General features: G+C 36.6%; 9 protein-coding genes across 13 annotated transcripts; 4 read left to right on the plus strand and 5 right to left on the minus strand.

The window, feature by feature from the left end:
* Positions 1-20,479: 20,479 nt before the first annotated feature.
* Positions 20,480-48,007, plus strand: LOC114352750 (potassium voltage-gated channel seizure). Its single transcript, XM_028304458.1, has 19 exons — positions 20,480-20,814; positions 25,875-25,958; positions 33,278-33,425; positions 33,700-33,881; positions 38,390-38,544; positions 38,635-38,748; positions 38,843-38,964; positions 39,077-39,195; positions 39,267-39,457; positions 39,632-39,774; positions 40,289-40,482; positions 41,130-41,258; positions 41,515-41,659; positions 42,418-42,495; positions 42,723-42,891; positions 43,163-43,367; positions 43,821-44,060; positions 46,041-46,210; positions 47,927-48,007. The coding sequence occupies exons 1-19, from the start codon at positions 20,566-20,568 to the stop codon at positions 47,928-47,930; spliced, it is 2,841 nt and encodes a 946-aa protein (XP_028160259.1). The 5' UTR covers positions 20,480-20,565; the 3' UTR covers positions 47,931-48,007.
* Positions 48,008-55,591: 7,584 nt separating this feature from the next.
* On the minus strand, positions 55,592-67,383 carry LOC114352741 (calpain-D-like). The gene is made up of 3 exons (XM_028304442.1): positions 67,351-67,383; positions 58,927-59,186; positions 55,592-55,801 (listed from the first exon to the last, which is right to left on the minus strand). The coding sequence occupies exons 1-3, from the start codon at positions 67,381-67,383 to the stop codon at positions 55,609-55,611; spliced, it is 486 nt and encodes a 161-aa protein (XP_028160243.1). The 3' UTR covers positions 55,592-55,608.
* Positions 67,384-67,484: 101 nt separating this feature from the next.
* On the minus strand, positions 67,485-70,013 carry bys (Bystin). Its single transcript, XM_028304455.1, has 8 exons — positions 69,733-70,013; positions 69,477-69,600; positions 69,086-69,326; positions 68,770-68,926; positions 68,469-68,660; positions 67,945-68,153; positions 67,712-67,862; positions 67,485-67,602 (listed from the first exon to the last, which is right to left on the minus strand). The coding sequence occupies exons 1-8, from the start codon at positions 69,865-69,867 to the stop codon at positions 67,522-67,524; spliced, it is 1,290 nt and encodes a 429-aa protein (XP_028160256.1). The 5' UTR covers positions 69,868-70,013; the 3' UTR covers positions 67,485-67,521.
* Positions 70,014-70,705: 692 nt separating this feature from the next.
* On the minus strand, positions 70,706-71,773 carry LOC114352748 (uncharacterized protein CG16817). The gene is made up of 2 exons (XM_028304456.1): positions 71,549-71,773; positions 70,706-71,471 (listed from the first exon to the last, which is right to left on the minus strand). Exons 1-2 carry the CDS (start codon positions 71,581-71,583, stop codon positions 70,988-70,990), a joined length of 519 nt encoding a protein of 172 aa, XP_028160257.1. The 5' UTR covers positions 71,584-71,773; the 3' UTR covers positions 70,706-70,987.
* A 1,285-nt stretch (positions 71,774-73,058) lies between these two features.
* Positions 73,059-75,141, plus strand: LOC114352767 (decapping nuclease DXO homolog). The gene is made up of 4 exons (XM_028304487.1): positions 73,059-73,757; positions 73,906-74,164; positions 74,469-74,607; positions 74,906-75,141. The coding sequence occupies exons 1-4, from the start codon at positions 73,280-73,282 to the stop codon at positions 75,122-75,124; spliced, it is 1,095 nt and encodes a 364-aa protein (XP_028160288.1). The 5' UTR covers positions 73,059-73,279; the 3' UTR covers positions 75,125-75,141.
* A 2,786-nt stretch (positions 75,142-77,927) lies between these two features.
* Positions 77,928-89,028, minus strand: dbf (doublefault). 3 transcript variants are annotated; one of them, XM_028304473.1, is made up of 11 exons: positions 89,004-89,028; positions 88,643-88,749; positions 88,205-88,365; positions 87,994-88,104; positions 87,391-87,473; positions 87,038-87,138; positions 85,745-85,810; positions 85,471-85,615; positions 85,161-85,275; positions 79,597-79,860; positions 77,928-78,093 (listed from the first exon to the last, which is right to left on the minus strand). In XM_028304473.1, exons 2-10 carry the CDS (start codon positions 88,747-88,749, stop codon positions 79,598-79,600), a joined length of 1,152 nt encoding a protein of 383 aa, XP_028160274.1. In that variant the 5' UTR covers positions 89,004-89,028; the 3' UTR covers positions 77,928-78,093; position 79,597. The 3 variants fall into 3 exon arrangements, with proteins under 3 accessions (XP_028160274.1, XP_028160272.1, XP_028160273.1); XM_028304471.1 differs by having other exon boundaries at positions 88,867-89,028; XM_028304472.1 differs by having other exon boundaries at positions 88,861-89,022.
* A 2,336-nt stretch (positions 89,029-91,364) lies between these two features.
* On the plus strand, positions 91,365-91,802 carry Pdrg1 (Pdrg1 prefoldin-like subunit). The gene has a single exon (XM_028304476.1). It carries the CDS (start codon positions 91,388-91,390, stop codon positions 91,784-91,786), a length of 399 nt encoding a protein of 132 aa, XP_028160277.1. The 5' UTR covers positions 91,365-91,387; the 3' UTR covers positions 91,787-91,802.
* A 247-nt stretch (positions 91,803-92,049) lies between these two features.
* On the minus strand, positions 92,050-93,480 carry RpL30 (ribosomal protein L30). The gene is made up of 4 exons (XM_028304478.1): positions 93,430-93,480; positions 93,270-93,326; positions 92,825-92,970; positions 92,050-92,254 (listed from the first exon to the last, which is right to left on the minus strand). Exons 2-4 carry the CDS (start codon positions 93,288-93,290, stop codon positions 92,080-92,082), a joined length of 342 nt encoding a protein of 113 aa, XP_028160279.1. The 5' UTR covers positions 93,291-93,326; positions 93,430-93,480; the 3' UTR covers positions 92,050-92,079.
* A 773-nt stretch (positions 93,481-94,253) lies between these two features.
* Positions 94,254-104,846, plus strand: LOC114352762 (RNA-binding protein EWS). Of its 3 annotated transcripts, XR_003655884.1 has the most exons (10): positions 94,254-94,605; positions 94,780-94,982; positions 95,138-95,254; positions 96,392-96,596; positions 96,920-97,024; positions 97,699-97,773; positions 97,954-98,085; positions 99,835-99,980; positions 104,264-104,349; positions 104,735-104,846. XR_003655884.1 is itself a non-coding variant. In XM_028304475.1 (9 exons), exons 1-9 carry the CDS (start codon positions 94,511-94,513, stop codon positions 100,533-100,535), a joined length of 1,089 nt encoding a protein of 362 aa, XP_028160276.1. In that variant the 5' UTR covers positions 94,255-94,510; the 3' UTR covers positions 100,536-102,060. The 3 variants fall into 3 exon arrangements, 2 of the variants coding, with proteins under 2 accessions (XP_028160275.1, XP_028160276.1); XM_028304475.1 differs by lacking the exons at positions 104,264-104,349; positions 104,735-104,846 and adding an exon at positions 100,525-102,060 and having other exon boundaries at positions 94,255-94,605; XM_028304474.1 differs by lacking the exons at positions 104,264-104,349; positions 104,735-104,846 and having other exon boundaries at positions 99,835-102,060.
* Positions 104,847-106,043: the final 1,197 nt, after the last annotated feature.

Raw genomic sequence — 106,043 nt, forward strand, 5'->3', positions numbered from 1 at the left:
CTACATTAGCGAAGTATCATACGGATCTCTCTTTATGAAAATATTCTTGCAATGTTCATCAGGGAAATATTTTCATCATCATCATCATCATTTCAGCCATAGGACGTCCACTGCTGAACATACGCCTCCCCCAATGCTTTCCATGTTGATCGATTGGTAGCGGCCTGCGTCCAGCGCTTCCCTGCTACCTTTACGATGTCGTCGGTCCACCTTGTAGGTGGACGTCCCACAGGGAAATATTTTAACATTCTAATAATAATAAAAAATCATATAGATCCAGTAGATGCGCCTATTCAATACAAACAAACAATAAAATCTTTCTCTTTCATCATCATCATTTCAGCCACCGAACTTCCACTGCTGAACATAGGTCTCCTCCAATGACTTCCACGTAACACGGATGGTAGCCAGTAGGTAGGTAATAATCTTTTCTCTTTATAATATTTTATTGTTAGTATTAGTATAGAAAGGTTAAATTATGTATCGCTTTTTTGAAAATCATCATGAGTTAGAATGAACAAGATTTCATCATTGCGGGCCATAATGAAATCTTCAGGTCTTAAAACCTACCTATATTCATTCAGCAGAAAGTGACATTATTATATTAGACAATCAATCTGGATAGGTTTTTAATGGTTTTTTATTCAAAACAACATTAGGTTTACTCCTGGGACAAACTTGACTTTCATTGGTTGGGTTTTTATTGGCGGTAAAAAGTTGACACAGAAGTTGCAGCGGTAGGAATAGTTCCGAAAGAAAAAACAATAGGTTAAATTGAGTCCAGTTTTCAATATTCAGCATAAGTCTGTTGCATCTGTACTTATTGAAATCTTATCGTATAATCAACAACCTTTGAGTACCAAACAAATAGTAGAGTAACTTATATGTATTCAATCTCCATCATTCAAGAGCTCTTCATAAGATCATTGCCCTTTCATAATAATAGCGCCAACGCCATGTTATATCATTAATACATACTTACCTAAAGAAAACCTCTTATTCGAGTAAATATGTATTTCTCCCAATGAAAATTTGTGTAAGTATATGATGGGTTTAAGCCTTAGTTTAGGCTGTGCTATCATATTTTTATTTTATTTTTTATAACAAATACCTCTTAAATTGTTTTAGGTATTTTTGTATCCTGTTATCGTATAAAAATGCGAGAATGCACTGAAATTGAGGAAGCTCGTTTTATATTGCCGAGTATTTCCGTACCCCAAAAGGTTAAAAAGAGCAGTGATAAAATCCTCGTCAGTTTTTATGGGCGTTTTGTAAAAATACTTTACAGGCCTTAAACTGTTATTATTACATTTGTAATTTCTACATCAATTGAGTTTAAGATCAAAAGTTAGTAAACATGTTAGTTAGTTCATGCTAAATTCAGTTCTTCATTCAGATGTTTCAGTAGTCTAGAATTCTAGAATATTAAATCGATTTTTAACAGTCGGGATTCATTAGGCAATATTGATTGGCTCTAGAATTTTAATGGGTGTTACCTACATAATAATTCTAGACTTTTCATTGAAAGTTACATTTTTCGCTGTGGGGATTAATAGGTAAGATTCCCTGTGTAGAACTCTACATAACGAATTCTACACTGTCTAAAGGCGCTGAAGTAAGTATAGCTGTTTTTAATTAAAATAAACTAATAACCTGCATCGCCATTCCGGGGGGGAGCGTGGGCGTCAAACCCAAGGGCCTCGGATTCCATTCGGATATGAAACATTAAAAACAATGTCTACCCTCGTGTTTGCGTCCGTACGCTTAATATTTCGATTTTGATATGCAAATCCAATGTGTAACTGTGCCAAAAGCGTAAACAGTTTTTAAGAACATGTATTCGTTTTATAATACTACCTACTTTAATTTGCCTCGCGTTGATTTCGGTTCTTTAGAGCTAGGTTTTAAACGACTTCTATCATGTGGCTGGTAACAACATAAGGATATAACCCTGGTTAATTCAAACTTAATGAGTCCCCATAGATGAGAGATCGAGTCGATTCTTTTTTGACGGCCCTTCGTTGCACAGAATCACTTTAAAATTATTTTCAGAAAATCTGATTGAGTAACCTGTAATGATCTATCCAAACTGGGAACAAACACATTCACAAAATGATTTCACACTAAGTGTCCCGCCTAGAAATCAAACTAAGAACCGGTGAGTGAAGAGTCTTATGCCCGTTTTCACCATCAATCCCTAATTTTTAAGTGATCCCTATGTAAACAAAATTCCTGTTATGTGTTACCGTAGAAGGTCACTTAAAAATTAGGTATTGATGGTGAAAACGGGCATTACTTTCTTTATCACTGAAGGCGTTCAAAATACTAATTTGGCAAAAGATAAACATGTCCTTTTTAAAAGTCTTTATAGCCTTGAAAATAAGGTATTTTATTACCTAGTGAAAAAGATGTTTTGTAACTAAACTTCTGTGGATTATTTTAACAAACGTTTAACATATTTAGGATATTACACACATCTAATATCAGTGTACATAAAACATGCTCATACAATCATATAAATATGGTGCCAATGCCAAGTAATAGGCGTATATCACAATACAATATACATACATAGACTACAAACAGTTAATTTATTACTTATCCTTTTTACTATTCTATTCTATTCTATTCTATTCTATTCTACTATTAGTCCACTTTTAACATATAAAAGTGATATAAATGAAGGTCAGAGCCTTCTGTCACATGTGCGCAGCATTTATCTCACTGGTAAAGTTATATTCTAAGCTGATAATCCTGTATATATAATTAAGTATCAAACTAATTTATGTACTATCTCTGACGTACACGTGAAAATTAACAATTCAGTATGTTTATGTGTGTATTGAATATAAGACTATTCAAAAGCAATGAAGATTTCTTAATTAATACTATCCCAGGTAGAGGAATCAAACTAACTACATCTCTATTTAAGATTTCATTGGATCAGTTGATTTCCAGTTTATAAATGAAAATTGCGCTGGACGCAGGCCGCTACCAACCGAGTAACATGGAAAGCATTGGGGGAGGCCTATGTTCAGCAGTGGACGTCCTATGGCTGAGATGATGATGATGATGATGAATGAAAATTAGGTACAACTACGGTAATATTATGATTAGGGCTCTATACTAGTGCTAAATGAGACTTGCATAGATAGGTAGGTATATTATTTTTCTATTTTGTAAATAGTGCAAGTACAATTAAATAAATGTAACAAGAATAGTTTAGTTGCTTTAGAGACTTTTCTGGATCCACATCGCGTTTGGCACGAAGATAATTATCATTTTCGATATCTAACTAGGTACTTGTCGACTCAATTCAGTTTATTTATAAACCGATGTAGAGTGTTTCACCGCAACGACTCTTTTTACACGAAAAATTACTAAGGTTGTAATGTAAGAATAATAAATATTTAAAATGTTGATGTATTTTGTCCTACACCTTACAGAGAGTACGGGAGCGGTTGGCAAAAAATGTAACAGTGATGTCATTGGCCTTTTCCAGCTGAATACCAGGACAAAAAAAACTACGGATGACGGCATATCAGATTAGTCTTTATTATCAATGTGATAATTGAGATATCAGAATCACTTATCAGGTAGTTTATAACCATTGGATTAGATTTTACAAGAAATAATCATTTTTAAGAGGTCACGCATGGTCTTCTATTGATTAAATATTTCTAACTTTATGCAATATCATCGCAATCGCGATCCTGCAGATGTTATAAACACGCATAATATTACATATGGACATTTTTACACTCATGGTATACAAAATTTCAAGCTGGAATGTTTTAAGGCTCTTGTTTAAAACCTGTGTAATTAAAATAAATAAATAATATACCGTTAGTAGTACCAGCTAATAACTTATTATGATCACAATTTTGGTCAGATTATTTTAATACAGTTCCAAACTGCAAAGGCTTAACCAAACAATACTACTCGTATGTATGTTACTAAAAGCATACATATAGGTACCTAATTACCGACATTAATAAAGCAGGAGATTGATTGTGTCGAATATATCGATCTACGTATAACAGTAATAATTAATTATTTCTGTAACAATCTAATTAGTATTAAGTATATAGGCAAGTTTTAGTACCTACTAGGCCCTAAGTGGGCCTAGTACTAAAATATTGTAGATACCTAATTACCTACCTTAGTTACGTGACTCTGATAAAGCAGTGTCACAATAAGAATCGTAATTTCCCCACGATGTTTGACTTAAATTAAAGTAAATAAAATATTACAATGTATAATCACCGAAATGCTTATAAGCAAAATCATAATCTAAATGTTACCACGTCATTTATTAACACCAGGAAAAAGTAACCATGCGTCTGTCAGCTCTGCATTAAATGTTTCATTTCTTTCCTAAACTCTAGAAAATAAAACACAATACTGGTGATGAAGTTTTGTATGGAAAATACAATATATCACAAACGAAAATGCATGTACCTAATAAGTTTTTGGGATATTAACTATAACTAGATTCTGCTTCGCCTGCATGAATTGCGGTCTATCACAAAGTTTTATAACGCGTCTTAAACTCTGAACTATTTATTACAAATGTACTAGAACCAGAACTCTAGTGGTATCAAATTAATTACTTTTCCTGCCACTAAATTCTACTTATGTTGCTAGGGGTCATTAAGGGGTATTATGCCATAAATAACTGAAGCGGAACCTAGTGTATCTGATATTAATAACCATTTAAAAGCTGAAAAGTACTTAAGGTCTAAGCGTGCGGAGCAATAGACCAAAACAAAAAAGTAAATCACGAGAACCTTCATAAGGACCTAAATCTTTGCGTTTTAAGTTAATAAGTACGTCAGTACGTTTATTTATTTATTTATTGAGGTATACCAACAACATTACGCCAGTACGTTGGCCACTTCTGTCGAAATCTCAAGTGTCTTCATTCTTCATGACCTACAAACAAAAAACTTGCAAGAAAATTGCAAGTTTTAAAATATTGAATGAGATTTTCTAAAATCATGAATGAACGGACTCTGTAATAACATTTTATGGTTAGACAAAATATTATTTATTATTCTACTTTTCTTTGATCTTAAAGTAATAAAATAGAATCCGGAGTGCCATTATACAATAATCAAGGTGTTACATATGGACTACGTTGTAACAAAAAATGTACTTAAAGTATAGGCATTGACCCACTAAACCTCAGTATGCAAAGACGAAAGAAATCAAGTATATAGTCCAAGGTCCTATGTCAATAATAAATGATGGTGCGTATAGCGGAGGGCGATGGTGTTCCGGCGGTGGTGGGTGCGCGTATGCGGAGGGCGCCGCCCGCCCGACCCGCCGCAGTGTGACGCGGCCTCCGGAGCGCCCGCCCGCCCGCCGTCGCTGCACCAAACCGCACAACGAACACAATGCTCACCATTCAATACATTTACCATATTGCAACATGCCTATAACACACACCCACGTCGCAAACCCCGTGCCTTCCTATTTAAAAACTAAAAACAAAAGTTTTCTAATTCAACAAAAAATTACGTGAAGTGCTGAAGTTTATTAGTGAAAACAAAAGACTACGTTAAATCTGAATGCTGGACGCAAGGAACGAACAACAGTGTCTAACTAATAACAATAACAAAATATATCTGATGTGATAAAACGAACAAAGAGATGTGTTTACAAAGAAAAGTAACATAGCAACGAACATTTATTATTATGGTTACATAATCGTGGTACTTTAATTTTTAAGCATGTTTGATTTCTTGACTGATTTCTTTCATGTGGTTTTACAACATAAAACCGCTTAAATTAATGTGAATAATATGAGTAGTATGTTGTACAAGCACCTGGATAAATAAAATTTGAAATTGGTTTTCTCATCAAAATTAGATTGAACAATGTCATAGTTTACTAGTTACTAGGTAGCAAATGACAGAGTGTAACGAGTGCAAAACTTCGCTTGGTAGTGTCAGGTACTTGAGCTAGAAACTTTCTTGCAAATTGAAACCTTATGCCTAGCGCCGAAACAACAACGGAACACGTTTCAGTCTTTTAGATATTTGAAATAAGTTGCGGTGTCGTTTTGCCTTAAAACAATCAATAATTCAGTCATTTCAAACTGTCGTCGACCGACCTAAATATATATTTATGAGACATGTTCAGTACGAGATGACACTTCGTTCGTATAGTTTGTATTCAGATTGTAACGACTGATTTATAACGTACACAAGTTTTGCAGGACGTTACACTTCTTTGACAATGTTCAAGTTTGTTAACTAAGCATACCGCTTACACATCATTTGTACCTATCTAAGTTTCAAGTGTTCATTTTGCAAATACTATGAGAATAAAAATCTCATGTTAAGTATTGCAAACAATGTTATACGAGGACTAATGTAATACATAATCAAAGTGAACCCGACGTTCAGTTGTGGTCATGGAAAACGGTGCCTTAAAGTATGGGAGCAACAACAACAATAATGATATCGTCGAAGAGAAAGTGGTAAGTTTATTAGTTGTTATTTTAAGAGCTTAGAAATAGAAACCGGTTAATATATTAATGTAAACTTAATTGAAATAAAATATCACATGTATTAAATTAGTTTAATATTAACAACATTAACATTAGTTTTAGTAAGAATTTTTAACAAGAACCAACCGGTTTTGAGCTTTTATTTTTTTTGTGATGCCAACTTTAATTACTTACTTTGCTTGTTATTGACAGTGAAACATCATCTAGCTAGATAAATACCGTCAAATTGACACCAAATTTATTTTTATTAGTAAAAAAGTAGGGTCGTAATAGGTATTTTGCAAAATTCTCTTTACATTAAATTATTATTTAATTGTTTTACCGCCTTTTTCAACGAAGGTTTGCTCAATATTATTGTAATTTTGTGTACCTTTGGCGTACAGACTGTTTCCAAGAATATTAAAATATATCTTTTTCGGAATGTTAATAATATAAAAACAGATTGTCGGAAACGGCGAGCTCATATGACTACCCAGAAGCCTATTTTGTGTTTTCCCGGAAATGAAAGTCAAACGATTAAAACGATAAAAGATTCAGTATAAGCCCTAAAATTCATATTTGATACTTTTTATAGAAAAATTCCAATAAAATATAAAATAAATATTAAATAAGTTTAAGTAACCCGCTCAAATTGACATGCATACTTAATTAAAAGAGCTGTTAAAAGAAAATTAATTATTATTTCATAAAAGATCACGTCACTTGTTGTTTGACTTGAAATACCACGTTGTTTATTGATTTCAAAGTATCTATGTACATACGTATAATTTTACAGTTTATTCAAATTAATTTGACTACAGTGATTTTTTTGAAAATATGTGCCTTGAAATTATTGGGTAATGGTGTCAACTATCCAACTGTAATAAAACTTATGCCCAGTATAATAGTTTCATAAGATCTCCATATTTTTTATTTCTGACCAATCGTTGCCATACGATTTTATATTTTACTATGTCTATTATTTGAAATATTGTAAATTCGGCAGAAAATTAAATCACTTCATTTTATTTATCATGTTTTGATTTTAAAACGCTTTCAAATAGTATTAAAATACGAATAAGAATAGTACGTCATTCGTATTTGTCGTTTGTAATAACAATTGTGTTATTATTAATTAATTAAATTCTTTATTGCAACAAAATGTAATTAAATTTGGACACTACCACCATTGCATTTTTTTTCCGAAAAAGATACATAGAGCCAATGACTTAAAAATTTATAACGACATTTATAAGTACGAGATTTATAAAATACTAGCTGACCCGGCGAACTTCGTACCGCCTTAGCGTAGAGATTTTCTTAATATTTTTTTCCGTAAGAACCATCCTTGGACTTCCACAAACATTTAAAAAAAAGAATTATCGAAATCGGTTCAGCCGTTCACACGTGATGCCGTGACAACGCGAAACGGGTTTCATTTTTATATATATAGATTGTAGCACTCATTATAAAATTAAGTAAACAGGAAAAAAACTACTCTATTTTTTAGTAATAACCAGGGATGTTATGGATATCCGTAACCGTAACTGAAACTTTCGGATATCCGAAATAAAAAAATATCCGTAACCGTATCCATAACCGAAACTACATATCCATAACATCCCTAGTAATAACTTAAGTGCTTGCATTTACAAGAGTACCTATGAAAGGACAAAATAAATGTTATTTGTATCCTGAAACTGTCAAGGAGCAGAGGATTTTTCCATTATTAAGCTTTATTGTTTTATGAGCCCTAATGATGCAATTTTCACTAATGCAGCAAAATAGCCTTCAATTAAAAAACAGCTGCACGAAAGTACTAAATGTATGTAGGTCCAGGTATGCCAATATAATTCATTTTACTATGCCGCATAATTATTAACACAACTTTGTCTTAAAGAAATGCTTAATATAAACTATTTTGTGCAATCTTTTTACATGTGGCATGCGGCCAAGTCCACTGACTGCACCGTGGATCCTTGAGGCCAACAAAAAGCCGGCCAACACGCCTCCAGGCGCCAGACGCCAAGCAATATCTCACCACAATGGCTTGTTTTATTTCTTTGAAATTATTTGTCTGAAACCCAAAAGTTTAGCCTCAATAAGGAACCCAGATTCTTTGGGGTTAATATGTGTATAGTATCTTTGCCAAGTATTATTTATTAAGGCAATGCATAAGGGCATTTCTACGGGGACGACCGATCGACCTACTGGGGCGAAAAAAGTACTTTTAAAATTGAAGTACGGACTTGAAAAAAATCACACGTATTTATAGGACTCTTGACTTGATGGAGAGCATATTTAGAAGACCGCCAGGTTTTACATCTCGCCTTGAAAAAATCCGAAAGTTCAAAAACGGGCGAAATTTGGCCTAAAATGAAGTGTCCGGTTTCCAGAATTTACTCGTTTTTGCTTCATAACTTTTGAAATAATAACTTCCCCATTATGAAACCCACATTCACATAACAAGGGATAGTTAATAAAGCTATATAAATGAGTTTCTCTTCAGAGGAGTGGGTGCAACACGGACATTTGACATGATTTTTGTCTTGTCCATGTTTATTTTGAGACCCACTTGTTGAAAGGCTCTAAGGAGGCCATGACTCCGATATCATCCCCGATATCGCGACTCCTTGGTCTTCTGTATAATCTGCCGTAGCGTACCTGTGTGTGTACCTACCATAATACTAAAGCCTTTTCGGAAACAAGCTTGTTCGGAAGACTGAAAGTCGTCGAGTCTGCGAGCGAGATGATTCGTAAGGATTCTCGCTTTTAAACACGCCTCATAAGTGAGATGAGTCTATAATGCTATCACCACACTCCTGTGCCATGCCGGAGGCGTTTTTTCTTCGAGAATGATGGAATTGAACTGCTTCTGTAGAGCCTTTAGTACCGGCGAAGCTCAGCTATAATGCCGTAACACCTGGTGCCTTGTTGTATTTCAGCTATTTGAGTGCCATTTTAATCGTGTACAAACTGACGTCCTATATAATATCTTCGGTATAGTGTCAGGTCAATCTAGCTCCTTGGGTTTTGCAATATTTGTTTTACGTTTAAGGTTAAGAATAAATAAACAAAGAGACCCTGTGTTATGTATTTATTTGTTTTATTTAAATAAAATTAAAATAATTTATAAAAATTAAGAATTTATTATAGTTCCTTATTAAAAAATTAAACATATTGATTAGGATTTTTGTTTTATTCCATTGGTATTTCAGACACATAAACCTAAAATGAACCATCTAACTAATAGACCAGCAATCAGATATCAAAACGTTTTAAGTATTTAGTATATTAATTATTGAAATACATTAGGTATTTCTTCTTAATGTCATCAATTCTAAGTTTGCGGAGCGATTTTTATATTTGGAGATTCATTTCTCAATTCCGTGATTCATTTTCTCAATTCGGTGTTCTCTCAATTCGATGCTTAACATTTCTCATAAACCACTTCACAATATTTAGTGACAATGCTATTTTTACATTCAGAATGGAGTAACATTTATTTTTTTGTATTGAAACTACTTAAAAAACGAAATATAAATTTTAGCACCGAATTGAGAAAAAATACACCGTACAGTAGAAATGCCCATAAAAGCAGCAAACTAGCAGCACAATGGAAAAAAGAAATGGTTATAGGGCATCAAAATTTCAAACTTATCTGCATATTATGTAAAATTATAGCATAGATTCGATAGATACTCACACATCGGTTTCGGTAATTAATAAAGTGACAATTTTAAAAAGCAATAAATTAAGCAACCGTAAAATTAGACATGACATAACCTTACTTATTTGTTTGGTACAAACGTAAAAAAGTAATTCGATTAAAAAATGTAACGTGCTCTTGTAAAGCGCACCATTAAAAAATAAGATTAAATTTCTCATTCGTCTACGTGTTTAGTCAATTTGGCTCACATTCAACAATTTGAGAACCTTCTCCTTTTGCTGAAGTCAGCAAAAATGTTGGCTAGGTCCGTATGAAGCCAAACTTCAGTTTGATAACGTAACTTGCTTTTACAAGTGGAATACCTATTATGTAATAAAAATAACCCTGACAGCATCCAATTTTTGCTTAAATTTATCCAATTTTTTTTAATTTTTATTACTTCAACGCGGAAGACATATTAATGTAGGCAAATAAATCCAGTCTTCGGTTACTATTTACCTATATCCAATTCACAAAAACACAATAACGGATACATAACTGAAACACAGATGTAGTTTTAACTATGGTCATATTTTCAGCTACGTATGGGCCAAGTACTTCAGTTAAAAACTACGTCTTCCCTGATTCCAACTTTCAAAATATATAGATAGGCCCATGTAGTCATTGATTCTAACTTAACCTGTATCTAGTAATGCCCCAAAAAGGAGTATTACCATATAAAATACTAGTACCAATTTCGGTAATACATTTTATTTTAAAAGAAAGAGAAAAAAAGGTTTATTTAGTACCAATTTTATTATCAAATTAAAAAAAACAATACAAATTAACACTAGTTGTTTAATAAGACAATCCTTACTTCCACAAACTTGTTACATAGCGATGATTCAATTCAATTCTTGAAATGAACTTTCGATCAATTTTCCTCTCATTCCTGAAAGTAATATTGCTTCCTTTGACTCCCCTATACGTTCGGGCTACAGTATAACAAAGTCACGACTTCAAATCACGCAAGAGGAAATTGTTTTATGATGACGGATCCGCTATTGGATCTATCAAGCCAGTGATCAAGAATAGATTGATGGGAATATACCTACTTTCAGGTTTTTTCATGTGGCGTAAATTTGTACTTTTTAGTTAAAATTGGTTATGTGCTTGACTTTAAATATTATGTGTTTCATTGCAGGATGTTAGTATTGTAGTTAAAGATCCATATCCATATCCAGATTGTGTCAATGGAATGAATTTTCAGTATTAAATCATACATCTACACATTCCATAAATTGGAGCATTTATGCTAAAATAAAAATTAAAATCATAAGAGATTAACGCCCGTATTCACAAACATTACTATGACGTCTCACAGTGCGCATAGACGCACAGGGTCACACATGAACCAATCACAGAGCTCTATTCAACGCTGTGCGTTCGATTTGCGTATCGTTTGTGAATGTGTAAGATCAATATTTTATATGCATATTGTAGATTGATTAGACAATACCATTTATATTTTACTAGCTTTCCGCCCGCGGCTTCGCCCGCGTGGAATTTTGTCTGTCACAGAAAAACTTTATCGCGCGCGTCCCTGTTTCAAAAACCGGGATAAAAACTATCCTATGTTCTTTCCCGGGACTCAAACTATCTCTATGCCAAATTTCATCAAAATCGGTTGCGAGGTTTAAGCGGGAAAGCGTAACAGACAGACAGACAGACAGACAGACAGACAGACAGACAGAGTTACTTTCGCATTTATAATATTAGTTGGGATAACTTCTATAATAAAAGGGTCAGTATTTGGCATATGAACTTTGTATTGCAGTGATTTAATAAAAGGCACCGCAACTTAAAAGCCAAAGTAAGAGTTACGCAACATAGTTGCTAACTACTAAGACACACGGCTAGGTCAAGCGTACACTTAGGGAAAGTGTTGCCTATAAGGCGATGTATATGTTACAGGAAATGTATGAATTCTAGGAATTGTATACTATTCCTAGGAAATGTATACAATTCCGAAGCTATTTAGGAAATGTATAAAATATTGCTTCAGAGATTTTTTAATACGCACATATCCTAGGACATGTATACTTTTCCTAGGAATTTTATAGAATTCCAATATTGTATTAGGAAATGTATAAAACTAAGCGGCACAAGCGCGGTCATGTGATTTAGTGCCCCTCAGTACGCCTAAAATTTTATTTAGACAAACCACATTGACCGATAGGTACTTTTAACTCACAACTATTATTGTTTAGCCTGAAAGTTGTTTTCGCACTATTATATTTTGACTGAAAAAAATATTTGCCTTTTGGCATAACTTTCTTTCGGCATCACGCATATTGGTATTGGACGCTGAAGTATTGGAAAACCCTAATTTTAACATATCTTTTATTAAACTATTATTGACATGAAGGTTTTAGTACTCCTGTAGCTGGATAACAAAGTCTCGGTTAGGTTAGGTTAGACTTGCGACCTTGTCACATACACAGCGGCCGCGGCGCGGGAGCGCCATTTAAGTTTCGGAAAAAAAAAGAAATCTTAATTACATTTCCGATTGCTGTTTAGGAAATGTGTAAATTTCCTAGGAAATGTGTCTAATATAATTTACATCACACATTTCCGGGTGATTTTAGGACTTATACACAAATCCTAGGAATTGTATACAATGACGGATTTCATACATTTCCTGTAACATATACATCGTGTAGGAACCAGGGTATCAGAGGCAAGGCCTCGTGAACCGCCCGATTAGCACGCGAGAGTTCAAGGACTCTACCACAGATACCGTTCAGTTCTATAGATAAACCCATTAACCTATTGCATAACCGGGACCAAGGGCTCAAGTCGAGCTTAGTGTTCGCAGTCGGAATTTATTGGACAACTACCGTAATTACAGGAAGTTTGATATTGTCTGTTAGTTTCAGAAATACCTCCGCAGAATAGACTGGAGTTATTCTAAAAGTTTCAGGAGCACTGCCGTCTATCTAACTTTGCTCAGAGATGTAGGTAAGTTTTATTAGATTCTCTATTTATTAGGACGCGGGAGACAACTAGTAGATGTTCAAACATGATGGAACTTGTAACGGTAACATCGTTGACTGACATCTTTTAGCTATTTTGTAGATCACTGGTTAATAATTTGATGAAGCTATTTATTTGTTACTTGTAAACAGTTTTCTTTCAAATATTAGGAATGTAATAAACCTTCCGCGTCAGGTTAAATAAGGGCTAGTTTCTATTGACGATTTAGGTTGGGTTGCACTATTTTACTTCAACAAACGTTAAAAATCTTACAAAGTTCAAACAAAAACACCGTTTGTTTTAACTTTATAGTTACGGTTAACATTAGGTGATGCAACTCAGCGTAACATATAATAAACATGGGTTAATAAATAATAATCTTTAATATTTTATGAAATCATGGAAGATGAAAGTTTAACGAACCGAGATCACACAGAAAATAGTTTGATTTCAATTCAGTTAAACAACGGCATTGAAATTATATCATCTTCTTTTGTTCGATAATAATCAAATTACTACATTACAAACTTTTTACCATTCCCAATTTCCCTCTTATACCTAATCCATCCATATTTACAGTCACACCATGACAAGACAAAAAGATAAAACTCGCTTATTCATTGTGTTTTGTTTCCTTTAAAGAATTAATTGATTGCTCATAAAAATATTATAAAAAATACTATATTATCATGTGATAACGTTAACTGCTTTATAACATCATGGCTTACTAAATTATCAGTGTTATTTTACCGATGATCGGCACACTAAGCACAGTGTGGCGTTCTGTGTTACTGTAAATAAGTGCGACTTTACAATAAAAATGTTTTGTGTGATGTGATGATGATTGTGCATAAATTAATTATATGTAAGTATATTTAAGTACATAGAAATCCAACAAACAACATGTTTGTAATGTGTGGAGTTGCAGACATCGAAGTCACAACCTCTAAAGTCGTATTGCGATTTGCGGTTATTTATCGACCACTACGACAAAGTCATCTAAGCAGTTATGTAGATAAGAAATGTTACTACTAACAAAATAAGAGAGAAATTGAATTATCTGAGTCTTCTCAACGTCATTCTAACACCTACGTATATAATTGAAGTTTTTCGATCTCTCCAGTTTAACATTGCAGATCTGAAGTAATTAAAAATCAACTGGCATGTGCTACGAACGAAAAACGCATTACACTAGCTGCCCATGGTGGCTTTTAAAGTTTGACACAAAGAAAGAAGCAAAAAAAGATGGTACCTTCTAGATACAAATCAATCAATGTAAATGTTAATCGATCTTATTTATTTGTAAATAATTGCAAATTTCTATGAAGATGCACACAGTTGCTACGAAACCCGTAGCTACGGGTACTACGAAACTAATGTTTATACGCTATACTCGTATTACTTATTCAAGACTTTTGTTCAGTTATCTAATTTTAGCTAAGCTTAGGCCCGATTCCAATTTGTATGAAGAATCGCCCGATATCAAATCGGTGTAATGTGCGCACTTTCATACATGTCCATACTAACAGCCCAACCTAACTATCGTCTAAACACATTTTAATTCTAAAACATGAATGATATTCCAGGTTAAACCACAGAATAATAATAAGTACTACGAATACGTAGTTAAACGTAAATTAAAATTGTTGCTGTGACGTCCTACGTCAAAAATAAATAAAAATACACCTAAAAGTTATAAAAACAACTATGAAAAACAACGGTGGTTTTCGTGCAAACAGTTTCAATTTTGTTTTAAACAATTTCACTGTTTTTTAGCTGTCATGCAATCTGATGTGCAGCTAGACCGAATCGTCAGGCCATATTTATTATTCTGTGAATCGGTCGTTCCAACCGGTTTTTGGTTTAAATTGCCATTTTTTTATCGCTCGAGAGTAGATTTTACCCCTAGTTTACTAACTTTAATTTATAACGGACATTTTTCTGTCGACAGTGGTTTGTGAATAGAATAAACAAAATGTTTATGAAAAAAGCGACGGTTCGGTTAGATAAAAAAATGCACTAGCGAATTTATAATCTTATAAATATTTGTCGACGTGCTCTAATACCATGCCAAATGCAACATAATTACCTAGTAGGATTAAAGAAATCAAGAAAAAAGTATTTAGTATGCAAGTGAACGACCCAGACCTTTGGTATTATACTCGTAATCAGATGTATTCACTACCTACTTGTTTTAATGCGCTGCAGAAAAAAACATTGAAACAATGTCCTACTTATTTCCGAAAGGCTAAGCATAAATATATAAAAAACGCTATGCAGTATGCGATACAACAGGCATGCACGCCCAAGCAATAATAGACACGCCAGACTGAAAACTTTCCGCTGAAAATGTTAATATTTCATACAAAATCGATCTCTTTGTAACAGATAGCGATGTCTGTATTGTCTGTATTGATTGACAAAGCAAGGCGAGCTCGTTTAAATGCACGGTCGACAGCACATCACCATACATATTTGTTGCAAAAGAGCTTGTTACAACAATGAAGCAGTACTGACTGCTGCATACGTTTTACTGCCTGCTCTATGTGTGCTACTTCTATGATCTAGCAAGTAGTACCTACATCAACGCCAAGATAGGGCGCATGTCAAGCGGGAATCGTGGTCAGTGAAAATGCTGACGCTCTCGGCAGAGTTCGGTTAAAGGGAACACAATAATAGAACCATATTCATATGTGGTATCCCCAAAAGCTTTGCCGGAATATAAGACCCTGAAGTCTCCAAGCTAAAGAAAGTATACCAAAACAAGACAAGACTTCACAGACTCACTCTTATACAGATTTTACCATAACTCTGGGTTGATCTCGGAACTGAGAAGCAAAACAAATAATTAAAATCAAGTTCATATTGAATAAGTATTTTAGGGTGGACTAGAAATATAACAGAGTGCCATCATAAAGGTATCATTGTGATGAAATAATGTTTGTAATGAATACTGATCTTACAAATGAAATTGGATATGCATGGATTATTATACGGAGACAGCACATTAAGATAAACACTGTGGGTTCTTGTGTAGCTGTAATATGAGCTATTTCGCAACGAAAATGTACAGTACGATGTGTACACGTGTCTCATACTCGTATTTGGCAAGTTATATAGGTCATCAAAGTACAACTATACTAAAAACGTACTACACTCGTCGTCAATTAAATCGCACCTCCCGCGACAAGCACTTTGAAACGTATGCATCCCCACTTCCCACCAATATTGGCACCATTTAAAAGCCTAGTTCTAAACTTCATTTCATTAAAGGAAAGGGTTTTTATCCTAAAAATGTGTCTTTAGAAGGATCCAGAGTCACTTCTTCAAAAAATAGGTAGTTACGTTTGAGCCAACTTTTATGGCCATAAAACTGTTAAGTTGGGATTAATCGCTATCCATCTGTTAAAGAGGATACGTGTAATCATTATTTGGTTTTATAACCATAAAATTTGGTCTAATTGATCCCAGAGGTGAGCCCAAAGTGAGGTCTTCTTTCAAGTCACATTTATGGTATATGTTAATCTTTTATTAAGAAATTAAATGTGTTTTTCTTTAAGGATATTTATTGGGCTTTCACATAACACCAATATTGTCGGGGTACCATGATTGTGTCAGAAGAAAATCTTTAAAGTTCGCGTCGCGGAAGGTGCGGTTTATTTGATGTTGAGTGTATGTTTCATTTTTATGAACAATAATAAGTACTTTAAACCCCGAAACTAATTGTTCTATTACAAGTGCAATGCAGACAGAAATGTAGAGTGACCCGTCTATGTCGTTTATTATTGTTCTGAGTGACTTAACTTTTGGAGTGTTTTACGTAACCGATAACATTAATTAAACTCCTTAACTTAACTTTTTCTTGAACATCATCGAATAAATGAGTTTCAGGAGGTTATTACAAATATCATTTCATTTAAAGATACTCGTATAATATTCCACTCTATTTTTTCAGTTCAGCAAATAGCTGTGTCAAATTTTTAAACTTTTTAAAGTTAAATTAAAAATCACTTTTTATAACGACACTTTCTACAAGCAACAATTGACTTCATTTTTTTTAATGCAAAACAAGGCAGGTATTTGACCACATTCGCATTATATGATAAGTGAATTGGATATTTATCAATATCATTACTCCAGTTCTGTGAATTCATTGGACTAGTTATTTCATCTAAACTGCGGAAAGAGGGATTAATTCAATTATATGATTTGATTATCATCTACAGACCGACAACGGAACATGGGAAGCTTTTAAAATAGGGGTGTATCAAACTTTATTTCCTGCTACGTCGCGTCGTAGCATTTGCCGTAGCAGGATACTACAATCTTGACTGCTGTAGCAATTGTATTAGATTGGATATTGAATAACATGATCTATTAATGCAGTAATAAATATCAACATTGTTTAACGAAAACCAAATTATTCGCTAGCTGGCTCAACCCTCATTAATCACGGGTTTGTAACAATGCAGCAATTGGTATTATTTTCGTGGGCTAGTATCGAGCTATCACGTGACGCATGTGGCATTCACCGCACGACAAGGCGCTAGGCGGTAGAGCTAGGAGTTGAGGCGACAGCCACGATGCGTCGTGTCGTGTCGTGTTCAGCTGAAAGGTTCGGCAGCGGGAGGGGGCGGGTTGCGCGAGGTCACGCCGCTCGGCCGCGCCCGCCGCCGCTCGGGCTGCGACGCGCGCAGCGACACCTTGCGTGCGCCGCCACAGCGCCAGATCGAGTTTACGTCCCGCGACCACGCTGCGGACTCTGCCGCCTCTCACACTGCCAACGAATTGTTATCTAAATATCGTTCCTAGGTCTCCACCTTTAGTGAACGAACACGCGATTCTAATCGGAAACGTGCTATCTTTTTACCAATCGATGCTCACGTATCTGATGATATACCATTCTGTAAACGAGTCGTGCGTTAAAATTAAAATCGATCGACTGCATTAAAAAGTAAAAACTATTATTATCGTTTGCGGTCGAGTTTTGCAGATTTTGTTGCGCTGCGATAGGGCTTTTGAGCTTTCTTTATATGCATATTCCAAAAAGTGTCTGGATATCGCTGGCGCAGATCGCATTTTTAAAATATACAGAGTGTGGTGCCGTCCTGTGCTTAGTTCAGTCAGTGAACCGTGCGTCGATTCCTCAAAGGTGTTTTTCTTGGCGTTCCTTTGGTTGCAAGCTTTAGCGATTTGCATTATTTCGGTTATTTCTTGCTTTACTTTGCTATTATTGTGAAAAAACGCGATCCATGCTTGGAGTTATGACTACCATGGTATGGTTTCCTTTGTCTAAATTACGTACATTTTTTCTTCTTTGTAGGAAGTTAGTATCTATCACAATCGATGCATTTAGCCTTATCGTATCCAACTGCAACACCTTACAAGCGTACATTGTAATTTTCATTCATTAAACTTTATACATTGTTGGATACATACTAAAAGGGTTTGACAGCATAGTTGTCACAAAAACAAAAGTAGATTTTAGCAATTTCGTAGTTAACTCTTGAGTCTGGACTGATCATGTAACAAACATACTCATGATGAATGCTCTACTCTGCTTTAGAAGGTTTTATTATCGATAGTATAGTTGCAAGTGGCCTGCATAGCGAGCGGCCGGAGGCGAGCGCGCCCCTCCCTCGCGCCGAATGCCCAGACCTCGCGGCACTCTCTAGCGCTACATCTACGGATCTCTCCCGATGCTAACATTTTTGGCACAACCTACACAGCTTTGTTTTCTCTGTAGCTCATAACTTTCCTGTTACATAACAATCTGGTTTGTTCGTTGAAATCTCAACAATCTTAGTTTTCGTAGTTAGGTATGTTTAACAACACAGTAAAAATATTAGCAGGTCTTGTTGCATTTTGATAGTATAGATTGTAATGCTTATCGGAATGCCATTTGCGGAATAATGTTATTTAGATATTGTACTCACTTTTGAATACAAATGACATGTAATTACAGTCACGTTAGGTACATAACAAAATTACACTCTTACTTACTCCGACTTCATATGAGTACATGATACAACATTAAGAGCTAATCCACTTAATGCTTTTATAAATATTTAAACATGTTTTACATTTTACACATATTTGAATTAATAGCATTATACAAATATGATTAAATGTTATCATATCAGGAAAGAAAAAGTAATAAACTTGAAATACAGACAATGATAGGTCAGTATACCATAAACATAGGTCGTTAAAATACGTATGAACCTTAACGTACGTTTCATGTACCTACATAAGCGTAAGGAAAGAATTTTCTTAGTAGGTAGTCAAGAACTCTTAATCGAAATATGTTTTCTTCTATTGAGAAAGCCATTATTTTATTTACTGCAGACTTACTTCAATCGCGTGTTTATCGGATCTAAGTAATAATATCGTTCATGACTTCTTTTATTGTTTGAGTAGGAATAAACCCGTTTTCGTTTCATTTCTAGTGTCTGTTGATTATATTTTTGGGTGGAAACATTAAAACATAGATCCAAACTGCAGTCCCAGGGCCTTATTCTTTATGAAAAGATGAAACCGATAAGGATATGATTTTAAAATGGTATTATCTACCGAAAAAAGTATCCGTCTCATAAGAATAAAGCTTCAAAATTTCATCTCATTATGCTATTAAATTTCAAAATAAGTGTGCGCCACCCCGCAAATGGCTTTAGTTGTCAATGGATAACAACATGACCACTCAGGCCGCATTGTCATCACTCATTTGTATTAGCAAGTGAAACGTCTCTCCGCTTGCTCGTGAATAGATGAAAAGATCCAACCGCCCATTGACATACTGTCTCAAATGAGACGCCCTCGTTCTCCGCTTTCAGCCGCGCATCTCTGCCTACCCATACACTATTTCTTCAACTACAATGTCTCGGCTGACTTTTGCGGAAGCTATACCTACCCTTAAATGCCGCCGCGAGATATCTTTTCACAATACGGTATTCTCGTTAGCAAAATAAGATCGCATATTTATGAATTCACGGTGCCACGGTATTGCGTCTATCAATCGAATCAAATAAATTCATGATTTAACTGGATATCTACTTCAATAGTAACTTGTGAATACAAAACAATAAGAGCATTCTGTGGCACCGGCGACTGTTTTAGTCATATCAAACCATACCATAGTAAGCATACCATAACGTTTATCATACAGAATTCGTTCGAAACCCTCACTGAAACGTGACCTGCGTTTCGGTGGCGAAGAATCGAAACTTTCTAAGTGTCGGCGGACCGAAATAGTGCATCTATGCAAAACACGGCAATCGCTCTGCTGGAGTCGGCGTCGGCGTTCGAGAGAGCCGTGCTGGAATGTGAGCATCTGGAGGCGTCTGAGCACGGCGGGTTCCGGTGAGAACGTTGGCGCGGCAGCGGCATGGAGGAGCGGGGCCCCCCCGACGTGCCGTTGATCGTGACGCCTCCGTGCGGCGGCGGCGGCGGCGGCGCGCTCACCACGTCGCGGCGCGCCGCCTCCGCCCGCGGCTCGCGCGACGACGGCCCGCCGTCCACCTGGCGCTCGTCGGTGCGCGTCCGCGACACCGGTTTCCGCGGCTCCCGCAAGAGCGTCGTTCGCCTCGAACCGCCCTGTAACGGCCTCAACGGGCTCCCCGCCATCGGCAAGGAGGTAAACATTTATCTCTTTGCCTAAATCGTTTACGTGTATTGGTTGAAATTTTAATCTGTCGAATATCCAACGATTACGTATGAAATTGCTCATTCGTTCTTAGAACTGATAGGTAGTTCCTAAACCAGACCAATGTGCACTGGGTTGATATAAAATACGCATTGTATAGAAAACGAAACAACGGTCGATCGGGTTCTTTTATACGAGCACCCCGCAATATCCTGAGCTACTAAATATTATAGCACACGCAGTGTGAGCGTCCGCGGTCGGTGTGCGCGGGTGAATGATTTATATAGTTCGCATCTCACTGACCTTTAACACTTCGTGCCTCTACCATGGAATCCAGGGCAATCCCAGCGACCAACTTGTTAGCTCATTAATTATTCATTCTACTTGTCCAACTTATCGCCGGTATATTTCATATTTAATTACCACTAAATTCGTTTTCATCAACCGCAATATTCGCAATTCAATTTAATAAAGTCACCCCATTCAAAAATGCATAAGTTTAATTAATGTGTTTGTAAACGTCATTTTACATGTATCATTGATTATTGCGGTAAATTAATGTAGCCCTTAAATTACCAACTAAATTGTATAACACTTTATATATTGTTTTTGGAAAAACAACTCAACATAAGTCTCTAAAACTTTCAAAGCGGTAATAAGCCAGCCGAACAAAACAAGGTAAAAAACAAACACTTCGGTTCGGTCAACAAATCATAAAAATTTGAACGTAAACATCACTTGAAATGCAATTTGACTACGTTCCGTAAAAATATTTTGGGTGCCTTGTTTTCACGCAGTTGGTTTTTAATTTATTTATGTTTTCATTTTCGAGCGGACCGAAGTAATAACTGCACTGCGCCGGCTTAATTTTACATGTGAATAATTCACTTACTTTATACGTGGTTTTCATCTCTTTTTACAATTTCTTATGTTCGCCTGCAAATTACAGTTCGTCCGGAAATAATACAACTGAAAAGTTTATTAAGTTTCATTAACTTCAGTTTATTTCTCATGGGTACGCATGTAAGTTGCATTACGAAGTATGTGTGTGTATCTGTACTATGTTATGAATTCTCCCCAAAAATGGGCTAAGCACAAAATTACTAATAGATACTTAAATACTACTCAGCTACTCATAGTAGCAGACGTTTATTTCAGTGCCTGAAAATAATTGAAGACAATGTGGTGCCTTATCAAACAAATCACTAACCTTTCACAACTCTTTATTTAATCGCAAACAAAAACATACCTACCTATCTTAGATCAAAGGAATTTTAATATACAAAATCTTATGTATTATCTATCACATCAATGGTATTTAGATATTGTATCATTACCGTCTAGGATGTAAAGGATTAGTCTATGGGAACTAGGTATTTATTTATGTTTACCCCATGGAAAAGTTATAATATGAGCTCATTCAGCTTCGTAATTATGACGCGCATTGAATTTATCGTTATCGCATACGTGTGCATATACTAAATGTCTTTAATCAACCTTAAACAAAATAATACCTGTTTAATCTAATGGACATGGCGCACAATTTTTGTTGAAGATGCCAAAAAAAACTACAAAAAATTAGAATGAATACTGTATTTTTATTTTTTTGATATCTTTAAAAATGACTGAAATATTCAAGCTCAAAGTGCGCTCTTCCGCTCGGAGCGATTTTCCGCGCGGATTTTGAAAATGTGACGTAGTAACATGAAAAGCAGCATGCAAGATATTATCTGTGTACAATGGTTAGAATGGTTAGTAGGGGAGCCGAAGCGGGGATTTCGGGACTTACTAAAGAGTGGCAGACTAACATACAAGGAAATACTTTGTACCTGGTTGATTACCTCTAAGTATGAATTTTTGATATAAAACGGCATTAGTTCTTATGCCTCTCACCCAAAAAATACCTCAATTAAGCCCAAATTTGAGACCGCAGCTAAACTTTGAGTGACGATGGAAACTAGCCTAGATGGAGGTCACATGAAATTGAACTTCTGCTTCTTCATTGATAAAGACTTATCATTTACCATACCTTATCATTTTGTATTCCATTTTCAAGTCACTTTTTTTTCGCTTACTGTTTAAACAAAACGTGGGATTTTTTGAATCTCAGGTCTTTTGAACGCACATCTGAACGATGTTGTCAAAAACCTTTTTTAAGGCGGGTTTTTTTCAATAAGGCGGGCGCGCGCGCGGCTATAAACGAGGTCACAAAATTCGGAAAGAACATAGCGAAATCTATTTATTCACCAATTTTCAAAAATTCCGGAAAACTTTTTAAGTAAAATTAACAAATAACTGGACTATTTACTCGTTATTGAGCACAGCGACACAAACTTGGTTATTTTTCCAGAAAATTTATATTTAAGTGCATAAATGTAAAAATGGCTTCATAGTGCACAAAATTGGCGATAGGTGGCATAATAATGGTTACTTTTATAGCGCATAGTTTGAAATGTGATTGAACGATGACAACTAACAACAGTTGTCAGTTAGGTAAAATTTTATTTTAGTTGGAAAAAGACAAAAAGTGGTAAATGGGTTAACGTGCGGGGGCTGCAAAATCATGTTGTGACGTCACGCGCGAATATTGGAAATTTTTGAAAATTTTAAAAAGTCCGTAAACTTCTCGAGGCTCTATCTTCGGTAATACTGGATGGATTGAGGTGAAATAAAAACTAGTGTAATGTGTGTGATCTAAACTTTAAAATAAGTCATAATTTAACTTAATATTACAACTTATGCGTGTTGTCCATTCTGCATTATCTACTTTAAAATGAATGACGAGCGATGACAGTGTAGATTCCGATAAAAATACGAAACGGAAACCAAAAACCTTCATTTACCTACCTACTTGGTTTTCGAGTTAAAAAACTGAAAAACTGCTACTAATAATTACGAGTAACTTATCGCATTCCGTCCCGATAATTCAACATGAGAAAAAAGTTAAATATGTTAATGAAATTCCGTTGATTTTGACTCAAAAATTTTCCGAATGAGGAAAACACCTTATATTATCCTCATTAGTAATTAAATTAAATCTGTTACCTACTACGGCGACCGTACTGAGTTTATATTGAGCTGAGTGATGTGATGATGATAATGAAATCTCGAACATTAGCATCATAATCATCATCATCATTTCAGCCATAGGACGTCCACTGCTGAACATAATAGGCCTCTCCCAATAATGATTTCTACAAAGGCCGGTTGGTAGAACATTAGCATGCCGGAAAACTGTCTATGTAAGAGAAAAAGTCGGTTAACTAGGGTAGGGCTTCAGGTACCAGCGAATCGAGACACAATACAAGTCAATTGTTACCGCGGTCTCATACGACCACCACGAGTTAACAACAAATAGGTACACCACGAGCCCATTCTGATTATCTTCTCATAAGTAAACCTATGAATTCTATAAAACATTGCAGACACCTACTTTATTAATCATTGCCTAATCTTCATGACATTTTCTGATTTTCTCCACTCAATATGATTGTACATTTTTGGTGTTTACGACCTTATAGATTGCAATTTTATTCAATCATCATGACTTTGATTAGTGTAATATACGACTTTATCACGTGTGATAAACGTAGATAAGATGATAAATTTTAATCCAAGGCTGTTTATGTTTAAGTAGGCACTTGGGTGTATTAGTTTTATCCTACAAAATATATCAATGACTTACCCTAAAGTCATCTCTGTGTCTTACGGGTCAGTAGTCTCTACTACTATCTGCCTGTTTATAGGAATATCAAAAAAAACTATCGTAGGGAAGTTTTTATGTACAGTTTTCATTAATTCATAGACTGGTGACTAGATTCATGACTTTTGATCATGATCGAGCAATCTTGAATAAGTGATTTCAAAATTTGCGACCATACAATTTAAATTTTACTTGCGGTCATTGCCTCCGATGCGGCGCGTTGCTGTCGCCTGTCAGCCAGGTTATTGAACTGAGCTTTGTTTTGTCTTTGTCGCCTAAAACTAAACCTTCCTTTTGTAGGTATTTATGTAATTTAACTACTCCAGTTAGGTATATGAAGTTACTCTATTTTTTATCAAATAGTCGCCGTACCAAGTATTATTATGTCCTTGACTTTACCACAAATAGGCATGAACAAATGTCGTTAATAATGTTATATTCTTCATATTATCAGGCCTGTTCATCTCCGCGAGTTTACATCGAAAACAAAACACGCACGATGGCCCACCTACAGGATACTATTCGACAAGGCCTCACATACGAGCGAACATTGACTCACGCACGCGTATTCTTGTGTATGATGGAAGAAAATAAAGAAAATTGTGTACTAAATACTGTGCAGTATTTAACTGCCTAAATAATAATAAAAACACAGAATGTACTTTTTTAAGTTGCCTCAAGACACTGAGAGGTAAATAAGTAGTTAATATTATTCATGATAATTCATGCTAAATCATGTATTTCCTCCGCCATTTTCCGCAGTTTGGCACCTCACGTCACATCATTTTACCGAAGTCAGCCCTATAGCTTCGGTGCAGTGCCGATCACTGACGTTTGTCAACAAAATGGTGCTTGACTCTTGAGACAGGCTAAATTACACCATATTGTTAATGACATTGAGCATAATTTTTTTTAAATACCTTCGCGAAGTAAAACTTCTGTACGTAGTACCAGTAGTAGTAGTACTTATTATTATTCTGTGATATTATTCATATTTTTCTTCGAAATAGGTATCATGTATTAAATTCGAATATTAGTAATTTGGGACTACGAGAGTTATTAATGAAAATAAGTTATTACCACATTTTTATACGTATTTTTTATACAATTTCATTAAAGTACGAAAAATCTACGAAGAGTTCTGACACTCATTACGACTTTGTTAGTCCTTAAAGTTTTACGAAAATTCAGCTACAGTCAATGACGACACACCATTACACGATAATATTTACTTTCTTTCGATTAAATCCGCAATAACACAACAAAATTGTACATTTACACCACACAAGCAAAATTCAGCATAGCATGTATAGGAATTATAGTGAAAAGAGGCTATTTTTGTCCACAGGTACTGTCATTGGGCGCGACGGGGCCCAAGGGGACTACGCAGCCATCACACCCCTGCACTATCCTCCACCATTCTCCTTACAAGGTAAGTGAATTACCACTACAGTGGAGACTCAATTATGCTACTTACTTAAGGGACAAAGGTGTAGGAAAATGGATTTGTTTGGATAAATCAGACTAATATATCACGTCCAAATGTGAGGAATGTTAATGACTTTGAATAAAATTCTGATTGCCTACTGCGTAGAGTCTACTGTTGTCTGATTCTAGAAAGAGAGAGAGCTTAGGTCTCTTGAGTAATTACGTATATCTAATTTGGTTTTCAAAAATTCAATGTAAAGTAAAAACGATTCATGTTTTTATATATTTTAGAAATAAGCGTATTCTGTCACAAAGAATAAAACAAAGCGCAAGCAAAGCGTTATATAAAATATTAATAGTCTAGCTTGGCACAAATATTTGTAGCGTCTGACATGCAATAAATTTTATAGAGAAACCAAGCGCAATGCGTAATTTAGGTCGAAAGACAGACAGTCGTACCATTTTGTTGGCAACTGCCACCGAAAACTTTCACGCTACAGTGAATAAGTATTCGCCAAAGCCTCTACTTGCCGTGGTCCCATAAAGATCCCCACCCAGTCTCATATTACGGAGGCAAAAAGTTCGTCTGTATACATATAGGGTGTTAACACCCTTGACGAAGCTTGGAATTACGTTTTCTGCGCGTGAAAGCAAGTTGTATTATGTCCGATTTTTAGAAACTTTGGTTACATACATTTTCTAAGTATTTATTTTAATATCCCTAATACATACAATTACCTAATTACCATAATCAAAGTAATAGACTTACTTATTATTATCATTTTCATCAATTAAGTAGTATCATTTGAATTGAAATAATCCAATATTAATTATCATGTTTCTATATCGTAGTCGTTTTATTCCCATTTGGGAGTACCAATTTATTTATCAATTTAGCTCATCGACAATTTATCAATGACATAAAAGTAGAACTTCCCACTTTCACTGACGACAATTTAATCTTCGACATAGTAATATACTTAATATGATACTTAACTTGCCCTAAATAATGATGATGTGAAGCATTAAAGTTATAAAGTATTCTAAATGTAAACACTTTTCATCGTATCGTAAGAGTTCTGAGTATTAAAATTATAACAACTACCTACTTTATTTAGGACAGAACGTGATTATAATTTATGACAAGGTCAGTCCAATTTAGCCAAGATCCGATACCATATAAACAATATTTTTAGTACGAGTATCATGACTAATGTAGATTGAATACCTAATATCTAACCGAATACTCGTACATATAGATGTGTCAGTATTTTAAGCTTCAATCAATACTTCATACTATTAAAACGGCGGACGAAAACCATATGAAATATTCACGCATCATTTTGCAGCAGTTGTATCTTAATATGTTGACCCGAAGTGGTAGTAGGGCAAGCTATTTGGGACGTGTATAAGCGCCCTAGAAAAGGCCTAAGTACTGAATAAAAGCTTTGCCTTTAGCTGCTGCTCAAATCCTCAGTCGGCATCAATTAGGCACCGACGAGTGGCTGATACGATTGGCATAATTACCGCGGTACGGGAATTCAACGATGAAGCCGTCTGACTCAAATTCGAATGGTTTTTGCCTTTCTTCATTGACTATTAAACCGCAATGATATTGGCAACAAGATTATACGATAAGGCAGTTTACATAAATTAAGAAGGAGTTCGATAATTACCAGCCAAGTAAAAAAGGTTGATGACTGTTTTCACTTTATACTTTCTTTTTATATGATGTCAGGCATAGTTTTTGAGGAGACTTGATTTGTCTTATCTAATTGTTATATTGAATTAAATAATAAAACTCTACTGTTTTACGGCAGTTGTATAATAAATTATTAGCCTGTTAACTAAGCCAAATAATGATAACATGGTATTATGGCCTTGGAGACTCGACGCGATACGATAATTAAGTCATCATTATAAAGCGTAAACAAAAAAATGCGATAAGAAGACGGCATTCAAAAACCAAGTTGATTATACTTCATTATTATCTAAATATCAAGGAAAATCCTGATGGATATTAATTAAAAAAATTGTTTAAGCGCGTCAATTGCATTTGATAGTGCAACACTGAGTACAGTCGTACTTGTGTTAAATTAATAGGCTAACTTTATGTATCAGGATTCAGGATTACGGGCTAATTTGATATTTTCATAAATTAACGAAAAAATATTATTATAGGTAACCTGGTTTAAATAAATTAAATGAAACCATCAATCGAGCTTGTAGGATTTATTTTATTATTTATCAATAATCAAATTCAGAACTTAAATATTCAACTGTAATGTTTGCTCATGAACGCTTCAAACTCGATACTTATTTCCCAATTCCATAAAATTCAACACTTAGAAAGTGTCATTTTTAAAAAAAATATGTAGTTGAAACAAACCACAGCTAATTTTCATAGTGGACTGTACTATGCGATAAACATGTCAGTCAATTTGACAACCTTTGTCGGAAACATAATTCAATGAAAATATTGTCCGAACCCTTAGTATTTCTCTTCGACAAATACTTTAACACATTGTGAACCACTTTTCTTTCACGACTATAAAAAGAGTTTTACAATTTAATTCACAAAATCAATTGCGCACTTTTAAAATAAATTTTGTTTACACTTTGACAGCAATAGACTGACATGCAAGGTGACATTCAATGAAGTTTTCAGTTACTGTTGCCATTAAAAGAAATTAGTACCATTAGTTTTCCGCAACATGGCGAGGGTCTTTATGTTCCTGGTCAGGCTCTCAGTCAGGCTATACATCCTATATTTACTGTGCCGTCAAATTCAAAAAAACCAACATAAGCAATACAATTTCTCTACTCAATCTCTCTTGACTTCTTTCAAAATAAAATAAATAAATTAGAGACTATATGTAGAGTTAATTATTCCAGATGTCACTATTTCCACGAGGGTGTTCAATCATACGAATCATGTCCGTCCCGTGTCTGTGAGGATTTCCTTAACTCTGTGGTGCAATCCCTAATTAAGGAGAGTACGGGCGTTAGTAATAAAGCTGGATATGTCCAGTGTCCACCGCCTTATGGTTACCTACTTATGTAAGGGAGAGTCTGCTAATTTGGACCAGTTTTTTTCAATCCCATTTTACACATAGTTTTCTTTTGTTTTTGCTAATGTCCATGGTATATAATGAAAGATACATTATTCAACTTACTATTTCATAAGTATTAATTAACATGATTGTTGTATATTTAGCACAAATCAACAAAGTACGAGTTCAGAGCTTCGGTCCAATTTAGCCAACCGGTTGGATAATTTGTACCACAGGGTTACTAAATTGAATTTCAATTAATTTCAAGCCTATAAAAAAACCATGGCAAAATATTATACGATACATTCTTAACAAATTAGGAAACGAAAAGGAACAGTAGTTAATAACATAGACAATCGATATTGTTTTACACGTTATCACGATTTTGAGTACAAGTTTTGTGATTCCAATTATCGTAACGCACACTTGTACCTAATCTACTTTGCCAGTCTTTTCCTTTCATTTATTGTTAGTCAAACATAACTACGCTATTATAACTTCAAAATATGATTTACTAAAAAAAATTTCAAAATCCTTTGGTAAAGTTCCATACAACTTGGTGTGGTACAATTTAGCCGACTAGGTGATAGTGCTTTTAAAAAATTGGTAAAAATTATAGCTTATAAATACCGAAAAATGTTTCAAATAATTGTAATCCACACTAATTTACGCTTCTAAATAATATATTAGAAACACCCTGTGATTAAATTTAACAAAATTACAAACTAAACATGTATTGTCAAAAGTTACTTGAAAACAATGAAAAAATACTTTTTAAAATAAAACACACGTTATTGTTGTCACGGCAAAAACCACATGGCCGATATTAATTTATTTTAGTTGTGTATCGCTGAGTGTTGCAATTACAGACATTCAATAAATACTTTACGAAATATGAGGGTGGTACAATTTACCCGGCGGTACAATATACCGAACTCTCCTATGTATTCAGAGGGAACAATTTTGTTAGGATAAATGTCGTGTTTTGTTTGTATTTTATATCCATAAAATACAAACAAAACACGACATTTAACCGCCTCTGTGGTCTAGTGGTAAGACCACCTGCTTCAGACGCAGAGGTCCCGGGTTCGATTCCCAGTGGGGGCAGATTTTTCTGTTCGGTTTGGTTGGTGGTAGGGCTTGTTCTAAGTCCGCCTGGCTAGCTACCACCATCTTACCTAAGTCTGTCGCCATAACAACAGTGTTAACAGCATTGTTGTGATCCGGCAGTTAGAGGTAAGATAGCCAGTTCCTCCGTGGTTGAGGATTCCGGGTGAAGCTCGCTTCCACCTTCGGCCTGATCGTCACTTACCATCAGGTGAGATACAGGCCAAGAGCTTCCTCGTTGTGTATAAAAAAAAAAAAAATATATCAGCAAAGAATATCATTTTTTTTTCAACTCGTTATTTAGGAATTTAGGCATGGCTATGGTGCATTTTTGATACCATTTACGTGTAATACAAAGTAAATTCGAATATCACTACATACCTAGTATAAAAATAAAACAAAGTGGCTTTCCTCTGTCTGATGTATGCTTAGATCTATCGAATTACGCAACGGATTTTGATGCGGTTTTTTAATAGATCTATAGAATTACTCAAGATGAAGGTATAAAACACACATATTATAGAAGAGAAAAGCCGAGAAATTCCATTGCAACCGTGCGAAGCCGGGGCAGGCCGCTAGTAATCTATATATATAAAAGAAAGTCGTGTTAGTTACTTCGCTTATAACTCAAGAACGGCTGAACCGATTTAGCTGAAAATTGTCAGGGAGGTAGTTTAGAGCCAGGAGAAGGACATAGGATACTTTTTATCCCGTTCGAAATAAAAAAGTCTGCTTATTTATTGCCATTAAGGCGGAACAAAGTTCGCCGGGTCAGCTAGTATTATATAAATCATATATTTCCATGAATAATTATAACAACTGTGGCCTCACCTTAGCCATTCAAGGTCTACTGTTACCACTTTAGTTCACCCCGTCTCACTTGATACTTCACGGCTGGTCATACTTACCCATAGTTTTGCCAATCCAAGGATTACCGCAATATTTTAAATCTATAGATCTGCGATTATTTTTTATTTAGATCGTAATAATATTTTATCGTGTGAACATTTATTCTAAGCTAGCTTTCCGCCCGCAGTTTTGATTCGAATTCGATTTTTTCCCGCCGTAAAAACCATCCTTGGACTTCAATGAACATTAAAAATAATTAATTGGTAAAATTGGTCCAGGCGTTGTTGTTGAGTTATGCGCTTACCAACACATTTTGCGATAAATTTTTATATTATAGATTAACATTTAAAGAAGTTAAAGACGCGTCCAATTTTTATACAAAAAATATTAGCTGGGTTTCACTTCACGAAAAATATTTCCCTTATAACATTGTTGCCCTTCTTTTTACCCGACTACGTGAAAATTTGTCTTCGTTTCGGAAGCGCCAAGGCAATATTAAAATAAAAGACTGCGCGAATCCAATTTTATTCTGTGTGACGTGCGTTGTATTTTTATACATTTTCGTAGTAGTATTATTGTACTTATTTAATTCGAGTACATAAATGGCAGGCGGCAGTTTCAACTGTATAGAAAAACTTCCCAAATCGCGTTTTGTTATTTCAAAACTAAGTACCGCCTGATATATTCTAAGATTGTATTTTTTCTATCATCATTTGTTTATGTAGGTACTTAAGAATTATACAACAAACAAATAAGAAATTGATTGGGTGTTAATATTACTATTTTCATTATTTCAAAGTTAATATTTCAACAACAAATCCTGTAACAGCCTTCAGCATTTTGCAAATCCAAGTTTCGAAACGTAATTCAGTCCTACATACAAATTATAACTTTAGTTTCCAATACACACATATTTTTCAGCCCATACTTGCAAATTGATTGTACGTTGTTAGAGCTATTAATAATATTTAACTCGTTTGCTGCCATTTTCAAGTTTCTGTAAGTAAATTACTTTGGTGTAGCCCACACTGCCGTATGTCGCAATGACCTGATTTTAGTTGAACACGCAAAAGCGCAAAATACTTTCATTCCACACGCCACATCTTTGCCCCGCTCCGCAAAGGGATTCGGATGTGAAGCATGTACCCTTAATTAGGAACGCTATTTAAACAATCAAATTACATGCTTAATAAGGCAGGGCAATCTTCTAAAAGATTGTCGACGAATTAGGAAGTTAATCACCATGCTGCTTAGAAACAATTACACGTAATCTTAATTTGTAAGTTGTGACAATCTTTGCAGACTCATTTAAGTTTTCTTTATAGGTATCTAGTTACCAGTAATAAAGAAAAAATAGTGTTGGCAACGTCATATTTTGTGGCAGGGACGGACGGAATAGAATCGCATAGAGCCTATTTTTGTTTTTAGTTACGTCTAGTCTATCTTATTTTTTGATTAAAAAGGAAAATTTTTGTTAACTGTCAATAATTATATTGCCGAGCCAGTCTCTTGTGTTTTTCGTAGTTTCTTTTCACCCTCACTCTGATAAAAGTTCACATTAGGTCTAGAATTTAAGCTATATTTATGCCTAGGTATAAATGGACAAATCTGTTTCAAGATTATGTTAAACTAGCTTTCCGCCCGCGGCTTCGCCCGCGTGGAATTTTGTCTGTCACAGAAAAACGTTATCGCGCGCGTCCCTGTTTCAAAAACCGGGATAAAAACTATCCTATGTTCTTTCCCGGGACTCAAACTATCTCTATGCCAAATTTCATCAAAATCGGTTGCGAGGTTTAAGCGGGAAAGCGTAACAGACAGACAGACAGACAGACAGACAGACAGACAGACAGACAGAGTTACTTTCGCATTTATAATATTAGTTGGGATAGGCAATCAAGATCGAGATTGATTATTCGCTATAAGTTAATTTCCTACTTATTGTTCCCCAATATTATTAATCGTCAGTCTGCTCATTTTGTATTAGATTGATTAGATACTAAAATTATGTGGATTATTAGGTTATGCTTCGTACATTGGAATTTCAAACTTTTATTTCTATATCTATCTATCTAATCGCTTTGTACGAAGTCCGTAGTAATGTTGCTGAAGACTTATGTATTCAGATCATAGTTGTAATAGGTGATAACATAATAAAGTATCAATGTGAAATGCGATTAAAGATCATTTAAACGCTATGCATAAAAACTTGTGATGTACCTACTTACATTAGTAGCAGGAAAAACCGTCTTGGAAAACTCCAAAAGGTTTTCTTAATGAATGATGGTTAGATAGGGACATTTCTGTTTGTTTCCAGGCCGCTTGGGATTGGTTGATCTTGATCCTGGTGATCTACACCGCGATATTCACACCGTACGTCGCCGCCTTCCAACTCAATGAGCCGGACTTCGACAAGCGCTCGCGCAGCTTCGGCGAGGATCCCATCGTCGTCATTGATATGATAGGTAAGTTTTTCTTACATTTTCGTACGTATACGTAGACTGTTGAATCTTGCATCATATTTAGTTACTTACGAACAAAAGTAAAGAATGTTGCGATTGAATGAAGAACTTCAAAATCATAAAATATAGTAGCAAACTGCAAAATCAACTGATAGTACTGATCTGATACCTATGTAAAATCATGAAATTAGATGCACGTTTTACATCTTTTCAATCATTTGTTCTTATATACGTAACCTGAAGGCTCTCCTGCAACTCTGTGCTATTATTATTTCAGTCGACGTGACCTTCATAATCGATATCCTGATAAACTTCCGGACGACGTACGTGAACGCGGCCGACGAGGTGGAGTCGGACCCCGCTAAGATCGCCATGCACTACCTGCGCGGCTGGTTCCTCATCGACCTCGTGGCCGCCATCCCCTTCGACCTGCTCCTCTTCGGCACCGACACCGACGAAGTGAGCGCCTTTACTCACACCACCCCGCCGACCCCCCTCATCTCACCTTATACACATCCAACTCTAGATATAGACAAAAAATTTTAACGCCTAACTTTAGATTCAATAGCCACCAGACGATCACTTGTCCGAATGAGAAGTTATAACTCATATCCCGATTATTCCAAAAATATTCACACTTAAATTACAAATTCAAATGCAAGACTGCATAGAGGCCATATAGTACAATAAGATTAGGCGACGAAGCACGAGTAGAAGGGTAAAATAGGTCGTAAGTAACGGCACGAAGTAGGTCAAGCTAGGGGTGGACGATGACCATTATAAAAATAACAATGAGGCTCTTTTCCAATCTGATTCGTCGGGATAAATGTTCAACATCCATTTCGGACAAATGTAGCTCTGGACATTTAATAGTGATCACGTAACTACACTAACTAGTGGAATGCAACTATTGCAACTCACATTTAAATCAGGTTATCGCAATTAAATAATGTCACTTCAAGGCCCCGCGTTTTACCATAAATACAAATTAGCTAAATATTTATTATTTTCTTATTCAAAATTATCAACCAGTAAAATTGACTTCACTTCACTCTCTTTCGTTACTCACATTACTTTTGTTAAATTTTGAATTAATTATTATTGATTATTCAATTAATAATTATTTTTTCGAAATCAGTGTACCTACTCCTGTTGTTTTGTTGTTTCCTTTAATAATTTCGGTATGGAGAGCCCAAAGGTGGGTGCGTATTGAATCTTTTATACCATTTCTTGTTACAGCAGGGGCTGGAAAATGATGAGGTATACCATCTTTGTGAACTATTTTTATGTTGCTGCCACTCGATTTTCTTACATTTTAGTTGACATGATTTTATTGATTAATTTCCACTAGCCATTTTCAATCCACCTAAGCGAATGCGTTAATGGAAGATAATGACGCTTCCCATAAGCAAAATGTTATCTCATCTTCAACCCTACACCGAGCGATCATCAACGAGCCCACTGCTGCTCACGAGCTTGCCGCCGGCGTTCCTTGCCCGAGATAACTGTTAGCCTTGTGGACCGTAGTCAGACCCTAGACTGTCGTCATAATTACCGATAGGACTATGCGTAGCTCCATAATACCTAGCCAAACACTTACGAGTAGCTTATGAAACTTGATTATGGTGGTAACGATCGCCGTCAGCTGCCAAGGTGACCCCTAGAGGACCTTCACCTTTTATTTACGACATAGTATACGTATAATAGGTATACTCGTATCTTAGCTTATGTTAATTACTTTCTTATGCTTCAAAAAACTACAAGAAGTATTATTTAGAGGAATGTAACGATAATGTTTAACTTGAATGAGTACTGTTGGAATGTATCCAATATAGAGTATGAAGATTTTACCTAGGTATGTTAGTATTAGAAAAAATAACAAAGGCGGAACATTTCATTGGCTTCTCATAGCAAAAGTGCAAAATTCACGAAATGCACATAGCTTGTTTAGCAAATACGCTCACACTTCCCAGACGTAATTGAGTAAGTACCTATAACTCAACGGGTATAAAAGCCTGTCCTCACAACATGGTACACCAGTTGGCACGAGTTATGTCGAATCTAGACAATGATATAGATATTACTTGTACTTAAAGCACCCACCTTACATCAGCCAATGACTGATCCATTTTTGTATCGACCAAAACTTACACCCACCTATGTTTTTTTCATTACCTACCGAAGTAATTTATGTTAGTCGCAAATTAGCACTACTTTATTTTATCACACTGTCCAATGAAACTGTTACATCATTTTTATTTTTTATTGGAGACTAAAAATTATCTTTGGTTGTTTTTATTTTATTATTGAAATAAATTATCTCAAACTGTTTATTTTTTGTTTTACTCATCATCTAACCCCAACCAGTTTACATCATAAACCTACAAATATTAATAAAAATGTATTGTATTATCACGATTGATCCAATCGTGCACTGTACAGAACTGCATCTGTAAATTTTAATTTTATAAATAGTCATATTGGGTACTGATTTTTTAAGTGCCGTTTCTAATTACTCATATGGGAGCAAGCATACTTGTATAATCCACTGTCCACACCATAATTATAAGGGCAAGAAAATTATTTTAACCGACATAGCAAGCGTTTTAGTATCACATAAACTGTGATATTTATCTGAGCATGAACTTATCTAAGTGGTTTTATTATATTAATCCTTTCTAAGCATTGCGACGACAGTATTTTAGTGCCTACTTACTTATTATATTGGTATTAAAAGTAGTAATGTAAACATTTTACTTATTTAGAGCTCTTGGTGAGTTTTAGTATAGTTTAAATATCAAATAGATTTTTAGTAGTCTACCTCGGCAACCATTTACGATTGCGTTTCTTTGTGCTCTATACATACATGTTAGAAACTTTAACGCCTTTGAGTTGAAAAGTGAAATATGGGAAAGTTTGGATATCTTCTTACTTTAATTTTTTTAAGTAGCAATATGGTGTCCATTACATGTCAGAACTTTGATTTCTGGGCTAAAGACGAACGATATTAAGGTCAGGGCAATGAACAAAATGTATCTGCTGTTAAATATTTTGCCATCCTATGCTTTAAACCCTGTATGCCAATAGCAACATCTTTAATTATAAATGAATTCATCAACGCACCTGTTTAACAGCTACTTTAGATTTGTTACAGTAGAAACATATACCATTGCATTCTTATCATAGCAATATTAGAATGTGGTTTGTTTCAATCAGAGTGCAAGTTTCTGATCATGCCTGAATTTTACATAAAAATCATAGAAAGGAATATCAACTACAAAGTAGTAATATCGCTGTTCACGATCTCACTTCTTCTTGATGAAGATAAATTCAGCATAACTTTGGAATAAAACGTCATCCAGCTCGTCTTTCTGTATGAGTAATATAAAAAATCAGTTCCAGTCATTATATGAAAAAAAGCTTCTACCCATAAAATTAAATGGATTCCGAGGTTTTTAAACTTATTTTGAAGTGTTACCTATTTGACTAAATCTTGTTGAAAATGGGTTCTGGCTGAAATAACAAAGTTTCATTCGATAATTTTAAACTTTTACTATTATATTTATAAATTACAAACTGTATTTTGTAGAAATTGATGGGTGACGAATACAAAGTGTTAGGTAAATGGATATATGAGCCGACACTTTAGGCCATGTTCACATATGCATAATGCATATAAATGGTATGGTGAAGTCAGAAAATTGATATCATTATTTTAACTATTATAATTTTCGTACAAATCTGGTTTTATAAATTTTATTTTGTATGAACATTTAAAAAATTAAAATGATGATATCAAGTTTCTGACTTCACCATACCATTTGTATGCATAATAATATGTTAACATGGGCTAGTGTCGGCTCATATACCCATTGACCTAGCACCCTGTATAATAAATCTTCCTCAAATAATTTCATAATAAGTCTTACTTATCTGTTCAAATCGTTTCGAAGCCTTGAAATTATAGAGATTAAAATGGTTTCTTGCCTGACTCTCGTTACACAGGTTAGCCTTATACGAGAGCGGCACATATCTTGTAATTGTAAAGTGTTTATTTAATAAAAGTATTTTCATTTTCTTGGAGTAACATATTTATATTATTAATTAATATTTAGGTAGGCCTACTTTTCACCCAGAGCCCATTTATTTGACTGTTAAAAATCATTAATATCAATAAGTAAGTAGGAAAATACTGAACCGTAGGAGGTATTTTCACCACAGTAACCAAAATTATGTATTTAGAAATAGGTAGCTTCGTATAATATTTTAATAAATTACCACAGTTTAGTTAATAAGGATACAAATGCAGTTGAGTGCTGGAATGAAAATATATAGAAGTAGGTATGTATTATACTTGTGACACTACCACTTTTCCCTTATTTAAAAAAACCTCTAATTATCTACCTCTAGGTCAACATTTGCTCCATACCTACATTTTGAACTTTTCAAAAATGTACCTACTACAATCAGGTAATATATTAAAACAAATCATGAATTGATTGGCTTTTGCACAGTGTGGTTACAAATTTTTTCACCCTATCTATTTGTGATCGCCTAAAATTCTTACAAATACTTATTATAACCAGCATATCTTTAGCTCAATATTTCCACAAATGTAACAGCCCCCATGTTTAAATCACTATCCTAACAAGAAGCTACTCTTAACAAAATTATAAAAGACCAGTTTAGAATTTACTTACAATTATATGCACCGCATTCTGTAACGAAGCCAGCTAATATTATAGTTTTCAAATAATCGCTTGTAATACCTACTGCAAAGTATATCTCAGTTTGGTTGAGCTCTAAAGCATATTCATAGGCAACTTTTGCTTAGTTAGCGTGGTTTTCGCTATGAGGCCTCGTTGATGCTATTTAGTATAAGCGAACGAATCATAAGCTTGATTTGCGGCTAAATTACGTTGCTGCTAGTGTCGGCGGAGTCTGAGCGGTGCTTGTGGTGGTTGCAGACGACGACGCTCATCGGGCTGTTGAAGACTGCGCGCCTGTTGCGGCTCGTGCGAGTCGCGCGCAAAATTGACAGATACTCCGAATATGGCACTGCCGTCCTACTTCTTCTAATGGCCACGTTTGTGCTTATTGCACACTGGCTGGCTTGTTTATGGTAAGCTTCATTGGCCAATCATCTCAACACCTATCTTACCATACCATCGTATTGTTCTGCCTAATCTACAATGAAAGTATTTATGCACAGGTATGCTATTGGGAGCTGGGAGCGACCTCAGCTTCACGCTCCGATCGGTTGGCTGGATGCACTCGCGAACGACGTTCAAGCCTCGTACGACAACTCTACTGGTCCATCGATGAGGTATGTATCAATTAACTAAAAATAAAGTATTGCATTAAAGGATTTTAATTAGAGTGACACAAATGTAATAATCTCTACTATTTCATTATTACAGGTCCCGCTACATCACTGCTCTATATTTTACATGCACTTCCCTAACGAGCGTTGGTTTCGGCAACGTGGCTCCAAACACAGACATGGAAAAAGGATTTACGATATTTGTCATGCTTGTTGGATGTTAGTATTTTATAATGTTAATAACTCAAATGTTACTAATAATATCCACCACTGTACACGTCACATAATACTCGTTTGTTCTTCTTCTAATCAATGTTCAATTTGTTTGCAGCTCTCATGTACGCTAGTATCTTCGGTAATGTTTCGGCGATAATACAACGACTTTATTCAGGAACAGCTAGATACCACACCCAAATTCTTCGAGTACGGGAATTCATCCGGTTTCACCAGGTACAATATTTCTTAAATAAACATATCGGTATTATCTCAGAGTTTCTATTAATTGTATTTTTATATTACAGATCGCTAATCCACTTCGTCAAAGGTTAGAAGAATATTTTCAACACGCGTGGAGTTACACGAACGGGATAGATACGTCTAGTTTATTGAAAGGTTTTCCGGAATGTCTACAAGCTGATATCTGTCTTCATCTCAACCGTAACCTCCTTGCGAACTGTTCTGCCTTCGAGGGTGCTAGTCCAGGCTGTTTGAGGTAAGCCCCAGCGACTTCAACCAATACGCTTAACATTTTAGTCAATTTTATCTATTGCTTGTTTAGTATAAAATTAAATTTCATATCTACTTCAAACCGGGACTTATGAAGTTATTAGCTACTTAGTGATGCATTTGTTCATCAAAACATTAATTCTACCTCACTTCTTTTCAGAGCTCTGTCCCTGAGATTCAAAACCACGCACGCACCCCCTGGGGAAACCCTAGTCCATCGGGGCGATGTTCTTACTTCCTTGTACTTTATATCAAGAGGCTCAATAGAAATTCTAAAAGATGACATCGTCATGGCTATTCTTGGTAAGCATTGTTTCTTGTTTACTCGCATGTTAACCCAAGTGCATACCTAATTCCTTCATAAACATGTTATAATTTTAACTAACAGATAACTTTAATGTGATTTGGGTGTGGAAGGTTGTAATTAAAGAACTCTCAACAATAACAATAATCAGTTCAAATAATAAATAGTACACAAAGCTTGTACCATCGGCATTCTATACAACAACAACGTCATTAGAGGTGGTTGTTTGTACTATACAATAAATTGAGTCAACAAATTTAAATCCCACCTCTGGGAACCACTACAACTCCTAAATAACCAGCCCCCCTAGAGAAAGTATCATCAGAAGCAGCCCCCCTAGATGAACTAGCTTCATGTTACGAAATTCACGAAGCGTAACTATTTCATAAAAGTCGGAGCGAAGCGTTTTCAGAATTAAAACAGTCACGAATGTTTTTTTCCCTGATTTTAAAGAAGAAGAATAAATCTTAACCCTATCAGTATTATAAAACTGATCATTTCTGCAAACTACAGGCAAGGACGACATATTCGGCGAGAACCCGTGCATATACCCGACCGTCGGGCGCAGCAACTGCCGCGTGCGCGCGCTCACGTACTGTGATCTGCACCGCGTGCATAGAGATGACCTGCTCGACGTGCTAGACTTCTACCCCGAGTTCCGCTCCTCCTTCGTCAACAATCTGGAGATCACCTACGTCATGCGGGACGTAAGTAACCACTTTTTGATCGAATCGAAAATCGAATCCGTCAAAACTCCATACAAAAAAGGGGCTATTCGACCACTTTTCGACTGGTTTGCGATTATAATTTGCACTTTGTCTAGACCCACTGATTTCATTATTTAGTTTTATATTATAGAAGTTTGGTAACTTATTTTTTGTTAGCTTAAAAACAGTTAGTTTGGGACACAAAATAAAATTAACATAAAGTTTTAACAAATCATTCATTAACTGATAAATAAATACATAAGGCTTTAAAATTAAATAATGCTACCCGGCATTAAGTCCGCCACTGTACTAGAGTACTCTTCTGTGCAAAAGTTTAAATAAATAAAAAATAAATAAAATAAATGAATGTAAAGGAATAAATCTTTGCATGTGTATGATAATTTCATTTCGTAGCAGCCGTATAGGTGCTACGACGGCTACCAACACCGTACGCTACGAGCGCTACGACCAACTACAGCAAAAATCGTAGCAGGACCCGCTTGCTACGGCCGTCGTAGTTTAAAATAAATCACCTACATTTTTTTGTATTATTTATTTTTGTTTTTATTCTAATCTCTATAATTTAATGGATTTTATCGATATTAGGTACTCCTTAGTATAGATCTAAATTTAAATTAAATGCACAGGAGGAGCTGTGCGGTATAGAGCCGAAGCGGCGCATGCGCTACGAGAACCCGAGTGACGCGCGTTTGCTGCGCGAGGCCTATGCGCGCACCACGCGCCGCCCGCACACAGAAACCTTCGCCGAAAAAGTGGTACGTATCATCCCACTTATTACCTTTAGAGCAGTGAAACCCAAAGTGGCCTACATACCCCAGGGTATGAATGCGTTCTCCAAAGGGTCTACTCTAGATACAAAGTGCACAAATTGGGGAGGTCTGATGGAATGAAGATAGGATGACTTACTTCTTACAAATAAAATATACACCATACGATAATTTAATCAGTCCTCACTATAATTAAAAAATAAAAATTAATAAGTGACATTTCAAAAAGACGCCTTTTTTTCAGGATTCCCAATGCAGCGATGATGATACAGAGTCCCCCGCCAGTAGAGGAATTTTAGAGTTCTCCACCGACAAGGCGGGCCAGGACGTCACTCCTCTCAACTTCAATTTCAGTAAACAAAGATCGACCACTCTTAACTCAATCACGGGTAAGTATAACTAATATCATCATGGAATGTAAGAATAAATACCTACCTTCTTACCTATCTATAATTTTCCTACAGTTTAACATACACCACAGATGCCCCATTCCAAGTATAGTTTGAAAACCGTCGCATGTGATTCAAATTGGGCATCGTCGTGTCTGTTATGGTTGAATAGAGTAGCTACACATAGATGTGGATGGAGCTATGTGCAAATCCCTTTTAAATAATAATTTTAACATTCTTCTTTCTTTATTCAGTTCTGGTAACTTTCTTCTGTACATTTTGAATTACCTATGGAGAACAAAATATTTTTCCAAATTTCAGCCTTTCCTAAATTTTGTTTATGCACATTTTACAAAAAGTAATGAAATATGCTGTTTGTTATCTTTGTAACTACCTACATAATAAAGTTAGTAAGTGTTAAAATGTGTTTAAAAAACAGTTTACGAATTCTCTTTTCTTCTTTCTGTTAAATGGTGCATAAAAATTACATCCGGCAATAACTATTGATTCAATCTGTAAATTCAAAAATGCGTAAATTTACACAGACAGTAATTTTATTTGTTTTAAAGCAGCATGTGGTACGCTTGTTGTTTTCCGTATTTATTTACTCCTTTTTGTTGGTGACGAGGGCGCGGTAGACGGGGCGCGGTGTGTTTGGTATTGTGGTTTTATTGCAAACGTCAAATAACTTGGTCGCGCTATATTCCGCCCCCGCCCCGCCCCCGCCGCCCCGCTCTGAGCGCGGCCCTTGTGTGCAGGCATGCTAGCGCAACTTAAACGGAGCTTCCCAGACCTCTACCATCATAAAACACACCAGCCGCTGCACAACAAATATTGTAAGTATGCATACGTCTTATTAGTGCATGTTTCAACCGATACTAATTCTTGTGAAATGATGAATAGGTACTCCCGCATTGAATACATTAAACGCAGAATTAGTTAAACGATGTACAATAACACGACAATAGAGTGTCTATTTCTTGTAAATAACGAGCACTGATGGCCTGAATTATTGAGTTTGAAATGAATGGGGATGAAGGTGCACATTGTGAGGTGGTTTCAGCGCAATCGACTCCTCAAACGTACCGCGGCCGCGCGGCGGTGCGGCGGCAGTCGTCGGTGGGCCCGCTGCACGACACGTCGCCGCTGACGGGCGGCGCGGGCGAGCCGGCCGTCAGCACGCCGGCGCACAGCGCCACGCTGCCCGTGTCCAGCCTCAGCACCAACCCCAGGTAGCGATGGCCGTTATTCATTATAATCGGTTATTTAACGAGTGATCATTCGTTATCCAGAAACGCCTAAACTAAAGTCCGGTCGCCGAGCACGTAGAATTTCGTCCAATGACCCCAAGCTACTCATCCTTTTTGCTTTTAGAGCGTTGTGTGTAAAAGCAAAAAGGATGAGTGTGAACTACGTTAAAAAAATAACTAGTTGTGGAAACGTTATTCTTGATCTAAAAACCGTTGTATGTCAGAAACCCATAACGACATGTTTAAACCCCAGCTCGTACTACACGAACGCGTCGCCCAGCCCGCCGGCCGCGCCCGCGCCGGTGCACGTGTCCTGCGACGACATCTTGGCGCCGGCGCCGGCCGCCGCCAGGCCGCCGTCGTCCCGCTCCGCGCCGCACTCCGCCGTCAACCTTCACCAGACTGGCCGTCCAGCAGCACTCGCTTTCTCTAATGAAAGAACCCAAAATGCTGCACCGGTGGGTATTGGCGATAAGATTTAGTTTATAACTTTCCATTAGGAAATTGTATTTAAATATAATTGATCTGAGCAATCTGCAGCTATGTCCAGGTGTGATTGTGGTCAAATACCTGCCTTATTATGCATAAAAAATCTCCGAAAATAATACGTTAAAAGTAACTCTACAAACTGAAAACTGAACCTAGGTAAAAAAAGAGATAAATCGCTCCAAAGTTCATAAGAAGAAGGCCCGTGACGTCAAGTCGTGCTTATAAGTGTAGCACTTTGTGACGTCACGCGGAACTTCAACGCATAATAACTGCGTAATTACTTGTTTGATTGACAAATAAAAATCCTACGTGTCCAATATTTTTTGATAATGTAATTGACGGACTAAAAGTTTTTTTAGGAAACTAGCCTACTGTTTTTCTCGATTCTGACAATGATATTAAAAGCAACATGTTTTCTTTAGGATACAATATCCCCCCAATACCAGAACGTGGGCCAGGCGGCGTCGGCGGCGTCGGTGGCGACGGTGCTGACGCGGTTAGAGGAGCTGAGCCGGCGCGTGGCCGTGCTGGAGAGCGGGCTGACGGCCGACGTGCGCCGAATCCTGCAACTGCTGCAAGCGCGCGAGCCGCACCACGCGCAGGCGCACACGCCGTCGCAGCCGCTGCCCAAGGCCTCGCTGTCCGTGCCCCACACGAACGATGTGAGTTTGCTTTGAGATCTGTATTACAAACACGGTCGGCGTCGGTGGCGACGGCTATCACGCGGCTGGAGGAGCTGAGCCGTCGCGTGGCCGTGCTGGAGAGCGGACTGACAGCCGACGTGCACCGCATCCTGCAGCTGCTGCAAGCGCGCGAGCCGCACCACGCGCAGGCGCACACGCCGTCGCAGCCGCTGCCCAAGGCCTCGCTGTCCGTGCCGCATACGAACGATGTGAGTTTGCTTTGAGATCTGTATTACAAACACGGTCGGCGTCGGTGGCGACGGCTCTCACGCGGCTGGAGGAGCTGAGCCGGCGCGTGGCCGTGCTGGAGAGCGGGCTGACGGCCGACGTGCGCCGAATCCTGCAGCTGCTGCAAGCGCGCGAGGTGCACCACGCGCAGGCGCACACGCCGTCGCAGCCGCTGCCCAAGGCCTCGCTGTCCGTGCCGCATACGAACGATGTGAGTTTGCATTGAGATCTGCATTACAAAAACGGCCAAAACCCGGTTCAATCTCAGCCATAGGTTCTATCTTGTGATAGATCTAATATTGAAGGGTGGATTCGACCAAATAAGAGTAAGTAATAATCATGCTAATATTATAAATGCGAAAGTTTGTGTGGATGTTTGTTGCTCTTTCACGCAAAAACTACTGAACGGATTTTGTTGAAACTTCACAGTATTATTGTTTATAACCCAGAATAACATAGGCTATAATTTATGACGATATGTGACAAACTAAATTTCACGCGGGTGAAGCCGCGGGCAAAAGCTAGCTAGTCTCAGAAGAAATCGTCAGTTTTGACATATTTCCCATACTGAAACTATCAATGTGTCAGTTATACCAGTACAAAGTGCAAATTATAATCGCAAACCAGTCGAAAAGTGGTCGAAAAGCCCCTTTTTTCTATGGAGTTTTGACGGATTCGATTTTCGATTCGATCAAAAAGTGCGTTTTGTCTAGGGGGGCAGGAGTTATTCTCGGATAAAAGTTTGGTCGAATCGGGCCTTAATCAACCAATGTAAAGCCTCCAATCAATGCTTGAAATTAAATTGAGTTGAAACTTCTTGCGGTAATACGAACGAATCTAAAAGTAACTTCTGTAGCAATCTGCGGTAACAGTTCTAGTCTGGCGCAGCTTACTCGTAAGAGCCGGCTGGTTGATATTGTGGCTTCATTCATTGTAATTCATGTAGGCAAAGCTTAAATCTTTATGGTTGACTTTAATGAGTTGTTGTTGCGATGTTTCATACCCAGAACCAATGGGAGTGGAGCTGGAACGGCGACCGCGAGCGCGAGTGCTTTACACACGCTTCTAATCCCAAACTAAGCAAAGCTTGTACTATGGGTACTAGACGGCGGATATAAACATACTTAAATACTTTTTTTTGGAAATACATACATATTTTACATAGTACACATAATATTCACATCATTATATTTATAAAGTCCTAATAATAATTGTAGAATAATAGAATATTTTTTTATTGTCGATTTTGAGTAGAAATTACACAAAACACTTACAGTTATGCAGAGCGTTGTACCCTGGCACAGGCAATCATACGCCTAAAAGGAGGCTTCTGCCCGTTTTCACCATCAATTTCTAATTTTTAAGTGACCCCTATGAAAACAAAATTCCTGTTATGTGTTACCAATAGGGGTCACTTAAAAATTAGGGATTGATAGTGAAAACGGGCATTCGTCTATTAGTATTTAAGTAAGCCTTTATAAAGAAACTAGCGGCCGCCCGCGACTTCGTACGCGTGGATCCCGTTTTACCCCCTTCCCGCTTTTATGTTGAAATTTTTCCTGAATTTTCTTTGCTATAAACCTCACGGAGCCCGAGACCTTTCCAATGAATGCAAAACCGTGGAAATCGGTTCGTGCGTTCTGGAGTTATAGCCTCAGGGAGGAAAACCCGATTTATTTTTATATAGTAGATAAAGATTTTTATTTTTTATTTTTGATGTTTCATACCCAGAACCAATGGGAGTGGAGCTGGAACGGCGACCGCGAGCGCGAGCGCGGCGGGCGCGGCGGGCGCGGCGAGCGCGGCGAACGCACGCCCGGCGTGCAGCGCTCCGCGTCCGAGCCGCACGCGCCGCTGCCGCCCGCCCTGCCGCCGCCCCCGCACTCGCACTCCTTCTACAGGTACCACAGAATAAGTAATAGTACAGGTACAGAAGGATTACTCCGCAAGACGATTTAAATAAATGCGAGTCTTGCTACGACGCGATACAGCGGAATTCAGCTCGCACAGCACTACGTACCTACAATTTTATTCACCTACAAGTTTTGTCTCTTTCTATCGCGTGCCTCTGAACTCTTCTTACGCTGTTAGGGTTGCTGTCTAGTGAAAAAATATTATTCTACTTATTTGTAATGAGGTACGTATGTAGGTAAGTATGCATTCATTATGGAAAACCTTGGGAGAGGCCTTTGTCCAGCAGTGACGCATTCTGAGCAGTAGTCATAGTAGGTTAGGTTCCTATACTATCCTAAGAATTATAAATTGATTACCCACTTGGCCAACATACCTTTCAGCATCTTTGGAAAGCGAAAAAAAAAGATGATTCCGGTAGATTACTTTTCGAATTTAAACACCCGAACGCCGCACAATATTTCTTTCTCTTTATGTCCATTTTGAAATAAAACTTCGATCATAGAATTATCATACTACAATGCACGCCATCGTACTGACGAGCGCACGCGTGACACTCGACTGATATAATACCCGCCGGCGGGGCGCTTCGCTGTAGGTAATTATCGGATGTTCCGCGCGGAGTGAGCCAGGCCTGCAGGTACGCAACGCAACTATAGTCCGGTCGCCGAGCACGTACAATAGGGTATTTGACACCACCAATCAATTGACGTACTTTTTAAAACTGTCAAAACGACACTCTCCCATAGATTTTGTACGGCAATACTAGCATGTGACGTCACAATTCTATCAACTCAATGAAACTACTTTTTTCAATTTATAATGCAACCAAAAATCGTAATTTACAGGTAATTAAAAATTAATTAAGTTTTTAAGACCAGAAACAAGTGTCTTTTTAAAAAAGTTGTGGTTTAGAATTATTGGCGAATGGTGTCAAATACCCAATTTCGTCCAATGATCCCAAGCTACCCATCCTTATCGCTCGCGCTTAATCATACAACGTGCTCTTCTTGATTTCCTGGAACCCTAGGGTATTAATAAGACCACTTCAAAGAATGGAGAGGCATTAAATTTTTTGTTAAATTCAAAAAAAAAATTCAGCTTATTTTTTATACGAAATTATTTAAAAACTTTATTTTTCACTGAAATAATTCATAATTTACATACACTTATCAATAAAAAAAGTCTGCACAAAAAGCCTAGGTGACAATTAAAAAAAAACTAGATTGATGATTCCACAATATCTTGAAAAATATGCTTTTAGAAACACATATTCCTAAGACTCTTTAACTAGTTTTTATTTATAGAATATACCCCTAAAATTTCCGGAAAACAAAAGGAGCACGTTGTATAGCTGTCGCAACTGTGCGACGGGCGGCCGCAGTGAGTGCGAGCGCAACAGCAATATAATTACGAGCGAGCGATAAGGATGGGTAGCTTGGGGTCATTGGACTAAATTCTACGTTCTTGGTGACCGGACTTTACCCACATTTACACGGTAGACATGGCAATTAATTAAAAAGACGACACAAAGTAAAAGACTTCAACGCGTTAGAACTAATGTTTTCAAAAGCTTTATTTTTTCATAATAGCACAAAAGGGACACCATGGAACTCGATCACTATCGCCAATTAACATCAGCAATCCAAAAAAGTTTCCACCGAGTTTGCATTACATATTATAAAAATGTGCTTTTGCGAAAACAGGTAGTGTGAGGCAGGCGAGACGAGCGCACCCCGCTCCCGACGCTCGACGCGCTCGCTCGCCGAGTCCACGTCGTGCGGCTCGCTAGCGGGCGGCGGTGGCGGCGGCGGCGGCGGCGGCGGCGAAGGCGGCGGAGGCGGTGGCAGCGGCGGCGTGGCGCCGGTGCCCGCCGGCGGCACGAGGCCCGCGCGTCGCCCGCGCTTCCACTTCTGCCAGCGCATCACGCGCGTGCGCCTCGACGACGCCCGGGGCTTCCTCTGACGCGGCCCTCACCCGACGCATGGACCAATTTTGTACTTCCGTTAACGCCTAAATTAACACGTCCTCGCGAAACCGACACCGGGCCCGCGAGCCCGCGTCCTGTCCGTTCGTATTAATGTTTCACGATCGCTTTAGTAAATACTAGAAGATGTTCGATTAGAACGCTGTAGGGACTCGGCGCGTCGATGATAGTACCTATTGTGAGTTGCACGAGTGATTCGAAATGCAATAAGTGATGGATACATTGGGTGCTTTAATTTTATGTAATTATTGGCTTTTACGATAAGCCATTTTTAAAATTACGTATGAGTATAATAATTAATTGTACAACAGCACTATCTGACAGTATTGTTCTTCTACATTCTCGTTGAAATTTTGACTTCAGGTGACTACCCGCACATCCGAGGATGTTAATGTTGTATTTAATTTTAGATCTCAGCGGTTCCAGAAAGGGGTTTATAAGACTGAGAGACTACGTAACTACCGTGAACTGTATTTCCAGAAGAGAGTAACGATAAACGCTTTCTACCCGTCCTTGCTCCTTGCCTTTACATAGTAGCTAGGTAATGTTCTAACACTACTGTGCTCGAGATTACGAATTGAAATGCTCCTTGTGGAAGTGCGTTTATGAAGTTCTTGACACATAAGTATACACAAACGCATTGTTTAAAATGCGTAGCTAAGAAATAAATATTGTTCAATCTATTTTCGACGTCATGTATTCGTTTAACAAAACGTCTACATTAATTTACAGACAGACAAAATGGTATCACGTGGTAAATAAATACTGAAAATAATATTATGAAATACCAACTATACCTACGTAATATCAATTTTTCTTCTTCCTCGTATCAATTTATGTAAGTTTTACTATAAACGTGGCTCAAATTACTGACTTTATGTTGTAATGTGTATCCTAGTTACGGATTAAGAAAATTCGCCAATGTAATATCATTATAAGCAATAATGTAACCCACCATAATTTAAGGACGTACATTGCGATTATAATCTAAGGAACTATGGCATCCATAATTAACTAAATTTGTAATCAGATAGTGCTACATACGGCTTTAATTTTGATTTAAAATATATGGTCAAAATCATTTTTTAAATCATTGAGAGCGAGCACATCAACCCACAGTACTGCAAAAGCAACAACTTTAAAGTGCATACTTTGTTCACTTAGTTGAACTCGGTACATTAACTACAAAATATGAACACTATTATAAATACAATAATTATTATAATTTATGATCTAATACATTACATACAGATCCGTTGATCAATCAAATTATTAAAAAATAAATATATGAATTAAATACAATTGATTACAAAGATCAATATGCCACTGAGAACCATATAAAAATATTTTTCATTTGTTTCATGTAGTCAGTTTTAAATGCAGTTTTATTGTAATACGTGCATTTAAATTACAAAATATAACATCTAACGGGACTTTGTATTTATGGAAGTTCAGTCATGATAAACATTACATAAAATCAAGCAGTGACATAAAAGAACGAATAGCTACTTTAGCTAAAAATATTGTATTCAAAGAAAAGATAAAAAAAAAATCTAAAAAATTTTACAAAGCATTGTTCAGCTTTTTCGTTGTTTTATAATAAATATCTTTTTTTTTTTAATTTATATTGCCGCAGCATTTTTAATTTATGAATTGAAGCGATAAGGCCTTCAATTAAAAATGATAATTTTTGGTAATATGTGTATGCGTGCAGTGAATTATGTTCTTGTATTCACTGAGTCATGTCTTCATGATTTCTTAGAAGCTTAGTAGATCCAGTTACTATTGCATTATACAACGATTAAATTGTAGATTTTTTTTTAATTAGCTGAATAAAGAGCATATTATTATTAGTTATAACATTCTCAACATTAACAATAAGCGAATTCGCACATTTTTTAACAACTGTAATTTACTCCATTCAATTTATTTAAGCGCAATCGATATACATAAATGTAAATAATGATAGGTAGTTATAGATTTGTAAATCGGTCAATTCCCAGTTAAATATTGTTCTCAAAATATCTAGGTATTAAAATCTCTTTGCTTTGCTTTAAATTAACTCGCCGAGCACTCTAGATCTTATAACATAAATTGCTTTCATAGTGTAGATAATGACTTGGTAATATTAATTAATAAATATCTATCGAAACTAAGTACCATCTGCAGTTTTTTCAGAATAGTTTGTGTATATACCTTTTGTAAAAGGCTTAGATTATGTGATCTTCAATCTGATAATTTCTTTAATGTGTGGTCAAGCATCTTTTAAGAAATCAAGACTATACTGTAAATTCATTTATCGAATATTAGTTTTCAGACATTATCGTTCGTCACCTGAAAATAAGTAAAGTAGGTAAATATTCAATAATAAGTAGTAAGGTCTTAGAAAAGTATAATCCAATATATTCCAAGACAGTGTAAATACAAAGACTACCTTGGCAGGCGTTACTGTCTCACACGATATTAAACATCAGAATTAGACTGAACATTTATGTACCTACTATTCATTAGTTTGGCACACCATTTAAAGGCACAACGTGTAAAATAGTGTAACATCAAAAAATTGACCGAATGAATTAAATACGTTTAGGTACTAAATATATGCATATTTACTTAGATACTATAGAATACCTCCATAAGTACAGTCACATTCACTTCTTTTCTTGTAAGCATAGTTAAAATACAGAATCGAGCTACGCCGCAATAATATAAGTGAACATAAGCTTACTTATAAATATGAATTAGGAATCCATCGCATCTCGATTTTCATCATATTTTTTTCGGGAAGTAACATTATTTTTGGATAAGCACTATGTAATCATTAGCTAAAAACCTGATGAATGACGTCACGATACAAAACACGATTGAGGCTTGATTAATAGCGCTTAAGCACAGGGTTCTCGTTTTATTTATATCTATAAGCTAGCATGTAAGGATACTGTTGTCGAAAATTTAATTTAAATAAGCACCTAAATTAGCCTTACTGATTTAAAAAATTGTTCTTGAAACTTGTTGTTTCCTATTTTCACTGATCAGCACAAAATAACTTATAGTTACTTAATTAATTCGTGTCATTTTTGTTTATTATCAAAGGATAGAAAGAGAAGATTAAAAAAGAGAAAATTAAGAGAAGATTAAAAAGTTTGAAACAAAACATGGCATTCATACTTTTTTGGAAGGTTTACAGTAACATTTTGTCACTTTTAAAACTATCAATTGAACAATTTAACTATAATTGAATAAATAATAATAATAATAAATAACTTTATTCTCACCATAGTCAATGACAGTGCAATAGGTAAACTTAAAAAACTAGGTACAATGAAGGTAGGACAAAAAAATAATAATCTCGTAGTATTACAATGTAAGCAGGTTTGGTACGTACACAATATAGTTGGTCACTCAGTAGGACTATGGCGGGCTAATACCTGAATTAGGAAAAACCTGTATCTCAGGTTATTAACCCTCCACCCCATTCTAGGGTCAAAACAAAATAAGGAAAATATTAACAACAACAAGACAACAATAACATGATGAAAGTTAGCTTATTTTATGTTACATAAATTATTTGATTTACACCAATTTTTTTTTTTACACAATGATTTTAAAATTAGACTCACAGTATACTACATTTAAGACAGTGATTGATTTATTAAAGTACCACGAATAGACCACTATTTATTTTTGTCGAAAAATATTTTCAGTTGCACAGTAATTTAAACAGCTTAGTTTCCTCTTAAGAGTGGATTTTAGAGTAAGTCTATTCATTTTAACGATCATTTCTAAATCGTTGAAATGCCTGTATAGAAACGGCCCTGTGTATATTATTTGACGCCTGGCAAAGGTTGAGTTAAAGGTGGGTACGGGAGTGCGTATGCGTCTTTTATGTTGAGGAAGTACCAAGGGGTCAATCGTTTTGTGGTGCCGAAGGACAGATTGATATATAAACAATTGCCTAACTGTTAGGAGACCAGCCTCTTTGTAAAGATCTTCAGTTGGATATTTACGAGGTTTTTTCAGCATGACCTTGATAACAGCCCTCTGTGCTCTTTCCAGCTCAATAAGGTGGGTTGTAGCTGCTCCGCCCCAATGTTTTAAAAGTGACAAAATGTTACCGTAAGTTACTTTTTTAAGTAAAGAGTTCGCAATTAAATTAAATTAAATTGTTGTTGTTGAAGTTTTGATAACCGATGAGACAAACACCACTTTTACTTTCTTTTGATCGAATTAAACTTTAATTTATATCATGGTGGTGATCTACGTCGCTCATTCACGCTTTCATTTGTTTTATGGATTTGTGTGTTGCCTTTTCAATCGGGTGAACCGCACGGACAGTTAAATCATGTCACAAGAAGAACAAATTCGAATTCGTTAATTATGTTGTTCGTTAAATAACACTTTTTCTACTTTTGAGGTATAGGTACTCAGGGTCGGANTTTAAAGTGGATTTAAAGTGGAGTGGCGACGCGACGGAGAAGCTGCGTGAAAATATCGTAAAGCTTCCCAAAGGCTGCCCAGCCGAGCTGGATTCGATGATTGACCTTTTTTTCGAAGTTGGATCTACCTAACTGGACTGTTTGTCCCAGGTATATTGTCAACAATAGACATCATTTTTAAATCTTGTCCATGTTCATTTTGAAACCCACTTGTTGAGAGACTCTATTGAGGCCATCGAGCATTGTGCCTAGATCTTCCACGATCTCAGCCATGACTACGATCGTCTGCTGTCTGGGTGATGTACTCGCCGTTGATTTTTATGTTGAATCCGCTCCAGCCCAGAAGCTTGAAAACATCTTCCAGGGCGGTGGTGATGACGTCTCCCTGTCTCACCCCTCGCTGCAACTGGATAGGTTTCGGGTCCTGATCTTAAAACGGACTGTCACTGTGGCGTGTTTGTACAAGCCTTTCAACACTTTAATATATCAATAGTTAATTTGGCACAGTCGAAGAGACTGAAGCACTGCCCATGTTTCAAACGAATCGAAGGCTTTCTCATAGTTCACAAACGCAAAGTGGCTGATTATACTCCTTGATCTTCCGTATAATCTGCCATCAGGGCCGGATCTACCTATGGGCTGATTGGGCTGCAGCCCAGGGCCCCGGGGTTACAAGGGGCCCCCAGATCCCGCTAAAAAGTAGGCCATAATTTGAAAAAAAAAAATAGTTGTCTGTAAAATCGGTTTACGGACGATATTTTTACGTGACAACGTCATAAGAAGTTTCAGCCCAGGGCCCCAGAAATTCACTATCCGGCTCTGTCTGCCGTTGTGTATATTATTATGGTATATGGTCCTAAAGCCTTTTCGAAAACCGGCTTGTTCAGGGGGCTGAAAGTCGTCGAGCCTGCTAGCGTGACAATTCGTAATGACTAACGAAAACAGCTTGTACATGGCTCAGAAGCGAAATGGGTCTATAATTTTTCAACAAAATTTCGTCACCTTTTTTGAAGAGGAGTATTACCATTCTTCTAAGTGTCGGATCAATCTAGCTAGCACGTATTTTCTATGAAAATGTGTCAAATGATCCGTCAGACAGGCTATCCACAACTTATCCAGAAGTGGCGAAACAGGCCCTAACTAAACGATTGTGAAATATGCCCTCAATGTCAAATAAGAATAGTTTAAAAAACTAAAAACACGCTTTTAATTACTAACAGCACTAAAAAGCCAAAAATCATCAGGACCCTGGACATCATCTAGCATTAAAGTGCTCGAAAAGACAAATCCAACGAACCCAATCTCGATGAGTTTCCGCCGTTTCGTTTAGGAGTTCCTATGGCTACCTCCTGACTCCATCATTAGGACCCTGGACATTATATAGCACTTAAAGATCTCGAAAGACATCCAATGAACCGAAACTCGATGTGATTCCGCCGTTTCGTTTAGGAGTTCTTTTGGCCACCTTCCAGTCCCATCATCAGACCAGCTGGTACCACAATATTGTATTGCCATTTCTAATCTACATATAATTGCCAAGTTTCATGATGATACAAGACTTAGAAGTGCGTGTAATTCCGATTCTAAGATTCCATTACATAGTTAGTTACATACACAACGACCTAATGAGAGCGTGTTAAAAACGAAAAAATGGACAGTTACATTATTTAATTACGTGTAAAAAGAAATTTCTGTCATCTTACATATCATTAAAACGACATTTCACGACGAAAAAAATAAAATATAATAAAGGTGCAGTTGCCAAGAATATTGCCGAGAAAGTTCCCGAGAATATTCTCGGGAACACTGAGAATATAGCCTTTCACTGCAAATAGAGTGTATTGTTTAATATACACTTAACTGTTGACTTAATTTAATACTATTTTACTTAAGAAAGTTTATTTATTAGATAAACATGATTCTCAACCTTTCTCACTTAGGAGAACGCTCCCGGGAACGCTCCCGAGAATATTCTCAGCTGAGAGAGCGTTCTCGGGAACGGCACATCAATAGTCATAAGCATCATCGTCAGGTCATTTGCAGTACAATCAGCGTCAAATAATTCGTGACATCGAAAGTGACAAAAAAGTTATTGACATTGCGAACACACTTTAAGTTGAAAGACGTGGTGCGAACTTTTTGGCTACTTGGGGTGTCATGAACTATTTGACGCTGACTGTACCACGATCCTCTTTTATTTACCAGATACAAAAAGGAGGTTATGGCCAAGACTTCCCACACTGACCATATTACATGGCCATGAACTCACCTTTGTCCCTCTTGGAACAGCGTAAAGTCAACCTCCGTTGGCTGAGTGGCAGTGAGGAGCAGACACGTCAGGTGCCGTGTGAGGACATCGGAGGTAGGATCTCGGTCACACTGACCATTGGCTATATTATGTAACTAGCGGCCGCCCGCGACTTCGTACGCGTGGATCCCATTTTACCCCCTTAGGGGTGGAATTTCATAAAATTCTTTCTTAGCGGATGCCTACGTCATAACATCTACCTGCATGCCAAATTTTAGCCCGATCCGTCCAGTGGTTTGGGCTGTGCGTTGATAGATCAGTCAGCCAGTCAGTCGGCGGAGCATAATAATATAGCTCGTAGAGCTGATGGCCGTCTGGGCAGAAAAGTTCTCGAGTGGCGACCATGGGCCGATAGACGTAGTGTATGCAGGCCTCCCACATAGGTATACCGAAAAGGTGAAGGTCGCGGGAAGTACCTCACCCAGGAAGAATCGTGCCAGAAAGGGCATTGCTGTTGCGACAGGGTAGCACTGCTCAGTTCACTTTTTATTTCCTTGTAATATTTATGTGCTATTTCTTGTTTCTTTTTTCCGTATATCTTTGTCCTTAACTAAGTGATGTTCATAAATGTTTCTTTCTTTCTTTACCTGGATGCTGGCAGCACAGGACCGATCGTTGTGGAAATGTTTGTAGGAGGCCTTTGTCCAGCAGTGGACGTCATTTGGCTGTGATAACGACGACTAACCTCTGTCCCTCTTGGAACAGCGTGAAGTCAACCTCCGTTGGCTGAGTGGCAGTGAGGAGCAGACACGTCAAGTGCCGCGTAGACGACATCGGAGGTAGGATCCCGGCGAGACGCACCTCGTGCCATCCCACTCGTACCTTGCAGATGTCTATGCAGTCGAAGTACCTGGAAAAGAGATGAGATGTTTACAGTGACGTTTTGAAGAGTAATAGGCTAGTTTCCTAAAAAAAATTTTTTTAGTCCGTCATGTTTAATATAAAAAAATATTGGACACATATATTTTTATTTGTCAATCTAACAAATAATTACATAGTTATGGTGCGTTGAAGTTCCGCACGACGTCACAACGTGCGGCACTTTTATGCACGCATTGACGTCACAGGCCTCTTCTTATGAACTTTGGCGCGCATTATCTCTTTCAATTTTCATTAGTTTGAAAAAGTGAAAAATACGTGTAGAGTATTTTTTAATAAGTTAACTGACGGACTAATTAAAGCTCTTGCTTATTGACCCAGGAAACATCCCTATTGCCTGTACTAAGGCGCACAGCGGCCGCGTTCATATAGCGTCCCCAGACAGGGCAGCTATTGCAATATACGCTCTATTAACACAGCAGTAAGGCACTCATTTGAACACGACATCTAAGTCGATCCAGAACACTTCTTCGTCCCGTTTGTGCAAGCGGCACAACCCGCCGCAAGTCTTCTTCCACGACTTGTCATTGTAAAATACACTTTATTGCCCTATCAATAAGACACTCACTTGAGCACATCATCGAAGCTGATCCAGAACACGCCTTGGTCTCGGTCCGCGTGCGCGCTAGCCGTATGCGCGTGCACTGCGCGTCGTGCCTCCTTCTTTATAGGTTGCCATTGTAAAACACACTTTATTACACTATAATTAAGACACTCACTTGAACACACACCGCCGCGCCAAGTATAGTGCCCCCAGGGGTAGTAACCATTGCAATATACGCCTTATGTCACTAGTAGTAAGATACTCGCTTCAGCGCGTCGTCGAAGCCGACTTAGAACATGCTCTGATAGGTACTATGCCCCAAAGCAACACTGCTATTGTAATATACGCTTTATTTACACTAAAGCCTGGTCCGTGAGCACGTAGAATTTTGTTCAATGACCCCAAGCTACCCATCCTTATCGCTCGCGCGTAATTATGTTGCTGTCACGCTCGCACACTCACTGCGGGCGCCCGTCGCACAGTCGCGACAGCAATATAATTACGCGCGAGCGATAAGGATGGGTAGCTTGGGGTCATTGAACAAAATTCTACGTGCTCACGGACCAGGCTTTAGTAGTAAGGCGCTTACCTTGCCTTGGTAAGCCGTTGTAGTTGGTGTCTAGCGTGCACGCTGCTTTTATTTCTCTGTTAGCGCTATCATTGCAATATAGACTCTATTACCCTAGTACTAAAGCACTTACTTCAGCACATCATCGAAGCTGATCCAGAACACGCCTTGGTCTCGATTCACGTGCGCGCTAGCAGTATGCGCGTGCACTGCGCGTCGTGCCTCCTTCTTGATAGATTGCCAATATAAAACACACTTTACTACACTATAATTAAGACACTCACTTGAGCACGTCATCGAAGCTGATCCAAAACACGCCTTGGTCTCGGTCCGCGTGCGCGCTAGCAGTATGCGCGTGCACTGCGCGTCGTGCCTCCTTCTTGATAGATTGCCAATATAAAACACACTTTACTACACTATAATTAAGACACTCACTTGAGCACGTCATCGAAGCTGATCCAAAACACGCCTTGGTCTCGGTCCGCGTGCGCGCTAGCAGTATGCGCGTGCACTGCGCGTCGTGCCTCCTTTTTGACGGGTTGCTATTGTAAAACACACTTTATCACACTATCAATAAGACACTCACTTGAACACACACCGCCGCGCCAAGTATAGTGCCCCCAGGGGTAGTAGCCATTGTAATATACGCCTTATGTCACTAGTAATAAGATACTCGCTTCAGCACGTCGTCGAAGCCGACCCAGAACACGCTCTGATCGGTATTATTGCCCGAGGCAGCGCTGCCATTGCAATATACGCTCTATTAACGCAGTAGTAAGGCGCTTACCTTAGAAAATCATAGAAGCCGGTCTATATAAGCGTGCGCGCTGCTTTTGTTTCTCTGTTAGCGCTGTCATTGCAATATAGACTCTATCACCATAGTACTAAAGCACTTACTTCAGCACGTCATCGAAGCTGATCCAAAACACGCCTTGGTCTCGATCCGCGTGCGCGCTAGCAGTATGCGCGTGACAGAACGTCACGCTTCCTCCTTCACGAGTTGCCATTGTAAAATATGCCTTATTCTTAGTAACATTAAGACACTCACTTGCCACGTTGCCATTGTAAAATACACTTTATCACACTATCAATAAGACACTCACTTGAGCACGTCATCGAAGCTGATCCAGAACACGCCTTGGTCTCGATCCGTGTGCGCGCTAGCAGTATGCGCGTGCACTGCGCGTCGTGCCTCCTTCTTTATAGGTTGCCATTGTAAAACACACCTTACTTCACTATAATTAAGGCACTCACTAGAACACACACCGCTTCGCCAAGTATAGTGCCCCCAGGGGTAGCAGCCATTGTAATATACGCCTTATGTCACTAGTAGTAAGATATTCGCTTCAGCACGTCGTCGAAGTTGACCCAGAACACGCCTTGATAGGTACTATGCCCCAAAGCAACACTGCTATTGTAATATACGCTTTATTTACACTAAGGCCTGGTCCGTGAGCACATAGAATTTTGTTCAATGACCCCAAGCTACCCATCCTTATCGCTCGCGCGTAATTATGTTGCTGTCGCGCTCGCACACTCACTGCGGGCGCCCGTCGCACAGTCGCGACAGCAATATAATTACGCGCGAGCGATAAGGATGGGTAGCTTGGGGTCATTGAACAAAATTCTACGTGCTCACGGACCAGGCTTTAGTAGTAAGGCGCTTACCTTGCCTTGGTAAGCCGTTGAAGTTGGTGTCTAGCGTGCACGCTGCTCTTATGTTTCTCTGTTAGCGCTGACATTGCAATATACACTATTACTAAAGCCTGGTCCGTGAGCACGTAGAATCCCGTCCAATGACCCCAAGCTACCCATCCTTATCGCTCGCGCGTAATTATATTGCTGTCGCGACTGTGCGACGCGCGTCCGCAGTGAGTGTGCGAGCGCGACAGCAACATAATTACGTACGAGCGACAAGGATGGGCAGCTGGGGGTCATTGGACGGGATTCTACGTGCTCACGGACCAGGCTTTAAAGCACTTACTTGAGCACATCATCGAAGCTGATCCAAAACACGCCTTGGTCTCGATCCGCGTGCGCGCTAGCCGTATGCGCGTGCACTGCGCGTCGTGCCTCCTCGGTCCAGCGCGGGCAGCCGTGCGCCCACGCGCCGCGCCAAGTATAATGCCCCCAGGGGTTCCGTAGCCGAAGCAAACGGGTTGGACCCGCTACTTCTACCACGTCGAGGACCGAGTAAGCGTGGCGTGGTCGTAAGCCGAGGCGCTGGTATTCTTCTTCGTCGACCTGGAGATAAAAAATATACTCGTTTATGCCGAGGTCTTGTAGATTTCCTGATATCTTATTACTTGTGCTTGTTCATATTATGGTGGAAAATTTATTTTTCAATCAACTGTCCAGTCTCAGTTCCAAGACCTCTCATTTATTGGGACTACGTCCAGTAGAAGTGCAGCTACATCTCAGGTTCTACAATAAAATAACGAGAAAGAAGAAAGTAGTTTATTTGGTTCAAACATTATACGTTTTCCACAATTTAAATAGTATATAGCCTGACCAGGAACATAAAAACCCTCGCCATGTTGCGGAAAACTAATGGTACTAATTTCTTTTAATGGCAACAGTAACTGAAAACTTCATTGACATGTCACCTTGCATGTCAGTCTATTGCTGTCAAAGTGTAAACAAACTTTATTTTAAATGTGCGCAATTGGTTTTATGAATTAAATTGCTAAAATATTTTTATAGTCGTGAAAGAAAAGTGGTTCACAATGTGTTAAAGTATTTGTCGAAGAGAAATACTAAGGGGGCGTCCATAAATTACGTGAGACAATTTTGGCCATTTTTCAACCCCCCCGCCCCCCTTGGTGAGATTTGGTGAGATTTTGCCTGACCCCCTCCCCCACCCCCCTAATCTCACGTGATATTTAATAAAATGCCTATTTTGCAATGTCTATGCTTCGAGTAGGTATATTAGATTTATATGAAAAAATCAGTAACCCAGTGTCGTGCCACGCGCAGTGCAGGGTTCCGTAGCTTCCCGTCGTTTAGTAAGACAAGCAATTGCTTCAACCTAGGACCAGTTTTTTGATTCATAGTTAAAATAAATAATTGTTAAATTTTGCTTCTAATGGTTAAATATTAATAAAATGTAAACTAATAGTTAAAAAAATGTACTAAAAGTCAAGTTAAACATTGTTAAAAAAACATTTTTTTCTGTTATTTAACCACTTGTCATTTGACATCTGTCAAATTTGACTATTGGTTACTTTAACTACGAATACATAATATTTTCATACTTATGTAATGTCATTTTTTAGGGTTCCGTAGTCCTGACAAGGAACCCTTATAGTTTCGATATGTCTGTCTGTCTGTCCGAGGTTTTGCTTGGAAACTATTGGCACTGGGGAGCTGTAATTTTGTGAAGGTATGTATATTAATCACGCCGACAAAACGGTAAAATAAAATTTCTAGGGTAGAATTTTTTCAAGGAAAACTATAACGATTAAGATAGATTACTTAGTTTAAGAGTAATAGTAATTATGTTTTTGTGACGAGTGGTTTCCCCACAATAGTCCAGCGGCGGCGGGGTTCAAACCAGTGTTCCTTGGATCCCGAGTCGGCCAGTCTGACATCTTCACCGTTCGGTATTGTAGCTTTGTTCTATAGTTCAGGATTCTATGTGAGTATCTACTGCTTGTCTGCCAAAAATCCAACCAATGAAGGCCAGGGCATCATGAAAGAAACATAAATGGTCGAAGCCCTCTTTCCCACTGGGCACTTTAGGCACGTGCTCAGGGCCCCGCGACGGAGGGGGCCCCCGTCTGTCCGTCTCAAAATACCTTCTTCTAGATGACAAGGGCCCCCTTGATCCGTAAGTGCCCAGGGCCCCTAGTAGGTTAAAGACGGCCCTGTGTTTACATAACTTTTTGTCCTAAATTAAATTGGAGAAGTTATACATAAGCAAAAAGGATTTTTTTTTGCTTATAACTTCTTCAATCTTTAATTTAAGGCAAAAAGTTATATTAACATATTTGTAGGCAAAGCAATTTTCTACAAATTATGACTGTACAATTTTTTTGTACGACGCATAGTTTCCGAGACATGCACGCGGGCAACCGTAGCACAGGGGCCACGCTGCACGGGCCCCCTGTGCTACGGTTGCCGCATGCCCCGCAACCCAGGCCGTGGGGGGCCCGCGCAGGCTGGGGCCCGGCTGGCAAATGCCACCCCGACTGTATGGCCAGTCCGACGCTGTAGGTACTACTACTGAATCCTTTGTCGATCGAAGTTTCAGGACCGTGGCAGTTTCAGCATCTAAGTAAGTTTAAGTTTCAAAACACAGTTTTATTCTGATTTGTATTTTATAAAGATATGAAGGATCATTTGAAATCACGTCTGTGTGGTTAGAACCCATAACACCCTTCTATAATATAGTGTAAGAAAATAATTATTCTATTGAATAAGTCTCGACCTTGCGGAACCATGTTCGCATGATCATTTGAAAATTGTTGCCTTGAAATAATTTAGTCACAGAGACCTGGTTGTTTCAGCTTGAATGATCTCACAATATATTATTAGAAATATCGTAAACATAAGTTTAGTATTTTATATTTCAACAATATTAAGCGCAATGTGAACGCGTGCATTGTATTATGTAATTTTGTCTGTGATCAAAATTTTATATTGTTAAGCTGAAAAATGAAACGCATGTAATAATTATTTGAAAATTTTGGCTATTTAATTATGCAGTCTGAAATTCTTGACACACGACTCTATATTACCTCTCTTTCATAACAGATTTAACAATAAGGAAAAAGAGTCTACGTGTAAGTTACAGAATAATCCTTTGATTTTTATGAAGTTGACAATAATTTGAAACCGATATGTATTGCAGATATTAATTACAAAGATACCGACTCTGAAGTTCAATTAAAACTTACATAACTTACTTAACAAACTGTTAAATACTTACCTACCTACAAGATGAATGCGCCAAAACTAACCGCGCTTGCCAGTCAACGAAAAACAAACAATAGATTATTGAAAAATGAACTTCAAATAATACAGTCTGTTTAATTAAAAAGCCAAGTAAATATAACGGACTTTTCGATGATTTTCTTTTATTTCATAACATTAGCATCACGCTATTGTATGTAATGTTATCTAATATAATGTTCTGTTAATTACAAAATATTGCTATAAAGCATGTTGCGTGTTTGACAGTCTTAAAATATAAAATTAGATGAAATAGATATTACTATCATAAGTAATTGTTACAAGATTCTGCCATAATTGAACGTTAGAAACCTACTTACTTAAGTAAGATGTCAACGGCCTGGCCAGTAGTGTTGGTATCGGTGTATGGTATACCTGACATGTTGTGTAGTTATTAGAGCCTTGCTCGCCATGATGTTTTCAGTGGTTTTTGTTTTAATAACAAAAATTTCAACAAAATGAAAGAGCCGAGTGTTCACTACAAAAAGTTTTTTTAAATTTAAGTCGTGGGCGTATTTATACGCACATGAAACGATTTAAACTATTATGTATTTATGTTTGTCATAAATAACAATTATATTGAGTATTGATGGATGAATTAGTTATAACATCCTGGAACCAAATAGGTACGAAGATTTATGTCTACTTTATTATGTTAAGTCCCTTTATCTGAATTTACATGCGTCAAATTTTATTTTACTTGAACTGCATGAATTTTACAGGATAAACGTTAGATACCTACCTATTAACTATGAAATAGTTTTCAGTGTAAAAAAGACGATTTCTATGTGTGTCGCCGCTGAATTACAGTCCACTTAAAGGTTTTCAATGGTAGGTATGTATTAAAAATTCAAACAATAATAATTATGTGTTTGTGTGAAATGCATTTTACACGCCCTTGTAAAGCGGGAGTGGACCGCTGTATGATAATAACAACGCACTGAATTTAACGACATCATCTCAGTTAATTTAAAATAATACAAAAAGCCACAAACATGCTTTAAACTTTTTATACTTACAACATTACTTATTAATATGTATTTGTTGATTGTATTGTTAAAAAAATGGCGTACGTGCTAAATTAATACATGTACTTACTTACTTATATCATTATTTAAACAAAGCACATAGTCACATAGTTAATCGAAAATTGCATTAATTGAACATTGCAGTCTATGAAGCGAGTTCAGTGTAATAAAATATCACGCACATGCGAGTCATTGTTTTATTTACTTTGTATCTACATTGTTTATTATGCTTACCTAACGTTACTTCTAATACAATATCCAAACTACTAACTGCTTAGCCAGAAGTGTGGAATCGAATCCTATCGATACTATTATTGTTTCTAACACGAAGCGGGAAGGAACCTAAATCACTTCGTTATGCTAGCCACTACAAATACAGGGTGACAATGTACCTATCTGTTACCGGTAATCTGTATTATCCGGCATTCTATGCAACACCTAGGCAATGTATAAAATACCAAAAACGCTCAGGTAATGTATGAAATATCATTCAATTTATAACGGGTGTTTTTTTTAGAGGTATAGGTACAACTTTAAATTGGTTACACTGTTTCTAGTGATATTTAATTTGATAGTTGGTGGTGCATTTGTGGACAGTATGTTTTGCCATTACATAATTAAATAGAATTACTTCAGAGCAACGTTTGCAAATTGTGCAAAAATGTATTTTAAAAATCATGGTTCAGTTTTCCATACAAACGTCCATATTACGGTCGACGTGATTTTCGTAACTTTTCATTCCTCAGGTGAATGATATTAATGTGGCAGCCCTATCTAACGAATGGCGCCCCCTTTTAAAGGTCTTTGCGCCTCCCCTGGGGGACGCGCCTCCCCTGGGGGACGCGCCCCCCACTTTGGGAACCAATGGTCTAGACCCACTGAATTATACACATACTTATCCGACATAATAACGCTCGTTGAACAGTGTTTTAAAGTGACGTTTAGTATGGAAATGACATTTTAAAACAGAATGTGTAACTTTTTATTAGTAATAGTTAGGGAGGCGAATAGGGGAATTTTCGGCAATACTCGAGCGTGGCAGTTTAAGATATGTCGAGAGATACCTTAGACCTAATAGAACAACCTTGTAAAATATTTAGCTCTATATGTAGTGACGCGCGCCTAGGATAGACGATCAGATTAGTAAAAAAAAATGGATAGTCTGAAATACTCGAGCGCGTCAGATTAAGATATTGGGGGTTGATTTTAGTGTTTAAAGACTAAAGGATGATGGGCACAAATGTATGGAAAGTGGTACCCGCTCCAATAGCCATAACCAATATATATTTCAAAAGGCCTTTAGATGTAGAATAATGACTGCTATGGGGCCAGTTCTAATTCACGTTTTGAAAGCAGTAATTCCACTAAGTATTATAATGAAAGTATAACACTATCATCCATGTATACGAGTATGTACTATGACTACAATCTATTAATATAACTAAAAGAAGCCTTGAAAAGGAAAGGATTATATCTACGATGAACTACCCAAGCTTCGCTTTATTCGCTTTCATCATCATCATCATGATCATTTTAGCCATAAGACGTCCAGTTGAACATGGGCCTCCCCCAATGATTTCCACAACGGCCGGTTGGTGGCGGCCTGCATACAGCGCCTTCCCGCTACCTTTATAACAGGGTTCGAGGATATATATCAAGGGATATATATCTTTTTTAATGATATATATCAACTTTTAAAATTTGTTACTGTATTTGTACTTTTTGACATAAGATTTTTATTTTTTTAGTTCATTTTGCCGTATTTCAAAGAAATTTTATGTTTTTCCTTTATTTCTCTGATTTTAAGTTTTAAAAACATTAAAAACATGTTTATGTAACACTTATGCAATAGTATTCATGAATAATACAATAAAATAATAGTATGGCTTTCATACAAAATTGATATATATCAAAGTTGATATATATCCGATATATATCATAAATATCCGATATTTTGATATTTATAATAAATATCGGATATTTTCGAACCCTGCTTTATAAGGTCGTCGGTCCATCTTGTGGGTGGACTTATTGGGTCTTGTGGGTTTATTCGCTTTAGCAACCCATAATACTATAACCCCTTTATTTCTTAAGGGTTACAGTATAACCCTTAAGAAATAATAAAACTCCAACCCCTTAATTAATAAAAGTTACACCCTAGTTTAACACTGATTTAAATTGTCATTTGGTATGGAAATGTCATTTTAATCCCAGGTTCATCCTAGGTATAACTTTTTTTAAATAAGGGGGGAGTAGTTCTTAAAATAAAAACATTTATTTCACAATTATCTCTATCAATAATTATAGAGTTAAGGAAGGATGATGGAGCAGTAAACCCTTCATGCCTCGCATAACCTAAGTATCATAAGATGGACACGTATGATACTTCGGTTACACAAAAAGTATGTTCATCTTCGAACGCAACCAGATCTGAGGCTGGTGGCCATAGTAAATGTTGTTCGTCTTGGTAAGACCTTTCAAATGACACTACAAACATAACTATTGGAGCCGGGTACCATTTTGCAAATAAGTATGTTTATCTTCGAACACAACCAGATCTGAGGCTGGTGGCCATAATAAAAGTTGTTCGTCTTGGTAAGACCTTTCAAACGACACTAGAAGCATATCTATTTCAGCCGGGTACCATTTTGCCCATTGTCCTTTAACTAATCTGACGATAAGTCCTTGACGCCGCCGAGTTATAGGGTCGCGAACTTGTAAAAAAAAAACGTTAATCCGGCATTCTCGAGTGCGATTTTTTATTTTTTATTTTGAAGAATATAATCAAAACTTACTAAAAATACAAAATCTGCCGGTTTCCGCATGACCGGAAGTGTGGGGAAGCCATTTCGTCTTCCTAAGAACGCGTTACGGAATATAAGTCGCGAACGATACATTTTACAAAAAAAAGTTTAAATAAACAAAAAAGGTAATTTTATTACATTCTTAAATTCCCCATTTTATCAAGGAGAAAGAAAGGAAAAAAAAGAAACCAAAAAACCTTTTTCGGTCAGATTAAGAGAACCCACCAACATTTTTGTCAGATTAAAAAAATATGCTTTCAGGATACCGAGATAAACCTCCCCTATGAAAATCTGACGCGCTCGAGTAGGTATTTCAAAAAACTTTATTTTTCGCATTTTCAAAAATCATCGTAACTTATCGTCACGCCAAAATCGTCAGTTTTTTTAAAGGGAGCTTCCTTGGGACCTACTTAACACCCCTTCCAAAAATCTGACGCGCTCGAGTAATATTTTTTTTTTTCATTTTTGACTACTTTATATGCCTACCCCCACCACGCAAACCGGCAGATTAGTATTGTAGTATACCGTTGTTATCAGAGGCACTCGGGGCATACGTAGCATGAATATCTGACGCGCTCGAGAATGCCCAAGTAACTGTTTTTTTTAACATTTTTGAAAAACCGTACACGCCAAACCCACCGTTATAATGGTTTTTGCCATACGAGCTTTTCTTTTCGAAATTATTTTATCTTTCGATTTTGATAGGTCTCGACGGCGCCGTTGAATTACGCCATTTAGCTACCTCGCCTTCCTAACTATAAGGGGGTAAATATCTTTGAAGTTTTGAACGTCAACTCCATCCTATTTAGCGGTTGGCTGTATAGAAATAATGCCTGTGCCTTTTGCTACAAAAGAAAGAATCGACGAACAAATTTTGACACTTTGTTTGTTGTTCTTCAAAATGTCATCTGTCTGTGATCATTGGTGATCATCATCATATAGTATATTATATATAATCATCATCACGTGTGCGTAGTTATTTTTTAGATTGATTTTATAACTTTTACATAGATACTGCTGCTCGATATGCTTACGAATAAGTAATTTTCGATGGATTGAACACAACAAGAGCTCAACGATGACACTAGAAGCGGCACTTGCTCTATGAGAGCACATTGTCTTAACAGTAGAAGAATCGTGGTGGTACTATTTAAATCCTCATTGATCTTCATTTTTGATATATTTAAAGGTTTATCAAATAAAATGGAATTCAGAAACATTAAATGTCAGAAGTGCAGGCACATTCTTTTAGAAAACTACGATCCCAACAATAGCTTTTGTGATACAGATAAATGTGACAGCTATAATACTAAAAACTTTATACATTTACCAGAAGATAAATTACCAGTTTGGATAAAATCCAAAATTGAAGAAGAAGAATGGACTAAAGGTAAATTGCATTGTGAAAACTGTGGGTTCAAAGTAGGTTCCTTCGATTTCATTACAGGAAGAAAATGTGAGTGCAAACAAACAATCTTGCCTCCTGTTCATTTTATATCCAGTCAAGTTGACAGACCTATTGTTACAACCAATGTTATATGTAATAAATCATGAAGCTATTTAATTATTTTATTTTAATGCCGAGTTGTGGCATTCATAACCTTCAAATTATCAATAACTTACATTGATCTTGGTCAACTTGGTTATTATAATCATCATTCAAATTTTAGCCACAGAATATCAACTGCTGAACATGGACTCCCCCAATGATTTCCTTAATGAACAGCTGGTGATTATAAAAATGCCAGTTTAGACAAGACAGTTTTTTATTTACAAATTTTAATAGATATAAACTTATTCTACATTCATATTACTAGGTAAGGATTCATTTATTTCAATATCTCTGCACTTAGCTGCTTGTAGTTCCCTTCGAATCTGCAACAATCACAAGTAATGTTACATAAGAATACAGGTCCCAATATTAAATACATTTGATAAATTAAAGCTAATAAGTAATAACCTAACAGATAATCCAATAACATACCTCTGGCGTGATAGTTGGATGAGACTGCTTCCGCAACAACTCGAGGAGAGCATCTCGTTGTTCTGTAGATATATCTGCTTTATAACGCTGAACGAATGTCAGAAGGGCTTGATGCCAAAGAACTGGCAAATTGCGAGGATCCATCTGAAACCTACAAGAAAAATAGCACAATTTAAAAAATACTCCTGAGCAACTATTCATGAAATTACTGAATAAGTTAATAATACCCTCACCTTAAGAAATGGAATACTACTGAATCAACAACTCTATAGGGCAGAGCATACTTTTTATCAAAAAGAATGCGTAAAAATATGGAGTTAGCTCCTGTGTAATCCATTTCTGCAATCTTCAACATTGCTGCGCTGGAGTGAAGCACTGGGACTGAGTTTCTGGCCAGGACGGATCCCACAATTATAGCTTCACGTAAGGTGCAGTCTCCAGACTATGAACACACATTTTTAAATAAACAACTTGAAAACATTGAACTGCATGGTGTTTAAAAATAGTAAAAATGTAATTTGAGAAGCGACACTAATCGCAAATTTATTTGATAACAATTGTATGAACAAAACAGAAATAACTGCAATACTTTTCTACCATTTAAATAAATTAATTAGTTAAGTTGGCTCCCTATATTGTTGTTTCTAAATCACAAGAATAATAAGATCTAGTCTTATATTCCCATTTACCAATGAAGTGATGTACTTAATAATTTTGTATTTTAGAAAAATAATAAAAATTCCAAAAATAGACTTACCTCCAAAAGGGGCAACAATATGCCCTTCATGAATGCACCAGGCTTAAATAAGGCTTTCCGGAGAGCTTGATATAAATGAAAGTTCAGCCTCTTGTACTCTGCCAGATCATCTCTTACACGGGGTAAAAGAACTAAGTTGTAAAAACGCTGTGCCATTTTCTCCTTTAAGTTTGATGCAAATATCCTTGTTGCCTTTAAAGAAAATACATTACAATGATACAAAGCAACATCACCATAACAATAGTAAAGTAACAGTGGAAATATTTAATTAGAATCAAATCAACATCTGCTTTGTTATTACCTGATACATAGCTGCTGCTGACCAAGTAGTAGGTTCAGTTATGTACAATATTTGTTCCCAGTTCTGTAGATGGGGTACCATTTTGAAAGCCTTGGGTAATTTACCAGATCGGTACTTTTGTAGGACATCCCTCACACCCTCATACATAGTTTTTATCCTAAAATTAAAAATTGTTATACAGTTCTGTTACAGATTTAATTTTAAACAATAATTTAACTAGTAGGTTAATAAAGGCAATAAATACATTTTTATTTATTTATGATTATGATTATTTTAAATAAATAATAAAAATAGGTAGTTAATAGTTGGGTCTTACCTGGGATCAATATTTTGTAATTTCAAGGTTTCTATGTCAGAAAATTGGGTTTGTAATTCTGTGTGTTTATCTGTGATTTTGTCTTTTATAATATCAGCAAGTGTGCGAGTCCTATCTGGTTTGGAGGACATAAACATTCTCAAGGCTTCCTCATCGTCTTCATTTATTTCAATGTTGTCATAGTATGCATCAGGTTCAAGATCGTCATGATCAGACCCAGAGTTGTCGTCAGACTCAGCATCTGAAAAAAGCATATATCATACACATGAAGTTTTTGTATAATACATATTATAGGTCATGATTTGGTGATGTAGGTATAATTCACACATACATTAGAAAAAGTAATGGTGTAATATCTGTAGATTGGGTTGACTGAATTAAAGTTACCAACCATTGTAAGTTGCAGGCAACTGCACATGTTTAGCAGGTGAAGGTCCCGCTTCACCTTCATCCAATTCTGCTTGCTGTCTCCTGGCAGCTTTAAGAATTTTTTTGGATAAGTCTGCATTAATAAACTGAAAATTATAGATATTTTATTACCACAGGAAGACAGCCCGTACAACAGTAATAAACAATGTGACACTTGTACTGACTGAACTATAGAAGACACAATAGAAGTATAGAAGATTTATATTAATATGGCTCACCTCCTCGTCGTCATCATGCCTGCTCCTTTCTTTCATCCTATTTTTATTCTTCACAGCATTATTAGCCTCTATTTGATCAGCGAGCGCAACATTTTTCCCGATTTGGGAAGGTTTCAGTTTTTTAGCTTTACCCATATTTAACCTTATGACAAATTTAACTTTTTCTTGTTAATTTTACTGCTAAAACTTATGAAGCGTTAGTAAATTTAATAAACTACTGCAAAAAGTAAAAATTCCTAAATTCACACGTGCTACGACGTTCCGTGACTGTCAACAGTGTCAACATGTCAGACCTGTCCTGTCACTGTCAACGACTTGTAGTTGTCAATGTCACTGTCAGACATTTTTTTTTTAGTTCGATTCTTCTTTTCTTTTTGTGAGAAAAGGCAAAGGCGAAATGAGATATTCAGATTTTTAACCATTTCAGCGCAGCTCCCAAGGAATGAAATGGGGCGAGTAGAATACTTTAAAATAGAGTTGAAAGCTTTTGGAAACTAAGTTGAAAACGTGAAAATTATGCCTCCTTGGTGTTTGGTAAAATTGGAGGAAATAGTTTTCGAAGGATTGCATGGCAATGTCTCTATTTTTCCATATTTAGAAACTATAAAGGCCAATGTTTATCCCACTTAATTTTAAGCTGCGTGTGTCAATGATAATTATTATTATTACAAAAAAAAGTACCTACGACGATCATCTTTAATGGCCACTAAAATTATTGAGCATAATTCATTTAATATAAATTTTCAGATAGGTAAATTGAAGCATTATTGATTAATATGATTAAGGAAATTAAAATAATACAGATTAGGATTTTACGAGTATAGTTTACAGCAAAGAAAAAAATAAAATTTGAAAACATTATTTCATCTTTTCACATAGGTATAACATAAAAATATTTATGAAAAAAATATTCATATACAGAAATATCTACAATCCTTTGTTGAAGGCCAAAAATGTATTTATTTATTTATCAAACTAGCGCTACTTAACAAAACTTAACCAACCGGAAATTATCATTATCATAATTACATGACTGCACATTGCAAGCTTTCACTTTAAACTTTTAACAATTGATTTAAATTCAAACACCTTTAAAACATATAGGACTTGATAAATCAATTTAAATTTCCATCCAAAGCACATGAACTTATAAGTAAAATTTAAGCTATACCACTATATTCCTTGTATAAAAGCACAAAGTTTGGTTCATAATCTAGGCTATTGTTTTTCACTATTTTAGAAATACTTGTTTATGTTACTCTATATCAGGTAAGTCCTCTTCATCAGCAGAGCTTGAATCATCCTTTTCGTTTTCATCACCAAAGTCACCAATTTTATCGGTGAACATGTTAGAAAACATATCATTCATGTTGTCACCTTCCTCACCGCTTTCATCTTCATCTTGCCAGCGCTCAAAGTCTACTTTTAGCCAATGGTGTTTCTTTTTATCACTTGTAAGAGTTGGCCAGAATGGTCCGTCCGATTTCTTAAGAAGAACTACATCAATAAATCGGCCTTTGTTGCAATGAGTACTTTTTTCTGGGTCTATTTCACCATATAACGGAATTTCAACTTCATGCAACTTCTGATCTGGTGCACATAATCCTTTAAAATGAACTCGTTTATTGTCGATTTTAATTTCTGGCTTTTCGCATTCAACATTGAAAGTTAGAAATATACAAGCACTTCTTTGAGCCCACGACACCGATGGCGGAATGACCATTGCTTCTGAACTCATACTGAAATTTAATTTGAAACATGTTAGTAAACAAAAGAATACAAATTATTTATAAATCTCACTGCATATTAAACTTACTTTTGTGATAATAAATTTGCCGATTTTTCAAGCATCTATTATTTAGCACGGAACCGCAGACAAGCAACAAAATTAAGACGAAAAACGAGAATCGAGAAGCGAGCGACTTTTTGACTTGTTTTTTTTTTTTGCCATCGGAATCGAATGGTCTTTGACATATGATAACAAAGATGGAAACCATCATGTGCTTTGAAAATGAAGCTAATTATCTTTAGCTTCATGGCTTTGAATGGGTCCTCTTCTCCAACCAATAGGTCCAGACAAGTTGCACTTTTTGATCAAATCCAATATCGAATCCCTTGTAACACCATATAAAAAGGCCTTTCAAGAACCGTCTTTTGACATAAAAATCTGACATGTTTTGGTATTTCTATAGGGGGCCAAGTTGGGCCAAGTATCGGCCCCCCTAGACAAAATGCAAAATGTCGTAGCTGGGACGACGGTTCAATGTAAGAAGCCAAAATAAACTAGAATAGAATGTATTTACTGCTGCTCCACTCTACTTCTCTTATGAATGACATAAGAATTGAAACGATACGATTGTAGTACGATGCTATCTATCGGATACAAACTTAAACCATTACTATTATATCCTTGCCGCACTGCCCGCACTGTCATTCGGTTGTTATTACGTGCTCTGTGAGCATGAAGCTACAGATAAAAATGGAGGGCAGAGTTTGGAACAAAACTTGAGTCAAATACCTACTTATATCTATCTCGCTCTCTGCGGCCCTACCTCTCTTTTTAGTGTGAACTGTAGTATTGCTATCTTCTGATTTAAATCTCCTTGTAAATTCTTCGAAATAGCCAATACACTAACCAAATCAGAAGTTAAACAAATAAATAATTAATATTTGAAACTAAGATTACCTAGTTAAATAAAAAATCACAAAATTGTCGGCCATTTAGGCTTAATGTGTTGGCGAATCAGGGAATTACAATCCCAATTCCTGGGTAATCGGTACCATGTGGCAACATCGGCCCAATCCGGCCCATCATGGCGGTTGTTTACTATTTTGTTTATTAAGCAGTTAATTTCGTTTGAGATTGTTTACAGGAAATAATCATTGTTTTATCACAAGAATTGGTGCAAAATTTTGTAGTGCGTGGTTGCGGTAGTACGTGCTGTCCTGGAAGTGACATAAGATTCCACGCGTAAGTGTTTATTTCGTGATTTCCGACATTGGATCATTGTAAACATTTTTCACATTTTTTACAGTAATTTCTTCCTAAAACGTTTTACCAGTAACTACACTTATCATTTTTAATGATACCTATGTCAAGAAATAAAGATTTTACATTGGTTTCATTGAATTTGAGCAATTTTATATTTTTTGTTTATTTAGAAAGAGCAAGTCTGCCCACAGAGAGCGAGATACTGATACTTAGTTTGTGCTTCAAGTAGGTATTGGGAGTCTGGCCTCCATTTTTATCTGTAGCTTCATGTCTGTGAGGTTGTCATTTAAAAAAAAATAGATCTGTCAAATGTCAGTTTTTTTTCCAGTTTCTTTCGTTCGTAATCACAGTTATGGATTAGAGTTCGTAATCGTTGTTTTTGTTTCACAGTTTTGTTTGTTTGTTTAAATTTATTTAGACTAACACAAAAAATATTTAAGACGTTACATGGACCATGCTTCATAGGATCATTTCTTGCTCTTCGATAGACCTCCACACTATGTGAAACCACTACAAAAAATAAATTACGCTAAGATTTTGTATCGTGTTTATATCATGATGAATAGCTCAAAACAAAATATACCACTTAGCATTAGCTATCCCAAAATTGTAGGATTCATGAGTGTTGATGTTAGAAGAGAGTACATTGGTGATTTATCGCAATTAAAATATCTGAACCGAGTTGCAAAGGGAAGAATATATTTAGATTTAAGCCATAAAATTGATGAAGCTATAAAAAGAACTACCGACGACAATGTCGAAAAAATTAATCTACTGTTAAAGTTTCTTGTTGATAGAATCAAAGATATACCACATGGAAATCAGTTTATTACTTACAGGAGAACTTTGATAAGTATTATGTGTAATGCCTATCATGCAGATCATATCCGTATAATGGCTTGTCTGTATAATGGTTCTATATACTTATGTTCATTGGACACTCCAAAAGAGATAAAAAGAATACAAAACAGAACCAAGCAGGAAAAAATATTTTGTGCTTGGGGTTACAAATTTGAACAATATTTATTGTCAGGTAAATAACTACTGAATACAGTATTCTATAAGTTTTTGTTAATTATTTTATTTTTTAGTAATCATTTGGTCTATTCATTAGTATCATGTGCAATACTTGAGAATAGCTGCTTTATTTGTGAAGTGAGGCAAAATTATTTTTATTTCAGACCTTCCTGGTCAATTGCCGGATATTGACAGGCCAGTCATAGAAAATGAGGAGTTCTCTCTTTACTACCAGTCCTCTCTAGGGAAACACCAACTCCTTTATGGTGCTCAAATAGATGGTCTTCTGGCTACAGACAAAGTACCACCTCCACCTGACACCAATGACTTTCAAACAAATTTAAATTACCTTAGAAGTAACCAGTATATTGAACTAAAAACTAATAGAGAAATACGAACACCAAACCAGGAACAAAATTTCAAGTATGTATCGCAGTAACAATAATTTATAAAGTTTTTTCAAATGGTCAAATCTACTCACTTGCACATCAACTTTTCACAAATGTAAAAACTTATTCTTCTCAATTTAATTTAAACCTTATAATGATTGAATAAAGTTTAAAATGCATTATTAAAATTTGTCCTTTTGAGCAAGGGATGACCTGGGAATGTTACAAAAACAGTCATAAGTCAAAACAAAAAAGATAAATATACTTACTTTATCTTCTTTTATTTGATATTCTTTCCATAAGAGTAGATCTGAACATAATGCTTTCTACTTTTACAGGAAATACAAACTGTTGAGATGTTGGTGTCAGTGCTACTTAGCTGGTTTAAAAGGTTTACTCGTAGGATTTAGAGATGACAAAGGAATAGTAAGGAGATTGCAATGTTACAATACTGATGACATTGCTGCATATTGTGAGGCAAGTACTTCAACTTCTATTGTGACTACTGACATAATAGTAAATTACTTAACACGGTGTTTTACGTCAGTCACGATGCGGTATGCGGGACGAGCGTGTTCAAACCAATGGGATAAAGGAAAGGGATTAAAGGCCTCTAACCCCCCTACCCTTTGACCATAGTTAGCATACCATAATCGCGTCACGACGCGTAGGTACGTAGGTACGACGCGTCGCTGATTGAGGACACTGTTACCACACAGGTCATAATATTAACATTAACCTACATTATTTTAATTAAGCTTTGGTGTTGTTTCAGAATGAATGGCAACCTGAAAAGGCTTTAAAATATCTGGACGATTTTTTAACTTTCATTGAAACCAGTTTCAAGGATAAACTCGAAGAAACCAAAAGTAATGATCAGGAGCCACTTCATCTTCAATTTGATGACTATGGAAATAACTCTATTACGGTTTCAGAGTGTTCTGACAAAAGCAATGTGATTTTACCCAATTGGTATCTGGAGAAATGTAAATAAATTATGTAAGAACATAATGTTGTAATGTTTAATTACTTGAGCTCCTGTATAGATGACCCACGCTGAACTGTCCCACCAAACTCAATGACAGGGGGGCGCTATCATCGTTCAACTATATATATGGTTTCCAACATGGCAAAAATCGAAACCAGCGATCCGGTATTGACGGTGGCGCCCTACTGTCAATGTCATGCATAGGACAGTTCAGTATTTTGGAACTATACCTTCGTAAGACGGTATTATAGAAAGAGGGTATGCAGTCATTCCAAATACCACGAAGCTAATGGATAAAGATCGTCACATACAACCCGGTCGAGTTAACTGCGCACCTTGCAGCCGTGACGTCACTTCGACGCTCTGGCACAGAATAAGTAATAGTACAGGTACAGAAGGATTACTCCGCAAGACGATTTGAATAAATGCGAGTCTTGCTACGACGCGATACAGTGGAATTCAGCTCGCACAGCACTACGTACCTACAATTTTATTCATCTACAAGTTTTGTCTCTTTCTATCGCGTGCCTCTGAACTCTTCTTACGTTGTTAGGGTTGCTGTCTAGTGAAAAATTTATTAATCTACTTATATGTAATGAGGTACGTGTATGTAGGTAAGTAGGTACGCATTCATTATGGAAAACCTTGGGAGAGGCCTTTGTCCAGCAGTGGACGTCATTTGGCTGAAACGAACGAACGCATTCTGAGCAGTAGTCATGGTAGGTTAGGTTCCTATAGGTTAGGTTGGTCATGTGTAGGTAATCAATAATTCTTAGGATAGTCCTAAGAATTATTGATTACCTACACATGACCAACATACCTTTCAGCATCTTTGGGAAGCGAAAAAAAAGATAAATCCGGTGTAATTTCTTTTCGAATTTAAACACTCGAACCCCGCACAATATTTATTTCTCTTTATGTACATTTTTAAATAATACTTCGATCATAGAATTAGGTACATACTACAACGCACGCCAGCGTCCTGACGGGCGCGCGCGTGACACTCGACTGATATAATACCCGCCCGGGGCGCTTCGCTGTAGGTAATTATCGGATGTACCGCGCGGAGTGAGCCAGAGCCCCGATTACGGTAACTTTTATAGCGTCTACAATCCAGACGCGTTTCTGATTCTGCGATACGATTGGTCAAAACAGCTGACGTACGCTGTTGAACGACCAATCGTATCGCAGAATCGAGAAGCGTGTCTGGATTGTTGACGTTAAAAGTTACCGTAATCGGGGCTCAGGCCTGGCTCTGGTGCGAACGGGTCGAACGCGGGTAGGTGCGCGGATAAGAGCTAGGGACTAGGGAGTCGCATTTCGCGAGGTGCGCAGTTAGCTCGGTCTGGTTGTATGAAGTAGATGGCGATACTATTTAAAAACAGTAACATCGGGACACTTCTACCTACCTAGCGTCTTCCGATGGTCATGCTCTTGTCAGAGCAGCGTTGATACTCGACACGTGGCCAATGTTGAGCAGCCGCCGAACGCCGATTTACTTGTTTGAAGAAAGCCAGCGACCAGCGCTACCTCATCGCTGCACTGGCGAGACGACGTTCGAAAGACGCTAGTGTGGCCTAAAGGTCGCTCGTTCGCCAATGGATGTTCGCAAACAGCCCTTATGTAGAAAGGTACCTAGGTGCCTAAACAAAGTTAAATTTTGATAAACTATTACAAACCCCTCCTTACGGACTTATTTCGAGGTGCAATAATTCGCAAGACTATGACTATTCATACAATTCAAAACTTGGACTCGTTTAAAATTATTTTAGTCTATTGCCTAAACAGTTTTTAAATCATTTGACACTCATCTTGACTTGTGTCATGCAAGACATCATTGTTGAATCACAATCACCATCACCCCGATCACCCCTCACAGCTCAAAAATGATTGAAAAACAAATTATATTACCCGTTATCTAATTCAACCAAATCCAAAAAGAAAATGTTTGGTAAGAAAACGTAACCAATCGAGCATTATGCAAATATGGGGCAAATAGCCGAAGAAAAATCGTCAGTGAAAATGGCCAAGAAAAGCTCTTCGACAGTCAAGAAGTCATCATCCGGAGGCACTAAGAAATCGAAGGCCGTGGCGCAAGAATCACTGAATTTTTCTGACCCTAAAGTGCAAGGAGTGCTATTAGTAGGACTACTGGCCGTATTAGCCCTGGCCCTATGGTTTGGCTTCACGCACGGTTGCTTGTCGCGCCGGCGGCGACGCCGACGCTCGTCCTGCTGTTAGAAATACAAAACATACTTAGGTAAGTACTTAATATTATTAATTTAAATTTTAAAGACTTTCGACCATAGTTCTCATTGTCGGCGTTGTTTTTACGGTAGTTTTTTTGTATACCTACTATCTTTATTAAGCGTCAGCCTACTACCTAGACTAAACATATGTTACGTGGTGCGGTAGGCCTGAAGCTGAAAGAAGGTTGGGAGTTGCGGGGATTTCTGGCTTGTTTCGCCGGCGTAATTCCATTCAAGCAAAAAAAATCGGATTGAACTTCGTTAAACGGATAGATACAACACCCTTATTGTAATATGAACCCGAAAACGCTAACCGCCGAAAATCAGGTCTAGACCGAACACTCGCGCTCCATTAAGATTAAACCTTTCCCTTTTTACCGATATAAGCCTGGAAACTTGAAATAGAAAATAAAACAAAAAAATCATATCAGAATGATATATTTTCAAATGTTTACATTCATATTAAACCTAAATAATAATATATTTATGACCAGTATGTACAATTATTATTTTTTAATAATAGAACACACTCCTTGGACTTAATTCTATTTCAGTTTAGATTAGATTAATATTCTAGTTTAGTTAATGGAGCATTCTACTTTTACCGTGCTTTTACATTGTCTCATGTAAGTAAGTACATTAATGTACTTTATTTACAGATTTGAACGTAGAGTCCATACTTCGGTGCTGCTACGAGACGGAAAAATTCTTCGTGCACAACGGACTCTGAAATGACAGAAACGTATCACTAATTTTAAGACTTATTGATATCTAAATAACAGCAATAAAAGTTATAAAATAAATGTCTTCTGAATCGATACCCGTTTTATAATGTATAGGTAATGTAGCACTTAGCAGTTATCAAAGTGTGAAAGTGATTTTCCAGTCAATACGTCTGATTTTGATTGATTGGGGGACTGTGATGTCTTGTGCTCAGAACCCTTTTTTAAAAGGGCTTCATCCTCGCCTGGTTGCATCAAAATAAATTATGTTCAAGGCAGGAGAGCAATAATAAATCCTTGTGCGTACCTAATATGACATTGAACCTACAACCCGGTCGAGTTAACCTGGCGCCATGAGTGCCGTGACGCAGGAGGTGCGCGGGTGAATGCGAGAGTCGCATTCCAGCATTGTGTGCAGTTAACTCGACCAGCCGGGCTGGGATGCACGCAGTGATAAAATCTTATAGATGATTTTAGGCGACAAATGTATGGGCTTATCACGCAAAATTGATAAACGCTTATCACGGTGCGCATCCAAGGCCTAGTAGTACAGGTTGTACATGTGTTTTACCAAAAAAAACTGGCCATTATTTGGGCCTGATGCCGAATTATGTAGGTACGAATTAAGCAAACCCAAATATACTGGATGGAATTTTGTAATGCCACCTGTACCTCTAGTACGAAAAACTTTCGAGTTCGTTTCGTTGCGTATTCAAAGTGTCATCGAAAAAGTTTGTATGAAAAATTAAACAGCGCCCCCTAGGGCGGCTATAATATAGGGGGCGCTGTTTAATTTTTCATACAACATTTTTCGATGACACTTTGAATACGCAACGAAACGAACTCGAAAGTTTTTCGTGGATTCCGTGGAGGGTAGTTGAACGGGAAGCATGGTCGATCTATTTTAATGGTTTCAATTTATTATTTAATGGACTTTAGTGTACAAATTTGGTGTTATTTTGTGTTCTAAAGTGCAGTGAAGTGATAAATTATAAAAAACATTGAAATACTTCGAATTTGAGCGCGCATCGAGTGTCGAGTGGGTTGTCGTATGAACAACCCGCTTTGGACCCGGTGGCGTCTCGAAACCTGCTTACGGGCATACTTAACTCCACGGAATCCATGAAAAATCAATAGAACTGAAACACCCACGTTCTATTGATAACTATGTCNAAAAAAGTTTTTCGTACTAGAGGTACTGGAGTGAAAGTACTCATAACTCTGTAGATAGAAAATTTTACTCAATCAAAACATTCCTTTATTCATGCCTTTATTTTTTTTAAAGAAAGAACTACATTCAGAGTTCCGAAAATTATAGATTTTTAACAATTCCCAGGTGTGGCAAGCAGACATTTTTTGGAAATCTTTGAATGCAGTTCCATTTCTTTTTAAAAATAAAGGAATGTTTTATTTGAGAAGAAACAATCATCGTTTGTCGAAAAATAAATAGACTTAGGATAATATACCTCCAGTATACAGAAATTAGGATTATATCACAACAAAATACCTTATAATTCCCATGATTCAGTTCCTTCACCCCATTCGGAATCATTTGTTTCTTCTTCTTGTTTCGTCTTTGTCTGCTCCAAGTTAGTGTTCGTCTGCTCCAAGTTATTTTTTTGTTCCAAGTTAGTCTTTGTCTGCTCCAAGTTAGTGATTATTTGCTCCAAGTTTTTTGTTTGCTCTAAGTTAGTCTTTGTTTGCTCTAAGTTGGCCTTTGTTTTCTCTTCTAAGTTAGTCTTGTTTTCATTGTCTTTATTATTTGGAGATCCTGAAAACCAAAAAATACTTACGTTTAGTCTACCTTTATCTTTATTCTGAAAATGTATATATATAGGTTACGTAAGCCAAAAAGAACATTTTAACTGTGTTGGGGGGAGACTTTACTGGCAGGCCAAGTGCCCGTGCGCACAAAGGGTGCCGTACGACGTGGCGACGCTTTTGTTGTTGTATGGGAACTTTTTATTTTAATTTAAGAGCGTTTACGTCTAGCATGGCATGTCAAGTTTAGGTAATTTCGATGCTATTTTTATTCACACTAAAATAATTGTGACTGTGTGCGTGTTCTCACGCTCTATAGTCAAACCAAAATACTTTGATCCACCATCGTAAAAGTGTGCCAGGCTGTCAAGTGACAGCTCAAGGAAACTATAAAATCTTCAAATCTTCCAACACTGACTCCATAATTATAAATCATAGTATACATTAGTCCTAATCTATACTTATAATAAATCTGTAGAGAGGTCAATTNCCACCAGACACCTCCATGTCTAGCGACCGAGGCCTGTTAGGAAGGGACAGTTGGAAACCATAAGCTGTCCTCTTGCGCCCAGGGTGTCGGCGGCGGATAACCGGAGTGTCGGCTGAGGCCTCTCGCTCCCCCTTTCCAATGCTTCTTTCTGTGAAAGAACACTTTCACAGAGAGTAAGCACACTATACCATAATTTTGTCTCATAAGAATTGTATTTTATACTAATGTAGATATTGTTTCCGAAAGCGAGCGGGTTCATTCCGTACCTGTACGCTTCATGCGTTCTCTAGCAAAAGCTGAAAATCAGTGTTCTGCCCTTTTGAGGGTAATGTTTATACTGAGCTCTTTACTTTTTGCATCGCTGCGGCACACATCACTCTGATGCAGGGAACTATTTGAAACGCTAGTCATCTTTATCTTCTGTTGTTTTGTGACTTTTGTTATGTTGCAACTGTTGAAATTATTACTAACCTGTGTAACAAAATACGAGTGGTGTCACCTAGTGTGTTTCTTGACTAACTAACTTTATTTCAGATAAATATCAGTCTATGAGAAATCACAATTGAGTTTCAATAGCAACTATACATAATGTGTGTGTGTTAAAAGCATTAAAAAAAGTGTGTATTACAACAAATAAACAATTTATCTATCTATCTCACGCCTCTTCCCGATTGGTAGGGAGAGGTCATTTCCAACCGCCGCTCGTTCACTTAGGCTGGGTACTGTTGGAGCGTGTCAGTCTGCTGCGGTGACTCACGTGCCAAGACTGCAGTGTTGACTGACAACCATCTACAGGCTCTCGGCCTATACGGTGGAGGAATGGCCCGAAGCATCCATGGCCCGGTAGAACCTGGGTAGCCCTATGTGTGAGTCGATCATGCCGTCGAACACACTTTTCTAATACAGGCAAAACTGCCTCTATGGTGCGACGTAAAATTTGGTTGACGGCCAGGCGTACCCTTCAGCACTCTAGGGCCTAGATCCTCAAGCTTCTACCTTTTGGTTTCCACCTCTCGTGGTGCACGTACACGTACATTTCCCCTTGGGACCTATGGTCACCTCGCAACTGGCGTCTATTCTCGGTTGTCGACACTAGCTTTGTCGCCACTGAGGATAAATGGCATATAGCCTGACCAGGGACATAAAAACCCTCGCCATGTTGCGGAAAACTAATGGTACTAATTTCTTTTAATGGCAACAGTAACTGAAAACTTCATTGACATGTCACCTTGCATATCAGTCTATTGCTGTCAAAGTGTAAACAAACTTTATTTTAATTGTGCGCAATTAATTTTGTGAATTAAATTGCTAAAATCTTTTTATAGTCATGAAAGAAAAGTGGTTCACAATGTGTTAAAGTATTTGTCGAAGAGAAATACTAAGGGTTTGAAGGTAAATAAATAAATAAATAAAGGGTTCGGACAATATTTTCATTGAATAATGTTTCCGACAAAGGTTGTCAAATTGACTGACATGTTTATCGTATAGTACAGTCCACTATGAAAATTAGCTGTGGTTTGTTTCAACTAGCAATTTTAAAAAATTTTGTCACTTTCTTAGTGTTGATTTTTATGGATTTGGGAAAGAAGTACCGAGTTTGAAGCGTTCATGAGCGGACATTGCAGTTGAATATCCAAGTTCTGAATTTGATTATTGATGAATAATAAAATAAATCCTACTAGCTCGATTGATGGTTTCATTTAATTTATTTAAACCAGGTTACCTATAATAATATTTTTTCGTTAATTTATGAAAATATCAAATTAGCCCGTAATCCTGAATCCTGATACATAAAGTTAGCCTATTAATTTAACACAGGTACGACTGTACTCAGTGTTGCACTATCAAATGCAATTGACGCGCCTCTATGCCAGGGTTTTTATGTTCCTGGTCAGGCTATAAATAATATCGATTGTCACCAGTGGCGACACATACTTTCCCAGTTGTAGCTACAGGCTTTCTCACAACTTATGACAAATTAGAAAAATACATCCCAATTATGCCTAGTTTGGGAAAGAAGTACCGAGTTTGAAGCGTTCATGAGCAGACATTGCAGTTGAATATTCAAGTTCTGAATTTGATTATTGATGAATAATAAAATAAATCCTACTAGCTCGATTGATGGTTTCATTTAATTTATTTAAACCAGGTTACCTATAATAATATTTTTTCGTTAATTTATGAAAATATCAAATTAGCCCGTAATCCTGAATCCTGATACATAAAGTTAGCCTATTAATTTAACACAGGTACGACTGTACTCAGTGTTGCACTATCAAATGCAATTGACGCGCCTCTATGCCAGGGTTTTTATGTTCCTGGTCAGGCTATAAATAATATCGATTGTCACCAGTGGCGACACATACTTTCCCAGTTGTAGCTACAGGCTTTCTCACAACTTATGACAAATTAGAAAAATACATCCCAATTATGCCTAGTACACAAATATTGACGCAAATGTCATCGTGCATGACATACGTAAAGTAAAAGTCAAGTAAGACCAGAGGAATACAAATATTATTGATTTTATTTTGAACTAGCGGCCGCCCGCGAGTTCGTACGCGTGGACCTCGTACCCCTTAGTTCGTAAAATCTGTTTTTTGATATCATGTTGATAGATGGCGTTTCACGGATTCCCCCGCATGAATATTTACGAACGAACGTCAGAAGCAGTAGTTTGTCCAGCACTGTAGATTTTAACCAATGACGATAGATTGCGCTTTTTAGACACGTCTTATTTATTTATTGAAATTTATTTGTCACATATCGTCATAAATTATAGCCTATATGTTAATCTGGGTTACAAACAATAATACTGTAAAGTTTCAACAAAATCCGTTCAGTAGTTTTTGAGTGAAAGAGTAACAAACATCCAGACATCATGACATCCAAACTTTCGCATTTATAATATTAATAGGATAGTAGGAAGTAGGATATTAGTTAGGATTGTTATTCGCCACTAATGACAATAATTTTTTTTCCCATTTATCCTCAGTAGGGACATTCAGTGTCCACAACCGGGAATAGACTGACTGCGGATACTATGCGGTATCCACGAATTATCTCAGCCTGTGCCTCAGTGATATCATGCGTTGCGCTTTTTTCAACAGTAGGATACTCCACGACTACACAGCACTGGGCCATACTCGAGCCCCCCATATAGGACCATGGAACGTGAGACGCAAAAGTATAGGCAGCGACTCAGTGCGGCCGGGCCTCCGAGATTAAGGCATCAACCGGCTTAGTGCGCCGGCGGTAGCCAAAAGCTTAGGGGTGAGACGATTCAAGTGGCCGTCAAATGACCACTGTCCAACTAACTACAATCCGAGGTACCTACCGCAAAGATTTTACGACTGTAATTCCCTGCTGGCAGAGCATTCCTATTAACTATTCTGTAGAATTTGTTGTAAAAATAGACTGTAATGATAAATAACAATAAAATATTTTAATTACCAAGTGATCGCAAAATCTACCACCAAGATTTTGCGGATACACTATAAACGTCCAGCTACCTGTCAAAGATCAACGTACGCGTGACACATGTCAGCAGAGCACCGAGCGACGTGACCTCACTCTGGGGCGCCTCGAGGCGGACTGAATTTGAACGATTCGTGCGCGGCGATTTATAGTAGTTTTCAAATACTCATAGAAAAAAAATTACAATGAATTATTTAACATTTCAACATACATACATATTTTAGATAAGTCAGGTGCGGTATGAGACGCAGATTACCATCTTATGAATTGAGACTATCACATTTTTCAATTATGTCTCTCGCTCAACGACGCAGGATGGCGGAATTCTCAATATTGTTTAAAATAATAAATGCCAAATGGGATTCAAGTGAGTTGCTAAGCCATTTCTCATTTAAGACCACTGGTAGTGCAAGAACTCAAAATCTTTTTTCCATACCAGTTGCTCATAATAATGTCACATTCAATGACCCTATCTACCGAATGTGCAGATCGTACAATAATGTAAGTAAAGATCTGGACCTCTTCGGTCCAACTAATACATTTATTCGGACTTGTAGGGATAGGGTAAATGAATTGTTATAATAAGATTGAGTGAAACTGTCTTTTGTTTATAAGCCCGTTTTTTTGTTATTTCTTTGTTATTTAAATGCTGTGCCTGGCTCTAATCGGAGTTCAGACTTAATATTGTGCTGTTGTTGTGTTAATTGTATTGTTATTGTTTGTTCTCTGTAGCTGTGCCTTATATGTATAAATAAATAAATAAATAAATAAGATAGTCTTCTATCATATTGAGCTATTTTTGTGTTGAATTAAGGAAGAATATTGGTGAAAAAATCACTTTGATTTCTGGGTATTTTACGTTTTTTGAATTAGTGATTTCTTATTGTAAAATGTTTAAATCTAAAAATTTTCTCAACTAACTATTTGCCCAAGGATCTATGCTATATGATATAAATGTTTATTAAATCGTTTTCACAGTATTTTTATAAAAAATTCAGCTTGTAAACTGACGCTAAAGTGGAAATTTAGTAAACCTGTGTGAACTTATCTTGATAGAATTCCTAAATACTATACTAATCGAAATATTTTCTCAACTAACTATTTAGACTAGGAAATTGCCTAATTATTTATGCCTATAACATATTTGTAATATAACTGGTTAATGATTGTAACGAGTTGAAAAAGTACTGTTTTTGCGCCAAACGGCGTAAACGCTCTTAACTATTTTTGAATTAGATATACAAATAAAGATTCTGTATTTCCATCGTCTACCTGTTGTTAAAATCGAGCATAAATGGTCCTAAAAAGTAAATCTCTATTCTGTATAAAAAAAAAACACTTACCAACAGTTTCTGTTATTTCCCCTCTCATTATCTTCAATATGTGTTGTTTTTCTTTCGAAAGATGTTTTCTACCATTTAAATGTACCGTCATTTGGTCAAAGTTGACCATGAATACCTGAAACAGATAACTAATCTGTACACACGATCCTGTTATAACTGTTTTTGCGGTGAAAGAACAGCTAACAGCTCTTTTTGAATTGGGTTCTCGAGATATTAAATTAGGACACATCTTAGTACATAATACAAAAAAAATCTATCTGATAGCATAGATAGGAGACACGCTTGCAATAACATGTTACTGATTACTTACCTTGCAAATATTACAATAAAGTTCATTATCCTTAGGTCCTGCCAATACTTGGATGTTTTCATTCGTTTGCTCATTACTGGAGTCTGTTGGCACACTTTTTTCAGGTATATTCATATATCTTTTTTCACGCTTGATCAGTTTTTCTCTAGAATCAAGGTAATAATGAACATTTATTAAATAACTACACCATAATAATTAAGTCAAATAAAAATAATGAAGTGTTGAATGTTATTTCATAATTTTGCGAAATCACTAGTCTAGGAAGTTTACCTACATTCGTTCTGCCGCAGAATCAGGCAGCAATGCTGGATTTTTAGGAACTCTCCGGCCTTCTACAATTCTAAAACAATATAATAATATATTTATAAATCACAGAGCAATTTATATTTAAACGGGCGCTACTCACATACTATAATACAAAAAAAGTCCCAATTAACTTTTTAAAAAAAATAAAACCGACTTCAAATGCGTGAACACAAAAAAAACTAAAAATTAAAAATGCGGAGATATTGCGTATAAAAAAGTTCATCCCCAATTTTCCATCCTTGGGGGTGAAATATTTTCTTCAAATTCGCATGAAACCACCCTTTTGATAATACCTATTTAACAAAAAAATAATCGTACAAATTGATTTATAATCGGCGGAGATATTGCGTATAAAAAAGTTCATCCCCAATTTTCCACCCTTGGGGGTTGTTTTTTCTATTATTAAATTTAAATGGGACCACCCTTGAGGTATTACCTATACGCCGAAAAAAGATTTGTTCGAATCGGTTCATAATTGGCGGAATTATCGCGTAACAAACATAGAAAAAAAAACATACGGGTCGAATTGAGAACCTCTTCCTTTTTTTGAAGTCGGTTGAAAAGAGTGTGCCAAACTAAAAATGATAGACTAATGGATGACTTATGATACAAATATCTTTACAGATGGTCTATAAAAGAAAATAAAAAAAAGTAAAAGTATCACTATTTCAGAGATGTAATGTATTTTCATGTTTTCAACCGACTTCAAAAAGGAGGAGGTTCTCAATTCGACCCGTATGTTTTTTTTTTTTCTATGTTTATTACGCGATAACTCCGCCAATTATGAACCGATTTGAACAAATCTTTTTTCGGCGTATTGGTAATACCTCAAGGGTGGTCCCATTTAAATTTAATAATAAAAAAAACAACCCCCAAGGGTGGAAAATTGGGGATGAACTTTTTTATACGCAATATCTCCGCCGATTATAAATCAATTTGACAGACAGACAGACAGACAGACAGACAGACAGACAGACAGACAGACAGACAGACAGACAGACAGACAGACAGAGTTACTTTCGCATTTATAATATTAGTTGGGATGGGATAGTTGGGATTTGTATTATACACAGCAACAAGACATAGGCTCAAACTTGGGGATTTTAAAAAACATGTAAAAAAATCTTAAAATTGAAATGGTGATACCTTAAAAAAAATGTTTTGTTAGATGATCATCTATTAGTTCATCATCTCCTTAAGTTTGGCATGCACTTATTGGGACACATAATAAGCATAAGGTTGATATTATTCTATTACTTACGCGCGATGAGGTTTACCCTCGTAGTGCAACTTAGCGTGCGATGTAGAAGTGATATGAACGTCGCATAGCTCACAATAAAGTTCACGAGCCCTTAAAGGTAGCTAAAACACAAATAATGTTTTTGTCTGTTAATGTTCTTATTGATAAAATTGTATTTTTTTAACTAAAACTACAGACTAGAGAATTTCTATATAAATATTAATAATATGCTGTAATCTATAAAGAAGATTGGTTGGATTGGTTTTAATTTAAATCTTTACCCAAATCTAAAATTCATCATGCATGAAAATGTGTTTTAGTACAAATAGAGTTTTAAGTGTCATTTCAATCTTAATATTGAAATTGTCTTATACCTTTGACAGAGATTGCCTGTTTGGATGTTGTAACCATTTCTTTTGTTTCTTCAAGTGATTTTTTGAAACATAATGAAGTTGTGCTGAAATATTAATTCAATATGATAATAAAATATACAACATCTTCCATCACACCCTTATCTATCATAACCAAAGATGTAATGTTGTGTGTATAAGTGCCCGAAAAATGGCAGTTACATACTAATAAAGAATTTTAATAACAGGCTGATTGAATGAGATATGAGTGCTCACTAAATTACAGACAATTATCTACATATATAAGATTGTCAGCAAGAGGAACTGATGTGCCATGAGGCCTACAAAGATTGTTGTGAACATGTATTTTTTTTATTATTTACTTACAAATTGCTCAAGGATGTTAAAGGGTAGTATAACCCAACATAAAGGAAATAAACCACGGCTATAACAGTGTATAACACTTGAAAAATAAGTAGTAACAGTGTCTAAGTAGCTCAGTTGGAAGAGCAGTCGCCTGGCAAGCTGAACATTTAAATTCAAAGTTAGTTATTTTAGGTAAACAATGCAACCTGTTATACACTCTTTTCACCAAAAAACTTTGTAAACATTGTATGTTTCACTTACTAATGTGGGGTGTGTCCAATTGGTAGCAGCACAGTCCACAATTGTCCGGTTCATAAAGCTCCAGTAACTCACTAGGTAAACCTCTAAGTGTTTCTTTCGGAACACCACAACCTACAATATGATAAAATTAAAACCTAATTGCTACAGACAAGATAGATCCCTTAATCATTTTTTGTTACAGGTAAACATTCTTAGGAAACTTATAACTTACGCATTAAAAACTTTATTTTTTCATGATCACATTTTGGTTCTCGCTGTCTGGTTCCTGAGAGTGGCGGAAAGAAGTTATCTTCTTGGAACTCTATATCCATCAGTCTACGTGGGTGATACCCTCCACTGTAGTTGCCAAAAGCTTCATAGTAATGATTATTTCTGAAAATAATTTTAAGATCTTGTCTCAGTGAATGCCAAGCCATGTATGTACATAATATGTGATGTGTCGGTCATAAGAAGGAAGCTATGCTGTCTATAAATGATAAATAATGAGAAAGTAGGTAAAATTTTCACAAGATAGCAATGCTATCATCACTGTTAAATTGTAACAATGGTAAGCCAAAACTACTAAAACAAATTAAGGGTTTTAGATTAAAGATTAAACCCTGTAGAAATTCCTCTTGACAAATTACAGTATTGATAGCTCAATACATACCTTGCATCAGCATTAGTTCTGCGTCTATGTGTACTATACATTTCGTCATGGTAATCATCATCTTGCTGCCACCCTAAGCCACTTTCCAGAAAATGCCGTTTCGCCATCTGTAATCAAATCAATTAACTTATGACTGTGTAAATTACAGCAGGATTTTTATTATAAAATATAGTAGAATGTGTAGTACAATAATGTTTTTATTTAAAACCAAAAACTACCTCTACCTCAGACCAAGTATAACCTCTACTCTAGCTTTTATAAACAGAATAGCAATTCACACACACAAACTGAAATTAAGGCTTTTTAGCACGATTTTTTTACTTTAGTTATTAATTCAAAAACTAAATCAAAATGTTCATACAACACTACACTTCAGTCAGCCACAGCACAGCCACCATAGAGAAAAGTAATACATAGGAAATAGAGAACCCTCTCTGTCAAATTTTTGAGCCTACTAATTGATAGCCTGGTGTTAAATTCCCTGTACTTAACCTACGTACGTAACGCTCACATACATACATAGTACACGCACACATACATACATAAAGTCCACGCACACATACACACAGTTCACGCACACATAGGCCCTCATAACCTTCAAAGAATTATTGTTTTTATGATGTACAATGTAGAATTATTTCAAATCCATTATTTTGAAAATATTTATCTTTGAAACGCGTTACTAGAGGAATGGCAGACATTGCCCCAAAATACCCTTCATAACATTAACTGCAGCATGCTCAGATGAATGGAAACCATCATCAGAGCAAGAGGGGGAAATACCCATCATTAATTAATTCATTTGGTTAGTGATAAGCTACCCTAATTTTAATCTGGCCACAATTTCTAATTTTTGTTCAAAACTGAAAAATTGAAATTTCGTTTCGATGATTTTTTATTAAATAAAAACGACTAAATATTTAAAAAATCTATGTTATTTTATTTTATTTTAATTATCTCTTTATTTTGTATAATAAATATTTCATAGATCAGTAGTAATTTTCCTTATTTTCATGCTTTTTTTTGCGTTCCGCTAAATCTGCCGGTGTGTGTATATTTTAATTAAGAAAAAAATGAAAATATGAAGGAAACAGGAGCAGCGACATCTAGAGCGTTTTAGGGTAGTTAAAAAGTATTTGAATTTATTCATCGATTTCGCTGTTTGGAAGCAAGTTTCACTTCGATGACCGTTGTATGGAAGTTTCTTCACCCTGACAGCCACAGTCAGCCAGCCTCGGAACCTGTGCTCGGAACATGAAGCTACAGATAAAAATGGAGGCCAGACTCCCAATACCTACTTGAAGCACAAACTAAGTATCAGTATCTCGCTCTCTGTGGGCAGACTTGCTCTTTCTAAATAAACAAAAAATATAAAATTGCTCAAATTCAATGAAACCAATGTAAAATCTTTATTTCTTGACATAGGTATCATTAAAAATGATAAGTGTAATTACTGGTAAAACGTTTTAGGAAGAAATTACTGTAAAAAATGTGAAAAATGTTTACAATGATCCAATGTCGGAAATCACGAAATAAACACTTACGCGTGGAATCTTATGTCACTTCCAGGACACCACGTACTACCGCAACCACGCACTACAAAATTTTGCACCAATTCTTGTGATAAAACAATGATTATTTCCTGTAAACAATCTGAAACGAAATTAACTGCTTAATAAACAAAATAGTAAACAACCGCCATGATGGGCCGGATTGGGCCGATGTTGCCACATGGTACCGATTACCCAGGAATTGGGATTGTAATTCCCTGATTCGCCAACACATTAAGCCTAAATGGCCGACAATTTTGTGATTTTTTATTTAACTAGGTAATCTTAGTTTCAAATATTAATTATTTATTTGTTTAACTTCTGATTTGGTTAGTGAATTGGCTATTTCGAAGAATTTACAAGGAGATTTAAATCAGAAGATAGCAATACTACAGTTCACACTAAAAAGAGAGGTAGGGCCGCAGAGAGCGAGATAGATATAAGTAGGTATTTGACTCAAGTTTTTATTGTTTACAGGAAATAATCATTGTTTTATCACAAGAATTGGTGCAAAATTTTGTAGTGCGTGGTTGCGGTAGTACGTGGTGTCCTGGAAGTGACATAAGATTCCACGCGTAAGTGTTTATTTCGTGATTTCCGACATTGGATCATTGTAAACATTTTTCACATTTTTTACAGTAATTTCTTCCTAAAACGTTTTACCAGTAATTACACTTATCATTTTTAATGATACCTATGTCAAGAAATAAAGATTTTACGTTGGTTTCATTGAATTTGAGCAATTTTATATTTTTTGTTTATTTAGAAAGAGCAAGTCTGCCCACAGAGAGCGAGATACTGATACTTAGTTTGTGCTTCAAGTAGGTATTGGGAGTCTGGCCTCCATTTTTATCTGTAGCTTCATGGCTGAACTGTCCCACCAAACTCAATGACAGGAGGGCGCTACCATCGTTCAACTATATGGTTTCCAACATGGCAAAAATCGGAACCAGCGATTCGGTATTGACGGTGGCGCCCCACTGTCACTGTCATGGATAGGACAGTTCAGTATTTTGGAACTATACTTTTCTCTATTGTGACAATGACACAAGTGACAAACAAATGTAATGCACAGATTACTTATTAGTCTAATGATGTAATGTGATTGCTGCTGTTGTTTGTTCAATTCGTGATTTTTTTTCTCAATCAAACACTTTAATTAGATACACAGATTAGAGAGTTACATAAATTCACTATGAATGACCAAGACAAAGTGTTGAAATATTTAGTGTCTGTCGAAAAGTTAGCCAATGAAATTTTGTCTGACAAACGCGAGATTATTTTGCTCGACAAAAGAAGAAACCATAACAGAGAAGCCCTACGGGATCTAACGAAATCGTGTCAGCTAAAGTGTTGGATGACTGTAGGTTCAATTTTGATCAAAAATGATGTTGAAGTTACTAAAAATCTTTTAGAAGCTGATCAAAAACAATTAAGTATTGATATAAACAAACTCCGCTGTGATCTTAAAGTGAAATTAAATGATCTAAGAGATTTAGAAATGCAACCACCTGTACCTGGACTAATGTTAGTTCCTATGTCTCATACAGAAATGCAAGGATTGACAAAAGCTGGTCTATTTTCTGAAGATTAAACAATTCTAAAATACCTACCATGCATTTTTTATTCATGTTATCAATCCACATCGTTAGGCTGCCCAAATTAGGCAGGGACATCTTTTTTTCTATGCGACTACTACTCAATATGCATAGGATATTAGTTGTAGTTTCATTGTTTAGCTATTATTAATATAACAATAATGTTATAATCAAAGTAGTAACTATTACTACTTGATTTTGATTACATTCTAGTATGTATTATAATGCAGGTTATAGGTACTGAATAAAACAAAACAAGTGGTTTTTATGGTCTATTTATTGTACTTATCTAGGCTGTCGCTTCAGGCAGTGTGGTGATGATATCAGAGTCACCTGGGTCTGTGATGGCAAGTGTGCATACTCTGTAGTATTTACCACAAGCTGTGCCAAGTTCAATATTGTTTCCACTGTAGTGGTGGACTCCGGTCTTTGCCAAAAGCGCATAATATTCAATCTCTGATTTCCTGGAAAAAAATATATTTATATTGTAATGAATTTGTGCATGAAAACTGAAAATTTGGACACATATTAATTTATTAAAAACGTAGGGACAGATGAATGTTGTTTGAATTTTGTGTATAATGACAATGACTTGGGTAATACTTACACAGCACATGTTTCACAGTAAAAAAAGCACCAAACTGGTACTATTTATTGAGTTCAGCATGGACAGACTACTCCATAGGTTTCCCAAATTTTTGGATTAACAAGTAAAAATTTATAATGTAGCACAGAACTTATTAATATATCTCCTATAAAATTATCAATGTGAATATTGTAGGCCACATTGATATTTTTTGTTGCCGGGATAAGTTTCAATATTGTAATGAAATGAGAATGTTTAAAATGTTGAACGGCTGTCATATGACTTTAATAAGTTATTTATATTTAATAGATTTTCTCAAGCTCGGAACAAGAAAGTTGCAACTTGTTAATCCAATAACAGGGAATCCATACTTCTTTGTCTAAGACTCCATATGCTTCCCTCAAATTAAAAAAAAACCATGGGAAACTCTACTTCTCAGTAGTCTCACCTTAGAGGAGGTGCATTCTTGGCAATGATAACCAGCTTCGCCTTTCCTTGACGGAGGGTCTTCAGAGTTTGCTTGTAACCCAGGCAATATTTGCCCGATTTCATTACCAACGCGAGGCGTGAGTTGATAGACTCAATGGTCTTTTTCTGGAAAGATAAAACAATGCAATGTTTAGTGCACAAATTAACTACTAAGCAGTTGTAAATAGTGAGACTAGTGCTTTGAAATAATTGAGGATTCAAGTGGGTATGTACACTTCCACGTTTTTGAACATAACCTCAAAATATTGTTTGGTGCTTCCTCAACCCCGCAAATTACATAATTAGCGAGCCTATCGAGCAACATCATAATATAGGACTTCAATAAGAGGAGGCCTATCATAAAATATCAGATAAACCATGCCATCAGTCCGGTTTCAATGTAAAAAATTCACGTGGAAACTTACTTGCTTCTTAGCGGCAACCATTGTGATTGTTGGCGTAATACAGCACAGCGGGAAAAGCTAAAATAAAACTTTCAGTTAATAATTGAAGTTTTCAATGTTAAATAAGAGTAAATTAGATTTGAATTTATTTTTTACACAAATCACACAAGAAAAGACGAACCTAGCGCAACCACGACGACAGAAAGACTTTTTTTTTAAGATAAAAAAAAGGGATGCGCATATTTCATAGACAATCATCAACGAATCTCAGAGAATCGATTTTTAAAATCGTTTCTTGTTGATTTAATTTTATTATTATTTTTTTGTCCTGCATAAAAAATCTTAAGCATAAAAATAATATATAATATAAGTTAGTAAGTTACACAACTAAAACAACAACATTTTTGTATCATTATCAGAGCCCCGATTACGCAAATTTTTAACGTCTCCAATCAGACGCGCTTCTTCGGTTTTGCGATACGGTTGTTCAAAACAGCTAACGTCCGGGCACGTTGAAGATGAAAATGTAATAGCGTAATGGGGGCGAAGAAATCGAAGAAGCGCGTCTGTATTGGAGACGTTAAAAATTAGCGTATTCGGGGCACAGGGTCATTCAGGGCCAATCCAGGGGTTCCCAAATTTATTCGAGACGCGCCTCCATTCGACCATAAAAAGAATCCGTCGCGTCCGCGGGTGCCCCTCATCCTCCAGTCCAGATTTATTTATATATTGGTATTTGGTCGTATCGAGCAGTCTGGAATGTATCCTTTCAGGAGTCGCAGGCTTTTTAATACTTCACAGATAACCCGCGTCCCCCGTTAAAGGTAATAGCGCCTCCCCTGGGGGGTGCACCCCCCACTTTGGGAACCCCTGTCCAATAAAATGTCGGAAAAAAAGCTTGTTTTTACAAGGGTTTAATCGATAATTTATTTTTTGTTGTGTATTCATTCACTTGGTTTAAGCACTCAACTTGAGTGATATGTCTCTTCACTAGTGAGGTCAGATTGTTTTTTGGTCGACGGCCGAGCGGCAGCGGCCATTTTGTTGTGCGATTTCTTGCGATTTGTGCTTTGTGGAATGTGGCATTTCAATTTGACGCTTGCGTGAATTTTGATGCCGGAATAGGTTTCTTTTACTGCTTCTACTTACTACGCGATTGTACTAATAGATCTACATGTATTAATTTCTTTATGTAATCAATAAGAGATAGTTTTTTTGGTGATTTAAGCGTTCTACTTCGATTTTTAGTAGTCAGTTTTATCATGGAAGGCCCACCAAGCCGTGGCTTTCGTGGCGGTGGACGCGGAGGTCCTCCAGGTCATATGCGAGGACGAGGAGGATTCGATATGCGGGGACGGTAAGTAGAACAATATCATAAGTTTACTGTTCAAATATTGTAGGTTAGGTCCTTGCTAATAGTTATGCCCAGTTTGTAGTCGGTGATTTGGTTTTTGATCTGCATTTTTGTGTAGGTATACATCGTTGTCATAGATAAGACTGGAATGTCAACTAAAAGTTTTGTGTCCCGTAGTGGCGGCGGTCCAGGAATGAGAGGTGGCCGCGGCGGCCCTCCGCGAGGGGGCATGGCACCACGTGGTGGACCGCGCGGTTTCCGCGGTGGCCCGATGCGAGGCGGCGGTGGTGACCGAGGCGGGCGCAGCTTCCCTCCTGGCCCTCAAGGTCCAGGCCCGCACCCAGTCCCCACTATTGAGTCCAGAGGTGCTCCTCCTCAAAGTAAGATTTTTAGTATCTTCATATGGATTCATTAATAATTTATTTTCTATTTATAATGCAACAGATATGGCAATTTTTTGGAATTCTCTGCCATACATGAACTCATGTTCAATAACATACTAGTGCTAAATATAACACTAAGACTAAACTTCCAGGAGGGTTCAATAACCGTGGAGGACCAGGTGGAATGAGAGGTCGTGGCGGAAGAGGTCGTGGTGATTTTGGACAGAGGGGAGATAGAGGAAGCGGCCGTGGTGGCATGCCAATGCGAGGTATGTAACCGATTTTATTGTGAAATTAAATAATGTCAGGTCTATTGTAAAGGTGTGTCGATAAACCAGTTGAGGCTACAGCAAAGTTATTTTTATTTAACCTTTAACCGACGACGTGCGGTCTCACAGACCGCTCCGGTTTTTAAAATTTCTGGATTGCAAATTTCTACTTACTCCCATGTCCCGAGCGTCTCAGTACCTTCGAGTTTAGTTGCCCAAACGCCATTACAGATAGTGGTTACATCAATGAGGGCAGTTTTAATAAGATAATTCGATTTAAAGTTCAACAGCGGTCTGTGGGACCGCACGTCGCAGACTACGTGACATTTTTGTACCCTACTAAAACTTGCGTTTTTGTTTAAGACGACTCATTTTTCGTAAAAATGATGGATCCTGGGCCACCACAACCTAGGAAAAGACATTTCCTAATGATATATTGATATTTGGACATAATATTATGTAAAAGATGATAGTCTGTAATAAAAATACCTACTGCGAAATGGGTGGTAAAGCAAACAGTGACATGTATTCTAGGCTCTGACATGCCAAATCAGCCTGATGTCATTGCACCAGCTACAAAAAAGACGTACATTTTAGTCCACCTAAATTGAAAACGAAATTATCTTACAGGTGTTACCTATGTATACCGGAAATGCTTGGCATGCGGTAAAAAAAATGTCCTGTTGGTGCCTAATGTTTACCCTAAGTCAAATTTTTTTTTGTGCATGTAATGTACGTGTCATTTATTTTTATTTTATTCATTATGTTCACTATATTTAGGAAGGAATATAGTTTTTCTTGCTTTGATTAAAATTTACAAGTTATATAGGTATTATTGAGCTCTAGTGTTATTTCAATGAAATTATGGGTCAAAAAAGTTTTAGCCATATTTAAATAATTAATATACATTGATTCCTCACAAATTATATGTATGTGTATTTGTAATACTATAATGTTCTCAAAAAATATAAAATCAATATACTTTTACACAAAAAATGATTATTTTTTGAGTAAACAGTATAGCGGTCCCACAGACCGCACGTCGCAGACGGCGTGACAAAAATATCACGTCGTCGGTTAAAGGTTAAGAAGATATTTTCACTGCTTTACATTTCACTAAAAATTCACATTAACTAGGTCGTGGGGGCCGTGGAGGTCCTGGTCAGGGTGGCCCGGGGCCGCAGGGCGGGCCGCCGTCTGGCCCCCCCAACATGGCGCCGCGTGGAGCGCCCGCCGGCGGCTCACACCAAGGAGCTCCGGCCCCACAGCAGCAAGCGCCCCCATTCAAGAGAGGAGGTGGTCCTCCACATGGTGGCCCTGGTGGACCACCGAAACGCGGACGGTAAGTTAAGTCAGAGGTTAGGTTCGGTAACCCAGCAGATAGAATTTCGAACAATAATGACCCCAAGCTACCCATCCTTATCGCTCGCGCGTAATTAAATTGCTGTCGCGCTCGCACACTCACTGTGCGACGGATGAGTAGCTCGGGGTCGTTGTACGAAATTCTATCTGCTTGGCGACTGGACTTTAGCTTACTACATTGTATTGTCACTTTTTTAAGTAGGAGAAATAAGAAACAACTTTTTGTCCTTCAAATTAAGTTTTATTTTTGTATCCACTGATGTATGTACTAACTACAAGCAAGATCTATAATCTATTGCGCAGATTTGATGGCCCGCGAGGAGGTGGCAGGCCATCACAGGGCGGATACCAGCAAGCCCAGCAGTCGCACAGCGCTCCACAACAGTCCAATGGCTATGGACCACCATCGTATGTACATTATCATTTCCCTACTAATCGCCATAAAAAAAACGTTAAATAAACTTTAGTAATGAGTCAGACTAACATGGTTTATTATTAGCACACTTGCAACATAGTTTCCACAAGTAATGGTATCAAGTAAAATAAGCATTATCCTACTAATATTGTAAATGCGTTTTTATATACAGTAGAACGCCGATTATCCGAACGCCGATTAACCGAATCGCCAATTATCCGAATCGGTCCTAAGCGTAATATAAAAAATTAAAACCAAGTAATTTTTGTTTTGTTTTGTTGTAACAAGTGAGAAGTCGCAGGAGTCTAGATATATTTCAACTGAGCGTTATTGTACAACTGTAAACACTGTTAATAAAGTTGATTCTATGTGTGACAGTTCGTTTTTAACACGCTTTTTCCTTATTACCAGTCTATGTCCGATTATCCGAATCAACCCCGGTCCCAATTAATTCGGATAATCGGCGTTCTACTGTACTACTGTTGGTGTGACTCGTTAATTACTCAGTAGCACCAATTTTACTTAAAAATGATGAACCTGAATCATGATAGGAATGTGCCGTCTGATACAAACATGACGATGTGATTATATCTGATAACAATTAAGTTCTATTAATTATTATTTTATGTACTTGTGCAGATAAATATACAGGAATGAACTTTTTCAGACACACTGGTTACCAGCCATATGAACCACCACAAGCGGATCCCTACTCTCAATCCTCATACAATAACAGTTCAAGGTATGTACCAAAGTTTAAACTACATTTTTATTTATTTAAAAAACAGCATGATGAGCCTCTCATATAGGAATTGCCGTCTGAAACACAAATGCAGATATTGTAGAAACTCTGAATCTTGTTTACTATTAGTATTATTTTTTGGAAGAGTATGAGATTTTTACATAAGATTTTTTTCTGCAGTTCATATCAGGGCAACAATTATTCCGCGCCCGCCACAGCACAGGCCTCGAGCTACAACTCCAGTGGCTACGGCTCCGGGGGATACGGCTATTCCACTAGTGGCCAAGGTGGCTACGAAAACGATGCTTATGGGTAAGTCAAATTCAGTTCATTGTCTTCATTATGTGATATAAAACAAACTTGTTGCTACTGTAATGTACATGCTGTGAAAAATCACTTCATTTTTGTTTCAATGGGTATTTCGCCGAAACAGTAAATTTTCTGTGTCCAGGCAGGCGAACACATGTTTTTTTATATTTATATGTATAAAACTATTTTTATGGGAAAGTTAATCAAAAGTTTTATTTGTTTTTGCTATTACAATAGCAGAAACTACAAATAATACCGTAGAAAAACTTAATCAAAAGTCGGTTTTCTAATTTCCTTGTTATGTCCACTACTGTTGTTTGCCAAAATGAAGGCACATTATAACAAATTGAAGCGTAATTTCATTCTAATAGCACTCTCTTTATATTTGAGAAACGTTTGGCTATCAGAAAATAAAATCTTTAAATGTCAAATACTTAAAGGAAGGAAATAAAGTGAAGTTAAGTTCTTGTCCGAGTCAAAAGTATAATTTCCCTGGGTCTTCTTTTCGGCCATTGTAGTAACGAAACGAAAGAACTTAGAATGTAATGCACTGCACCGTTACACTCGGCCATTTCGTCCCAAGAGGCCATCGAGGCAGGACAGTACTTCGTTGATCAGTTTCGCGACAAATCGCATAAGTAGGTCCCTCCTTGGGTTTTTGTTTACTAAAAAGTCAATTTCTTTGGACGGTTTTTTGTAGCTAAACAATGGATTAATTTTATTGTTTATTTAAACAGATGTAGTGTCTGTAGGGGTAAACCCATGATTTAAATAGTAAATGCATAGGGTAAATAGGTTTTTGTCTGTGGTGTCTTTTAGGCATAAATCTAATTTCTTTGGCCCTAATTTCCTTGTTTTCCGTGGCATAAAATGGCCTAGGAAATTATAAAAGACCATTTTTAATTCGGCGTAAAGTCAAATTTTGAGTATTTCTTTATTGGAATAAGTTTAATATTTACATTTAAAGAAATGGGTATCAGAATAGATATAGAACAACTTGTTTTTAACTCTTAATTCAATCTACTGAATTTATCTTCCTTATTTGTGTAAAAAGGTCGTAATGATACAATATTCATTGGTATGTTTGCTTGCGAAGGTACACAAAAATGGATCGAACAAAAGAAAGCAAACCACAGAAGAAAACTTAGAGAAAAACATATTTATAATAATTTCCTTGGCTACCAAAAATTCATGACCTTATAACTTTATTTCTAAAACGAATTATGACACCCCTTTTAGATACATTAGCTTAGTTTTTGCTACTTAATACAATGGTAAACTAAAAATAGTTAAAAACAAAAATATATTTCGTACCAAGGAAATTAGGAAAAATTGACCATTTTTGGCGAAATACCCCAATGCACATCAATATCAAAGTACATTTGTAAATCTGTTACCCCCATGGAGCGGTTCTAAGCTTGATATCGTGACGCCTTAAGCCACGCCGATACACAGTCATGAGTCATGGAGATTTTATTGACTGGTCGTGTTACTTGACACATAAGTGTGTGCCCTTTCAGTGATACTAATATCCTACTAATATTATAAAGGTGAAAGTTTGTGTGGATGTTTGTTACTCTTTCACGCAAAAACTACTGAACGGATTTGGTTGAAACTTTACAGTATTATTATTTGTAACCCAGATTAACATATAGGCTATAATTTATGCGAATCTGTGGCACTAAATTTCACGCGGGTGAAGCCGCGAGCAAAAGCTAGTGTATCAATAAACCATTTTGTTTGTTTACTTAGCGGGGGCGCGGGAGGAGCAGGCGACGCGGGCTACGGCGCGGGCGAGGCGGCGTACGGCGGCGCCGCGCCCGCCTACGACTCGTATTCGCAACCCTCCTACAACTCCTACCAGCAATCACAGCCGCAATATTCCAACAACTATGGTGGTAAGTACGGGAAATATTGAGCCCTAACACTTACCGACTACACAGTCATGTCAAACATATTCAGAAGTTAGTTTTAACTAATTAAAAGCTAGGAATTACTGTAGTGTATCGTTACTTATGTCGTGTCAGCATTTGTATGATTACACGAATTTTAGTAGGAAACCTTAGGTTACTGTAATTTATTACCATAATTACTAGGTATGATTATAGAATCATTATTAGTTTGCTGCAATAAACAATTCAGATACATCTGTATGTTTGAATGTGGTAAAAACTTAAAACAATCTTGCACATTGCAAGTATTTATTAGAACTAAATGATTAAACAAAGAAAAATGATATTATTTTATAGTGCATAGTGATGATGCATAAGTAAGCAATATAGATCTATTTAAGAAAACATTGACAATGATTACTTTAATCAATATAAAATTAGGTTTGTTCTAGTAACTTATATTATTTGAAATTAGTTATAAGTAGGTAAGTTTTTATAAATCAGTATTAACAAAATACAGAAATCTTCTATATAATTATTTGCATTACAGGCAGTTGGTGATCTGTTAAACTAAAACAGAATATGATTTGCATCTAATACCACACTCTCGAAATAAAAATAGCTGGATCAATTATATTGAAGCAATTACATTAAGAATTAAAGTTTATACATATGAGTGCTAGGTATGAATGAAGAATACACAAATTTCATGAACTGTAGGCAGAGATTGTGAAATGACAAGATTAGACTCCTTTTGACTTATTATGGGATGAAAATGTTTTAAGATTGTGTCCAGTGTGAAATTATAGTATTTAATGTTATATCTCAGTGACCAGGTTGTTTATTAAAACAGAATATTACACATTGTAATAAAATGCAAATTTTCTTATTGAAGTATGATGATGGTATAGGTAGGTACCAAAATGTTTTAATAGACACTAAGTTCGTAATAAACTTGTGAAAGATATATACTGTGTATAATTTTATTTGGTTGATAAAATCACATTTAATTTTCTCACGTAGTCACACGAAATGGTATGACAAATAGCTATTATTAAGGAATATTAATAAATAATATTGAATATAAATTGAGTGTAAATTTATTTTTGTATGATTACAATCATACATTTTGGTTTATTACATATCCAGCTATCGTTATAAGTATGCCAATGTGTTGGCAAGGATATCTGATGGAATTCCAAGGTAATAATTTTGTGGTATTATTATAAATTCATAATTATTTAATATGACTAAAGTTGTGGTCACAGTAGCAAGATATTTAGAGATGCAGTTATAAGTTTAAAAATGGCATGAAATCCATTTTAGGCACATCACCTGCCTTTGACAGAATCATTTCACTAGCCATTAGCCAATATTGGTTAACCTATCAGATATTTTTATTTATGGAGAATACTGATTTCAATTTAATATGTGATCGTCAGTTCTATGGCAATTTTATCAAGAAAAAGCTCTTCCTGAGAGAACATTGTGCAGTTGCAGTACTAATAGTTTTTTGGTACATATTTATTACAAATGAGGAATATTTTTGGTACATAAAGTAACAGTATTAACATTTAAGACATAGTAAAGCATGACTAATAATTGGACATTCAATGTTTTCAGTACACTTTATGTAAAGGACGCAGAGAAATGCAGGTATTCAGGGTTGCCAACTTTAGGTAGGTGTGGTATAAAAGACATCCAGTAATTAATATATGATAATTTTTATACTTAATTTCGCAATCCAAAGTGTACAAAGTATTTAACAATATTCGCAGATTAATATCTGCTAGTAAGTAAAAAGTTAAAGAAAGAAACACATTATTTTAAGTTTCAATTGCAATAAAATACTACATAGGATTGTAGGTACTGTACTATGTACAGACGGCAGCACATCAGACTATACATTTTCGTTGCAAAGTCGCCCTTATCGCAACTACGTAAGATACCACAGTGTTTACGTTGACGTGCTATCGACTGTACTAATATAAGTACATATTTAGATAGGTACCAGCTTTTGTAGGAAATGGACACTTCGTTTTAAATAAATGTTTGGAAAAACCATAATACACAAGTTTATAAGATAAGTTACAAAAAATTGTACCTACGTATCCCTTGATTGTTACCTGTTGTGTATGCCATAATAAATCTATATCTATAAAAGCGAAAGGTCACTGATTGACTGACTCACTCATTACGAAATTTCAAAAACTACAAGTGCTAGGAGTCGCGAATTTTTCATGGGGATTTCTTTTTAGAACGTAGCTGCTCACTAAGACGGGATTTTGCAAAATTTAACCCCTAAGCGGGTAAAACGGGATCCACGCGTACAAAGTCGCGGGCGACCGCTAGTAAGTAAATAAAATGCTAACACTTAATGTATTGGCAATGATTATCTCACTATTCTGTGCTATGCACTAATATAATAATATTTAAAATATGAATAAGTTTGCTAAAACTGGGTTCATATTCCAAATGATGAAAAAACCTTTATGGTTTTATATTATGTAATTAGGTAGTTGTTCTGGCCCACATGAGATTTCTGTATCTCATTCGCGGAACCACAACATGATTAAGAACCACCTTTGGCATCTTAGTACCTGGCTTAATCAGACATTCCTACTTGTTATCGATATAAAGTATATTATCTACTAAAATTAGCCGTTAAGAATTGTGTCGCAAAAATATTGAGATTATGAGGCAAATATGAATGTTATTGTATATTACTTAATTATATTGAAAAGATTATAATTTTTAAGGCAAAACTAAGACTGAAACAATACCTAAAAGATGTTTCAATTCGTAAAGATCGTACTATATCGTATATCTGAAACATGTTCGTTGGCAACCCTGTACCTACCGACCTACCAATAAGAAGCGTGATATGGAAATAATATGATGGTTGATGGTAAATCGTAGTTGAGATAGTTACTGATGCAAACGATGATACTAATCATCATTAACAATGAAGCTCCAGTTATTTTCAGGTAACTTAATCTAAGGATTGAAGAAATATTATAATAATGGTAACAGATTACGTTGTACATACGATATTATGGTAACAGGTAATGAACATTTATATTTATTTTAAAGTATTAAAGTAAGATTTAAAAATCCACACAAGAACATGTACAGAAGTTCATATAGCTAATTATTATCTTATTTCATGAGAGCATCATTAATGATGTCACTATAAAGAACATAACATTACGTAGTTTTAATTTTATTATAAAATTAATTAAATCGAAAGGTTAATAATTTAATTAAATCAAAAGATAATAAACAGTATGAATATATCAATGATGACCATGAATGATACATGATAATAATATCTTCAAATTAAAGGTTTTGTTGTATTAACACAACAAGTATAAACAAAATTATAAACGATGCAAAGTAACTGATATAGGATAAGCATCTATTATGGGTGATTCTGGTTCAAGCAAATCTATGAGGCCAAACCAATTGGCGTATACGCTAGTTTTCATTATAAATTGCTAAGTTAACAAACAGATGTTATTTTTTCGGTACCAGAATTACCCCATGTGAGGTTACTAATTAATAGAAAATAAGTTCCTGTGTAGTAGATTTAAATCAGATGGAACCGAGTAGGGTCAGTGCGCCAAATATCAATTTTATACGGCAAGAAACGGTGGTAGGTGGTAATTGTATTATGTGTATGGTATACATAAGTATTATAAGTAGGTAAAGGGTGTCCTTGCAGGTATACATAAAATGATAATAGGATAAGGACGAGCTTTATTGACACCATTAATATTTAAGACATGGAAAGGATACAAAAGATAAGAAACAGCAGATGAAATATCAATAGCATAGGTTGCAATTCCGGTGTATTGACGTTTTTTCCGATAAATAATCACAAAAGTAGAATAATCATTTTGACTGCAAGAAATTTAGAAGAATAAGACGAACACAAACGGCAGGTATACAATTTGCAAATTTTGGACCAAGAGAATGAAACAGTCATTCAAAGATAAAAGTGGCATATCGCTTATCTACTTACATACTGAATGACAAAAAAATTTACGCACTGACCCTACTTTTTACTAGAACAAAGTAATTAGATTTACATTGTAGAAACAAGCTTACATAATTATTCAAATAATCCCAGATAGTACACAGGAATAGAACTACTAATTGCACACGCAGATTTACAATTCACTGCCACTGTCAATTCTAGTCAATGATTTAATATTATTCATTAACTAGAATTAGTGGTGGTTGTATGTGTTTCAGGCAACTGTTTTAAATATTTGTTTAATTTTCAGAATATGGATAAAATATCCTGATGAAGTCTTTGAGTGAAATTAAGGACTTGTTGTGAAATGCTGCAGCGATTAGCCGTGATAGTAAGGTATGTAATTTCAAAAAGCCAAAATCAAAATTGTTCACTTGTTTAGACCAAAGAATTAGTTTAGTTAATTATCCTTGAAATATTTAACCACTGTCATGATCTCGCATCGATAGCGCCAATTAAATGAATTTTGCAAAGTAGGCCTGTGGACACTACTACATATTTGAACAGCTAACTACCGCTTTATCATAAAGCCTACTAAGTACTGCTTTATTATCCATGATGAGCACAGACTGTATGTAATAAAACTAGTTTGCCTTATGATGGTGGTCACAACTGATGACGCTGAATTTTGATGACGATTGATACAGAATATAACAAATAGTAGATGAAATCTTGTAGGATAGGAAGAACTTACATTGTCTGATTTGATTTTATTTTTCAGGTACTCTTCAAAATCCAGTCGAAGTGCTTTACAGAAACGCGATGCCATGTTTCCGAAACAATAGTCTCGACTTTTGTTTGTTATTTTGTTGAATAAATGATAATGACTTATATCGGTGTATGTTTATTTATTAATTATCACATGTTTAGCCAAGGCGCAGACCGTGTAATGTGCGCACTTCCATACATGCCTATACTGACTGATCAACTGCCCGACTGAACTATCGGCCGACGAAAAATCGATGGTCTGCGCCTAGGCCCAGTGTAGGATAACTAAGATACTTTTTCACGCAAAAACTAGTACTGAACGAATTTTGATGAAACATTAATCTAGCTATGATCTATGCCAAATTGCCAAGGCCGTTATGATGTGAAATGAAGACACTGAGAACTATAATAACGGGGAATAGTGAACAAAAAGTTCACTAATCCCCGTTGACGGGGATTGTCAACGGGGAATAGTGGAAAAAGCCCCTATCTGGTGGTGTAAATGTGCCCGGAAACTTTAAATTTGAGCCCTCAGCCGTTTCAGCAGCAGTATTCAATAAAAAACGGGTCTGCCATGTCTCCGAACTCGATTTTTGTGGGGCCGGCACTTAGGTTGAGTTGCACCAACTAACTTTAAAAATAAAGGACATCATCCACGTTTCATATATTTTTGGTCCAAAATCAAAAGTGCCGGCCAACAAAAAAAAGTGCTGTATTCTGACAGAATACGTCTGCCTTAGCATTTGTTACTATGGCACCAAAGCCGTAGCTCCACTGTGCGTCGAGTATTTGAGATCTAAAAGTCATCGACTATTCATACATTTTTTGTTCAAAATCAAAAGGGTCGGCCCATAAAAAAAAAGTGCTGTATTCTGACAGAATACGTCCGCCTTAGCATTTGTTACTATGGCACCAAAGCTGTAGCACCACTATGCGTCGAGTATTTGAGATCTAAAATTCATCGACGATTCATACATTTTTTGTTCAAAATCAAAAATGTCGGCCAATAAAAAAAAAGTGCTGTATTCTGACAGAATACGTCCGCCTTAGTATTTGTTACTATGACACCAAAGCTGTAGCACCACTGTGCGTCGTAGTATTTGAGATCAAAGTCAGTCGTTTCATATATTTTTAGAACTCAAATACTACGAATACGATGCACAGTGGTGCTACAGCTTTGGTGCCATAGTAATAAATGCTAAGGCGGACATATTCTATCAGACTACAGCACTTTTATTTTTTGGCCGGCACTTTTGATTTTGGACCAAAATGGATGATGTCCTTTGATAAATTGATACACGTCAAAAATCTTTCACTCCATA

The sequence above is a fragment of the Ostrinia furnacalis genome, unplaced genomic scaffold, assembly GCF_004193835.3.
Source record: "Ostrinia furnacalis isolate ACB-3 unplaced genomic scaffold, ASM419383v2 OfSCF1435, whole genome shotgun sequence".
Classification (NCBI taxonomy): domain Eukaryota; kingdom Metazoa; phylum Arthropoda; class Insecta; order Lepidoptera; family Crambidae; genus Ostrinia; species Ostrinia furnacalis.

What these genes read in the sequence shown, in the direction of transcription:
- bys (XM_028304455.1), bottom strand. Translation starts at nt 69,867, where the DNA reads ATGGGTAAAGCTAAAAAACTGAAACCTTCCCAAATCGGGAAAAATGTT. An exon ending in CAGCAGCAGCTATGTATCAG is followed by an intron (nt 68,661 to 68,769) that starts GTAATAACAAAG and finishes TTTTCTTTAAAG; the next exon opens with GCAACAAGGATATTTGCATC. An exon ending in TATTGTTGCCCCTTTTGGAG is followed by an intron (nt 68,154 to 68,468) that starts GTAAGTCTATTT and finishes GTGTGTTCATAG; the next exon opens with TCTGGAGACTGCACCTTACG.
- LOC114352748 (XM_028304456.1), bottom strand. Translation starts at nt 71,583, where the DNA reads ATGCTTGAAAAATCGGCAAATTTATTATCACAAAA. An exon ending in GCAAATTTATTATCACAAAA is followed by an intron (nt 71,472 to 71,548) that starts GTAAGTTTAATA and finishes ATTAAATTTCAG; the next exon opens with TATGAGTTCAGAAGCAATGG.
- LOC114352750 (XM_028304458.1), top strand. Translation starts at nt 20,566, where the DNA reads ATGGAGGAGCGGGGCCCCCCCGACGTGCCGTTGATCGTGACGCCTCCG. An exon ending in TCCACCATTCTCCTTACAAG is followed by an intron (nt 25,959 to 33,277) that starts GTAAGTGAATTA and finishes GTTTGTTTCCAG; the next exon opens with GCCGCTTGGGATTGGTTGAT. An exon ending in CACTCTTAACTCAATCACGG is followed by an intron (nt 41,660 to 42,417) that starts GTAAGTATAACT and finishes CCTTGTGTGCAG; the next exon opens with GCATGCTAGCGCAACTTAAA.
- RpL30 (XM_028304478.1), bottom strand. Translation starts at nt 93,290, where the DNA reads ATGGTTGCCGCTAAGAAGCAA. An exon ending in TGGTTGCCGCTAAGAAGCAA is followed by an intron (nt 92,971 to 93,269) that starts GTAAGTTTCCAC and finishes TTATCTTTCCAG; the next exon opens with AAAAAGACCATTGAGTCTAT. An exon ending in AAGAATGCACCTCCTCTAAG is followed by an intron (nt 92,255 to 92,824) that starts GTGAGACTACTG and finishes ATTTTTTTCCAG; the next exon opens with GAAATCAGAGATTGAATATT.
- Pdrg1 (XM_028304476.1), top strand. Translation starts at nt 91,388, where the DNA reads ATGAATGACCAAGACAAAGTGTTGAAATATTTAGTGTCTGTCGAAAAG.
- dbf (XM_028304473.1), bottom strand. Translation starts at nt 88,749, where the DNA reads ATGGCGAAACGGCATTTTCTGGAAAGTGGCTTAGGGTGGCAGCAAGAT. An exon ending in ATTGGACACACCCCACATTA is followed by an intron (nt 87,474 to 87,993) that starts GTAAGTGAAACA and finishes TTAATATTTCAG; the next exon opens with CACAACTTCATTATGTTTCA. An exon ending in ACAGGCAATCTCTGTCAAAG is followed by an intron (nt 87,139 to 87,390) that starts GTATAAGACAAT and finishes TTTGTGTTTTAG; the next exon opens with CTACCTTTAAGGGCTCGTGA.
- LOC114352767 (XM_028304487.1), top strand. Translation starts at nt 73,280, where the DNA reads ATGATGAATAGCTCAAAACAAAATATACCACTTAGCATTAGCTATCCC. An exon ending in TGAACAATATTTATTGTCAG is followed by an intron (nt 73,758 to 73,905) that starts GTAAATAACTAC and finishes TTTTTATTTCAG; the next exon opens with ACCTTCCTGGTCAATTGCCG. An exon ending in AACCAGGAACAAAATTTCAA is followed by an intron (nt 74,165 to 74,468) that starts GTATGTATCGCA and finishes CTACTTTTACAG; the next exon opens with GAAATACAAACTGTTGAGAT.
- LOC114352762 (XM_028304474.1), top strand. Translation starts at nt 94,511, where the DNA reads ATGGAAGGCCCACCAAGCCGTGGCTTTCGTGGCGGTGGACGCGGAGGT. An exon ending in GGATTCGATATGCGGGGACG is followed by an intron (nt 94,606 to 94,779) that starts GTAAGTAGAACA and finishes TGTGTCCCGTAG; the next exon opens with TGGCGGCGGTCCAGGAATGA. An exon ending in AATGGCTATGGACCACCATC is followed by an intron (nt 97,025 to 97,698) that starts GTATGTACATTA and finishes GAACTTTTTCAG; the next exon opens with ACACACTGGTTACCAGCCAT.
- LOC114352741 (XM_028304442.1), bottom strand. Translation starts at nt 67,383, where the DNA reads ATGATTATAATAACCAAGTTGACCAAGATCAAT. An exon ending in CCAAGTTGACCAAGATCAAT is followed by an intron (nt 59,187 to 67,350) that starts GTAAGTTATTGA and finishes TTTTATCTCCAG; the next exon opens with GTCGACGAAGAAGAATACCA. An exon ending in AGCTTCGATGATGTGCTCAA is followed by an intron (nt 55,802 to 58,926) that starts GTAAGTGCTTTA and finishes TCTCTTTTCCAG; the next exon opens with GTACTTCGACTGCATAGACA.